Genomic DNA, 132,091 nt, shown 5'->3' on the forward strand with positions numbered 1-132,091 from the left:
AAAGGTTTCTTTTCATATAATCATAAAAAATATACACACACTTAATAATGATTATTATGAATATTTAATAGATTATTGTAATTTTTATATATCAAAAAATGAAAGGGAAAAAAAATCAGAAAACTCATTTTATCATAAATATAAAAAGAAACAATACAAAAGAAATCATAATAAACAAAATGAAGAAAATAAACCATATGAAAAAAATTATTTACTTTTTGATGATGAAAATTGTATAAAAAACTTTGTTGATTTATTTCTATATCATATATCTGATCAAATAAAATACTGTGAAAATTCTTTTCTTGTTAATAATACAACGGTTTATATAGAATATGAAGAATTAGTAGAATTGAATAATAATATAAATTTTGTGCGAACAAATGAAATATATAATAATAATAAGGAAAGAGAAAAATGTTATGAAGAAAAAGAAAATAATCATAATTGTGATGAAAATGATAATTGTGGTGATAATGATAATTGTGATGCAAATGATAATTGTGGTGAAAATGATAATTGTGATGAATATGATAATTGTCATAAAATTTATAATTGTGATAAAACTAATAATTGTCATAAAATTTATAATTGTGATAAAACTAATAGTTGTGATGATGATTTACAAAAAATTATAAACGATTTTAGTGAAGTCACAGACATTCATCATATCAACAACAATTTTATGTTAATGCCTTTTAATAAAAATATGAATGTAAATAATTGTGAACAAAAAAAAACAATAGAATATTTTGATTTGTATAAGAAATCACTTGATGATATTATTACACATTATATAAATTATTTGCAGAAATTAAAAGAAGGGGAAAAAACATATTGTAATTATATTGTACTTTTATATCAAATTAAAAGAGAAGATAGTACTGATCAGAATTTGGTTAATGATATGAATATTTTTAAAATAAAAAAAAAAAATCTTCTTAATAATAATGATCATATATTAAATGATTATGATAATACAAATAATAATTATGAAGAAACTAATTCATTACTTATAAATGAGAATAAAAATAATATAATTGAAAATGATAAATATATGGAAGAGCTTATATTACTTTTTGAAAATACACCTTATAATTATCAACACATTGAAAATAAAAAAAAAATTAATAAAAAAATTCAGACTTTAAAATGTATTATTGATAGTTCAGTCTATAGTAAAAATCGAAACTTTCGATTAATTTTTTCAAGTAAGAAAAACAAAAAAAATAAATTATTATTAAGTAAAAAAAATGTGAAGAAATATCAAAAAACAGATATTAATGATATTATACTCAAAAGTTTAGTTACCTTTTATTTTAAAAGTGATATAAATTATAAGATAAATGAAAGTAACATTTGTAATCAAAATTTGTTAAATAATACCATGAATTGTTATATTAATAATTTATATGAAAATAAAACAATCAATAGTGATATTATTGATATGAAAGACATAAATGATATAAATAATAATATAAATAATAATATACATAATAATAATAATAATAATAATAATGTACGTGATACCAATATTAATATACTTTATATTAATAATGATAATATAAAAAATGATCATTCTAAATTCAATAATATCAATTCTTCAAATAATTCATGTAAATTATTAAAACATAAAAATATATTCATGCCTAAAAATAATACCTTTCATAAAAATGCAATACACAATCAAGAACATTTTCATAATATTTTAAAAATACTCTTTTTCTGGAATTTCGAGTTATATAAAAACTTTAAAAAAAATAAAATATATCTCAATTCTTTTCAAAATGAAATTAAAAAAGATTATTTTTATAAAATCGTCTTAATATATAATAAGATTGCATTTCAAAATTATTTAAAGGAGGATAATCCTAATATGAAAAATTATAATGAAGCGAATAAACATATTTTTGAAGAGAACTTATCTTTAGAAAATTCAAAGAAAATATGTCAACTTTCAAATATTTCTGAAAAGCAAAATGAAAACATAGATAAAAATAACGAACAAAATCAAAATGAAAATCAAAACATAAAAGACAAGAATGATAAAAATGAATTAACAAATAATACAAATTACGATTTCAAAATAGAAGACAAAAATTATATTAATATAAATAATAATATACATTTAAAAGGTTCAAATAAAGATAATATTATATGTACAAAAAAAAAAAACATATATGAATATGATCTTGAGAGTTACAATAATTTATTTCTAAAAAATGAAAATTTCTATATAGATCTTTTAAATGAATATAAAAATGTTTTTTCTAAAGAAATTCGTCAAGATGATTTATCTCTTTTAATCAAATATTTCGTACATTCATTTACATCAAATGATGAAGAATATATTATTAGTTTGAAAGATAATAAATTCTGTAAAAATAAAAATAGATCACATAAATCAAATCATATATATATTATTTATAATTATAAGAAAAAGCTTTTTGTTCAAAAATGTTTTGATCATGAGTGTGCTCACTATATATCGCAAATATATTATTTATGAAAACGTCAACTCATTATCTCTAAGGCTACACATTAAAAAAAAAAATAAATAAAATAACAAATAAATAAATATACATATATATATATATATATATATATATATATATATATATGTGTTAGTGTGTGTGTTCTTGTTTATTTTATTTTATTTTTTAATTTTTATGTTTTAGTGTTATATGCACATATTAACAATATGACAAATTAAAAAGTATTGAAAATTTTTATAAATATATATAATTATAGGTCATATATTAAAAATTTCAAAAAAAAAATACTATTCAAAATTATTAATCTACCATTTTACAGAACAAAAAAAAAAAAAAAAAAATTTCAAATTAAAAATAAAAAATTAACATATATATTTTTTTTTTAATTTTGATTTATAATATTTATTTAGATAATATATTATAATTATCCTTCAACAAATTAGAAAGCTCCTTTTCATATTTCGATGCAATCATTTTATTATCCACATGAAAAAGCAAAATATAGAATTTAGTCCAATCATATTTATAATTTAATAGATTATTTTTCTTTGGATTTTTTAAAAGATTTTTATTATTTAATAAATTTCTTGTATGACATTTTATTCTTTCTGATATATTATCACTTATACCTATATAAAAATATGGATCATTTTCATTTTTTGAAAAAATACATAAAATATAAACAATACTTTTATTTTTATAATAAATAGGTACTTCTTCATTCATTCCTATTTTTATAACCTTCTTATTTGATGCTTCTTCAATTTTTTTAATTATAACATTTAGTTTATTATCGTAAATTATTGAGTTATCATATTGTTCTAGATTATTATTATTTAGATTTTCATTATATATTCTTGTTTTATCATAATTATTTAAAAATTCTTGTATATTATTATTAGAATTTATTATATTATTTAATTCTTTATCTTTTATGAAATCCATATCATAATTATTATCATACTTTTGATTTTCTGATATGTAATGCTTTTGATGATTTGAAATATAACTGTTATTATAATTATTTTCCATATTACTAGGAGTATTATATTGTATTTCATGTTTATCACTCTTTTGTTTTATTATATCATTTATATATTGATCAAAAAAGTCATTAAGACACTTTCCATCTTTTCTATATTGAATATATTCTAAAAATTTTGTATACAAAGTATTACTTAAATTATGAATAAACTTATATTTCTTTTCATATTCATTTAATAAATTTAAAACATGTGGATCGATATTTGTATATCTACATGTTTCTAAGGCTTCACTGTTTTTACAAATACCGTCTTCTAATTTACCAACTATTTTATTATCTTGTTCTTTCAAATAGTTAATATCTTTATTAATTCTTTTAAAAACGATGTTTTTGCTCTGGCATATTTTGTTTAATAAATCGTAATTATGAGTAATTATAATTCCACAATAATTTTTAAGATAATCCGAGACTGCGCTTATAATAACTAAATAAGAAATTTGGAAAAAAAAAAAAAAAAAAAAAAAAAAAAAAAAACAAAAAAAACAAATATTGGTAAATAATAATAATAATAATATATATATATATATTTATTTATTTATGTTTTTATTTATTTTATGTGCTTTTTACTTGCATTATCAACAGGCGTGGTTGCTATACATGGTTCATCGAGGACAATAAAAATTTCCTTTTCTCTTGTTGGTCTTTTATCTATAGAATAATTTTCTTTTATTTCTTCAATAATTGAATTAATATAATAAGCTTGTTCTCTAAATAAAGACATATTTTCAATTTGCTCTTGATAATTTACATTTTTCAAACTATAAAATTCTCGAAACTTTCCTATAATACTTTTTTCATCACAAGGTGCATACATACCTAAAAAGAAAAATAAAAATAAAAATAAAAATATATATATATATTTATATTTATATATATTTATTTATATATATATATTTTTTTTTTTTTTTTTTTTTTTTATTATACCCAAATTCGACAAAAATAATATACTCAAAATGGTAAAAGACAATGTAGTTTTTCCACTCATATTTTTTCCAGTCAGTAAAATAAAATTTTTCTTTTTCAAAAAAAAATCATATTTAATTAAATTATGTTTTATTACATTATATGGTTTGGCTCCCATTATATATGTTATTGAATCATTAACATAATTTTTTTCTTTATACATTTTTTTTATTTCTTCTACTGAATCTTTGTCTACGTTTTCTAAAATTCTCTCTTCATCACATAGAGATAATTTTACAAATTCTTTGGTATTTTTTTGATCATTTATAAAATTATTGGATGAATCATTTGTATTAACATTCTTTGTTAATGTATCCTCTTTTATTTCGTCTATGTCGTTATAGACTTTTTTTTGTATATAACCCAACTTATCGTCTATATTGTTAAAGCTCACATTTTCATATGACAAATGAAGGTGTTTACATATTGGTAGTGACCATCCTTTCTTGAGACTATTAACGGTATGGTTATAAAGAGCCTACAAAGAAATATAAATACAACACAAAAAAATAAAATATATATATATATATATATATATATATATATATATAACTATTTATTTCTTTGTTTATATATTATCACATATTTATACCTGAATTATTTGCAAGAAGTTTGACACAAATGAAAGTATATGAACTGAAGAAGATAATTGTATATTTATATTGTGAATTATTTCATTTATTTTTTTTTTCTTTTTATATATTGAGAATAAATATATTTTAATTTTATTCTGCACTTCTTGAGTTACATATACATTTTTCATAACATCTGATTTTTTATTTAATGGATGAAAAAACTCTGAAATTTGTTCATTTTTTTTTTTTTTATTTATATTTTTTTTTATACCTATAATATCATTCGCATTATCAATTTTGATCATTTTGTTTAATAAATTAATATCCTTATCTCCATTTTTTGTTCTATCATATTCTGAATAATTTGATATAATTGTATTTAATAAATCTGTTCTTGAATTTTCTAATTCTTTATTTTCTTCAATTAGAAGATTTTCATTAATTATATTATATACATCCATTTCATGATATATGACAAAATCATTAAATGCTTGAATATCTGATTGATAAGAGAATTTTGAACATAAACCTAAATCCAAATTGTCTTTCATTATTTTTTGAATATTCATTAAAAGCTTATAAAATTTAATTATATGTAATTTAAAAGAATTTTGATGATTTAATACTTTAAATATTGATACTAAAAGTGAGAAATCATAATTTCTAATACAATTTAATACTGCATCTATATTTACTAATATCTTTTTTAAAATGTGATGATCAGCTTTTAAATTTGATAAAAGAGATATAATAATATTATTCTTAAATGGTTTTATATTAGGTATAATTAAATCTTTCATATTGTTTTTTATATATTCATTTATATATCTTATATGTTTTGTAACTTCAAAAGGTGGATAAAAAAGAAAAATATTCTTAAAAAACTCTAATGATTCTGATATATTTATACTATTTGAATTATTATTATTTATATCAATAATATTATAAAATAAAAAATTATTTTTATTTTCATAATGATTATTCTGTTTATATATACCCATATTATAACTCGTAAATATATTCAAAGGTGTGCAATAAGATGAAAATGAATATTCAAAATTATTATCTATAATGTTTTTATTTTTAATCTTATCAATATTATTATCTTCCTCATTTTTATTTATTTCTACATCGATATTTTCCTCTACATCATTATTATTATTATTATTATTATTATTATTATTTATGGTATCCTTTTCATTATCATCAATATTGTTATTTACATTATTTATAAGTCTATGGTTAATTTTATTATTCTGCTTATAATTCATATAATTACTAATTTGTTTCTGCATCGATTTTTCCTCCTTCTTACAATCTGCTGATTCAATTTTGAAGACATTTTTATTCTTTATTAATCTGAATAAGCCTTTTACATGTATTTGTTTTTTTAACTTGTCTAATATAAACATATGAAAATAAAAACTTGACTTGAAATTATTAAATAAATAATAATTTTCTATTTTGAATAATTCAGTGATTTTTTTTGTAAATGATGTATTGGTATGTTGATGTATATATACCTTTAAAAAATTCGTATTTTTTAAATATACATTTAAAACATCAAAGGTTATATTATCATATATAGATATAGTTTTTAAGCTTAAATTAATTTTACTTAATGAAAAAATATTTTTGCTCTCTATATATATGCAAACAATTTCTTTTATAACAAAATAATCATCTAGATCATAAGAATTAAAAAAGGATAGTGCACTCAGATTAGAACTATCTAAACATTTATCCATATTATTATAACTACTACAATTATTATTATTATTATTATTAATAATATTATTATTGTTGTTGTTGTTTTTGTTTGGTTGTATATCTTCATCCTTATTATAGTATTGTATATTATTTAAATATATAGGAAATTCAGGAGTTACTATTTGAGATAAATATCTCTTTTTCATTTTTAAAGATTTTTCATTAATTTCTTCATATATACATACATTTAAATTATTGTTAGTTAATATATTTAAAGCTTTATTTATACTGCTCTTTATAAAACCACATGATAATCTATTATTCATTTTTTTTATGTTTAAAAATTCAATGAGAAATATAGAATCCAAACCATATGTTTCATAAAAATCTCCTACTCTTGATAAAATTATGCAATTACTATATTTTCTCTTTTCATCATTTAGAAATTTTAATAATCCTTTGTTTTTATAATTATCAAAATATAACAAATTATCATCTTTTAAATATTCTATACAATTTATAGCATTCATATTTTTTAGGTTATCTAATTTTTTAATCCAATACAGTGGAATTTTACATTTATTTTTATATAATTGTAATTCATTATCAGACATATTATATTTATCATGATTATATGATGTATCTAATATATTATTATTATTATTATTATCATGGCTATCTTCATTATTATTATTTCTAATATCAGGTGATATATTTTTATTATTTGTAAAAAATAAATTATTAATATATCTATTCGATGATATTATATTATCATCTAGTTCATTTTTATTACCATTATTATCATTATCCTCATCATTATTAATATTTCTATTTTTTTTCTTTCTATTCCTTCCTATAACATTACTTATCTCATTAATTTTATATATATCATCTTCCTTAGTATATACTAAATTACTTATATATTTATTATTCAAAAATAATACATTCTTCTTTATATATATAAACTTTTTTTTATTAAAATATGTGAACATCAAATTCTTTTTCATACTCATCGTATTTTCAACAAGTACAAAAAAAAACATGACAAACATGTACACCTTATATTTATATAACCACATAAAAAACATTAATAGGAGTATGACAATATATTAGGTGATAGATAAATAAATATATAAATGTGTACCTCTCATATATATAAAAAAAAAAAAAAAAATAATAAAATAAGTAAAAAAAAAGGCAAAGGAAAACAAAGAAATATTATATATGATTAGTACATTATTAATTATATCATTTAAAAAAAAAAAAAAAAAAAAAAAAAAAAAAAAAATCTAATAATATATATTTATGTAGGCAAAAATTTACACAAAAAAAAAAAAAAAAAAACTATTAAAAATTTAAATATAAAAATGAAATATATATGTAAATTTTTTGCATTCATATCTACATAATATTACATATATATATAATATATATATAATATGTATTATATATATATATATATATATATATATATAGAAATTCATGCCTTACTATAAAATAAAAATTTATATATTATCATTTAAACCCTTTAATATAATTATAAAAATGCAAGAGACAAATTGATATAAATATATATATTTTTATTTATTTTTGTTTATTTTTAAAATGTAGAATATTATTTTCAAACATTAATTTTATTTTCTACGAAACAATTAAAACAAATGAATATATTTAAGTAAATATATTTATTATATATATATATATATGTTTGTTTGTTTATTTATTTATTCATCTTATTTTTAATGATTGGAATCACAATAATCACCGGCTTCTTAGGAGCTGGAAAAACTACACTACTAAAAAATTTATTAAATGAAAGTATTGAGAAAGATAAAAAAATTGCAATTATTCATAATGAATTCACAGAAAAGAACAACAACATTGATAAAATAGTTTTTAAAGATATAAATGATATATATAATATTCCAAAAAATAAAGACGATGATAAAAATAATGTAAATAATAATTTAAAAACAAATATAAAAAACAATAAAAATGAATTAAGAATAATAAATGAAATTGATAGTGAAGAAGGTTTCATTTATGAACTTAATAATGGTTGTTTATGTTGTTCAAATAAAAGTAATTTTGTTAAATTGATTGAAAATATTTTATCATTAAAAACTAATTATGATTATATATTTGTAGAAGTTTCAGGTGTTTATGATAATATACAAATTAATAATTTATTATGGTTAGATGAACTTAATAAGTCAAAAATATATTTAGATAGTATTATACATATAGTAGATTCATATCATTTTATAAAATATTATAATAAACAAGAAATAAAACAAAATAATAACGACACATTATTTAATGAAATTAATCAAGATAATGAATATGAATATCAATATCAATCCAACAACATTGATCATAATGAAAAAACTCCAGAATATGAACAAATTATGGTATCTGATGTTATAATATTAAATAAAATAGATAAATTAAATCAACACAATATAAGTGAACTAAAAAGTTTTATTCATAAAATAAATCCCATCAGCAATGTATTCCCAACTAGCTATTCTATTGTACCTATAGAATATATAACAAACTTAAAATGTTATGAAAAAAAAAATATAAAAAATATTATAATTAATAATAAAAAAGTAGAAAATGTTGTTTCTTTTCATTATAATGATTTTCATAATATGACATTTCATTTTGATCATGACATATCATCATTAATACAATTAAGTGATATATTAAATAAAATGAAAGATAAATTTATAAAACAAAAGGATAAAAACATATTAAAACAAATTATAACAATACTTAAGAATAAAAATATTTTTTCATATAAAAAAATTAATAATATATTAGCTAGCCTTTTATGGAATAGCAAATTACAAATATATCGTGGTAAAGGTGTTTTTGTTGCTTTTAATGATGATATTTATAACAATAAACATAAAATCAAATTAAATATTTATTATTATCAAAGTGTTGGAGATTTATATGAAATTAATCATGTTATGACTGATATACATACATTTTTTCAAACATATCTAACAAAAGGTATAAATGAAAAAGACAAAATAAACAACAATAATAATGATATAAATTTTTTTTCTAATAATATTAATAATATAAATGGACACAACCAGTTTAACATTGATAATATTAATTATGAAAATGAAGAGAAAACATGTGATGATCTTTTAGAACTCGAAAATTATATATCAGATGATTCTTCTTGTAGTGAAAATAATGAATATAACATAAATAATATATTGGATAATATGCATATTTTTACATCCAGATTTTTATTTATAGGAAAAAACATCAATATGCAAGATATAAAAAAGAAGCTTGATGATTGCTTATACAAATAATTTTAATAAAGACTTATATGTCTTAAAAATTATATGAATCTTGTGCTTTTCAAAAATAAAATATATTTATTGTATATATTTTAATATATTTAATATGGTCTATATTTATGGAAATATAAATTAATAATGCAAATGTAAAATGTACAAGACGCACATAAATACATAAATAAATAAATACACACATATATATGTGTGTATAATATATATGTTTATCTATTTATTTCCATATATATATATATATATATATATATATATATATTTTTTTTTTTTTTTTTTTTTTTTTTGTATGTTTATTTGTTATAAAAAAAAAATAAAAATAACTTATGCATAAAATAATAGTGCTATATAAATATAAATATAAATATTTTAGCCATAAAATAAAATAGGAACATATAAAAATAAAATAATGCTTACATTATTTAATATATATATATATATGTATACATATGTGGATAGGAAAATATATTGAATATGTTTTAAAATTCCGTGTTAAGACAAAAGACCTGGTCCTTTCGTTGGGCCATGACTCCTGATTTTTGATAATCTGCGACCCTTTTCTCGAAAAAGTTTGTTTTTCCTTGAAGTGAAATTAAGTCCATCCAATTGAATGGATTTTTTGAATGGAAAATTTTAGAGCATCCTAAACATTCTAATAATCTATCTGCAACAAATTCTATATATTGAGACATAAGTCTAGAATTCATACCTATTAAATCACATGGTAATGATTCACATATAAAAGATCTTTCAACTTCTACAGCTTCTTTAACAATATTTTGTACCATTTGTTCTGGAAGTTTATTATCTAATAAACTATAAATTAAGCAATTAAAATCTGTATGTAGTCCTTCATCTCTACTTATTAATTCATTACTAAATGTTAAACCATGTAATTTATTTTGTTTTTTAAACCAAAAAATAGCACAAAAACTACCACTGAATAATATTCCTTCAACACATGCATTAGCTACTATCCTTTCAGCAAATGAATTAGTATCATTAATCCATTTTGCTGCCCATAATGCTTTATTTTTTACTGCAGGGATATTTTCTATAGCATGAAATAAATTTAATCTTTCTTTTTCATCTTTAATATAATTATCAATTAATAAACTATATGTTTCTGAATGAATATTTTCTACAGCTATTTGAAAAGAATAAAATTTTTTTGCTTCTGTTATTTGAACCTCTCTTAAAAATTTACTAGCCAAATTCTCTAATACTATACCATCACTTGCTGCAAAAAATGCTAACACATGCTTTATAAAATGTTTCTCATTGTCATTCAATTTCTCAAAATCTTTTAAATCGCTAGATAAATCAATTTCTTCTGCTGTCCAAAATGAAGCTTCAGCTTTCTTGTAAAAATCCCAAACTTCAGGATATAATATTGGATATAAAGTAAAACGATCACTCTCTTTATTTAATATCTTCTCATTTATCTCTTTTCCTTTTTGTAAATCACTAAATTCTCTTTCCTGTTTGCTAAATATTGGTATTCTAGAAATATTTATAACATCAGCCATTCTATTCAAATGAAAAATTATTAAAAAAAAAAAATAAAAATAAAATAAAATAAACACACACACACACACAATGGAAAAAAGGTATACCTCAACAAATAAATATTAAAATGTATATTATAAAATATATATATTTATGTATATATATATATAAATATAATCTAACTTAAAATGTATATATATATATATTTTGTATATATATAATATTCTAATTTAATAATATGTTAAATAAAAGTTATAAAAATAAAAATAAAAATATATATAAAACAAGCTACTAAATAAGATACATAAAAAAAAAAAAAAAAAAAAAAAAAATAATATATAATTTTTTCTTTCTTACAATAATAATGTATAGTCATAAATATTATATTAAAATATATATATATATATATATATATATGTATTGTATATATTATATAATTTATATTTATTTATTTTCTTTTAAAAATAATATAAAAATCACCTTAATTATACCAAGTTCATATTATTATTATAAAAAAATAATAAATAAAAAATAACATATATATATATATATATATATATATAATATATGTCATATATTTATCTTTTATTATTCATATATGCAATATTTTATTCTTGAAAAATAGTACCGGATAATGTTACAAGTATTTAAGCTTTAATTAAATATATATTAAGAAGGGGGATTAAATATTAAGTATATATAATATATTTATATATTTTTTATATTTATATTTATTATTTATTATATTTTTGTGTTGTTCATATTTCAAAAAAAAGATGAATTTTTTACACACATTATAATATATATATATATATATATTTATTTATTTATTAATTATAATAATCATATCAAAAAAAAAATATATTTTTATTTTAAAAATATGTATGTCTTGCTCAATATGTTGCTACATATTAATGATAATGTTACTATTTTTATAATCTTACGGAATAGAAAATTTTGCTATAAGAATAAAAATAGACATTGTGTATTTTATACATAGTCAATATGAATTATTATAATATATATATATATATATTTATTTATTTATTTATTTTATCCTTATGAAAGTAAAATATAGATAACCTTCAATGACAAAAAAATATTGATAATATTATTTATTTATATATAATTTGATATTATTGTTATATTTTTAAAAAAATAAATATAAGTTTATTTAATTATCATAACATGTATAATTTTATATACACTACACACACATTGAAAGAAATAAAATTTAAAAATTAAAAAATTAACAACATAATACTTACAAAAACATAAAAAAAAGCTACGACCATAAATATATATTCATAAGAAACATATTATTTTTTTCCTTTTATGCAAAAAAAATACCTTCAAAGTATTCAATAATAGTCATCAAATATTAGGTTATTAAATTTTAATATAATGTAATTAAAAAGAAAAGAAATAGAAAAAAGTTTTTGTTTCATTTTAAAAAAAAACAAAAAAAAAAAAAAAAAAAAAAAAAAAAAAAAAAATCTACATATATATATATATATATATATATTATACCAAAAAATATTCAGGAAAATATAAATAATTCTTAATTTATATACATAAAAAAAAAAATTTATATATGTGTCATATTTATTATTAAACACAAATAAAATCATTTTGATTATCACAAATGCTCATTCAAATAAAAAAAAAAAAAAATTTGAAAAATAATATTATTACGAATAAAATGATATAAATCCTAAAAAATTACATTAGTAGTATAAAAAGTAATTATATATATTCAACAAATGGACAAAAAAAAAAAAAAAAAAAAAAAAAAAAAAAAAAAAAAACTAATATAAATAAGTAATCTCTATATATTATATATATATATATATATATCACTTAAATATTATACATATTTACAAAATTTATGTAGAGTATTTTCACTTTTGGCAAATATGTCAAAATAATTATATTTATTACATTTTCTTTTTTGAGACATATAATAAATATTGTTATACAAAAAAGTTTTATAAAAAGGATAGATATATAAATATAATCCAAACATATTGCATATTTTTTATTATGTTTTTATATTTTTTCAATAATTTTTCTACATAAAGGACAATCATTGTTTTTTTTTAACCACGTAAATATGCAATCTTTATGATAATAATGTAGATAATTACATGGTAGTATACAAATATCATCATCATTTGCATATTCTACACAACATATAGAACAAACTAAATCTGACGTTTCTATATTTATATAGACATTATTTTCTGGGGGGATTTCTATTATTTCATTTTTTTCATTTTCATTCTCATTTCCATTTTCATTTCCATTTTTTTTTTTTTTTAATACCTTTTGAAAGTATCCAAAAACACCAGTTTTATTATCATTTCTAATTTGATCATTATAAATATTAATATTTATTGCATCATTCGCATTTTTGGCATCATTATATATATTATTATTATTATTATATATATTTTTTTCTCCTTCTTTTTTTATATCTTCTTCTGCCATATTTTTCATTTTATTTTGTCCATTTTTGTTTAGGGTATTATTAGGAGATTCTATATTTATAACAACATTATTGTCATTATTTATAATATTTAGATTATCAATATTTTTGATATTATTTATATCTTTCATATTGGATATATTACGTAATGCACCATTATTAGTTGATATATTTTTCATATCACTTATATCATTATTATTTATAGGCATTTCACTTACCACATTTGTAGTTAATTCTTCATTGTTTACATATTGTGCTATACCATTTGCTTGTATATTAGATTTATTTTCATTTTTTTGTACACATTTATTTTGGTCGTTTACAAAATTTTCACTGTAAAAATAATTTGTTGTCAAGAAATTTTCTTCACAATACTTTCTATATTCTATATATTTCATAATTTTTAACTTTTTTAATATTCTTTTTGGTGTAGGGCTTTTTCTTTTTAAAAACACTAATATCAGAATAACAACAAAAAAAATTAGACGTAAAATTATATATAAAAAAATTGGCAAGAAGTAATATATAATAGCTAATATAATTGTTACAGAAAAGGTGGAATTTATCGTATATTTTCCTCTCTCAAAAAGATACAAATAAAAACAAAATGAAAAATACATAACAACAATTATATGTATTTTGGATTCAAGAGATTTTAAACTTTTAGAAACTTGAACTTGCATTAATAATCTATAGGATATATATAAATTTAAACAAATATGTATACATAACATACCTAATAACGTTGCGCATATATATAAGGTAACAATTTCTTTTTTAGAAATATAAGATTTGAAAAAATCATAACTTAATGTACCCATTAATAATATAACCATTAATAAAAGAGATAAATGGATAAATATAGAACATATGTGAAAATTTCGATAAGCTCGTCTTGATAAATTTATATCTTCTTCTAATAAAAAACTGTTAAAACTTTCAACCCCATCATCTATATTATCAGGATTGGAATTTTCATTCTCATTATTTGAATTATTTTCATCATTCCCAACATTTTGATTATTATCACCACTTTGATTATTGTCACCACTTTGATTATTATCACCACTTTGATTATTATCACCACTTTGATTATTATCACCACTTTGATTATTATCACCACTTTGATTATTATCACCACTTTGATTATTATCACCACTTTGATTATTATCACCACTTTGATTATTATCACCACTTTTATTATTATCACCACTTTGATTATTATCACCACTTTTTCCCTCTTCCTTTATATGCCCATCTATTGAAGTAGGCTCAATATAATTATTATCATTATCTTTATTATTATCATTATTACACATATTGTTATTACTTTTATTTTTCATAATAATTTCATTTATATTTTCATTTATATTATTATACACTTTCTCATTATTATTATTTATATTTTTAATGGATGTCGTATGTTCATTTATATTTTTTGAAATTTTTTTTTCTCCTTTGACAATGTTCATATTATTACTATTGTTCTCATTAATTATATCCTTCTCTTTTTCTAAAATTACTACATTATCATTCCTTACTTGTTCTTTCGTTGGTATATAAATTCTATCATTTCTATTATTCGTATTGTCAATGATCATAATTATATATTACTATTCATAATATAAATATTACTTCTATTTTTTAATTCTATATTATATTCTCGTTTTAATATATAATATATATCAATATATTATTATATTAATATTATATATCTTGTCGTAACTATTTTTCATTCATTTACTCAAATTGATTTTTTAAATTCATACAAACTTATAGAAAAATATTATCATGATATATTATTCGTCAAAAAATAAAAAATAAAAATAAATATATAAATATATATATATTATATATATTAAAAATATAACAAAAAAGAAATTTCTTTTATTTGTAAAAAAATAGTAATAATAATAATAAATTAAAAAATAATCAAATTAATTATAACTTAAAAATGAATTAAATTAATAAATACTTAATCTTCGCTTAATGAAATTCTTTTTTTAAAAAAAAAAAAAAAAAAAAAAAAAAAAAAAAATAATATTATATATATAGGTATGTATATATATATTATATATATATTTATATAATATATATAATATATTAGTACAAGAAAAAAAAAAGTTCACCTTATAATATATAGTTACTTTCATTAATATAATAAAAGAGGTTTATTATATTGAAAAATAAATGATCCATTCTCTAATATAATTTTTCTTTTCTTTTTTTTTTTTTTTTCCTTCGATTAACACATGATGTTCTCTTTTTTCTTTTATTTTTTTATTTTTATTATTTTTTTTTTTTTAAATATATAGTAAAAATGTTAGAAAAAATCATATTAATTTATTAAACCTTAAAATTAATATATAAATAAAAAAAAAAAAAAAATGTATATATATATAATAAATCACATATACAAATATATACATATAATATTTATGTAGAGAATTATAATCTACATTCATTCTTTTGAATAAATAAAGTAATTAATGCTTTAAAATAAATATTAAAAGAAAAATGTATGTGTAATATATATATTTTAATTTTTACCCTTCAAATGTAGAAAATTAACATATTAAAGCTGGAAAAAAAAAAAAAAAAATGTGCGAAAAGGTTTTTATTGTAAAAATTGTGTTCAAAGGTAAAAAATATATAAATATATAAATATGTAATATATATATATATATATATATATATATAATATAAGAAGTAGAAAAAATAAAATGTGTAATTTTTCCTTTTTTTATTTTATTTTTATTTTTTTTTTTTTTAATTCAATATAAAATAACCCTTAAAAAAAATTTAAGTTCATTAACTGAAATAAAATGTACATATGTAACATATATATATATGTATAACATCACAGTAACAATTATATCTATCTTTATATATATATATATATATATAATATTTATATTATATTTATTTTTATACATTATTCCAATAAATAGAAACGTCTATTTTTTTTTTTTTTTGTGCTATTTTTATCACTTTTATTGAATTATAAAAATATTACATTGTCCATGCGCACACACTACTAGAATAATATGTAATCATGTTTTAAAATAAAAAAGAAATCTTGAGTTTAATAAAAATATTTATTTTGTTTTATTCATTTTTCCAACAAGACACAAAAAAAATATAAAAAGAAAAATTTTTAACAATTCAAAAGAGTGAATTAATGAATAAATAAACAATTTTTTTTTTTTTTTTTTTTACTATTATTTATAAGGTTCTTCTTTATTTTATGTATTTTCCTTTGATAATATTCTAACAACCTTATTCATATATATAAATGTATTTTATTCCCGCCTTTTATTATTATTATATTAATTATTTATTTATTTAATTTAAAATATATCCCATTTAGTTTTGTAGTTGTTTACAATTTTTTTTTTTTTTTTTTTATATATAATAACAATATTGTTTATAAAACAAATAAGCATATAGACATAAATATATATGTGCATATATTCAGAGTTTACATTATAAAAAAAAAATATATAAACATACATATATATATATATATATATATATATATATATATATACACATTTAATAAACAAAACACTAAGTATATAAAACAGAAAAATTATTTTGGGTGTAGATAAAAAACCAAGGTTTGTTTTCTGACCATACAATATCCACTATTTTTGATTCGTTCGATATTTCTTTGATCGGTAATAAAACTGGGTTTGTTATATAATCTTGAAAGAACTTAGAATAAAATAAATTTATTTTTCCATTATCACTTAAGGAATAAAATAAATTATAAGATTTATGAAACTGTACTTTTTTCAATGGACATTCTTGTAAATGAAATTTTTTATAAGGATTACATGACAAATCTAAATCAAAAATAAAAACGTTTCCTAAAGAATCTGAAACTAATATATAACTTTCATTTCTATGTACATCCATACTTGTTATATTCTGTACACCCCTCAGTTTCTTAAAAATTCGTTCTTTCTTATTAGTGGCTTTTAAATTATAAATTCTACAAAAAAAAATAAATAATAATAAATATAAACACAATATATACGTGTGTTAATATATATATATATATATATATATTTTTTTAAAATATTCCATATCATTTAATAATATATAAAATAAAGCACTCCTCTTTTTTATATCACATTTTTCTTACATTATATTATTTTCAAAGGCAACCATAAAATAAGGGCTTTTTGGAAAGAACATTGTACTAATAATATTTCCCCTTTTCTGCTTATATTTTTTTATCAGCTTTATAGATTTCATAGATTTCATATGATGTAAATAACAGTGATTATATTGACCAAGACTTCTCATACATGTAACAGATAAATAATTACCTATATAATAAAATAAATAAATATATACATAATTAAATATGGTAATTATTATAATATAATTATTAACATTATTTTATATATATTCAATATTTAATAAAAAAAAGTGTTCATATTATTTATTCAAATTTTAATATATATTTCAAAGGTACAAAAATTTATGTTATCATTTCCTACCATTGTTATTCCATGAAATGTGTTTTATCTCTCCCTCATGTTTAATAGCAACACAATATTTTATTTTCTAAAAAATAAATAAATAATAATATAATATATGTCATGATGTACTACACTTATATTATACACATAAGAACATATAAACATATATACATATAAACATTTATACATATAAACATATATACATATAAACATATATACATATAAACATATATTCATCATTTTTTTATTTTATTATTTTATTTTTCATACCTTGTGGTTAGATTTAAGAAGCATCCATTTTACATTTAAATCTTTAGAATAACAATATTCTTCTGAATTTTTAAAATTACTATGATAAGCACTAAGTAATCCTTTCGTTTTGTTATATACCATATTTCTATTAAGGTGTACCTGTTTCTTCTTTTTTGATATATTATCATTATTTGTATTTTCTGTATTATTATTTGTTCCAGCATCATATGATGCATCACTTTCCATATTATCATCATCCTCATCGAAATTTTCATAATCATCATCATCAAAATTTTCATCATCATCATCATCAAAATTTTCATCACCATCATCATCAAAATTATCATCTCCTTCTGAAATACTCTCCTCTTCAAGAGCATCATTTTTTGATTTATTCATTTTAATTATATTAATTTCCCCACTTTTTTGTTTTTTTCTCTTTTCATCGCTATTCGTATCATATATATTGTCTACCACTGTTTCACATTGCGATTTAACAGGTGGAACATATGTCTCATAATGCAAAATGAATACAACATTCGAATAGGATATAGCTAAAATTGAATAAGCCTTATTCACTTTGATTATGATATTGCTATGAATATCTTCATCTATTGACTTCTTTTTTGTTTTTAAAGGACGGATCGATTTAAAATAATGCAATAAATCTATAGTTGCTATATTGTATGATGTAAGAATATCAAAAATACACAATTTATTATCATAGATAGTATAAACACAATGATCATTTTCATTTACATCTATAGGATATAAATATGAAGAGATCCATTTATTCATCTTCATATTATTAATATCATCTATAGTTTTTTCATCTTCCTGTTCTTTACTAATATAATGAATAAAGGCACATTCGGGATATGGTTTCAATGATTTTTTTGAAGGTAATTTTGGTAGTAAATCTTCTTTATTTATATGCAATACATTTTTCAATGATCTTGAACATAAATATATATCTAAACATCTTTGATATAAATCAAAATATGTCTTTTTATAATATTCAATATTTCTAATATTTTTAAAATTTTGAGGAATGAATGCATCTTTATTATTTTTCAAAAGATTTCTTTTTTCTGATGAACTTAACATTAATTCAGGTGGTGGGTTGTAACTGTATTTATGTCCAGGTAATATATGTGGTAAACTGATTTCATTGATATTATTAAATTCATCATATATTCTATTATTCCATAAATCATATAAATTATCTTCATCATTTTCTTTCTTATCTTTATATCTTTCTGGATACTTTTCTTTATTTCTTAAATATTTCATAATTTTTAAAATTTTCTTTCTTTCATGAACAGAACCATTTTCTTCATTTTTCTTTGGATTTATAATACCAGATGGATATAATTTATATTCTTCCTTATCATTTTCATATATATAATTAGCATCATTCAAAACAGTTGCAACTTTATTTTCCCTTATACTCTTTATTATTTGCAGATCCGCATCTGTTAATTGAATAACACGATTATTTTTAACATCTTTTATTGTTCTCCAATAATTTTCATCTTTTCTAGACTTTATAAAATCATCAATTAGATTTTCATCACTTTTGTAGATTTTCTTTCCCTCAATATCATAACCTAACAAAAATATATATATATATATATATATATATATATATATATACATTAATTTATATAAAATGTATTTTCTTTTATATGATAAAATTTTGTATTTTTCTTTTTTTTCTTACCAATGATATCAAAGTCCTCATAATTCTGAAGGTCAAAATTTCCAAGAGTATTTATATTATACTCATCATCACTTTCATCAATTTCTTCATTAATATATATATTACTGTTATCACCTGTCCCTGTAATTATATCATGAATTTCACTACTAACAACAGTATCTTCATAATCGGTATCTTTAGTTTTTTTTTTATCCTTCTTTATATTTTTTTTTTTTTTTTTTTTTATATCTTTTTTCTTATACATTTCTATAAAATCCTTTTCATCTTTCTCATTATTCGTATTATTATTCAAGTTTTTCATTTTTTCTAATTTTTTTTTTTTCTTCATTTTCTTAGTATCTTTCTTCTTCTTGCTTTTCTCAGTAATGTTTTCAAAAATATTCATTTCTTCGTTGCCTTCCTTTTCATCATCAAATTCTCCAACTACATTAGTTACACCATTTTCTAATAATTCTTCTTTATCATCATTCAATTTTTTAACTTTTTTTTTATCTCCATCCTTATTTTGTTCTTTATTCTTTCCTTCATTCTTTTTTGTATTTATTTCTCCATTTTGATTCATTATTTTATTAGTATATTATATACATATATATATATATATATATAAATATATATTTATATATTATTTATTTATAAAATTTTGTTTATTCTTACGAATTTATAAGCATATAATAATCTGCTTTGTGTATTTGTTACTTTTATAATTATATTATTATTATTACTTATATAATAAGAAGATAAAAAAAAAAAAAAAAAAAAATGTGAATTTTCTATAAATATATAAAAAAATATATTATATTATATATATATATTATTATTATATTTATTTTATTTGTTCTTCTAAAAATAATTCATTCATATTTATTCCCTAGTTCTTTTATTATTTAATATATTAAAGAATCAACATCATTTTGTTTTAAAAATATATATAGAAATAAATATAATAAAATATACAAAAGAAGGGAAAAAAAAAAATATATATATTATATATATATATACATATAAATATATATTTATATGTATTAATATAAATAATAATTCCTGGGTATATTTATAAATATAAAATAAGAATTATTTACATATACAATAAATGTTATATATACATACATATATATATATATAATACTATTAGAGGCTCATATGGATCAACTAATAAAATAAAAAAAAAAAAAAAAAAAAAAAAAAATTGCAATCAATATTATTATATTATTATATATGTATAAATGTATGGATTTATTAATGTAAAGGTGATTGGAAAAAAAAAAAAGAAATTTCAATTTTATTCTTCAAAATTCTATAAATGCATATTCATAATAAAATATATAATATAATATACTTATTACATTGATGTTTTTTTATTTATTTTTTTTTTTTTCGTTTGTATATATATAATTACAAAATGGAAAAATGATTTTAAAAGAAGGATAAAAATAATTTTCTTCTAAAAAAAATAAACGCAAAATAATATATATATTATATATATTACTATAACGTTGTAAATAAACTTATTGTTATTTTTTATTATATATATTTCATACTATAACTGTATTTATAACAGTTTAAAGAAAAAAAAAAAAAAAAAAATAGAAGGATCATCATACTATAATATATTATATATATTTATATTATTCTATTTTGATATATATTTATTTTAATTTTTTTTTTTTTTATATTTCCATGAGAAAAAAATTAAATATAAAACAGTATATAAAGAATGTATTTTCCCTGTTATTGTTGAAGAAAAAAAAATTTACTTAAAAAAAAACATATACATATATAATATATATATTTAAGATAACGAAAATATATTTTATATAGATATAACAAAAGGAATATAACATTTTTTTTTTTTTTTTTTTTTTTTTTTTTTTGTAGTAACTACATATATTTATATCTTTATAATATAATATAATTATAACAATGAGCATTATTGACGATCAGGCTATAGATAAACACAAAGTGTTTGTAAGAAATATCAAAGAAAGTGATGTACCTTTAATAACAAAAGAATTTGAAAGAATATGTAATAAGCATTTTTTTTTTTCTAACAATAGTTACACCTCAAAAAATGCTATATGTCATTTTAAAAGTGCAAAAGATGCAGAAGATTTTATATCAAAATATAATAATATAAAATTATGTAATAGTTATATAAAAAGTGAATATGCTTTAAAGAAAAAATATGAAGATAAGAAATTAATATCTATTGTATATAATAGGCAAAAAATTAAATATGATAACTCACTTAAAATATATACTGATTGTAATATAGATAATATTGTAATATTAAATTTTTTAAAAAGTCTATATGTTAATAATACGAATTTAATATTTCCATTAGTAGAAGGGCATAATAAATCAGAATCTAATAGTAATATATATAATAATATAAATAATAGTACATATAAAAATAATGATAAAATAATAGGGGATAATAATAATTCCTCGAAATTTATTGATGACATAGAAATTGTTTCAGATAAAAAAAATATAAAGTTTGAAGATATAATTATCAATGTAGAAAAAGAAATCAAACATTCTAGTAACAATGAAAAAAAAAATAAAAATAATAATACACGTTTGATAGATAAAAATGGTTCTAAGAAAATAAAAATTGTGTATGTTATAGAATTTCTTAATATAAAAATTGCCAAAATCTTTTTTTCATTAATAAACAAAACGGTATTTCAAAATTTTCTGAAAGATCAAAATATAAAAAATAACAACAATAATAATAACAATAATAATAATAATAACAACAATAATAATAATAATAATAGTATACATTTTAGATACTTTTTTCATGAACTCTGTCAAACAAAAAAAAACGATAAAAAAGTTATTCTTCAAAATTTAAGTAGATCGTGTCATATAGAAAATATACAAAAATTATTTAAACATATAGAACAAAATATTAAAATATTTTTCCCTAAGAAAAATAATAAAAAACAAGGATATGCTATAGTCTCCTTTTCTTCATCAAATAATGCAAAAAAAGCTTTACAATTAAACAAAACAAAACTGTGTGGTAACATAATAACCATACAAACGATAAACAATAATAATGATAAAAGTAATGCGAAGGATGAAGAACATAATAAGTATATCAAAGAAAATGAGGTTAATATAAAAAGGGAAAACCAAGAGGAAGAAAAAATTAATGAACATGGTAAAAAATATGATGAAGATGATGAAAATGATGAAGATGATGAAAATGATGAAAATGATGAAAATGATGAAGATGATGAAAATGATGAAAATGATGACGATGAAGAAGATGATGAAGATGAAGAAGATGATGAAAATGACGACAATATTGAAAATAATAATGATAATGTCGATAATGGTTCTGATAAACCTTTTAATAAAATGAAAAATTTAAAAAAAAAAAGTAATGATCTTATTATAAAACCAAATAATGAGAAACAAAAAAAAAACCTGAACGATGTTCAAGAAGGGAAAACTTTATTTATTACTAACATCCCTCCAGAAACTACAGATGAAGAAATTAGAAACTATATTATAAATAATATAAATAAAAATTATATATATATAAAAACTTGTCAGAGCAATAATAAAAATCTATCCGTGTTTGTCAAATTAAAGTATAAACAGGATGCTGATGCTTTTTTAAAGAAAATTGGGGAATACGAATATGATGAAAATAGCGATCAAAATGATAATACAAATAATGATGAAAATAATAATAGTAATAGTAATAATAATAATCCAATTAGTGATGAGGAAGAAAATATTATTGACACATTTTATAAGAACAAGAAAAATAAAAAAGAAAAAATGAAAAAAATTTTATTAAAAGAAAATAAAAATAAGCAGAATATAAATTCAGAAATTCTGTTTTTTAAAAACACTTATCTAATGATTAAAAGAGCAATCAATAAAGATTTAATCAAAGACAAAACAAAAAACAATATAAAATCAACAGATGAAGAAAACGAAAACAATTTAAAAAAAAAAAAACAAAATAATATACACCTAATTAATGATAATAATGTAAATAATGAAAACTTAAGTGAAAATATTATTAAAAGAAATAATAATTTGATGCAAAAAAAAAAAGAACTTTTAAAAAATAAAAATTTCTTTATAAATCCATGTAGAATATATATAAGAAACTATCCAGCAGTGTTAGAACAAAATACCTTTAGACAACTTATAACCAAATATTTTACACCGATAATTATGAAGAAATATAATATGAAAAAAAAAGAAGCTTTTAAAAAAGCTTCTGAAATAATTAAAAAAATTAAAATAATCAAAGATATAGATACAAATTCAAAGGATGTAAATATTTCAAACGAACAATCGTCAAAATTAAAAAATAAAAATATTCTACTCAATACAAACAATAACAACAATAATGTGGCTAGTAAAAATGGTAAGAATTATATATGTTTTGTAGATATTAATAAACATGAAAACGCAAAGAAAATGATACAACTATTACAAAATAATAATATATATGATCTAATCAATGAAATTATTTATAAGAAAAAGTTTCAAACTATTAAAAAAAACAAAAATATAATTTATGTAGATTATTGTATTGAAGATATAAGAATGATACATATAAAAAAAATTAAAGAAGAAAAATTCTTAAATCATATAAAACAACAAAATCTAAACAAAAATACAAATAACAAAATTATAGATAAGAAAAAAAAAAATAAAAAAAAAAATAAAGTCAGTAGAGGTAAAAGACAGAGAGAAAAAAAAAGATTATTAAAAATGAAAAATGAAGGTACTAATATATTAAATGTAATCAATACCACTACATTGACGCAACAAATAAATAATCAAGACAATAATAAGAAAAATAACGTAACTTCTAACAACAATAAAGATAAATATACAAAACTCAAGAAATTAAACAAAAATAATACGTCCATAGATGAAAAAAAAGAAAACAAAACAAAAAAAAATGTCATAAATAAGAAAGAGGTAGACAAACCAAAGGAAGCTAAATCAAAAAAAAAAAAAAAAAAAAAAGATGATGTGGTAAGCAAAAATTGAAAAAAAAGTTTTATATACATATAAAATTAATATTTATACTTACATAATATTAATATATTAATATATTTATGTAATATGTATTATTTTGTTTTATTTTATTTTTTTTTTTTTGCAGAAATTAATTAGGAAGGATGTATTAAATTTTCTGAATAAAATCAATAAATAGTAAATTAAAAAATTACAAGTAGGCCTGTTAAAAATTTTTTTTTTTTTTTTAATACCTTAATTTTTTTTATATTTACACAATTATATATATATATATATATATAATATGTTATGTATATATCAAATATATACATATATTAAAATTTTTCTTTATTTGTTTCATTTTTCTTATTTTTTTTTTTTTCATAATTTGTGTTAAACACTTTCAAGTTAATTTTTACCAATTCAATTATTATACGATAAAATAAATTTCACATTTGAAGTATAATAAATAAGGATTATAAAATGGGTGCCATATTATATATTTTTTAATATTTTATTTTTCTAAAATATATTATAAAAGTAGTAAAATAATATATTTAATATGTTTATTCCTTGATATTCTGATGAGGTTCGTTTGTCTTAATTAAATAATGTATCTCATATATTGAATGCATATAAAAAAATACGTCATATATATTATATTCTTACAAATTGTAAGACTAGTACATAAATATTGAAAGTAATACATTCTAAAACAATCTGATGTTTCACATAGGATATTATGTGTTCCTTATATATATATATATATATATATATATATATATATATATATATATATAATATATATGTAGCATTTTTAGTTAATAATATAATAATATGAAATGGTTTATTAAAATATAAAATAAGATTAAAAAATGATTAATTGTCAAAGGTGTTTCTTTATATAAATATAGATATATATATTCTTATTAATAATATAAAGGGAACAAAATATATAAGTTGTGTAGAAAAATAAAATTTACAACTTTTACAAATTTATAATAATTCTGAGATATATATAAATAAAATTAAAATATTAATTTGTTCAATATATATATGTGAATTTATAAATATATTTTTATATATTATATTTATTTATTTATTTTTTTTTTTTTTGCAACATTTTTATGGGGATAACAGATAAAAAATTAATAGATTACATGCCATATGAATCCGATCCAAATATTAAAAAAAAAAAAAAAAAAAAAAAAAAGAGAATATTTTATTATAATATTATTTTTTTTTTTTGTGTCAATTTAAAATAATTCAAAAGAGTGTAGGTATTTCATCTTATATAAATATATATAAAGTTTTTATTTATATATTATATAAATATTTATTTATTTAATTTTTTTGATACCAATTTAATCTTTCTTTTTTTTAAGTTTTTTTTTTTTTTTTTTTTTTTTTTCTTGTATTTATTTTTAATATTATATTTTAAAACTTTCCTCTTCAAAAAAAAAAAAAAAAATATGTTTAATATTATAAATTATGGAAGATAATAATCTGAATAACGTTCTTAAAAATGATGAAGTCCCAGCAAAATGTAAGAACAAAAATAAGGGTCTCCTAAAATATATAATATATATAGATATATATTCATATTTATATATTTATATGTAATTCAAACAATTGATATATGCTGATATATATGCATATTATATATATATATATCTTATATTACACCTTCAATAATTTAATATGTTCATAATTTTTTTTATCCTTTTTAATTTTTCAAAATAGCTGTAGAAGGCTGGATAATTATCATAACAAATATACACGGAGAAGCCAGAGATGATTACATAAAAGAAGTTTTTGAAAAATTTGGACAAATAAAAAATTTACATTTAAATATAGATAGAAGAACAGGTTTTCTAAAAGGATATGCATTTCTTGAATATGAAAATTTTGTAGACGCAAAAAGAGCAATAGATGGTAAAAAGAAAATTTTTAATACATATATATGTATATATATGTATATATAAATATATATATTTATTTATATATTTATATATTTATATTATATTTTAATATTTTTAGAAATGGATGGTACTATGCTACTAAATCAAGAGATACATGTAGACTGGGCTTTTGTGCAAGAAAAAAGTAAAACTTGATTAATGCAAAGAAGGATAATTAGAAAATATATATATATATATATCATAATAATCTCAACTTGTTATCACCCATATTATGTCTAAAAAATTTATTTGTATTAATTCAATATAAATCCATACAAAGCATTATTTTATTTATTTTTTTTTATCGTTTTATTATTATTATTTTTTTTTTTTTCAAATAAATTTTTGATACTATCATATTATTTTATAGTCATTAAATATTATAAAAAAAATTATTAATATATATCATATCATATCATATAATATAATATAAATAAAATTTTTGTGAAAAACAAAACAAGCAATTATAATTCCATTTTTGTATAATATGAATAAAATAAAGATTTATTGTTTTTTAAAAAAATGAATTTGGACAAAAAAATAAGAAAAAAATTAAATATATATATATTAATATTTATATGTGTCTACTCAAAAAAAAAAAAAAAAAATAAATAAATAAATAAATAAAATAAAATAAAATAAAATAATAATAATAATAATAAATATACAAACATCATATAGTTAACACATAAATATTTATATATATTATATAATTTTTTTTTTTTTTTTTTTTTTTTTTTTTTTTTTTTTTTTTACAAATTTCTTTTATGATACTGCTTTTTTCTTCAGCAAGGAAGAAATGGCAACTGAAAAAGCTTCAAATGTTGATAACGGATGACGAAAATCTAAAGTAAAAGAATCCTTAGAATTTTTCCCAAATATTAAAAATATTTCCTCTTCATCATTATTTATAATTTCATATTTAATTTCTTCTTTTTTCTTTTTCAAATTGTTTTTAATTAAATCAAAAGAAAATTTCTTTTTAATAAAGCTATTTATATATTCATCATTATGTTTCTTAATTTTTTTATTTCCTGAATCACTATTTTTAGTTTCATTCTTTGTATTATTATATCCATTGTTATTTTGTTTAATAGATATATTATCATGATCATTATGATTATTATTTTTATTGTTATCCTTATATATATCATTATAAATATTATCATTATTATCTTCATCATTATCTTCATCATTATCTTCATCCTTATCCTTATCTTTTATATTTTGTTTATCTTCATTTTGTCTAGCTGACACATATTCAATTATATCATTTATATTTTTATTCATAAAATCATTTTTTTTTGATTCATTAAAAATACATTTCTTTAGAATTAATTGTAAATTTTTTGCACTAGCCATTTTAACTCGTCCATAAAATGGAAGTTCATAAATTTCTTTCTCTTCATTCCATATAGGACATTTATTTTCATAAACAAGTTTTATATTTTTATTTTCTTTATAAATATTACATATAAAATGTCTTGGTAATTCACTTATAATATTGGATTCAAATCTAATAGAAATAACATTATTTCTTTCAAAATTTGGAAAAAAGTTTGCATATTTTTCTGATATTCCATTATCATATATTTTTATTTTCATACCTGTAAAATTACATACCAGCACTCCTAAAAATCCTGATACATTAAAAGATGTTTTAATATTTTTAAATTTTTTTTTAATATTTTTATCATATTTATATATATATACTTTATTCTGGCCTCTTTTTTTAAAACCCATTAGTATCTTTTCCTTTTTATCATTTTTTAAAATATAACAACATGAATAAAATTCATTAAATTTTCGTATTCTTTGTAACTCATTAATTTTATATCCTTTAGGTATATCATTATAATAAGAAAATTCTCTTTTTGTTTTATTAATAAAATTAATAAAGATATTTTTATCTATTATATTATTTTTAAAATATAAATTACCTTCATTTATATTTATTTCACTGGTTACATCTCCTATTTCTTCAGTTTCAAAAATGTTAAACGTTTCATAAAATATATCGATACAATAGTCAGTATAATTTTTTATTCTTCCTTTTTTCTTAATTTTTTTGTTCTTTTTCTTCATATCTTTAAAATTAAATTTTAATTCATCAAACCTTTTTTTTAATTGATTATTTGTTTTATCATCTAATAATATCCAACTATTAGGAATACATTCACTTTCAAATATGCTGACAAGTCTCCAAAAGCAATATTCAATAATTTCTTTATTTTCAATTTTATATGCACAATAAGTTAACATTATTATTAAATCATCTTCTATATCTTTCTTTTTTAATAACAACTTTTTAAAAATATGAAATAAATAATATAATTCAAAGGTATGTAAAGTGTACAAAAATTCTATATTAAAATATGTATCACATTCATCTATAACATATATTAGGATATTTTTAATATAGCTCATCATTTTTTTAAAATCTTTATCATATATTGTATTATTATTATTATCTATTTTATGTTTTTTTTCTTTATCAATATATATATTATTTTCCTTCGAAATATAATAATTATTTTTATTGTCTTCTCCATAACAAACATTACCATTCATTAATTTTTTAGGAGAATCTATGAAATCGTTATGGTGTAAAGGATTAACGTTTTCATCTTTATCATTATAAATATTTATATCACTTTCTATAAATGAATTATCATTATATGATGATGAATATAAATAATTATTATGACAATTATACATATCTTTATGTGACAATTTAATTTTTTTTTCATTATTTGATGATATATTATTTGTATCACTATTTGATGATATATTATTCGTATCACTATTAGATGATATATTATTCGTATCACTATTAGATGATATATTGCTGGTATCACTATTTGAAGACTTATTATTTCTATCACTAATTGAAGACCTACTATTTATATTACTATTTGATGATATACTATTATGATCACTTGAACTTCGTTTATTACTACCTATTATATTTTCATAATTATTTGAGGAAGCTGTATTTTCACTTTCATAACCCTCATATTTAATATATGGAAAAAATTTATCAGGTTTATAATTACTATTATTCATCTTTTTTTTCTTTTCCTTATATTTCATACTTTTCACTTTTTGTATCTCTCTTTTTTTTTTTTTTTTTTTCTCACCATATTCCTCATCCTTAATATTTTTTTTTCTTTTTAATTTTCCTGATATTAGATCATAAAAGAGTTGATAATTTATTTCATCATATATGCTGTTATTTGTTTCTTCTTCCATATGTTGATATTCTGTATATTTTATATATTTATTAATATTATCATTATGAGTACATAAATCATTTATTTTGTTAATATTATCTATATCATTGATATGATATATATTATCATCACAGGTAACGTTCATTTTATCTTTTATATAATTTATATCTCTTTCTTCTCTTTCTTCAATTATATCTTTTTTTTCTTTATTCCTTTGTTTTTCCCATCTAATAAAGAATGAATAAAACGACATGACTATTTCAATCAAGAGGAGAACACTTTTTAGTCTTATTAAATTTTTATTTGTTGTTATATTTATTTCGTAAAAAAATGTAGATGTCTTCTTTTTATAATTAACAATATTATTTTCATCTGGTGTATTAATTGTTTGAATGAATTTTTTTGAATTCTTATTTTTATTACTAGAATGTATAACATTTATAGTATCATCCGGATAATTACCTTGATACATATGATTGTGTTCATACATATTATTGTTATATATAGTATCATTATTGTACATATTATCGTCATAATAATTATTCATATTATTATTATCAACTATATATGTATCATTCACATTCTTATTATGTACATAATTATATTCATAATAATTATTATATTCATTTTTATATGTTTTATTAATATAACATGGATCCATGTATATATCACATTTATCAAAATTTTCATTATTTTCTTCCTTATAAATAATTTCATCATTTGTTTGTAAAAAGGAATGAGCTATGGATTTATATGTTTTTTTTTTACAGGACATATTATAAATCTTGCTCTTCCATTTTTCTATTATACCTATCCTATTATTTAAGTAATAAAAATTTTCATTTTGATCATCATGTTTTAATGTTTCTATAACATTTTTTAACATTGGAAATGCACTTAATATATGTTTATTCAATTTTAATATGACTGATATGGTATATGTTGTCATTTCTATATCATTCATATCTCCATTTATTTTTTTATATTTTTCTATATCACTTATTATACTAGTTGTATCTGTTTTTTTCTTTAAAAAATAATTATCAATAAGATAATCAATATCTGATTTTATTTCAATATATTCTATATAATAATCTAAATTCTCATATAACTTTTTATATTCCAATATATAATTATCTAATATACAATCTTTCTTAATATATTCTGTTATTATTAATATAATATTATCACCTTTATAACAATCACTATAACCATATTTATGTTTTCCTATAATTCCACCCTTTATATTATATTCATCATATTCTTCATTCTTATTATAATAATATTCTTTCTTTATTATATCAACTAAACGATTTTCTCTATCTTTCCAATCTTCATTCTTATCATTATAAATCATTTTTATCTTCAAAAAAAAATAGATATATATAAATACATGTATTCTATATTATGTCTAACTTTTTAATTAACCAATAAAATATTATACATAAATATATATATGTAAATATATATATATATGCTTTTAAAAAAAAAAAAATATAAAATACACATTTCGCGTAACATATATATATATATATATATATATATATATGTATTATATGAAAAATATTATGATCAAAAATATATATATATTACCCTCATGTTGACTTTTCATTCATTTTATTACACACACAAAAAAAAAAAAAAAAAAAAAAAAAAAAAAAGAAGAATTATATAAAAAAAAATTGAAAAAGAAGAAATCAACTATATATATATATATATATATATATATATATATATTTATACTTTTTAGATATTATAAATGAAACAAAAAAGAAATATTATTTTTAAAATTATATATCAATGAAATGGGAAAATATACATATACATATGTACAAAATATATGGAACATATAAAATATCAATATGGAAAAACGTTACGAAAAAAAAAAAAAAAAAAAATAAAAATAATTCATAATATATATAACGTAATATAATATATATATATATATATATATATATATATATTTTATATATCTAAACAATTCGTCGGATATTTATGATTAAGTCCATTTTTAATTTTTTTTTTAATACATAATAGAAAAAATGTATCATTTCCTTTTATAATACTATTTATGTAAATAAATATAAATATAAATATATATATATATATTCTATACTTAATAGGTAATATAAAATATGTGCTTAAATTAAACGTTTTTCCATAAACAAATAATGTTCTTCATTTTTTATTCATATATATATATATATATATATATATATATACAACTAAAGAACACACATCATTGTTTATTGGTTAATATATATATAATAAATATTTTAATTTGTTCTCTTATAACTTAAAAATATAAAATGATTATATTAAATAAAATATTATTTACATATATATAATATAATATATTATAATATAATCGTAAAATTGATCTTATAATTTCTATGGTCGTATTTGTTTATTTTCATTGCTATTGAAAATTAATATTAAGCAAAATATTTTTATTGTATGGATAATACTTATTATATATATATATATATATATATATATATATATTTAAAATATCTGTCAAACTATATTCAGAAGAATAATAAATATTTTACGTTCTTATGTTTAACTCATATATTTGTTTGTTTATGTGTTTCTTTAATAATTTACTTTTTTTTTTTTTTTTTTTTTTTTTTTTAATCACATAAATATCATCTTATGCCATTTTCTCCCAATTCATTCATATGTCAAAACTTAAAAAAAAAAAAAAAAGATTAAAAACATCATAAAACAGAAATAAGCAAAAAACAATATTTTTATTATATATACATAAATGTATACATTACAGTATATATATATATATGTATTAAAATATTACTATATAATATATTTATATATTATTATATATAGTATCCTTTTTATTTATATATTAATAATTCTTATTTTCACATGGGATAAAATGGTACGAGTAAATAAGCATTTTTCCCTTTTTTCATATTTAGAATTTATTATGTATATTATCATATAATTTTTAAAAATATATATATATATATATATTAAAAATTTGGTATAATATTATATAGGTATATAATTATTAATTTTTATTTCCATAATTAATATTCATTGGAAAAATATATATATTATATATATATATATATATATATATATATATATGTTTATGTTTATTTTAATTTTTTTTTTTTTTTTCCTTTAAGGAGGTATAGTTTTTATAAGAAAATTTGAAAAAATGATTTGGATTTATTATTACAAAATATATATTCTAAGAATATAATAAATTTAATATATATATATATATATATTATATTTATTTATGTATAATAATATATTCATTTAAGTTGAAGAAAACAATTCTACAGTAATATAATGAATATATATACCTTCTTTTTAAATCCATATAATATATAATAATATATTTATTTAAAAACAAAAAAAAAAAAAAAAAAAAAAAAAAAATTAAAAAGAAGTAATGTATAAATTATATATGGATATCCTATGATTATTATATAAAATAGTTGTTTGTTTTATATTTATAAATTCTCATACATAAATATAATATATATATATATATATATATATATAATATATATATTATTTTTTATATTCATATATAAAAATAAAAATGAATATAACAGAATCAAACAAGAACGACGACAAAGAGAAAAACAAGGAAGGAAATGAAGAAACAGATAATTCAAATTTAAAGAGAAAAAATGAGGGCTTTTTAATTAGAAGTTTTAAAAGGATAAAACATAAAATCAAAGGAGATGACGATAATAATGATGATGAAAATTATGATAATGATAATAATGATGAGAATGAAAATAAAGATATAGTTATTGATGAGGATAATAATAAAAATATCGAAAAGGTTAATAAAAATGATGATAATAAAAATGGGGAACCATTAATATTAAATGGGCAATCCTATATAGATGAATCACTAAAAAATGATATGAACGAAAATTATAATTATAAGTACAATAAGAAAAGTAAAAAAGTAATCTCAGAAGATTATGAAAACGAAGATATTGATGAAAAGAAAAAGAAAGAAAGAAAAACTGATGATATTAATATTAATATTAATAAAAAAATTGTTAGCAAAAAATCATCGAAAAATGATTTCAGAAATATTCATAAAAATGTCAATAAGGATAGAACGGATTATATTAAAGAAAAGGAAGATAATATTAACAAACGAATTGATAGAGAAAAAAAACATTTTAGAAAAAGTTTAAAAGAAAAAAGAATACACTATAAGAAAGGTAAAAAAGATAGACGAGATTTTGAAGAAGATGATGACGATGATGATGAAGATGATGAAGATGAAGATGATGATGAGAATAATGATGAAATGAAAGGTTTTATTGTAGATAGTGATGAAGAAGATGAAGAAGAAGATTATAGTGATGATGATAGTAGTGATGATGACAGTGATGACGACAGTGATGATGACAGCGATGATGATAGTGATGATGATAGTAACGATGATTCTGATAATGATAATAAAAAATATAATGAAGATACTGATGATATAATTAGGGAAAAGGAAAAAAAGAAAAAAAGAAAAATGAAGAAAAAGAAGAAGAAAAAAAAGAAAAAGAAAAAATATGATTATTTTGAAAATAAAAGTTTAGATGATGAAGATCTAGAACTTATTGCAGAAAATACAGGTATACAAGTAATACGAAATGAAAAAGATACTAAACATAGAAGATTAAAAAAAATTAAAGACAGTAATGATGAAGATGATTCTTATGATCATTTATCAATGAATGAAAATAAAACTAATGAATTAAAAGATAAAGATGATTTTATAGATGATAGTGAAATCACTTTAAGAAAAAAAAAAGGAGATATAAATAATAATTTATTTAATTATGCAGATAATTTATCTGATACAAGAGAAAATGATAAACATGGATTACAAGAAGGTGATGAAGATTTAGAAGAAGAAGGATATGGTATCACATCTGATAATATTTATAAAAATGATTCATATATACATAATGTTATTACTCAAACATTTGGTGATATAAATGCAGTCTTAGATATTATTAATGCTTCTCCATCAAAAAAAAAAAAAAAATATGATTATGAAGATGATGAAATAGAAAGTGATTATGATGACGAAGAGGATCAAGACTCTAAAGATATTATAGTGGATGACGAATATCCTAGTAGAAAAAAACGCAAGAATAAAAAAAAAATGGTTAGCTTTTTTGATGACATTAATGAAAGTATGAAAAGGATGGGAATGGATGATGATGATTCGGATTATGAAATAGATGAAAATGAAAAATATGATGATCAAGAAGGTATGGAAGAAATTGAAGAAGAGTATGATGAATATGATGAATATGCAGAAGATGATTATGTAGATGAAGAAGATGAAGAAGATGATGAAGAAGACGATGACGAAGACGAGGATGATGAAGAAGATGATGAAGAAGAAGAAGATGATGATGATAATAATATATACGAACAAGAGTATAACAAAATATATGAGCATGAATATGACGATTTTGATGAAGAAGAACATGCAAGTGCACACCGTTTAGGAGAATTATATAAGGAAGATGAAAAAGCAAAAGAAGATATCGATATAGATCATAAAGATAAAGATAAAGACAAAGATAAAGATAAAGACAAAGACATATTAGATATAGACCAAGATGATACACAAAAAGAACGTAATATTAATGAAGAAGAAAATCAGGAAGAGGATAAAAATAATATCTTAAGTATTGAAGATGAATCACAAGTTGTAAAAGAAAGTAAAGAAAATAAGAATCTTTTTGATGATGAAAATAAAATTGAAAAAAAAGAAAAGCCCAAAAAAAAGAAAAACAAAAAAAAGAAAAAACGATTAGATTTAATAGTATCAGATAACTGGAAAAAAATTGCAGAACCAGATGAAGCTTTAAATCAATTATTAACCAAAAGAGATGATTTAATTAGAAATACAGATATGCCTGAAAGATTTTTTAATATATATAAAAAAAGACAAAAGAAATTAAATAAAAAAATGTTACTTATAGAATCTAAATGGATATTACATAAATTGAAAGAAAAATATCCAACATATTTTACATATAAAAATTTTGAAAAAATTATTGAAGAAACATATAATAAAACATATGATATAAATGTAAATGATTTCTTGAATGATTCATTTTTATTAAAAAAATGTATATTAACATTACATATGCTTATAAAGTATAATAATGAAATACCATATATTATATTTCATAAATCATATTTAATATTTCCACCATTTAATATAAATATGTTATGGGATATATATGAGCTAGATCAAAGTTGGTATAAAACTTTTATTAAAGTAAGGAAATTAAGCTGTAGATTAAAACATTTAAGTAAAGCTAATAATATCCATATGGATATTTTCGACATTCTTAATAAATATAATGAAATATATTACGAGGATGTCAATATATATTATTATTATATGAAAAACGATTTGCTAAATACAAACAATAATAATAATAATAATAATAATAATAATATTGATAATATTAATAATATTATCCATTTTGATGATAGTCATAATAATAATCAAATTATATTATCTCTAAAAAATAATGAGAATGATAAAGATTTATTTGGTGAAGATATAATAAATAATGACAAGGAAATTAAAGAAAATAATATTTATATGAAGGATGATTTATTTGGTGAAGATATATTAATAGATGAAAAAAACAAAGAAAATAATAATAATGATGTATTTGAAAAAAAAAAAATATTAGATATAAATAAGATCAAAATACATAGTGATGAAAAAGAAGATAATAAAAATAATTTATATAATAAATTTAATGAGAGAAATATTCCAGGTTTACAATTTTTAGAATATGTAAAAAAAAATAAATTTAATATATGGGATGAATATTTATTAACTACTGAAGAATTTTATGAAAATATATGCTATTTATATAATTTAATAAGAAATGAGAAAATATATCCATCCGAAAATATTTATGATGATCATGAAAAAAATAAATATAATGATAATAAAGATGATTATGATAATGATGATTATCTTAATAAAGCAGAAAAAAAAAAATTAAATAAAAAAGAAAATTTAAAAATCTTTAAATATAATTGTTCAAAAATAAAAAATATGGTATCTAATGTACCAGAAATATATATAAATGATTTAAATGTAGAAACTCAAATTGAAGATTGGTGTAAATCTTTTTTTTCTAGAGAAGTATCAAATAATAAAGAAATATTTAAAACTTTAATTTGTTATTATTCTAAATTATTAGCATCTCATCCATGTATCAAATATATTTTTAGATTCTTTTTTTTGAAATATGCATCCATAACTACTGTAAGTACTAATATAGGAGAAATGAATGTTGATATATGTAATAGTGATTATTTTGTATATAGACTTTATCGTTTGCCTATATATTATTTATTAACCAATGAACACACGAATCAATTTCTCTTAGATCAAAATGAAGATACATATAATAATAGACGTGATACTAAAAATTCATATCGTCATAGTAATTATTCAAATAATTACACATCTCATTATACTAATAATTGTACTATTAATAATGATGTATTACCCTCTTTTCAAGTTAGTCATGATCCATGTTATATACACAATTATAACTTAAATTTTTTTAACACACAATTAGATGAAAGCAATATTCCTATATATGCTAAAAAAAGAGAACTAGAAAATTATTATCATATGCATAAATATAAACATATATATCTAGAGATATTAAAAAATAAAGAAAATAAATTAGTTGATATTATTATTCATCCAATCCTACCTCATGAAACTGTACCCTGGAAAAGTGAAGAATATAATGAAAGAGAAAAAATCAAAAAAAAAAAAAAAAAAAATGAAAGAGATATTAAAAATTCATTTGAAAAGGAAAAGAATAAATTAATTAAAGCAGAACAGTTAGATAGCGAATGGATAAATAATATTCTTAGACAATTATCTTATGCCTATTGTTATAATGATATGGAAAATAATAATATTTTTGTATATATACAAAAAAAAATATTAAATAATTTCTTATGTGTAGAACTTTTACCATTATTTAAAAAAAATCTAGAACATCTATTGTTATCTAGTGCTCAGAATTGGCTAATGGTATATATACATCAATCTTTTTATTTAACACTTAATGTAAAACCAATAAAAATATTCAAAAAGGATATTATTAGGGATAATCAAGAGAAAATAAAAAAAAAAAGAAAAAAAGAAAGTATTAAAAATAAAGATGATAATAATAATGATGATAATAATGACGATGATTATGATGATGATGATGACAATTACGCTGATGATGAAGAATATTCATCAGAAAGTAAAAGTAGAACATCTTCAACTTCAAAATATGAAGACGGGATGTTGAAAATGGACTATAATTATAAGAAGGATAAAAAAAAATATTATAGTGACGATTCTTACCATAGCGATATGTCAGATCATTATAAAAAGGATGATATGGATGATAAACATAAGGAAAAGAAGAAAAAAAAGGATAAAAATAAAGTTCATGATAAAAATAAAAATAAAAATAGCAACAACAACAACCATAATGACAATAATGATAAAAATAAAGATAATATTAATGACAATAATAACAAGGATAATATGAATAATGATATTATTAATAATGAAAATAATAATAACCATAGTGATAATGATGAAGAAAAAGAAGAAAAAAAAAAAAATCAAAATGATGATAAAAACAATGTAAAATATTCAAATAAAACAGATTTATTCCATTCAACCTATTCATCTGATGAATATAATTCTGAAGAACAAAACGATAGAAAAAATGAATTAAAAAATAAAAAAAAAAAAAGTAGTAATATGTACAATGAAGAAGGTAAAAAATATAAGAAAAATCTAAATTATGATAATTATTCAGATAAATCTGGAAAAAGCTACGTATCTAATAAAAATGATGAGGATAAAAAAAATAAATCCTTATTAAAAATTATGAAGAAAAATCATAATGTATATGATGTTATATCAATAGTATGTGAATATGTTCAGTATAATGTTAGGGTACATCTAATGGCATGTGATATTTATGGTGATATATTAAAATATATTTATTTAGATAATATATATACAGATATAATAAAAAAAGAAAAAATTCCTATGGAAAAAGAGAGAATTGCTCATGATTTGAAAATATTGAAAACATTTATTAAAACAATCAAACCGGATATTATAGTTGTAGGTATTAGAGACGTACCATCATATCTTGTATATTCATATATTCTAAATATGTTTAATAACAATATGGATAGGAGTAATATAAAAGATGAAAATGATAATATATATCAAAAGGATAAACATGCACACAAATATGATGATCATAAATATAAACATAATGAAGAACGTATAAATAATCTGAATAATAATAAGTATCATATAATAGCTGAAAGTTTATATATTCCTAATTTAGTTACAAATAGTTTAAAATATAATAAAGAATTAGTTGATAAATATACAAGAGAAGCTTTGATGTGTTTATCTCTTTGTCATTACGTACAAAATCCATTAAATGCTATTTTATCTTTATTTGATGAAGATAGTAAAAGTATGTTGATTAAAATATGCTTACATGATTTACAAAATTATATTTGTAACTATAAATTACAATATTTATTTGAAAGAGTTATGATTGATGTAGTAAATAAAATAGGATGTGATATAAACTTTTTAAGAAAACAAAAAAAGAAACATCTTGAAAATTCATTAAATTATATATGTGGTTTTGGTTTAAGAAAGAGAGAAGAATTAATGAAATTATTACATAATACAAATTTAAATACACGTGAAGATCTTTTAAATCTATCAAATAATAAAAAATTTATTGGAAAATGTGTATATAGAAATTGTTCTTCTTTTATTAGAATTATAAGTAATGGAGATGATTTTGTTGAGGCTTTAGATAATACAAGAATTCATCCAACCAATTGTTATCACATTATTTATGACATGTTAAAAAATACGGTAGAGAAAAAAAACAGTTTTATGAAAAATAAGGATCTCTATGAATTAGTAAATTATTTAATAGATAAAAAGAGATTGATCAAACATATAGAAATAAAAGACTATGCAAGGAAGTATTACAATCAAGCAAATAATCATAAAATTAACAATAATAATAATGATAATGGAAATGGAGATGATAATAACAATAGTGAAAATAATAGTAATAATAATGATAATAGTAATGTAAATGATGATGATCATAATAATAATAATAATAATAGCATTTTAATTAAAAATGATACGAAGAAAATGTTTTATAATAAGAATAAAAATATTTATTTGTATCCATACTTAAAATTTATAAAAAATGAACTACTAGAACCATATAAAGATTATCGTTATATATATGAGAAAAAAAAAGAAGAAGAATTATTTTATCTTATTATTAATGAAAAGAAAGAAAACCTAGTTGTAGGTTCAGAGGTTGCATGTAAAATTAATTATATAAATAAAAATAATGGCTATATTGGTATTTCTATATTACCATATAATATTAGAGGTGTTATAAGTGATTCTAAGGAGTTTTTAAGACAATTAAGAAATTACTATAATGAGAGAATGAATTATATAAATTCTAATATGGAAATATTAAATTCATTTAATAATAAAAATAATTTTATGAATCATAATAATAATTTAAAAGATGCACAATATATTAATAATTCGGTTATAGGAGAAGTTATAAAAGGTAGGATATCAGCTATTAATTATAATTTAAATAATAAATTTGAAACAAATTTTTATGTAGTAGTAACAGAAGAAAATATTCGAAAAATAAAAAAACAAGTATTTTTACAAAATATGAGTTATCCATTTAGTTATGAAAATTTATCACCACTTATTGAATTAGATATTAATTATGATAATAATAATTTTATACAAACACATTTTAAAAAATTAAATGATAATGAAGATTTTGATGATTTTGTTGAAGATGAAAAAAATTTATTTATTAAAAATAAAAATAAATATTATCAAAATAAACAATTTATAAATCATCCAAATTTTAAATTATGGAATTATCAAGAAGTATATACATATTTAAAACAAAATAATATATCTATAGGTGAATCAATTATATATCCTTCAAATGAAATTAATAAATTATATGTAATCATTAAAACATGTGACAATCCTTTTTATATTGTTAAATTCACTATATATGAAAAAAATATACAACAACATCATAATATAACTAATAGAAATACACATCAGCCAATTCAACAAATATATTTAATTAATAACGAACAATTCAAATCAATAGATCAAATAGTTACAAATTTTTGTGATAACTTAAAAAAAAATCTATTAGAATTATATAATCATCCTAAATGTAAAAAAAGAAAATCATTTGAACAAGTTCAAAAAGAATTAAGTCAAGAAATGATACTTAAACCAGATAATATTATGTGGTCTATTATTCCACCTATCATGCCAGAAATCAAAAATAATAATAATAATAATAATAAAGGAGAGAAAAATGTTATGCAAGATTTTAATCCTTTAAGATTTACATTAATGGTCATACCACCAATTAAACATCAACAACATCTATATTCAAATGTGCATTCTACTTATGAACCCAAAGATTTTATAGTACTTCATGATTCAATATATGTTGATCATAAATCCTTTAAATTGTGGACCAGAACTGAAAAAAATTTTAAATATCTTATTACATGGTGGAAAGAAAAAGGATATTGGAATCGTCAAAATGAAAGATTAGAATATATGAATGAAAAGAAAAAAAAAATGGAAGAATATAATAAAAAACTTAAAGCTATCAAAAATTGATATATACAAGTGTTTTTTTTTTTTTTTTAAACAATATTTTTTACAATACAATACATATATATATATATATATATATATATATATATATATATATTTTTATATTCATTTAGTTATATTATTTTATTTATAAATCTGTTTATATAAAAAAATTATGAAAACCTTTTATATAAAATATATATTATATATAGGTTTATTTTATTTTTTAATGTTACATATTATTATATCTTTTAAAATTTTCAAATATCAAATTAATGATTTTTTTTTTTTTTATATTTTTCATTATTCAAAGTGAAACACCGCAATATATATAAATATATATATATATATATATATATATATATATATATATATGTATATATATATATATGTATAATTTTTTTTTTTTTTTAATTTAAAATAGAAACATCAAAAATAAAAGAATGTACTGTGTAGTACTGATGATATATATATATAATATATATATTCTTAAAGGTGTTAGTAAAAAAATGATCTGATATATTTATGTAAAAATGCATTTATATTTTTTTGGTATTATCTATTTTTTTCTATAAAAAATATTAATATAATAAGCTAATATAAATATTATATATTATAATTTTATATATGTTTATATTATATTTATATTGAATTTATATTCTTCATAAACTAGTATTTATCTTCTGCATATGTGGATTATTTAAATAAAAGTAATGTGTTCTTATATATATATATATATATATATATATACAAAATATTAATAATTTTTATATATATTTAATTTTTGTAATTTTGAAAAGTGTACAATAAATTTATATATATGGTAATAACATTATCTAAAATACAAATACACTTATTTCATATTTTAATATACTATATATATAAATATATATATATATATATATATATATATATAATAAAATATACACACAATATACTTATATATTATTAATATTATATTTATATATTAAAAAAAGTCTTTAAAAAATCCAATTCCATGATTTTTTATATAATTACAAAATTATATAAGAAAAAAAAAAAAAAAAAAAAATTTATTATATATTAATAAGATGCTTAGTGTTCTAATAACATTTTTTTCTTCTATTATTATATATTTTATTTCTTTTTTATGCCATTTAAGAAAAAATATATAATATATATATATATAATTGTTCTAACAATATAATATTATTTTTTATACATTTTAAATATGTATATAAATATTTATAATTATAAAATATATATATTACTAAATTTATATTTTATTATATGCTTTTTATTTTATCAATTCTTTTAAATAACTACATTTTCATTTTATTTAATATACGTAATATTTATATATATATATATATATATATATATAATATATATATATATGTGAAAACAGAAAAATTCTTTTATATATTAATAGTTAGCATTATTTGATTATTTTATACATATATATATAATATATATATATACATTAAATATAAATAAAAGCTATAAAAATTATAAGTTCCAACTTATAGAAAATAAAACATAAATAAATAAATAAAATACTTGTCAAAACAATATTTTTTATTATAAATATATTTTTTTTTATAATAATTAGTTCATGGTATAAGTATATCTATATATTAGTTTTATATAATAATATTGAATTCAATAATAATGTTTATTTTATGTTTAGTTTAGTTCTGTTTATATATATTATTAACCATTTATTATACCATAGTAAAAAATAAATAAGATTTATAAATATAAAAAAAAAAGAAAAAAAAAAAAAAGAAGGAATCAAAGAACCGTATGTTTAAACCAAGCACAATTGGAATATTATTATATAAAGTCTTTTTTTTTTTTTTTTTTTTTTTTTATTTTTTTTCCCCTTATTTTATATTTTTTTTTTATAATAAATATCTACATGTCATTAATTTTTTACATTTCACATTTTTTATATATATTAAAAATATAATTATAAATATATGTAAATATTATATAAGATTAATATATATATTATATATGAAAAAAAGCTAGTTTTTTTTCCTTTTTTTTTTTTTTTTTCTTTTTTTTCTTTTTTTTCTTTTTTTTTTTTTTTTTTTTTTAGTTCCTTGTGTCAAATGATTATTTTAAAAAAAATCATTAGAATATAAAAAAAGAAAAATCTAAATATTTATAATAAAAAGATAAAATAATATATTTGTAATACTTTTGAAGAAGAAAATATATTATACTATATATTATATTACATATATATATGTGTATATATTTGGTCGATACCAAAAAAAAATATTAAGAAAAATATAATATATATATATAATATATATATATATATTATATACGTGTACACATTAGAATAATATAATATATAATAAGAATATTATATTATATTTCCATAATATACATATATAAATGATACATCTTTTGCTTTTCATTTATATCGCTTCCCTTCTAAAAACGATTGAAATGAGTTCACCTAATGCATCAATTGTTGGTCATAGAGGGTGTGGTTCTAGCACAGCTGGGGGTATATCTCGATATCCTGAGAATTCTCTCTTCTCTTTTAAAAAAGCTTTAGATGCAAATGTTGATGGAGTGGAATTAGATGTTTGGCTTACTAATGATAATAAAGTTATTGTATTGCATGGTACTGAAGATGGATTACTTGGTCATACATTATTATGTGATGATAATTGTGAAAATAAAAACATTGAAGAATTAAATTTAGATGAGATACAAAAATATCATTTTAAAGAACCATGGATATTAAACCATGGAAAAACATTTTATCAAGATAATTACGAATTTAAGAATAATAAAATAAAATATTCTTTCTTAACAGAACAAGAAAAATTCGAAAAAGAAAATGAATATGAAAATTTTGATAAAGCCTATATAAATTTAGAAGAACATGAAGATATAGAAAAATTAGTAAATGAAAAATTTTTAAATAATTTTTACAACCTCGATAATAATAATAATGATAATAATAATAATGATAATAATAATAATGATAGTGTGGAACCCATTAATGATACAGAATTTATTGAAAAAGAGAAAAAATTCTTTGAGGAATATAATTTAGATATAAATTTAAATACTGAAGAAGACTATATAAATTCTATAAAATGTTCACATTGTAAAGATATTTATAAAAAATATATGATGCCAAAAACTCATTATCATTTAAAAAAAAAACAATTATTATTCAAATTCATTTCCATGTTTTATCATGTACCCTTATTAGAAAATTTATTAAAACTTTATAAAAATAAATTAACTTATGATATTGAACTTAAAGGTAACAAAGAAAATCTGGGACTTTTTATATTAGATATCTTAGAAAATTATAAAGATTATAAATTTAAATTCAGTTCATTTAATTGGCTCTTACAATATAATGATATGCAAGAAGAAATACCCCAATATGAAAATGTAAACAATTTTAATTATGAAGCATACCCATTTTATAATGTAGATAGAATTGACTTATTAAACGTTTTAAGAAACAATAAACTTAATATACCTGTAGCACTTCTTTTCTCAGATGATGAAATCTTGCCAGATATAAATTCTCTACTATACACTATGGAATATTATAATGCTGAATGGGCACATTTTTCATTTAGATTAAAAAAAAATTCAATAGTTGTTCATAGTAATCCATCTAATATAACTATACCTATAGAAGATTTTATTGATATATTTCATAAAAATCATAAAAAAATTATGATATATTGGGGTACAGAAGATAATGACAAAGCAGATGATATCCTTTCTTACTTAAAATTAGATGCAGATTCTTTATGTCCAAATGATATTGTACTAGCCAAATATGTTTTGCAAGGTATAAAAGAAAAGAACAAAAAATAAAACATATACATATATATATATATATATATATATATATATACATATTTATGATCGTTGATGAATATATCCGAAATAATTGTAGTTATTAATTTTTTTAATTTTATTTTTAAAGTTTTATTTTTTCATTTCTATATTTTTGTACCTTGTAATGATTTTAAAGAAATAAAAAAATTAGAGAATAATTAATAAAACTTTTTTAAGCTTTCAAGTATGAAAAAATTTTAATTACGATTTTAACATACAATTGAAAGGCAAAATATTATTATTATAAAATATTATAATACTGGATATTTTAGCCTTGTATATTTTTTTTTATAAAGCAATAAATAAATTGTTTAAAGGTCTCTTATAAATATTTTAAATACATTATATTTTAATAAAAGAGAAAAAGAAAAGGTTTTTATGTGAATGTTCAACATTGTAGAGGATAAAATTTACATATTAATATATAATATATATATATTATATTTAATATTTTATATCTATATTTAATTATTAGATAGTGACAAAAAAAAAAAAAAAATTCTGTTCACATTTGAAATAATATTTTTTATTTTTTTCACTAAAGGTTATATAAAATATTATATATATTATATGTGTAAGGTAATATTTTTAATATATATATTTTTTCTTTTTATATGGGGATTTTATATTTTGTATGAACCCATCACACAATTTTAAAATATTTTATAATAAATAAATACACACAATGTTCTAAAATAATGTATAATTATATATATATTTTTAATTCCATACGGATTTCTCGACTTTAATAGAAAATTTTTTTATACGATCAGAGTATCATATATTACATATATATATATATATATTTATTTATTTATTTATTTATTAGGTCAATTTTGCTTACAATTATACAAAATAGGATAAATTTTTTTTTTTTTTTTTTTTTTTTTTTTTTGTGTTTCTACCATCAACTCAATAATGTGACATTTATTTTATTTAAATTATTTATTGTAATGAACTAAATGAAATTAACATATTACTACTATGCATTTTGCATAATAAAGTTGATTGCTTCATTAAGGTTGGATAGTTATAAGAACAAAAATGTTTTCTTTTTGAAGCCTTTTTTTAAAAATGTGACAGATATAAAAAAAGAAAGAAAGAAATATTTTGTAAACCCCTTTTTTTACGATGGAAGAAAAAATAAAATATCAATTAAATATTCAAATAATGAATTTGATAATATAAAATATGATAATAATAATAGTTATAATTATTGTTATGATAAAAATAAGTATGATGACAAAAGGAAGAATTCAAGAAAAAATATGCTTTACATGAACAGTTCAGAAAAAGATAATTTGTTAAATGAAAATATATTAAAAAAGAAATCGAATGAAAAAGAAATTGAACAAAGTCTTACACCATTAAATATGGATTGGGTAAAAGTAATGAATTTAATATATTCGAGTAATGATATTGATGCTACAACATTAGCATTTAATGCAGCTATGTCAGCAGTAGAAAAAAAAGGATGTTTATCATCAATGTTAGATTTAATTGGGACAATGAAAAGTAAAAATATCAAACCTGATTTAGTATCATATAAGCTAGTTTTAAGTTTATGTGATAAATATCATTTGGCAGATACAGCAGAAATATTATTTGAAGAAATGATAGAAAATGATAAAATTAATCCGAATTATGAAATATATGCTATTATGATAAGTTGTTATGCAAAAATGGGAAATGCATATAAAGCTATTGAAGTGTTTGAAAAATTAAGAAATGATCCATTTATTGAAGAAATGAGATCATTGAATATATCAAGTTCTACTGATAATAAAGAGAATTCAAATGATCTACAAACATCTATAATTCAAAATGAATTGAAAGAAAATAATAATAATACTACAGAAAATAATAATAATATATATGATGACAAATTTAAACAAATTAGTAATCAAATAAAAAATGTAGAAAATTATTCAAGTAAAATCCAATATAGCGAATATGCTAATGTTATTTATGCATGTAATATTTCGAATTTATATGAACAAGGAATTAAATATTTTGAAGAATTATTAAAAACTGGAAAATATATGCCATCCATTTTTGTATTTGAAAATATATTTGATTTATTAAGTAAAAATGGAGATTATGAAAAATCAATAGAATATTATAATAATTTAAAAAATGATCCTAATTTTAAAAAAAATATTAATGTTAATATATTAAATAATATATTAAAATCTTTAAGTATACATAATAAAATTAATGTTGCTGAAGATATTTGGAATAATGAATTTGATGAATTATTACTTACACCAAATAATTTGTCTTATCAAATAATGTTAAAAATTTATAGTAATATAGATAATTATGAAAAAGCATTCAAATTATTTAAAGAAATGCAAATCAACAAATTATTAAATAATAAAAATATATTACCATTTTTATATACAATAGAATCTACCAAAAATTGTGGAATATATAATTATGCTATATATGTATTAAGAGTTGCTAAACTATTAAATTTTAAATCAAATGATCTACTCATGTTATATAATAATACAATGATTTCATGCATTAATTCAAAAAAATATGATGTTATTATATCCTTATATGCTGAATTAATTAATATACAACAAAAAGATACATCTTTCCAAATCAATATTAATACACTTACTTTTGTTCTTCTAGCTTTTAAAGAATTGGATATGAAACAAGATTTTACGAATCTCAAAAATATTATAATTCAAAGAAATTATAAATTACCCCCACTATGCTCAAAAATATTTAGCGAAACGGAAAATGATTAATTCATAAGTAAAGAAAATAAAATCATTCAATGAATAAAGGAATAATATGTATATAAAAATTGTAATGAAGAAATATATAATAAAAGAAATTACATATAACATATGTGAACAAAATGAAGTAATTTCTTAAATTTTTTTTTTTTTTTTTTTTTATTTATGATGGGATTTAACATTAAGGCAAAAATAATTCACATAAATAAATAAACATATATATATATATATATATATATATTAATATATATGTTGATATATTTTATTGACCTGGCACATATTTCATACTATATGATATATGATACATATATATATATTTTATTGTATATCTATATTTTTTTCTTCGTTATCTTCCTTGTTTTTTTTTTTTTCTTTTTTCCTCTCCTTACTTTCACTACGTTTTTTTAAAAATTTCATTTTTCTGTTTTGTAATTGTGCTTCATGACATTCTGATTTAAGAAAATTTAAATCCATTTTTAAATCATTTATTTCTTTTAAAAGTAATGAATTTTCATTCATCATTTTAATTTTTTCATTTCTAAAAGCTTCTGTCTCTTTGTGTAGTTTATCTTTTAAAACTTCAATCATATTTTCTAGATATTCTTTTTGTCTTATATATTCAGAAAAGACATTTTTGGCATCATAATTTTGAACATCATTTACTTTATGAAATTTATTATATAAATTTAAAAAGGATGAATTAAATATTTTTTTATCATGTAAATGTAAATAACATTCTTTAATATGATCTTGTAAATTCTTAAGTATTTTTTCATAATTCATTATAGTTTTATTATAATTTAATAAATCATCATGTAAAAATTTTATTTTCATTTTATATTCATTAATTTCAATTTGTAGGTTAACTCTTTTCTTATGATTATTTTCAAAACATTTAGCCATTTCATCTATTTTTTCTCTCATTATTTTTATCTCAGATTCTTTTGGAGATAAATTAGATTCTAAATTTTTTATTTTTTGGGTTAGAACAATTTTTACCTTTTCTAATTCTTCGTTCTTTTTATTTAAATTCATAATTTCAGAATTTTTGGATTCAATTTCTTTTTCTTTTGTTGCGATATTATCTTTCAGGTTGCTTAAGTCCACTTTTAGATTATCTATATTCTGTATATATAAAAATGGTTGAATATATATATATATATATATATATATATATATATATATATATATATGTATGTATATAAATATATATATATATGTGTGTTTATATATATATATATATATGTGTGTTTATATATATATACATATACATATATTTTAACCTCGTGTAATCTTTTAGCAGTAATATTATTTTTAATAAATTTGTCCTTTTCCTCCTGTATATTTTCTTTTAATTCACTTTCAATATGTTCATATAATTTAAACTTTCCCATCAAATCATATTTATCTTTTTTGAGTTGTTCAATTTGATTTTCATATTTTTTTGTTATCATTAAAATTTCTTCATCTACTTCTTCTTCCATTTGTTTAATATATTGTTCTTTTTCTTTTTGTAAATTATCATATTTCATTATACAATTTTGAAGATAATCTTCCTTTTTTTGTACTTGTTCATCTTTTTCTCTTTGCAATTCCTTTAGTTGTATTTGATGTTGATCTTTAAGTTCTAAAATTTCTGTGGTTGAATTTTTTTTATATAAATCAAATTCTTCTTGTACTTTTAAAAATTTCTCTTCACATATTTTATTTGTTAAATAAAATTGAGAATTCAATTGATTTACAAAATAAGTATGTTTCTCTTCTAATTCATATAAAGATTCTTTGCATGTATTTTCCATTTTTTCTTTTTCTTTTACTAAACTTTTATTTATTTTGATTAAATTTTTAATTTCTAAATTTTTTTCTTTTTTTAATTTTTTCAATTCATTTTTATAAATAGATTCTTTATTTTTCATTTCTAAATCCATTTGGTTTTTCAGATTGTTAATTTTTTTTTCTAGTTCTAAATATTCTTTGTTTTTTTTTTGTACATAAAAAAAATCGATTAATATTTCTTCATTATCTTTTTCTTCTTCATTTAGTGAATAATTAATTCTATTTGATAAATCGTATAGCAAAATATTATTTTGTAATAATTTCATTTGTTCTTTCGATAAATTAACATTTTTATTATTGTCATTTTTAAAAGAATCATTATTAAAATCTGATAAGCAAAGTTCTTTTGGGCTCCTTAAGTGATCATCAAGATCACCACCATTATTATTTGGAATAGTACTATTAAATGTATCACACTTGTTATTATTATTATTATTATTATTATTATTACAATCATTTGTATTATTCATATGAACATTTTTTTTTTTATTTTCTATTTTATTAATTCTGTCTATATCATCATAATTTAATATATCCCTTTTTGTTTTCATATTATCCTCATATATCTCATTTGTATTATTATTATCTGCATATACATTGATAGTATCATTTTGATCATGTTGATTGTATATATTATCCTTCGAATATATTTGTTTATTCATATCTATCTGATTATTTTTCATATTTTGTGAAAATATAAAAGCATTTTCAACCTTTTCAATCGAAAAGATATATATTGATCCATCCTTTGAACAACTAAAAAGTAATTCCATATTTATATCAAATTTTAAATTAACACAAGTTAATATATGACATGGAATTTCTAAATATATTCCAGATAAAGGTAATGTATAAAATCTTATACGTGAGAAATATCCATTGTGATATGTTGCTATAAGGAATTTATTTTTATATAACAAAATTTTATTTATTATATATTCACATTCTAATACACATTCCATTTTTGAATTACAAAATTGTTTAATAGTTTTGTCATCAGATGATATATATATATTTTTAATTTCATTTGAAGTTAAATTATTTAAGCTTTTATATTCATTATCATATTTTTTTTGTTTCTTATCCAAATTATTACATTCTCCATTAAAATTTTTTTTATTCATATCATCTAGGAATTCTAAATCAATACATAAAAATTTTTTCTCTTTTTGTAACACTTCAATCATTTTATTTCCATTATTATATAATGAATATTCAAAAAAATATCCATCTTGCCCTATAGAAAATATAGAGAAATCATTATTACTCCAAATTATATCAGAAATATAATTAACATGAGATTTTAATACATATAAAAGTTCATATGTATATGTTTTATAAATATATATAGTAGATATTTTAGAAACTGCCATAAAATTCCCACCATTTGAATATTTACAACAAGAACAATTTTTTAAAAAAAATTCTTTTTTTATTTTCAATTTATTATATAAAATATGGAAAATTCTTAATTTATCTGTAAAAGCTACCATTAATAAATGTCCTGAACAATGAATAGATAAATGTAAAGGTTCATTATTAAAAGAATTTTCTAATACTACTTCTTTTTTTCTATAATTAACAATTCTTATCATATTATCATCATAACATAATATAATTAATGGATGTTTTAAACAAACATCAAAATCGTTAATTCTACTGGAACCAATATTATATACAACTGTTTCTAAATCGAAATTATCTTCTTCCTTTCCATTCTCATCTCCTGAAAAATTTCCATTACAACTCTTGTGAATATAACTAGTATTATTTATGTTATCAAAATTATTATTACTATTATGAATTAAATCATTCTCATCACATTCTTTATTTGTATTGTTTAAATGGTCTTTATTTTTTGTATTTTTTAAATCATCTTTATTATTTGTATTTTTCAAATCGTCTTTATTATTTGTATTTTTTAAATCGTCTTTATTATTTGTATTTTTTAAATCGTCTTTATTATTTGTATTTTTTAAATCGTCTTTATTATTTATATTTTTTAAATCGTCTTTTTTATTTATATATTTTAAATCTTCCTTCTTATTTGTTTTATTTCTTAAACTTTCATAATTTACTTTCTCATTATTTACAAATAAAACTTTCCTTTTCGACACATCATATCTTTTTATATTTCCATCCTTTTCCAAAAAATATAACATTTTTTCACAAGACGAAAATAAACAATAACTATTATACAATATATTATAATTAAAACGGATATAATACTTCAATAAATAACATAAATGTACACTTAAGTCAGGAGATTTTTCATATATATAAATAAAATAATTATCAAATACGGAAAAACCTTTATTCATACTTATAACCTTTATTATTTCTTGACTACTAACATGTTTATTATATATTTTCAATTTCTCTTTTTTAACATCATAAAAAATTATATAATTATTTTTATTAATAAGTAATAATATACCATCATTTAACCAACAACAATTTGTAAAATTATTATCAATCTTTTCAAGTTTTTTATTTTTTATGACAATATCATCTAAATTTTTATCTACATTGTGATAAAGAAATATATTTCTAACTTCATAATTAGATACAATACCATCAATATTGTTAATATTATCAATATTATAATTATCTTTATTTTTTATAGTTTCTTTTTTTGGGTCTTTTATATTTTTGTCATTATCAATAGACACACATACTTCAGTTTTCCCCTCATCATTGATAGAATCTATATCTATTATATTTTTTAAGACACTTATAGATAATAAAGCAATGTAAGAAGAATTGTGTGGATTTATATATATACCACATATGTTACTAAAAAGAGAAAAGGGGAAAATTTTGCTGAACATTAATTTTTCTTTTAACCAATCATAACATAAAAATAAACTCTTAGTATTTCCATTAGTTATACAATAAATATATTTATTCTTAGAAGAAAAACATATATTCATTATTCTACTTGCATTGTCAGATATTTCTAATGTTAATCTTTTTATCAATTTATGAGTATTATTAGAAAAAATAGAAATATAGGGTTTGTTTACAGATTTTTCTCCTAAAGCTAGTAGTTTTTTATCACTACTAATACCTAAACATATTATACCATAACTATTTTCATGACTTAATAAAAAAGTTTGTTTTTTTTCTATAATGGAATGTAAAACTCCATTTGTACCTACACAGTAAAAAATTAAATTATCATCTAATAAATAAAAGGGATTATATATATTTTTATTTATCCCATAAGCATATATAGCCTTAGTCAGATATCTCTCTTCTTCTTTTTTTTCAAAGGTATACATTATATAATAATAAGAAGAATAATTAGATATATGTTTTATTCCTTTAATTTGTTAATCAAAAGTATGAACAAAAGGATCGAATAGTAAAATGGAATAAATAAATAAATAAAAATACATATATATATATATATATATTAACTTTATATTGTATTTAAATTATACTTAATCTCCTTCAATTTAGAAGAGAATAACTTTTTCTCATGTCCTATTTTTTTTTTTTTTTTTTTTTTTTTTTTCAACAGTTAATTTTTATGTTTATACACATTTTGTCTACCTTAATATATTTTCTAAAAATATAATGAATGTTTTTTATATATACCATTAATAAGAGAAAAAACAAAATGAAAATAATAATATCTTATAAGATATATTTAAAGATATAGGAATTATAAAAATATTATTAATAGAATTTAATTTATTATTATTATATTTTATAAAGTCCATTTTATATATTCAAAGGAATTATCAATTTTTCTATATTTATATACATAGTGGGACATATGAACTCACACACATTTTCACATATATATATTTTCATTTTAGAAGAACTTTATATAAAAATTATTTATTTTATATAATATTAGATTTATAATTATAAGATAAATAAATGACACATTTCTATTAACCCTTAAGCATTATAAAGAAAAATTTCTCCTTTTCTCTTTTGATATAACAAATTATTATTATTAAGGTTATAAATTTATACACATATATATATATATATATATATATATATATACATATTCATATAAGGTCATATATTACTATTATCATATTATTTCCATTTGGTTCAAATAATAAATTTAAATATATATTATTATTTTTTATAAATACAATTTTAAATAATTATATAACATATTCGTCAAATAAAAAAAAGAAATATATAATATTAAAAATATAATATTTATTAAATTTTTTTTTTTTTTTTTTTTTTTTATCTTTTACAATCTAAATAAATTATAAGTATATATATACATTACAAAAAAAAAAAAAAAAAAAAATAATAAATATAATATAATAAAACACTTATATAAAAAAAAATAAAATAAAGTATATTTGTTTTATTATATACATTTATAAATTATTTATTTATTTATTTTTTTTTTTTTCTTATATATTTATTTTTCTAAATATGTCGCATTTAGAAAGGTAGCTTATTGATTTATTTATGCTTTCCCCTTCATAATAATTATATTTCGTACTTTTATTCTTTTTTTTTTTTTTTTTTTTTTTTTATTATTATTAAAATTAATTGATTAATATTATAATTTCTTTCATTTGAAATTATAATACATAACTAAACATGACTAATATATACACATAAGTATATATTTATATATATATATATATATATATATAAGTATGCTTTTGAGGGAAATAATTTCTCAATGTAACTTAAAAAGTAATTCATAAAATTTTGTACCATTTAATAATGGGCTTCAATACAAAAACAAAAAATAAAAGAAAAAAATAAACAAGTACGAGAAGGGTAAAATAAAAAATAAAAAAAAAAAAAAAAATATTTGAAATAAACATATTGTACAAGTGTTATACATGATTAATCAGAATTAATCATATAATGTTTTTGTAAACATAATATAATTGTTAACAACCAAAGAGTATAAATATAAGAATATATATATATATATTTAATTATACATATAATAATAATATGTTTATATAATAAACTTGAAATGGTCAAGAGTTCGAAAGCAAAAGCAAAACTTTTATTCTGGTGTAAATGCACACAGAAGAAGATAAAAAAAAGTATATTTTTATAAACAACATAATATACAAGGAAAATAATATATATATATATATATATGTTATATTTTTTTTTTTTTTTTTTTTATTTTTTTGTTATTTTCCATATTAAAATACCAATTTAAAGAAATAGGAAATGAATGTTTTATACATTTTCATTGCTGTACTTATTTTAAATGGTATATTAAATATACATGTAAGTAAAAAAAAAACAAGTTTTTTAAATAACACATATCCTATTAATAAATATAAAACTATTAATATAAAAAGACATTATAGAAAGATCCAAAATAGAAATAATAAATTATATGTATCTTTATTTGATGAATATGATGAGAAATGTATAAAAGCACTTATTATGGCTAGAGAAGTAGCCAAAAATGACAATGAAAGTGAAATATTATTAAAACATCTTCTTATAGCTATTATTAGGATTGATTCTAATTTGGTTCAAAATATTTTAAAGAATTTTAATATCTCATTAACCAATTTTTTAGATAAATTCCACATAGCCATAAATAAAATATCAAAGAGTTATAATAATAATAATAATGGTGATAATAATATTTATGAACAGTCAGAAAGTATACAAAATAATATAAATGAACAAGAAAAAAATATATCCTTAACAAATGATCAAATGGATATGAAAAATATCTTAAATGAACAAGAGGAAAATCAAGTAACGAATGGAAATCAAAACGAAAATGATAATTTAAATGAAAATGAAAAATTATTAAATGATTTTATAAATAAACATTTAAAAGATATGGAAGAAAAAATTAATATATTAAAAAATTTAAATAATCAAGAAGATAATTCATCTTTGGATGATATAAATAATAAAGATTATACAATTAATGATATATCTAGTAGTAATCATACTACAAAAGAAAATAACAACAACAATAATAATAATAATAATAATGATGATGATGATAATAGAATAAACGTTAATAATCTAGACACAAATAATAATAGTGATAATCTTTCAAATAATATTCCAAATAATGTATCTCAAAATATACAACACAATCATATAGACAAAATAAATAATAATGGTACTCATAATAAAATGAATCAAGATTTATTACGTAACCCTAATTTTGATATAAAATTTTCAGAAAATTGTAAATTGGTTCTTCACAATGCTGTTTTAGAAGCAAAAAAAAAAAGAAAAATGTTTGTAAATATTGTTGATATATTACTATCTGTTATAAATATTGCACAAGAAAAAAAACATTCTGATTTTTTAAAATATCTTGAAGAATTAAATATTAATATTAATGATCTTAAAAGCATTTTATTAAGTTATGATGAAAAGAATTATGATGGTAATAATATATATGATACAAATGTAAATAACACAAATTATAATACATATAATAGAAATATACCATTTAACAATAATAATAATAATAATAATAATAATAGTATGTCAAATAAAGGATATAATAATCAACGATTAAATAATAATGAACAAGCAAATCATATTATTAATAGTTTAAATAATGAATATCTAAATAATGGCAGAGATTATAAATATAATGAGGATCATCCTTTTTCTTCAAATAATAAATTTTTAAATCCATCTGCTTCTTCTCCTTCATCTATTTCTTTTATGAAAGATTGTTTAATTGATATGGTACATGAAGCACAAGAAAAAGGAGATGATCATTTCTTTGGTAGGAAAAAAGAAATTAAAAGAATAATAGAAATATTAGGAAGAAAAAAAAAATCGAATCCTTTATTAATTGGAGAAAGTGGTGTTGGTAAAACAGCCATTATAGAACATTTATCATATTTAATATTAAAGGATAATGTACCATATCATTTAAAAAATTGTAGGATATTTCAATTGAATCTTGGTAATATTGTTGCTGGAACAAAATATCGAGGAGAATTTGAAGAAAAAATGAAACATCTTTTATCAAATATGAATAAAAAAAAAAAGAATATTCTTTTTATTGATGAAATTCATGTTATTGTTGGTGCAGGAAGTGGTGAAGGTTCATTAGATGCATCTAATTTATTAAAACCATTTCTTTCTTCAGATAATTTACAATGTATAGGTACTACTACTTTTCAAGAATATTCTAAATTTATAGAAAATGATAAAGCATTGAGAAGACGTTTTAATTGTGTAACTATAAACCCATTTACATCTAAAGAAACATATAGATTATTAAAAAAAATTAAATATAATTATGAAAAATATCATAATATTTATTATACAGATGATTCCTTAAAATCTATAGTTACTTTAACTGAAGATTATTTACCAACTGCAAATTTTCCAGATAAAGCTATTGACATTTTAGATGAGGCAGGGGTATATCAAAAAATTAAATATGAAAAATTCATGAAACAAAAATTAAGAAATGAGCGATTAAATAAAATAAGGATACACATGAACAACCAACAAAATAGTAATTATAATAATAATAGTAATAATAATAATTATATATCTAATGAGGAGCAACACATATATAATAATAATCATTATTATAATAACAATGATGTAATAAATCAACAAACGGAATTATCAAATGAGGAAGATATACATAAATTTAATTATGATGATACAATAAAAAAAGATATAGATGAAAATAATAATGTTAATACTGATATAAATGGAAATTTATTAATTAATAATAATGAATCTTTACAAAATAATACGTATGATGATGAGACAAGAAACTTAATTGAAAATGTACATATGAAATATGTTACTTCAGATGTTATAGAAAATATTGTGAGTAAAAAATCATCTATAACATATATTAAAAAAAATAAAAAAGAAGAAGAAAAAATATTAAAATTAAAAGAAAAATTAAATAAAATTATTATTGGTCAAGAAAAAGTAATTGATATATTATCAAAATATTTATTTAAAGCTATAACAAATATAAAGGATCCAAATAAACCAATTGGTACTCTTCTATTATGTGGTTCATCAGGTGTTGGAAAAACATTATGTGCTCAAGTTATATCAAAATATCTATTTAATGAAGATAATTTAATAGTTATTAATATGAGTGAATATATAGATAAACATTCAGTTAGTAAATTATTTGGTAGTTATCCAGGATATGTAGGATATAAAGAAGGTGGAGAATTAACTGAAAGTGTAAAGAAAAAACCTTTTTCTATAATTCTTTTTGATGAAATAGAAAAAGCACATAGTGAAGTATTACATGTCTTATTACAAATATTAGATAATGGTCTTTTAACAGATTCTAAAGGAAATAAAGTCTCATTCAAAAATACATTTATTTTTATGACTACTAATGTTGGATCTGATATAATTACTGATTATTTTAAATTATATAATAACAATTATTCCAACCTGGGTTTTAAATATTATATAAAAAAGAAGAAAAATGCAAGTGATATAAATGAATCCAAACAGAACGAAGAACAATTGGTATATACATCTAATGGAAATATAGAAAATGAACAAAACAAAAAATATGTAGATCATACAAAACAAAATGAAGAAAATAATCATGAAAGTACAATCAGTGATACACATACAACAGATCCAAAATATAATAATAATAATAATAATAATAATAATACTTCTCCTAATATTAATATTAGTAATAATAATAATGATGATCACTTTGATATTTTTGAAGAAAAATTAAGGACAAATAAATGGTATGATGAATTAAAACCTGATATTGAAGAAGAATTAAAAAAGAAATTCCTTCCTGAGTTTTTAAATAGGATTGATGAAAAAATAATTTTCCGTCAATTTTTAAAAAGAGATATTATTAACATTTTACAAAACATGATTGATGATTTAAAAAAAAGAATTAAAAAAAGAAAAAATATTAATTTAGTTATTGATAAAAATGTTATTAATTATATATGTAGTGATGAAAATAATATATATGATATGAATTTTGGTGCAAGGTCTATTAGAAGAGCTTTATATAAATATATAGAAGATCCAATTGCAGCTTTTCTAATTTCAAATATTCATGAACCTAATGATTCTATATATGTACAATTAACTAATGATAAACAAATTAAAGTACAATTAATTAAAGCACCAGTTCAACAACTTTCATCTTAAAATTGGGGAAAAAAAAAAAAAAAAAAAAAAAAAAAAAAAAAAATTATCTTTATATGAACAATATAATGAATTCCGCATAATAAACAATAGGAAAAAATAACAACATAAAAAAATAAACACATATACATATATATATATTATATGCGCTACTTTCAATTTTAAAATACCTTTGTCATAATATGTCATACATCGTATTTAAAGATAGAATACAATTTTAATATTGTTAAAAAATACCATATTATTTATAAGAACACACATTTGTGTTCTTTAAAACTCTCAATTTTTTTTTTATTTTTTAAATATTATATATTATATATTATTTTTATTTTTTATTTTTTTATTTTTTTATTTTCTGTTTTCATTTTTTCATACCCTTTTTTAGTTATAACATTTTAAATTTGTCATTCCCCCTTTTTTTTTTTTTTTTTTGAATATACATAATTTATAATAATAACAATATATATATATATATATTTATTTATTTATAAAATTTTCTTTAAACTCGTCAAAATAATTAAAAAAAAATTTGAAAAATACTAAAGATATATAATAATATATTTATTATACAAAATAAAAGAATGAGTATATTTTATTAAATATGGTAATTGGGATAATATGAAACCCTTCTTTTATTTTTATTTTTATTTTTTCTTAAATAATTTTTTTTTTTTTTTTTTTTTTTTTTTTTTTTTTTTTTTGTTAATTAGGGAAAAATAGAGAACCAACATTGTAATTCATTTGTATAATTTATGTGTAAATTATTAAAGTATACATTTATTCATATAATTTTTTTATATTATTTTATTTTTTTTTTTTTAGAATATCATATAAATAATAGAAACAAATATTGATATTTAAAAAATTAAGGAGGTTTTATATGAATTAGAAATATAAGCCTTTAAAATGAATATAATATAAATATTGAAATATATATATATGTGACGATTTGTTTTTTTGGTATTTTTTTTTTAATGTTATATATTTGTTAAATAACAATACAATTGTACAATATATGTATATATATATATATATATATGATATATTTTATATTACATATAAGATATTTTTTTTTTCAGTTTCATTATTTTTTATATTTTCATTTATAAATATATATATATATATTTTTTTTTTTATCCAACCGTATTATTATTTAAAGATGAGTGGGAAATTGGAAGATATCGGGGAACTCGTTTTATTGATAGGAGATTTTCATTCTCCTATTCGTAATTTAGGACTTCCTGATTGTTTTAAAGAACTTTTAAAGACAGATAAAATAAAACATGTTTTATGTACAGGAAATGTAGGATGTAATGAAAATTTGGAATTACTTAAAAATATTGCTGACTCAGTACATATAACAAAAGGTGATATGGATGACAATTTTGATTTCCCAGAAGATATTACATTATGTATAGGAGATTTTAAAATCTCTTTAATTCATGGTCATCAAATTATTCCATGGGGAGATATGAATGCTCTTTTACAATGGCAAAAAAAATATGATAGTGATATTATTATAAGTGGACATACACATAAAAATTCTGTTGTTCAATATGAGGGCAAATATTTTATTAACCCTGGTTCAGTTACAGGAGCTTTTCAACCATGGGTATCTGAACCTACTCCAACTTTTATATTAATGGCTGTTGCTAAAAGTAGTATTGTTTTATATGTATATGAAGAAAAAAATGGAAAAACAAATGTGGAAATGAGTGAACTACATAAATGAACATATATATGTATATAATATATATATGAGTATATTTTATATTTATTATTTCTTATTTGTTAATACATATATATATATATATATATATATATATATATTTTTCTACTTGAAACTAATTTTAATTAACATTTTTATATTAATACGTTTCTTTTATTTTTTTTAAAATAATATATCTCTTTTACACATCATATTATATATAAATTTAAAAATATAAAAATAAAATAATACTACTAATAAAACGAAATAATTATTTATTATTCATAATTTGAAAGGTTTTTTTCTCACATATTTAAATTATAAGAGAATATATATATTATTAATCTTAGTTGTAGAAAAATGACGTAGGAATTAAAAAAAAAAAAAAAAAAAAAACCTCGTAAATACATCCATAAAACATGTAATCCAATTATTTGTCCTCAATCTTATAAAACTATTGATTATACCAAATGTTATATTAATCAAAAAGATAGTACCATATATTTTCTCGTAGAAAGAAAAAAGAAACTAATCTTTAAACAACATAATTTTTATAATATTATTATGGTAATATATACATATACATAGTGACAAATATGGTGTTATTTATAAATGAAAAAATAAATTAAATTATTATATGTTATCATATATATTATTTCCTTAATCATATATATATATATATATTATATAATGTTATCCTAAATTGTTTTTATATATACTTTTGAATTTTTTTTTTTTTTTTTTTTTTCTTTTTTAATTTATATATAAGAATATAGAAAAATATATACATATGTATGTATATATATATTTATTTTATTTATTTAAAAAAAAAAAAAAAAAAAGAAGAAAATGTAAAAAAAAAAAAAACAAAATTTAAACAATTTATATATAGAAAAGACAAATATTAAGCTGGATAGTATGCATTTTGATTGGTATCTTGAGGATATGGAGTATAGCGTGAAAATTTTTCTACTTGTTGTTCAACGTCATTAGTTAATTCTGTTTCATGTAAAGCTGGAGAGACATGGTTGACTTCGGGTTCGAAATAATATGACCATAAAGAAACTGCACCTAAGGCAAGCCATAATAATAAATTAGAGTAGCATCCGGAATTGCAAAATATTACAAAAATTTCTAAAATATTAAAAAAAAAAAAAAAAAATGGACATATGTATTTCAAAAAATATAAACAAAATATATTATTCTTTATATATATATATATATATATATTTTTATTTTTTTTGATATACCTGTTAATCCCGCAAAAACAAACATCACACCATTTATATATGCATGTAAATCTCCTGCTCCCTCATCATGATATACTTCTAATAAGTATGCAGCTAATCCGTATAATAAACAGGAAAAAGCATGAACCAAACGCACAAATATAAAAAATACCCATTCACTTCCACCTTCATTAAAATGAACATACCATTTTCTTGTATAAAATTTAGATATGTATAAATAAAAAATAAATTGTAATGTTGCACTTATGGTGTCCAAAAAGGAAGCTAATCTTAAAATTTTGGATCCAGCTCTATATCCTCTTGCCCAACTAAAGAACAAAGAAAAATATATATATATATATATATATATATATTTATATGTATTTATTTTTAAATGATAAAATTTATTTTTTCATAAAATATATGATGTTCATCAAATTTTGCACCAAAAAAAAAAAAAAAAAAAAAAAAAAAAAAAAGATTTCCTATACAAAATCGCTCATAACAATTAATTATATATATCATTAATTTATCACATCTTTATTTTATAGTTTCACTTTTTTCTTATTTTTTTTTTTTTTTTTTGGTGTTACCATGTATCATCCGCAAGGAGAACTTGAAAGGACATAATAAAGATTGCCCCTATTAAATAGACACCTGTCCATAGGGTTATTGAATTTCTGAATGTTTGATCTAATCTATATTCATCATTTATATTTTTTAAATCATAGCTAAATAATCCTTTTCCTCCATTTGACCAATAAGACATAAATAAAAAGGTCAATGCAATAAATTCTAAAAAAAAACCAATTCTTAATGTTGTTCCAAAAAAACCACTAACTTGAAAACATGGACCTCGGTTGGTATGACAGTTATCGTCAAGACCGTCTTGTCTAGTTGTAAACCACATCTTGATTTAATATAAATAATATAACAAAAAAAATAATAATAAGTAAATAAAATAATAAAGTATTAAATATGGAAGACTTTACTATATAAATGTATGTTAAATATATATATATATATATATATATTTTTTTTTTTCTGTATATGAAAAAAATATATATTAAAAAAATAAAATAATAAGAAAATAAAAATTCCAAGTTGAGAGGCAATTTTATAAGATCTTATTATTTTTCTATATATATATATTAAAATATACCCTAAAGTATTAAAACATATATATGTATAATGATATATATTAATGTATTTATATATTTATATATTTATATATTTTTTATTTATTATTATGCTTTATTATGTTTCCTTTCATATTTTGTTTTAGTAGGAATAATAAATCAATTATTAATTCTGTCTAAATCTTTATCACAAAAAAAATAAAATAAAATAATGGAGAAATATTATAATATATATATATATGATAAAAAAATTCACATTTATAAATCAGATGTTGAATACAATTCCTTTTTTTCCTTCCCTTTTTTGTTATTTCTATTATTCTATTCCCCCTTTTTTTTTTTTTTTTTCTTTTATTTACTTTTAATTTATTTATATAAAATTGTGTCAATTTTTATTTACTTATATTTTTTTTTTTATTTGTATAATATAAATATAGGTAAGTACGTATCATTTCATATATATATATATATGTAATACGGGTAAATATTAAAAAAAAAAAAAAAAAAAAAATTTAAAAGTTGTGCAATATTTATTTTTTTTATAACAATGACAAAATGTTATTTTTAAAATTAGAATTATATTTCACATTTATATATATATAAGACTTAACATTTTTAAAATCATTGAAGTAATTAAAATAAATGTGTGTTACATATGAATATATATATATACATAAATATGTATATTTTATATATATATAATACTAGCAATAACTAAAAAGCATATAAATATATATATAAATGTGTATATATATTATAAATAACTATTCCATATATTATATATGTATATATATATATATATAATATGTAAATAAAATCTTATTTTTATATTATTTTCCATACAAGATAAAATTTTTTTTTTTTTTTTAACTGCACATAATAAAAAAAATATGAATATATATAATAAAAGAATTAAATAAAATAATATAAAAAAAAAAAAAAAAAAAAAATCCAAAACACTATAAATATTTATTTTGTATAATATAAACATACGCTTTAAAAAATATATATAAATTTTAATTTTCCTTTTTTTTTTTTTTGTCCTAATATATTATATATATATATGTGTAACTTAAATATTTATTAAATGCCATATATATATATATATTAAAAGTTAACAACAGGCATAGAAATATTGTATTATTATGTATAAATAAAATGAAAATAATGATTCTTCTGAATGATTTACTATAATAAAATAATATATATATATAAATAATTAAATTATTCCTGTTTTCCACTTTTTTTTTTTTGTGTGTGTGTTATATGATAAAAATAATATATATGTTATACATATATATATATAATAATACATAAATATTATTATATATATTATCCTTTCTTTTTTTTTTTCTATTTGTGCGGAAATAAGTGCACACATAGATATATGTATTTTTTTTTTTTTTTTAAACTTTATTTAAAATATATAAATTCTGTTTAATAGTACAAATATTGTTGTGCCTTTTTTTCTTCTTTCTTATGCATACAGTATATTAAATAAATAAATAAATAAATATATATATATATATATATATATATATATATATATATATATATATTTATTCCTTTTTTATGTAAAATTCATATTTATATCTTATTATTAATAATTAATATTAATATATCATTTTTATATTCCTCATATATGAGAAAAGATTATATTTATATATATATATATATTTTAAATCACATTTTATTATTAGAAATAATTTAAATATATAATTGTTCTATATTTTTTTAATGATCCATATGAACATAAGATGGTATTTTAAAGGAATAATTTCTTTCTTCCTTTTTTTATTTTTAATATTATTGTCTCAAGCACCAATAAGCATATGTATATTTTATATTTTTTTATGCCTATATATTATATAAATTTTTTTTTAATTGATGTTGTATTTTTTTTTCTTTTTTTCTTAATATCTGGTATTATTTAAAGTATATAATATTATCTTAATGTATATCTTATAATAAAATATTTTTCTCATTTAAGAAAAAGGAAAAAATGAATAAACTTAAGGTTCCTTTTGAAATTATTAACCTTATTTCAAGAAAAATATTATATATATAATATATATTTTATTTAATAAATGTGAGTAGTACGAATATATTATTTTTCATTAAAATAAAACATTATTACTTGATCATATATATATATTTTTATGTGTAAATATCTTCAAATTGATATTACCATTGATATATAAACAAAAAAATATTCTATTAAACTTTCTTAATCTCAAATAATGATACATATATGTGTGCGTTTATTTATGAACACATGATAACATTTATTTTAAAAAAAAAAATTTATACTTTAATAAGGTAAAATATTTGTTATGTGTATAAATAAAGGACCAATATAACATCCTGTTATGCCTATAATTTTATATATGTTCATAATATTGAGTACTTATAGTTTTTAATAAAAAATTTATTTTCCTAAAGAATTTAATATTCAAAAGTATAACATACTGATTAAATTCTATCCTTTAATCAGTCATATATTTATTATGTAGTAAAAATTTAAATAAATAAAATACGCCTTCTGTTCAGGCATATAATCATTCTTCCACACATATTTACAAAAAAAAAAAAAATAAATAAAATAATATTTTTTTTTCAGCTAGCTATTTTATTATTTGAATGGAAAAAATAATATAAATAAATAAATAAATATATATAAATATATATGTATATTTTAATATTCACTTATTTTTTTATAAAGAGGAATCAAAATGATAATATTCTATATTTTTTTATTATAAAATAGAACATTCAAAGGTTATATAATTCTTCAAATTTTTCGTAAAAATATAAAATGTAAAACGATTCATAAATTAAATAAATAAATTATAAATCATCCAAGATTATATTTTTTATAAAAACATATAATATAAAATATACATATATATATATATATATATATATATATATTTTATTTTATTTTAAATATTATTTATTTATACAAATGGGAATTTAATGTCAAGTGTAAGAAAAATATTTTGTTATGATGGAAAAGTCAAAAAGGTACATAAGCCTCATTAAAATGATGGAAAGGAAAAAATTTGAGAAATATAGATTAAAACAAATAATGGATAATATATATAAAGGGAAAATAATTGAAATAAATAAAATGAAAAATATTCCAACTGAAATAAGAAGAGAATTAAAAAATATATTTCCTAATAATATTTTAAGTATAAAACCGATTAAACAATTAAAATATGATAGAGCATATAAAGTATTATTTCAGTGTAAAGATAATGAAAAGATTGAAGCAACATCCTTAGATTTTGGTTCACATAAATCTTTATGTATATCTAGCCAAATAGGTTGTTCTTTTGGATGTAAATTTTGTGCTACTGGTCAAATTGGTATAAAAAGACAATTAGATATAGATGAAATAACTGATCAACTTTTATATTTTCAATCAAAAGGAGTTGATATAAAAAATGTATCTTTTATGGGTATGGGAGAACCTTTAGCTAATCCATATGTTTTTGATTCTATACAATTTTTTAATGATAATAATTTATTTTCTATATCTAATAGACGTATTAATGTATCAACTGTTGGTCTTTTACCAGGAATTAAAAAATTAAATAATATTTTTCCTCAAGTTAATTTAGCCTTCTCTTTACATTCTCCATTTACAGAAGAAAGGGATCAACTTGTTCCTATTAATAAATTATTCCCTTTTAATGAGGTTTTTGATTTATTAGATGAACGAATAGCAAAAACTGGTAGAAGAGTTTGGATAAGTTATATTTTAATTAAAAATCTAAATGACTCCAAAGATCATGCAGAAGCTTTGTCTGATCATATATGTAAAAGACCAAATAACATAAGATACTTATATAATGTATGTTTAATACCTTACAATAAAGGTAATAGAATTTACAATATATCATATGAATATGTGTATATATATATAAATACATATATATATATATATATATATATATATTTATTTATAATTGTATTATCTTTTTAATATCTTTTTTCCACTTCATTTCAGCCAAAAATGTTGACGAAAATTTTCATCGTTTGGACGAAACTGAAAAAATCCTTCAATTTGAAGTAAGAAAAGTTTTTTTTTTTTTCTTTTTTTTTTTTATTAAAAAAAAAATGACAACAAAAATTTACATGTATTTATCACTTCCCTTTATTTTTATAGAAAATATTAAAGAAAAATGGAATTTCCTTTTTTTACAGGTTTGAAATATATACATATATATGTACTGTACTTAATATATTTTTTTCGTTTTACTTAAATCTATTTTATTATAATTTTATGATTCCTTTTATTATCAAAATTGTATATGATATAAACAAAAGACATTTATTTTTTTCAAGATTAAATTTTTGTTTTTTATTTAAAATGTATGTTAATTTTTATTTTTGTTTATAAATGTTATATTCTCTTATTTATTTTTTATATTTCTCCTTTTAGAAATTCATTTGGATACTCAATTGATGCCGCCTGTGGTCAATTATATGCTGGTAAGTTTTATGAGAATATAATTTTTTTTTTTTTTTTTAATATACTTATAATACTGAAAATATGTTATTTTAATATTTTACCTTTTATAGATTATGAACCTAAAAAGAAGAAAGAAAAAATTGAATCTAAAAATGTGTCTTTATTATTATAAAAAAGAAATATATATTTTACAAGACCAAATATAGTTATTCATACAACGTGATACGTTATTTTATGGTTATTGATTTTTTTGTATTCAGATTAAAAATATATATATTTAAATATATATATATATATATATTTTTTCTTTTTTGTATTTTTCTTTTTTTTTGTAAATTCATATTATATTTTAATTATCATTTTATTTTATTGTTATATATTTTTTTTTTTCATTGTTCTATTATTTTAAAATTTCAACCAAAAACAAGATTAAATCAAAAATTAATTTTATAATGTATATACACAAATCTGTCTTATATAAGTTACTATTTTATAACAACATTTGGGAGTAATTATTCCTAAAATATTTTAATATATGTATTTTATACATGTTTGTCTGTTTTTTTTTTTTTTTTTTTTTTCTTCTTTTTATTATATTTCCTTTAACACCGCGTTTATAATGTATATGTAATTATTTTTAAGATAGGTGATATATTCATTAAAAAATTAATAAAAGACACTTCTTACATATAAATATATATGTATATATATTAGTAGGAATATAACATTTTAAAGACATATAATATAACATCAAAAAGCAAAATAGAAAACTCATGTAGACCTAGGAATATATAATATTGAAAAGAATAACGTACAAAATAAGAACCTATATTAAAAAAATATATAAATATATACACATATATATATATATATATATATATATATATTAATTGTTTTATTTTTTATATTTTTATCTTTTCATATAATATATATTAATATACATGTGTTGACATGTACAATGAAAAAATTTAAAGATATCCTTATCTTGATTAATATTTATATATTAATTTTAAATGCATATTGTAAAGAATGGTGTAAAGCCACTTTTGAATATGGTAAGTCTGATTATGCTGAATGTATAAGTGAAGGAGATAGTATTAGTAGATATATGATAGAAACTATTCCAGTTTTATCTAAAGATGTAGATTTATATAGTAATGTTTCTTTGGTTCTTTCGAATGGTTATGGTTCTAAAACAAAGGAAATAATTATAGGGAATGAAAATGAAGGTTTATTAAATAAGATTTTTACAGTTCGTTCTGATATAGGAAATCCTGAATATATACATATAAAATTAAATTCACAAAATAAAAATTGGAAATGTAAAAAGATCACTGTTTGGAAGGATTATAAATATTGGGTTTTTGATTGTATTGGTTCATTAAATGATAAGAAACCAGAGGGTACGTATTTTTTATCAGGAAATAAAATATATATAGCTTATGTACAAACAGGTAAAGATATTGAAGCTGCTACAACTGGTACTATTGAAATTATTTTATTAGGTAATAATAAACGAAGTAATACTAAAGTATTACATGAAGGATTTAGTGCTGGAGGTTTAAAAAAAATAAAATTTCAAGCATCTGATGTAGGGGATTTAGAAGATATCATTTTAATTAATAATTCATTAAATGATCCTTGGTATTGTGATTTTATTAAAATCAAATCTGATAACAACAACAAAATTTATATTTTTAATGTAAAGAGTTGGATTGGTGCTCCTTATGATAAAAATGTAAAGGTTAATATAAAATCAGATACTATCGAAGGAACTTCTAAAGATATAGATTGTCATATACGTGCTATTGATCTAATTAATACAAATAATATAAATAAATTATTACAAAATAAAGTACAAATATTTAAAGTCAGATGTCCACAAAATTGTCAAAATTCTGAATTTGCTATTATTGAAGGATCTTCTATACATCCATCATCTACATCTATTTGTGCAGCAGCTATACATGATGGTTCTATATCACCTAGTGGTGGTGAAATTATTGTTACTGTAGCAAGTGAATTAAATCATTATTATGCAATAAAAGACAAAATATTCAATGAATTGGAAGCTCTTGATTTTAGTACTAAAGCAGATGAAAAAAATTTTACTTTTTTTACTTATCATCTAGATTCTATAGATGATATAATTAGTAATGTACGTATTGTAGATTCTTTTGGAAAATTATCATCCTTAGGAAGATTAGAAATACGTTTAAAAAATAAAAACAGCTGGGGTACCGTTTGTTTAAAGGGACCAAATTTTCAATTTAATGATGATGCAGCTAAAAGAGCTTGTAAAGATTTAGGTTTTCCTAATGGTATTCATATCAAAGAAAATTGTTCAAATTTAAATGGACAAAATTATTGTGCTGGATATAAATATCCATTTGCTTCATCAGGTATTTTATGTACAGGTCATGAAAAAGATATATCAAAATGTAATGCTGATGATTTCTCACATTGTGTAGATCATCATGATGATGTTATAGTTCAATGCTTACATTACTCATCAAATGAATTAATAAATGATGGTTCTATTAGACTTGTAGATATTAATGGAGCACCTTCAAATAATGGTATTGGAAGATTACAAATATATTATCATGGTGTTTTTGGATCTGTTTGTTCAGAAGGATGGGTTAAAGAAGCAGAAAATATTGTATGTCATGAATTAGGTTATAGTGGTTTAAAAGGAAATGGTTTTTCTCATCATTCATGTACAGATATATCTGGTGAAAATTTATGTGGACCAGATACTGAAAAAATAAATGCTGTTAATATTAAATGTAAAGGTGATGAAAAATTATTAAAGAATTGCCCTCATGAAACACATGATGATATTTATTGTTCTCATGATGAAGATGTTATAATAGGATGTATTGGAGATGATAATAATTCACATGGAGAAGGACAAAATAAAAAACATTTAATAAATTTGGAAAAAAAAAAATTTCATCCAAAGATAGAATTAACATGTTTTGATAAAATGTTATCGAAATCTAGTTTAAGTACTGCTACAACAGGGGATGTGTTTTTAGCTAGTTGTCCTGAAAAATGTGATGAAGAAATAGGAATTGTTAAAGGAACATTTTTATATACATATGATTCTCCTATATGTAAATCAGCAATTCATTCAGGTGTACTACCGAATAACATAGCAGAAGATATAGTAATATCAATTGGACATACACATACGAATTTTATAGGAACAAAAAGAAATAATATAGAATCTCATGATTTTAATGGTACATCTAAAAGTTTTACCATTAGTATACCAACTATGTCTCTTTTAAGAGAAGAGAGAAAAAGTAATATAAAATCAGAAGATGAAATGATAAATAAAAATGAAATAGATTTTACACATGATCATTCATTATTTTATAATAAATTAGATCATCATATAAGTAGTTCTATGAAACCAACATTCCAATGGATTGCTCCTACAGGATTTGTTGGATTTAATGGAAAAGAAAATGATTACATAGATTGTACGAATTTGCCTAATGAAAAATATATTAAAAGTTTAGCTAGTTTTACATTTATTGTATATTTTACTTTAAGTGGAGGGGAAGGAACATGGAGAACTATCTTATCTCATAGTTTATGTGAGGGAATATCTATATCTATTAATGAAGAAAATGAATTAATCATAGAACAAAATTGTAATCCACATTTAATTAAAAGTAAATTTAAACCCCAGTTTGGACAAACCTATCATATCACAGTAATGTTTAATAAAATTAATAAAACATTATATTTATATATAAATGGAAAAAAAGTATTAACAGAAAAAAATACCTATAACTTTACATTAAGTGGGGATTTAATAATAGGAAGATCTAATCAAACAACCAAAGATTATTTTATAGGTAATATACATTTAGTAGAAATATATAAATATACATTATCAGAAGAAGAAATAAAAGAATCATTAAATTCATCCTTATCATTAGAATATCTTAACACAAATATATTAGAACAAATGTCAAATTCAAAAAAAGATAAAAAAAAAAATCAAAAAAATAAAAGAGGAGTACAAAAAACTATTGATGGACGTGATTGTGTTACACCATGTAAATCAAAAAATATGATAAATAAAGATTTACAAATTAATACTAAACAAATTAATTTAAAATGTCAAGATAATTTACTTTCTGAACAATTCAATGGAAAAATAGGTTCTCAGTTTTTAGTTAGTTGTTTAGAAAATTGTACTAAATCAAAATTTTTTATTAAAGGAACAAATAATTATTATACCCCTGATTCATCAATATGTAAAGCAGCCATACATGCAGGAATATATAAACCACATATGGGGAATAAAAATAACTCTTTTGTTCTTAAAATTGTAGAAGGATTATTAGAATATAAATCTTCTAGAGGACATTTTGGTATTCTTAGTAAATCAGAAAAACAATCACAATTAAGATCCTTTTCAGTTCTTTCAGAAAATGAAGAAAATATTTTTACATGTTCTACTAATGGACAATTTATATTAAATTTATCAGTAGGAGAAAAAAGAACTATTAATTGCCCATCAAATTGCAATAAAATAAGGGACAAAATATATGGAACTAATATTTATAGTCCTATATCAGTATTATGTAAAGCTGCAATACATTCAGGCGCTTTATCGAATCAAGGTGGTATAGTAGAAATTATTGTAGGCACAGGACAAGAAGAATTTAAAGGATCCACACAAAATAATATAGAATCATTTTCTTCAAATAATCATAGTAGATCAATAACATTTAACAAACATGTGGAATTATAAAGCACAATGTAATTTATTATATATATATATATATTGAAATGTTTATATGCTAAATACATTTATTTTCCTAAAAAATTCGCATTTTTCCTTTTATTTTATTATATAAGACGTAATTTTTTTCTTATTCTTCATATTCATTTTTTAAATAGCTTCAAAAAAAAAAAAAAAAAATCATTACATAAACGAAATATATATAAATGAAAAAAAATATATATATTTTTACTATTTTTTAAAGGTATAAAAGAATTACATTTTATAGAATGTATATATTTCTAAATAATTTATTACTTATGAAAAATAAATAAATAAATATATATATATATATAATTAATATAGTTTTAATAATTATAACAAAAAATATTATATATAACATATTTTTAAAATCTTTCCAATTCACAAATGTTGTCACATTAATTAATAAAAAAGAAAAAAGTTATTTTACTTTTTTTTTTTGTTTTTCTTAGATAAATATTATTATATATATATTATATATATATAATATTATTTATTTATATTATATTTATATTCTCATCAAGAAAAAAAAAATTTACATATAATTTAAGCCCTTATATAAAATATATATAATATATATATATATATATATATATATATATATGTAATTACAAACATCAAGTTTTCTATATATATATATAAAATTTATATGTTATTTTTAAAATATATACATAATAGAATATATTATATATTATTATTTAAAAAAGTTATATTTATATGTAAAATATATATTCATAACAAATTATACATATATATATAATATATATAATTATAAATTCAAAAAAAAAAAAAAAAAAGAAGTAATAATCGATTTATGAAATATTTCCATTTTATAAAAAAATACAAACAAGTAGATTCATTTGTTATATTTACGAACATAGAAAAAAAAAAAAAAAAAAAAAAAAAAGAAAAACCTTTATTTTATTTATGTTTTGTATAAATTATATGTATATAATAATATGTATAATATTATTAAAACAAAAATATTGAAAAATAATATAAATTAATTTTTTTTTTTTTTTTTTCCCCAAACAACAGATATATATATATATATATATATATATATATATATATATATATATATATATATAATAACTATATTATTATATATAATACATATTGTTGAAAAATATTTTTCCTTTAATATATATATTTTTTTTTTTCCTTTTGAATGAAAAAAAAAATTATATTTCATGTTTATAAAGTTGACATACATTATTAGAACCCCTCATTTGTTGTAATTTATTTTTATATAACCTTATTATTACCTTATAATAATAAAAAAAATATATATATATATAAATATATATAATGACAGGTATGTGAAAACATAGAATATTATAAAAATAGATATATATGAGAATATTTCAGTACAAAATGGAAATTTTAATTTATGATTATATAATATATATAAATATATATTTAATTTGTACCTTTTTGTGAATTAATAAAGATTTATCAATCTTTATAATAGTGCAACATATAATATATATATATATATACATATATATGTATTTTTTTTATTTAATACCCCTTTCATTGAATTGTTTCATATACTTATTTTGATTTGTTTTGCCACTTTATAGACTCTTTTAGGGGCGGATCAGGGAATTTTAAGAGGAACAGCAGTAATTTTGGAAAGGGAAATAATAACCCCGTACGTAAAGGAAGTAATTGGAAAGGTTTCAATGGTGGTCGAGGAGGAGGTGGAGGAAGAGGTGGTGGAGGCGGAAGAGGTGGAGGAGGTGGAGGAAGAGGCGGAGGAGGCGGAAGAGGTGGTGGTGGAAGAGGAAATAAAGATAGAAAGAGTTTTAAAAAAGATAATAAATCTGGAAAAGTAATTGTAGTACCTCATAGATTTCCAGGTGTTTATTTATTAAAAGGAAAATCAGATATATTAGTTACGAAAAATTTAGTTCCTGGAGAAAGTGTATATGGTGAAAAAAGATATGAAGTAATGACAGAAGATGAGAAAATAGAATATAGAGTATGGAATCCATTTAGATCTAAATTAGGTGCATGTTTAATGGGAGGTGTAGGGAATATGCCTATAAAACCAGGATGTAAAGTTTTATATTTAGGTGCAGCAAATGGTACTTCTGTTTCTCATGTTTCTGATATGGTAGGTGATGAAGGTGTTGTTTATGCTGTTGAATTTTCTCATAGGTCAGGTAGAGATTTAACAAATATGTCTAAAAAGAGATCAAATATTGTTCCAATTGTAGAAGATGCAAGACAACCAACTAAATATAGAATGCTTGTAGATATGGTAGATGTTGTTTTTGCTGATGTCGCACAACCTGATCAAGCTCGTATCGTTGCTATTAATGCACATATGTTTTTAAAAACAGGAGGATGGTTTATTATTTCTATTAAAGCTAATTGTGTTGATTCCACTGCTAAACCAGAAGTCGTATTTGCATCTGAAATGGAAAAGTTAAAAAAAGAAAATTGTAAACCAAAAGAAAAATTAACACTTGAGCCATTCCACCGTCATCATGCTATAGTTTTGGGAATGTATCGATAAAAAGGAATCTTAAAATTATAGAGATAAATAAAAAGGTGGACACAACTAAAATATTATATATATATATATTTATATGTGAAGACCTTTTTATTTTTTAAATTTATTATATGTATAATAATTTCATGTGTATATAATTAATGATAAATTCAAAGAAAATATATAAACTCTATTATATATTTATATATTTCTCTTTTGAACTTATATATATATTTTATGTTATTACTTGTTTTTCGTTTTTTTATTATGTTAAATTAATTCAGATCATTTTTATTTTCATGATTTATTTCTAATTAAATCTTTTATATGAATAATTTTTAGTTATTCGTAAAAAAATTAAGTATTATATATATTATTTTTTTTTATTTTTTTTGCCTAATTGTTTAAAAAAAAATAAAAAGACATATATTTTATAATTTTTATTATTACATTGATATATATATATATATATATATATATATATGTTCATATGGTTTCCTCTTGGTAAGCTTATATTATATATATTAAATATACATTTAAAGCCTTGTATAATATAATAAAGTAAATAATTTTTTTTTTTTTTTTTTTTAAAACAAATTATAAAATTTTAAGAAAAAAAATAAACATTTTAAAATAAAGAATTTCTTTTCTTAATCAAAAAATTATATAAAATAATAATATATTAATTTGCATATTTATTTTATGATATACACACATATATATATCGAAATAAAAATTATTAACAAAAAAATAAGAAAAATTATAAAAATTAAATTATGAAAAATTAAAATTAGAATGACAAAAAAAAAAAAAATATATATATATATATAACAATATAAAATATAAAATATAAAATAATCATTACATATACATATAACTAATAGTTATATATTAACCATTAATTATTATAAATATATATATATATATATATATATATATTATCTTTATTATAATTAGATAATTTCATACGGTTGCATTTCTATGATAAATTAAGCACAACATTGTTATATATACAATATATTATTCATAAACAAATATGAATACATATACATATATATATTATAATTTTTTTAAAAATTTGTTTGATATAATATTAGACGTTAAAACTACTAACATAAGAAAAATAATAACTAGTGTAATTCTACAACACCATGTTACCTGAGAATGTTTCTTCATAACTTTTTTAATTTCTACATTTACCTCTTTAACATTGTCTTGTGTTTTTTCTGTTTGTTCATGTAAATTTAAGATGATTTCATTTTGCTCTTCAGCTTTTTGAGTTAATATAACAGTGTTAGCTCCTATTTTATCTATCACTTCACCTATTTTTAAAATATCTTCGTTAAATTGCTTGTCTCTTTCTTTCCATCTATTTATGACTACTAAGTCATCTTCATCATGAGATATATCACTCGTGTCCTTTTCTAAAAAAAAAAAAAAGTAAAGCATATATATAATACATTCACATGTATATTATTTATATATATATTAAATTATTCATGGTGAAGAGGGTATACAAATTTATATTCTTCTATTTCGATTGCCAATATATAAATATAAATATATATATATATATTTTTTCTTTCTTACTATTCAATTTAGGTTTATTCTTAATATCATTAAAATTAACTACGTATGTATTTTTGATTTCATCATAATTACTTAATTTTTTACATTCATACATTTGTCTTTTCAATAATTCAAACGTTTCATTTTTATCTAATAATTCTTCTTTTGAAAAATTATATTTTTGTTTTAATTGTTTATTTAATATATCTTCTAATTTTATAAAATATGTTTCTACGTTTTTCATATTGTTATATATAATATTTCCTCTTTTAATAACTTCCATATTGTTTCCATGTATTTTCTGCATACTTTCTTTTTCTCTTATACATTTTCTAGTTTCATCTAATATATTTAAAATGTGTAATTTTAAATCATTATATGGATCAACATATTTCTTTATATCTTCATTTTTTTCATCGCATATTTGTGTTTTGTTTTTCAAGTCTTCTAATTTGTTCTTTATATTTTTTAACTCACTGTTATCACGTTTTTCATCATGTTCCTCTTTCTTCTTATGTTTAGCCATTATTAAAATCTATACACATATAACAGATTTATTAACACATATACATATAATATTAAAAAATATATATATATGGAATATATATATAATTATAATTTTAAAACATAATAAAAATGATAATATACAATCATGTATTAAATTCAAAAAAAAAAAAAATTAATATGTCATAATATTATTATTTCATATATTATGCAACCCTCTTCTCTTTTGAAAAAAAAATATATAAATAAACATGCAATGTTCAAAAAACAAAATTAAAAAAAAAAGAAAAACTAATATCCATATAAACCAATATTTCTTTTCACCCACTAATACAAAATTCAAAGAACATATATATATATATATATATATATAAAGGGACCAAAAAAATAAAATATGAGGTTACAGTTTATAATATTTCTTTTCTTCTTCTTTTTTTTTTTTTTTTATTATTTGTTTTTCTACATATAAGCAGAATTATACATATTAGTATACTTATTAATAATCAATATATTATAGAAAAGAAATATAAAATGAAATAAATGAATATAATATTAAAATTTTTTTTCAAATGAATCACCTTCCCCCTAAAATAAAAAAAAAAAAAAAAAAAAAAAAAACACAGCTAACCTTTTTATCATATAATATATATATAATAATGTTATGTTTGTATATTTTATGTAAAAACAAAAAAAAATTTATACATTATTTTACATAAAATAATATAAATATTGCATAAAAAAAAGGACATTTACAAAAAAAATATATATATATATATATATATATATTTATTTATATATATATATATATATATATATATATAATACATACTTATGAATTAATAATATATATACAAATATTATATATATGTATATATAGATCATATATATTAATAATATATTAGTACCCCCGAAAAAAAAAAAAAAATTACATTTCATATTAACTTTTTTTTTTTTCGTATACAAAAATTGAGTCCAACATAAAATTAATTAATTAATAAAATATACAAACATTTTATATGAATTTATTTTTTATTTATATTTATATTTTTATTCCCCGCCGTATTTTACCATAATTATTTTTACTAATATTATAATATATATATTATATATATATTATATTATAGAATTTAGTAAAATAATTATATATTTTTATAATAATATTTGTTATGTTAATTTAAAGATACTTTACTACTTTTATGTAAATAGAAAAAAATATAAAGTATATCAAAATATAACGTTTATATTTTTTTTAATTTTTTAATTATGAGCTTTTATATGCAAACATTTTTTTATTCCTTTTTTTAAAAAATGACAAGCTAGAAAAAAATATTTTTTTTATCTGAATTTTCTGTTAAAGAAAATATCCCATTATACATTAATTGGAAATAAATGAAAATATAAAAAATAAAATAATTAAAAAAAAAAAAAAAAAAAAAAAAATGTATGATGAGTTATATGGAATATGTTAACTTTTATATAATATCAAAATAAAAGTGAAGCAATATTTTCCCCCATAATATTTCAAAATTTTCACCTGTATATTTTTATATTTGTAACATAGCAGAAAATGATTTATTAGAGTTAGCTTATTTTCATTCCATTTCATATCTTTGCTTATATATATATATATATATATATATATATATATATATTTTAATTGTGTAAACATTTTTTTTTTTTTATTAATTGTCCATAATTTTAGACTATATAAAAAATAAAAAAACTACCCATATATATATATATTTTTGTCTGTAGTACATTACATATATTTTTATATATTATTTTCTTTAGCTATTATATGTTTTTACAATTCACATAGTTTCTATTCATGTCTATTACATTATATACAACTGTTTTTATATTTTTCTTTATAGGAAGATTATAATATGAATATATTTATTTTCATTCAGCGCAGATTAAAATAAAATGAGATATATAATATTTATTTTTGTATGAATATGTATATGTAAATGAGTATATATTATGTATATGTGTTGAATATGTATAAATTAATGAACATATAAATATATGTATATATTTGATGTTAATTCTATAATAGTTTATTTATTTAATCTTTTGACTAAATATACTATTAATTTATATATATATATTTTTTTACATTTGGATAATTAAAAATAACCAAATTTAATAAGTTAAATTTAAATTTTTTTTTTTTTTTTTTCTTATTTTTTTATTTCAGTTCTAAAAAATAAAAATATTAAAAATAAAATATAATGGATAAAAATAATAATACAGATAATACAACAACATGCGCACCCGCTGAAAAAAACGACTCATATCAAAATGATTTAAACAATAAAGAGGTCTATAATTATTATTATTATAATAACCTAAATGACGGAATGGGGACTAATAGAATAGCATATAATAATATACCTTGTGAAAATAATTATGATGGTAATAGAAATATTCAAAATTATTATAACTATAATTATCCTTATATAAATAATAAAGATCATGTTGCATATAATACATCAGGGCAATATATGATGAATTATAATTATATGGATACAGGATATTATCATATGAACAATAATAATAATATGTTTAATAATACTTTAAATTCTTTTGTTAATAAAACAGGAGATGTTATTTCTCCATATCATGCTCATAATATGTATCCAAATTCTCAGTTAGCATTAAAATATAAATTAAGTACTAATACTTTATCGAATAATGCTATTCCTACATCAAATACAAATTATATAAATGATGAAAAAAAAAATTGTCTAGAAATGACTAATACCACTACATATAATGTTAATACATTGTTAAGAAATAATATTTTATCCTCAGAATATTTCAAATCATTAATCCCAATAAAAACATTTAAAGAAGTACTTGATGAAATTCATTCTTATGCTGATCATGTAGAACCATATTGTATTGGAAGTAATAGAGCACCATCAACTCTTTTCTGTTGTCTTTATAAGTTTTTTACAATGCACTTATCTGAAAAGCAGGTAAGGCACAAATCACACATATATATATATATATATATATATATATATATATATATTTATATATTTATATTTTATTTTTTTAGCTAAAAAGTTTAATTGAAAATAAAGACTCTTGTTATATAAGGGCTTGTGGATTTTTATATTTGAGATATGTCCATTCTCCAGCCAATGTAAAAAAAAAAAAAAAAAATGAAAAATTTATATATAACAAATGCACATATATATGTAAATAAATATGTACACAAATTCATGTACATATATATAAAACATTATGTACCTTTTTTTTTTTTAATTTAAAAATTTTTTTTTTTTTTTTTTTTTTTGAATTTTAGCTATGGATGTGGTTTGAACCATATCTGTTGGAAGAAGATGAATTTTCTATTTCAGCTGACAAAAGAAGGAAAGTAACAATAGGAGAGTATGTACAAAGTTTATTATCAGATGACAAATATTTTAATACAGGTATATTCATTATGATAATATAAATATATATAATTATATGTACATATATATTTGTGTGGATATTTTGTTGGTATAATTTTATAGTATCATATAAAAATATAATTACATAAAATATGAATCCTTTTACCTAATTTTTTATTATGTTTTTCATTTTCTTATTTTTTTTCATTTTATTGTTTTTTAGTTTTACCAAGATTACCTATAAAAATTAAGAATGTATACGGAGCACGTTTAATTATTATAGATGACCATAGGAGGCGATTAAAAAAGAATAAAGAAAATATTGCAAAATTTTTAAAGGGGGAGCCCGTTTTAGCTTATATAAAGTAAAATTCTACAAATATATATATATATATATATATATATATGTGCACATATTTATATATATATATTTTTTTTTTTTTTTATTTTATTATTTTTTAGCGGGGAATGGGAAAAAGGAGAAATAGGAGGTGTCGTAAATCACGGCAAGGATAAATTTTTTGTACGCCTAAGAGAAATTGATGGAAACGAAAAGCTAGTTAATATCGGATACGTAAAATTAGAAGGGAAAGATAAACATAAAGAAAGAGATATACAAAAACATAGAAGCAGAGATAGAAGTACTAGTGTAAGTGAAAGGAAAAGAAGAAGACGAAGAAGAAATAGTAGTAGTAGAAGCAATAGTAGAAGAAAATCAAGACATAGTAGAAGCAATAGTAGTAGAAGAAGATCAAGACATAGTAGAAGTAGTAGTAGAAGAAAAAGGAAAAGGAGACAAAGAAATGAAAGTAGAAGTAGTAGTAGAACAAGACGAAGAAGTCATAATCGTAGTCATAAGAGAAATTCAAGTCATGAAAAAGATTATAGTATTGATAAATATTCAAGTCGTAGTCATAGTAGAAGTAAAAGAAGAAAACATAGTAGTAAACATTCTTCACATTATAAATCACATAATAACCATCGTGATAGGTCATTAGATAAATATAATAATAGATCATCAGAAGAACATGAGTCATATAGAAGTAAAAAAAAAAGAAATGGATCTGTTTCTAGATCTTCATCGAGAAGTACAAGATATAGAAAAGACAAATATGAGAAAACAGAAGATGAATTAATTAGTAGATTTAAAAAATTGGAAAGTCAAAAAGCTTTGGCAACAGGAAAAGATTATGCTCGTAGACCAACATCTTATAAATCATCTCTTTCTTTAAAAGTAGATAACATACCTATAAGAAGAAGATCAAGGTCACGATCACCTAGAAGAATTGATAATAGGGTAGTGGTACAAGTGGTGCATACAGATAAAACAAATAATGAAAATAATACATCAGAAAATTTGAAACTTAAAGAATTAATGAAGAAATATAATAAAGATGATAAAAATGATGAACTTAAAATGAATAATTCAAACTTAGAAGAAATGGATATTATGACATTAGGTTGATATGTAAATAATATAATATTACACATATAAATAAATAAATAAATAAATATATATATATATATATATATATATAAATACATTTATTTATTTATATATTTTTCATACGATAAACAATTATATCATTCTCTGATATATATATATATATTTTTTTTAGTATAATAACATTTTTTATTATAAATATATATAAATAAATACATATATATATTTATATACATATATTATTTATACCTTTATATGATTAGTTAATTTTATATGAGTTAGTTATAACATATACCAGTGTATATTATAATAAAATTATTTTACAAACGTTTATAAGAAAAAACATAAAATTTTAAATAATATTCTTTCTAATTAGAAAATTATAAATTAATATATATATTGTGAGGTATTTAATATATATCATTTTATTAAATATTATTTAATTTTTCAAATATATATTATGGTCATATAGACATATATATAAAAAATATAGATAATGTGTACAAAAAAATAAAATAAAATAAAATAAAAAGGAAATTATTTTAAATAAGATTAATATATATATATATATATATATATATATATAACAAAAAAAATAAATAAAAATAAAACAAAATAAATGTATAACGAATTATTATCAAATATAAAATTTTATTTTAAGACACTCTCTTCTTCTATAATAGCATTTTAAAGAGAACATCTTAATTATTACAATTTTTTGAAAAAAATAAAGAAAATAAAAAAAATTATGTTTATTAATATATATGTATATATTTACATTTATATATTTTTTTTTATATTTATAATCGTAGGACATGCATAGAAAAAAAAAAAAAAAATTTTTTTTTTTTTTGTACATTCACCCTAATTTATTGTTCTGAAAAAATCTAAAGTTATTCACTTTTTAAGACTTGTTAATGTTACATTTTCATTTTATCATTATTTCTTGCCAGTTTAATCATATGCATATCCTTGAGTAGGTTATTAATTTTTATATAATATTTATTTTTTATACTTGTCCATTTTTCTTTCCCTAAATATTCCATTTTATCATAAGAAAAATTATCATTATCAAATTTATCTTTACTTTTATAAATATTTTTACGATGAATGTGTTCATTCATATAATAGTTAAAATTTTCATTACGTGTATCATAATCATTATATTGAGAAACTTTTTCGTCATTTTTATTTCCAACAAAATGATTATTATTATTCTGATGGTTGATATATTTTATATCTGTTTCATTTTTTTTCTTTATATTATTATCAAAAATATTTAAAATGTTAATTTTTCTTCTTTTCCCATTTTCTTCTAAGTTAAATAAATTGAATCCACCAACACTTATGTCGTCTTTTTCAGCTTCCACATTTTTTATATTCGATTGATAGTCGTAAATATTTGGTGTCAAGCATTCTTTTTTTAATTCGTTATTAAATTCACATTCTATTTTTGCTTTTTTTCTGTTACAACATTTATCATTATGAAGAAAATATCTTTTCATTTTACTTAAAAAGGAAAAAATAAAAAATTAAATATATACATACATATATATATATATATAATATATGATTATATATTTCTTCACTTTAACATATATATATAATATTCCAAGAAGCATTTAATATCATCATATTATAATGAGTATATTATTATATAATTATAAATATTTTTTTCCTTTTTTTAATTATGTTAATTCTTACAAGATACATATATACATCATATACTTAAATGTAAATGGATGAAAATATAAAATTGTATATTCAGCAAATGCTTATAATATAAATATAATATCATTATATATTTATAATATTATGTTATACAATATTAAATATAATAAATTATGAAAATATAAATATAACTATATTATATATGTTATATAAAAAAAAATAAAAATAATATAATGGATTATTTATTTATCTTATTGTGGGTTTACGCATATTTATATATAAACACAAAATCATATATATATATATACATACGTATTTTATATATATATATAAATATGTATATCCAAGAAAATTATAATGTATAATATTTTATGTTATACTATATAATTTTATATATATAAGGTTTTTTTTTTTTTTTTTTTTTTTTTTTACAGGCTTTTAAATTAACAAATATTTAATCATATTAAGAAAAATATAATGTTTTAATTTATTTTATTCTTTTTAATTAAATCCATGTATTTTATGTTTTATTTTATTTGTGTATTAAAAAAAAAAAAAAAAAAAAGGAAAAAAAACAATTATATTTAGATAAATATATAAGCATATTTTTTAATTCTTTTTATTTTTTTATTTTTTTTATTCTATATTATTTCCAAGTTAATATAATTATATTAATTATATATATATATATATATATATAGGCGTTGTTATTTTGTTATTATAGAAACTTTAAACAATTTTGTTTCTACATATAAGCTTTTTCTTCTTTATTATAATTATATGCAGTATAATAAATAAATGAAAAAAAAATATATAAATATTTAATTAAATAAAAATATATAAAAAATATGAAAAAAAAATACCTTACTGTTTTGTATTTTATATAATTAAAATAATATTACTTCTTTTAGACACTTCTATAATATATATATATATATATGTATACATATATTATTAATTTTTTTGTTATCTAATATTTATATAAATATAATTAATAATGAGACTTTTAACACATAATTTTTTAAAATGGTTTGTTCAAAAAGAAAAGACAATTTATAAATAATACAATATATATATATATATATATGTATATATTATATGTATGTGCTATTTCTAAATTTTAATTATATATACAGATAATTGTTTTATTTAAAAAATGTTTATATATATATATATATTTATTAATTTTAATAGCAATGAAACACAGTGCACAGGAGGTTATCCGCTAACAATAAAATTAGATTTGGATTCTCAAGAAAATATAAAAATATTAGATCAAGATATAAATGTAGAATTTGTAAAAAATGTATTATCAAAAGTTGATTACGATGTTTTATATAACACAGCTAAACAGGTATTTCTTCGTAATATGAATATATAATTTTTTTTTCTTAATAAATATAAATACATTTATAAGAATAATTTTACCTATTTATGAATTGTAATATGGTTAATTTTTTATGTATACAACAACAAAATGATATATGCACATATATATATATATATATATATATATATATATATATGTATATATTTATGTATGTTTTATTTTTAGTTTGGTATAAATTTACAAGCTAGCTATTCTAGTGATCATCTGGAAGATGAAGAATTTTTAAATTCCATTCATCATGCCCTTTTTAAGGTATTTAATTAAATATATATATATATTTATTTATTTATATATTATATATTTTGATGTGTATCTAAAAAATAATATCATGTCATTTGTATTTATATAGGTTCATATAATGGAAGGGTCTTTGATATGCCCCAAATGTAACATTTCTTTTCCAATAAAAGATGGTAAATATATTTTTTTTTACGTCATATGTTTATGCAACGCTAATAAATGAATTTTTATATAAACATAAATTAATGTTTTTATATGTATGTATACATATAAAGATATATATTAATATAATAATATTTATTCAAATATATAATATATATATATATATATTTCTCTTTTTAATATTAGGAATTCCTAACATGTTAACAGGAAACGAAAAATAAAAAAAATTATAATAAATAATAAATAGTACATAATAAATAATAAATGGATATGCATTTAATATTTCAAGGGCATTTAATATAATAATTAACATTTGGATATTCCACAATTATTGTGGACTCTTCATTATCAAGGAAGTGAATTTTAGGTTCATGATTTATATGAGTACCTTCAATAGGGATATTATTTTCATACATATGACAATCTTTTTTATTAGAATAAATATCATAACTTGATAACTGAAAATCATAATTTATATTTTGTTTTTCCATATGATTAATATATTTTTTACAAGAACTATCCTTTATATTGCTTATATATTCTTTTGGAATATTTTGATCATGTTTATATATATTTTTTTTTTTTTTAATTTTATCATTTTTAAATAAATAATAATTAATATTATCACTAATATTGTTTTCATGTATTATATTATTATTAATTTTTTTTTTTTTTTCATTGTCCAAATAAGATACTTTGTTTTTAATTATTTCTACACGTTTCATATCATTTATATTTTTACTGTCATTATTTAAATTTTTCATACTTTTATTTTTTTTCTTTTCATCTTTTAATTTTTTACATTTACAATTTAACACAATTTTTTTAATTACATTTTCTGAAGAATCATTCAATTCTGTATTTGCATTTATCAAGTGCAAATTAAATTTCCCTTGAATTTCTTGATTCTTAAGAAGATCATTAATATTTATTTTACTTGAATTTTCTAGTGAATTATCATCATTGTTATCATAATGACATTTTTTCTTTTTTTTATCATTATCTTGATTTTTCCTATTTTTTTCTTCTTTGTCGTTTATCCATAAATATTTCTTGTTATCATTTGAACATATGGAATCTTCAAGTGGTGCATACATTTTTTTAATACCTGGTTTAATCGAGGTGATATTTTTCTTTGTACTATTATTTGAAGAATTGTGTAAGTATATTGTCTTATTATTATTATTGTTACTATTAATATGACGCGTCTTTTGTTTTGAAGATATTATATCATCTGACATACTTGATATATTTGACATATTTGACACATTTGACATATTTGATATATCAAATATATATTTATTATTATTTATTATTGTATTATCCTCATTATGTTTTATTCCCTTTTCAAGCTCATTTTCTATATTTTCCTTATCGATCATCGATATGTTTATATCATCATCATCCTTACGATATTTTAATGATTTATCATTTTTCTCTATTTTTTCATATTTGTCAAAATGTATCTGCTCAGAATTAACATTTTTTATTAATTCATCTTTATTATATAACTTATCCATATTTAACTTTTCATTTTTTTTTCTTTTTACACTAATATTTAGCATGTCCATATGTTTCATATTATCTTTATTTAATTCTTCTTTTTTTTGATTTTCATCATTTAATACATCAAGCGTATTTATAATTTCATTATTTTTTGGAATTTTCTTTTTAATTGAAGAGCATTTTTCTTTTACATTTTGAGAATATAAATTCATCTTCTTCGTTATATCATTATTAATTTTAAAATTATATATTTGATTACATTTTATTATTCCCTTTTTTATAACCTTTTTAGAAACAAAATTTTTTCTTTTCTTTTTTATATTATCTTCATTATTTATTTTATATTTTGGTAACACTTTCCCCTTTAAATATAATTCTTCCGGATGATTAACATTTTGTGTTATATTCAAATGGTTATTAGAAATAATATTATTTTTTTGTATTTTATTAAGAGGACAAAAAATTGATGAATCCTTATTTATTTCGATGTTATCTTTATCATTCATATGATATGTATCATTTAAATTTAAATTCAAATTATTTTCAGATAATACATAATCAGTATAATTCTTAGAACAATTTTGTGTAGTACAGTTTTTAAATAAATTAATATATGATTGTGATCTCTTATTATCTGTAGATTTATAAATATGATTTTTTGTTCTTAAATTAATATATGAATTATATCTTTTTAAATTCTTACTATCAGATTTTTTTTCATTACATATACTTTTATTTTTTATATAAGAAAAAAATTTAGAAAAAATATTTTCCTTTTTTTCATTATTTACCTTTTCTTCTTTTACCTTTCTTAAGAAATATTTATTTTTACCTGACTTGTTCATGTAACCAAAATTTTCATTAGTTATATAATTAATATGTACAATGTGTGGATTTATTTTTTCATTACATATTTTGACGTTATTGTTTTTATTATTATTCTTTTTCCTGAAAATAGTATTATGAAAAAGATTCAAATTATGATATGCATCATTTGTATTTGATTCTATATTATATTTATTTATTATATTTTTTATATTATTACAGTTTGTTTCGTTTTTAATTTGATTCTCTATTTTATTCATAGTTTGAATATTACTTGTTTCATTTAAGGTTTCTATATGATTTTTATTTTCCTCCTTACATTTGTTAAAATCAACACAAGTAATTCCTTCCTTTTTATATTCTCTATTATTATGTTTTAATAGATTTATTTTTGTATTATCATTTTTTATATGATATTTATTTGTAACGTAATTCTGAATTTGTCCATTTTTTATCTCATTAGTATGATACTCTTTTTTCATTTCATCATTTTGATTTATTTTCCATTCATTTCTATACAGTGGACAAGACAACGTTTTTAATTTATGTTGAACATTTTCATCATTCTTTTCTTTTATTATAAAAGATGTTGAACTATTCAATGAATTCCTTTTTCTTTTATCACAACAGATATATGAAAAATTGTTGTTATTATGTATTGGGGTATTTTTAATATTTGGAGGCACATCATTAAAAATAATCTTCTCATTCGGATTATTCACTGTTTTTTGATATTTCTGATTTTTTTCATTTTTTTGATTTTTCTCATTTTTTTGATTTTTCTCATTTTTTTGATTTTTCTCATTTTTTTGATTTTTCTCATTTTTTTGATTTTTCTCATTTTTTTGATTATTTTCATTTTCAATATATTTTTTGTTACAAGGATAACATGAATGCACAACAGAATTACAACTAGTCGATAGACTATTTACATTTTTGACAATATGATTAGTATCACTTTTAATCATTTCATCATCATTTCTATCTAACTCTTTAATTTTGCATGTTTTCTTTTGTTCTTTTTTTTCTTTTACATTTTTTAAAATTATTTCCATAATTTTTGATGTCTTGGATTTTATTAGATTTTTATAAAATACTGTATTTTCATGATTTTTATCCTTTTTATTTTTTATAATTTTTTTTTTATTATTTTGTTCTGATAATATTTTTAATTCTTCCTTAAGAGCATTAATTTCCTCATCTTGTAAAATTAAAAAACTTTTCAATTGTTCATTTTCTATATCTTCTTTTTTTAACAATTCTTTTAATTTTCTCATTTTTTCTTCAAGATCGATAAGTTTGGATTCATATTTTGTAACGTCTAATAGGTTTCTGGCTTGATAAATTTTATGGCTTCTATTTTTATCCATGGCACTAGTTTTATGATTAATGATAATATTTTCATTATCACATGTAATAGTTGATTTATGATTTTTTTTTTCTTCCCTTTCTTTAATCTTATTTATATCAAAACGGTTATTATTATTATTATTATGATGATGATAAATTAATATATCCTTTTGTTTATTATACATTTTATTATTATATTCATGATTGTGTTTCTTGCTTTTTTTCTTTCTTGTAACATTCATTAGTTGGTCCAATACTAAATCATAACATTTTTTGTGATGATATATATTATCATAAGTTTCATTATATGCATCACCTTTGAACCTTATCCTCCAATTATTTTTATTATTATTATTATTATTATTATGCTCTTTTTTGAATTTTACATTATTAATTTTATATAAATTTTTATAATATATATCCTTTGTTGTGTTATACTCATTGTTTATGACATTTTCAGATATATATTTATTATTATTATTATTATTATTACTCCCTTTATCTGTATTTTTATTAATCCTTAAATTATTATGTTTTATCCTACTTTTTTCCAATAAACTATTCTGTTTTTTATATTCTGTATTACCATCAACTTTATACATTTCTTTATTTAAATCATTATTTTCTATATCATATTCATGAATTTTTTTTTTTTTTTCCTTTTTTTCAGTTATCTTACTTTTATCAAAAATATTGATCTCATTATTTGTTGTTCTACAAACGTTTAATGGTTTATTATTTATACCCTCAATTGGTTCACTACCATTTTGTTTATTTTTTTTTTCTTTTAGATTCTTCATATAAATCTTAATGTGTTCATCTGAATCTTTTGGACAAAGATTGTTTATAATATTATCACATTTTTCAATATGAATATATTTTTTCTTATTTTTAACATTAACATCAAAAATATCATTTATTTTTTTATATAAATGCTTCACTTCAAATGAGCTAGAAGATTTCATGTATTTTCCATCTTGATATATATGATCAAATTTCTTCTCTTCTGTTTCTTTTGTATGTTTATACATATTACTTGGAGAATTACTATAACCATTATAAGAAAGAAAATTTTCTTGTTTTTTTTTTTCTTCCTTACTGTGAATATTATTTATATCGTTACTATCATTTATATTTTTCTTTTTCATATAATTATCATTACACATAAATATCATATTATTATTACTGTTCATTTGTGTATCTTCCTTATCACTTAAATCAAAATTTAAATTTACTTCTCCCTGTATAGAAATTTCATAAGAACTATCGGTATTTATGCTATGTTCCTCTTTAAAAGTTTTATTAAAACATTGTTTATTTATTTTATTTCTATTTGTTGATATATTCCTTTGTCCTTTTGAGATGAAATTATTTTCGTATTTTTCGTATTTTTCGTTATTCTTATTATTTTTATAATTTTTGTTATATTTATTATTTTTATAATTTTCTTTTTTTTTCAAATCCTTTTTATTTTTCACCATCTTATAAGGATTCATTATTTTGTTAGTACCATTAGATATATTTCTCTCCACTCCTTTATTGTTGTTATTTTTATTTTTTATATCAATTTTTTTTCTTTTTGGTTTTTTAACTTGCAATATATTCCCACTAAAAACAAGTTCGTTTGACAATACGTTACAATCTTTATCTATATTTTCTTGCTTTACAGCTTTAGTATTTAATAAAAATTCAAAATCTGTATGTTCATTTATTTGATTATTTCTATATATTTTTTGGGAATTATTAGAGTGATTTCTCTTTCTCAGCTTAGTATCATTCTTACGATTCGTTTTAAAAAAATATGTTGACATATTCTTTTTTGATCCTTTTGTTGATACTGTTTTATTTTCAGTTTTCTCTTTTCCATTAAATATTCCTTTTGAATTTATATTTTTTTTTTTATTACAATTATTTATATTATTTATATTATTGCAATATTTTAATCTAGATGAAGATTCTTTTGTAACAAATGAAAAATTGCTTTTTTTCATTTGTTTTTTTGTGTTACTTGTTTTATTTTTATCTTTTTCTTCATTATATATTCCTTTCCTTTTTGAAAATTTGCTTTCATTATATTTTTCAATATATATATTACTATCTATTTTATTATTATTTTTATTATTATTATTATTATTATTATTGTTGTTATTATCATTTCTTGTGTCATCCATAAGTCTTTTTATAATATTATTATGTAACACATGAACACTTTTTTTTATATGTACATGTTCATTTGATAAAATATTATTAGATCTTTCCTTATAATTTATTATATCATTATTTTTTCCCTCACTTTCATTGGTACTATTATAACATATATGATCCTTTTTATAATCTTCTTCATCACAAGTTGGAGTAGAACCTTTTTTCTCTATAATATTATTATTAGAATCTTCCAAAATTGGTTTCAGGATTTTCTGATTCATAGGATCAAAATAATTTCTGCATGTTTTCAAATTATCGTTTGATATTTTATATAAATAATAATTTTTATTCTTATTATCTTCCTTTTTTTCAGGATAATCTTTCAAATTTATAAAATATTTTTCATCATCACCATAACTATTTTTTACCTTAGCTATAACACAATCTTTTAATATATTATGTAAAATAATCATTCTATCCTTTTCTTTGCAAATATTTCTTATATCATTTTTGTCTTTAGTAAAATTGTTTTCATATGAATATTCTTTCATTTTTGTTTTTTTATTAATTTCTCTATTTATTTATTTTTTTTTTTTTTTTTTTTTTTTTTTGAACAGTGAAGAACTATAACAAGAATTTTATATGAAAAATATATATATATATATATATAAAATAAATGCTGATAAGGACAAATACTTTTTATGACTCCCAGAAAAATGATGGCAATAAATTAACTTTAGAAAAAATAACATATGTCAATTGAAATATGTAAAAGACAATAACAATATGAAAAACATATATATATATATATATATAAATATTTCGTTTTGTTTATAATAATATATGAAAGAATTATATTTTTTTTTAATACACATTATAAATTACAAATAATAGCTCTATTCTAAAAAATATATAACAGTTGTATAATACATATATATATATATATATATATATATAACATTTTGGTAATTATAATATATTTATATCATAGAAAAAAATACATAAATGTTTTATGTTGTAGTTTATTTAAGATTTCTTTATTTATTCAATTAAAATAATTTTTTATATTTATTATAATTTAAATATGACAACATATATTGAAAAATGTAGAAATTTAATTATTACTTTTGGAACATTCTTATTAAAAACGAAAAAATTAATTAAATTCTATATTTCTATAAAGGTATTATATTTGTTTGTTCATTCAAAAAAAAATATAAAAAAAAAAAACAAAATAAACCTGTGCACATAAGAAGCACAATATTATTATATTCTTATATGATATATGTACCTTTTTTAAAAAGAAACGATAAGTGATGAAGAAATAAAAATAGAACAAAAATTGTGTTCATTCTTTTTAAATATGCATTTGGAAAATATTCTTTGAAAATAAGAACTAGACAATTTATTTTCCAACAAGCATCTTTAATTATTAAAAGGTGTATAATTTTGTATACTTTTATATATTATTAAAATTTATAATATTTTTGAAATAAATTTGGACCTATAAATATATATACATATATTTTACATTATCTGTTCTTAATATTGCGGGTGTCTATAATATGTAGAGTACTAATTTTCATAATAATTACAGAAAATATGTTTCATACATAATAGACCGTAATAAATTTTGTCATTTTCATATTTTGTATTTTTCCCTTTTTTTCTGGCTTTTCTTTTTTCATTTTTACTTAATCGTCTTTGTTGTTCATTTAAATGTGTCAAAAAAAAAAAGAAATTAAAAAAAAAATAAAATAAAATGAACCAATATAAATATATTTACATATATATAAAGGTACAATATACCCATGCATCGATAATATATCTTATATTGCTATAATATAACAATTTTTTAATGATTTAATTTCAACCAGTCTTATATTATATATATATATATTTTGATCATTATTAATTATAATATAACGTCAATAAGGACCAATTATCCTATATTTATTTTATAGTAAGAGAATATATAGCTTCATTTAAAAAAAATTATATATATTATACTTGGTTATATATTAATTTTTTGTCGATATTTTTGAATCAATTTTAAAAATAAATCGTTAAATGTATATTTTACAACTATAAACTGCATGTAAATCACAAAAAAAAATAAACAAAAAAAAAAAGTCATATAAAATATTATATTGAACCATTTGGCTTTTTACTAGCCATAATCGTAATGTTGTAAAAAAAAAAAAAAAAAAAAATTCAAAATTTATTAACATGTTCAGGTAAAGTATCCACAATTCATAAAATATTTATATATAATAACATTTGATCTCTTTAAAAAAAAAAAACAAAATGAAATAAAACATAAAATAAAATATATATACAAATAAATTTCCAAATAAATAAACAAATACATACATATATTTATTTTATTTATATGTGTATTTTTTTGTGTTTTTTTTTTTCTTTTTTTTTATTTTTAAATTCGGTCTTTTTCATCCCATAAATTCATATTATCACTACATTCATATTAAAATATATATATATATTTATATTTTAAGACTTATATCCACCTTTTCTGATTTATAAAAACATTGCATTACTTGTCAGAGAAATGGAAAACGAGTATTCAACAGGAGCTGTTAGACCATTCCAAGCTGCTGAAAGTAATGAAATATATGAAGATCCTCAAAATTACGAATTGGCCAAAAAGGCAGTAATATTTACCCCAATATATTATTTTGATGGGAACTCATGGACAGCTTTAGAAAGATTATTAAATCTTAAAAAGACAATATTTCATGATAATAGACTTGTTACATTATGCCCTGTGGAAAATAATAAGACCCCAATCGAACTAGAAGCTTCTATTAGTGGCAAATATGATATTAAGGTTTATAGACATTGCGAATATATTTTATGTATTGAGGGGGAACAGAAAATATTAATAAAAATACCTGTTACAAAAAATATTATAACATGGAATTCTGAACAACGTCTTCCATTATTACCAAAAACATGGAAACCTACAATCTTTCATTTAAATGAGAGCAATATATTTCTTAGGTATATTCCTGATAAATGTTTAGTTATTAGTCAGGTGAGTTATACTGATTCGTATAAGGTAAATTGTATTAACTTCTCTGAAGGATTTTGTTGCTGTCATCCAATAAATAATTTAGCACTATTATATGGAGAGTATCAACAAAATCAAGAATCTAATATTATGAAATTGCCAAAACTTCCTATAAGTAATGGGAAATATAATTATTTTATACATTTTTTTACATGGGGCACTATGTTTGTTCCAAAATATGTTGAATTATCAAGAGGTCCCTTATGTAATTTCAAAAAAAATATAATTGCTTTATTAATCATACCACCAAAAATACATATTACTGTTGAATTACATAGTTCCTCTCCTGTAGTATGTTCAATGGAATATAAAAAAGATTTTCTTATTACTGCAAGAAAACCAAATATTACAGATATAGAGATATATACAATCGTGCAAGATCAATTAATAAAGTATGATTTTTCATATGATCTTCGTTTAAATAAAGAAAATGCTTCAATATCACATTTAAACATTCCAATAGGTTTTAAAATAAGTAATGAAGAAAAAGAAAAAAAAAAAAAAAATTCTTCTCATATATGCAAATGGACATTTATTGAAACCAGAGATCAAAGAACATTAAATAAATCAGGAAACTCATCATCAGAACATATCATGTCTCAAGATTTGGCTTGCATATTTGATGCAGAGAAAGGTTAGAAAATTTTAAAGCAAAAAGAATTATAGTAAATACATTTGAAATTGTATTGTACATATAAAAATATAATAAATAATAAATATATATATATATATATATATATATATATATAATAATTTAAGAATGATTTGTTGTCTATTAGGCAAAATACGATTAAAATATATATATATATAATTTCAATTATGTATATATTTTAATTTATTCATTTATTTTATTTTATTAGGTATTTATTATTCTACAGATTATGGTATACGCTATTGTAAGGCATTTAAACAGTTGAAAGTATAAATATGAAACCCTTATTTTTTTTCATTAAAATATTGTATATATATATAATATACGATATATTTTTTTGTCTAATGTTATTTTTTTATTTTTTCTTTTATATTGTATATTTAATTATTTTTTTTATGAAACTACAGCATATGCATATAGCTATCTTTTAAAACGCTTTTTCATATTATATAATTGAACTAATATATGCTGATATATATATATTTTTTTCGATAATAATAATTTATGCGGTCTTTTAAATAATAACAATATTTTAATATTTCTTTAATATTATTAAATATATATATATTAAAAGAAATGGAAATTTTTTTTCATTATTTAAACAACATAAGAAATTTTCAAAAATAAAAAAGGCCCTTGATTAAATAAAAACAATACATATATAAACTATAATAGATTGGTAAGCCTATTACAAAAAAAAAATATATATATATTTATATATTACGCTGAAAAATTATATTTTTATATTGAATAAATACAAATAAGCAAAAAATTCTACAAAATACAAAATATTATAATTAAATATAATATAAAATTTATATATAAATAATAATAAAATATATAATATTTCCGTTTTTTAATATTGAAATATATTTATTTATATAATAAAAATTTTATATTTTTTATTTTATATATTTTTATTTTTTTTCTACATAGAAAAATAAAAATATTACATAAAAAAAATATGTATTTCTTCTTTAAAAATTACTACAAATTATGAAAATAACTTAATTATTTTCTCTCTTTTTCTGACATGACTTTTCTTTCATTTTAAGAATTGTTTTTTTTATTTTTCTTATTGCATGAATTTTTCATTGAAACATCTATTAAGCGCATATTAAAGAATATATAGATTATCTACCCGTAAATATATTATATACATAAAATAATTTTCTTCTTCTTAAAATTTAAGTAGTAATTATAAATTTATATATAAATAATATATTGCCATTTTATAAAATAATAGATTCAAATAATATATATATATAAACTTCAAAAAAAAAGAAAGAAAAAAGAAGCATATTTGTGAAATATTATTGAAAATTTTAAGTACATCTATAAAGTTTATATTATAACATATATTATTTAAATTTTATATATATATTTTTTATGTATATATTATATATATATATATAAAGAAAAAAAGTACATGCTACTTTATTATTATTATATAAAAAAATATTGTTGATATATAAATTAATATATTAATAAATATATTTTATAATATATTACGTATTAAAAATTTATAATAAATTATTTATAATAATAAATATTTTATATTTATATATAATGATATAAAATTTAAAATAGCAAGAATATTTTTATATTAATAATTATATAATATTTTTTCTTTTAATAATAAAAAAAAAAAAAAAAAAAAAAAAACTATTCTTTTTTTTTTTTTTTCTAACAATAAATATACAATATTATTATAGCTCTAATATAATTAAATTATTTTTTTTTTACTAAATTTTCTTTTAAGTGTACAAAATTTAGTATTTCATATATTTTTACTTAAATATTATATATTTTCTTTTGACAAAATTATATATTTTTTTTTTTTTAAGTTCCAAAATAATATTATATATATATTTATATTTTATTATTTTTTTATAATTTAATTTATTTTTTTTATCCGTTATTCTTGAAAATTGATAAAAATACCGGAAAAATATACTATATAAACATATTCATTTTATATTAATATTTTATTTATAAGTTTTTCTTTTCTTTTTTTTTTACATCTGTATATATATATATATATTAAAGTTAAGATATATAAAAAGTATTATGATAATAATAGAACATATACATATTATACATTATAAGTAAATATATATATGTACTATTTTTTTCTTTTCTTTTATAATATATATATATATATATATATATATTATAATTACTATGCAAATATTTAATTTTATATTTTATTTATCTTAATGTAAATTATATAGCCACATATATTTTTTTTCTATTAATCCAAATATATTTAATATATATATATATTAATATATTTAATAAAGTTTTATATTACCATTTTTTATTTCATTTATAAATCTCCAAAAAAAAAAAAAAAAAAAAAAACCATTTAAAATTACAAATGGCTCTTACCGTTAAAGAAGAAGAATTTTCAAATACACTGATTAAAAATGCTTCAGCATTTGATCGATTGAAAATAGGTAATTTGAAGAACTTGAAAATCCAGAAAAAACTTCAGTTTTTATATTTAATATTGTTTGTCCTTATTACTGGTGTGTTTTTCTTTTTTTTGATTGGAAATTTTTATTCTCATCGCAAGTTGTATCAAGTTATTAAAAACACAAAACACACAACTATAGGATTTAAAATAGATAGACCACATGATAAGGTTTTAAGCTCTGTATTGAAAAATAAATTAAGTACATATGTAAAAGAGAGTTTCAAATTTTTTAAATCAGGTTATACACAAAAAGGATACTTAGGAAGTGAAAATGATAGTATTGAATTAGATGATGTAGCTAATTTAATGTTTTATGGTGAAGGACAAATAGGAGCTAATAAACAACCATTTATGTTTATATTCGATACTGGTTCAGCTAATTTATGGGTTCCAAGTGTAAATTGTGATTCTATTGGATGCAGTACTAAACATCTATATGATGCATCTGCATCTAAATCATATGAAAAAGATGGAACCAAAGTAGAGATATCTTACGGTTCTGGAACTGTTAGAGGATATTTTAGTAAAGATGTAATAAGCCTTGGAGATTTATCACTTCCATATAAATTTATTGAAGTTACAGATGCAGATGATTTAGAACCTATATATAGTGGTTCTGAATTTGATGGTATCTTAGGTTTAGGATGGAAAGATTTAGCTATTGGTGCAATTGATCCTGTTGTTGTTGAATTAAAGAAACAAAACAAAATTGACAATGCTTTATTTACATTTTATTTACCTGTTCATGATAAACATGTTGGTTATTTAACTATAGGTGGTATTGAAAATGATTTTTATGAAGGACCATTAACATATGAAAAATTAAATCATGACTTATATTGGCAAATAGATTTAGATATACACTTTGGAAAATATGTTATGCAAAAATCTAATGCTGTTATTGATAGTGGTACGAGCACAATAACTGCACCAACAAAATTTCTTAATAAATTTTTTAAAGATATGAATGTTATTAAAGTACCCTTCTTACCATTATATGTAACTACCTGTGATAATGATGATTTACCAACACTTGAATTCCATTCAAAAAATAATAAATATACATTAGAACCTGAATTTTATATGGACCCATTGTCAGATATTGATCCAGCTTTATGTATGCTCTACATATTACCTGTTGATATTGATGATAATACTTTTATATTAGGAGATCCTTTTATGAGAAAATATTTCACCGTTTTTGATTACGAAAAAGAAAGTGTTGGATTTGCAGTAGCCAAGAATTTATAAGCAAATAAAAAAAAAAAAATAAATAAATATATATATATATATATATATATATATGTATATATTTTATATAGACATATATTATAAGATGTATCAAATATAAGAAAACCATAATAAAATATAAAGTCATCCAGAAGAAAAAAAAAAAAAAAAAAAATTCAAATTAATTCAAATATATAAAAAAAAATAAAATGAAGCAGAAATGATTTATTATTATTATTATTATTATTTATTTATTTATTTAATGGAAGATATAAGTCTTAATTTCATGATGAAAAAGACATTTAAATATTATATCATTATTTATTCATTATATATATACATGTTATTATTTTTATTTATTTATTAATTAATTTTTTTTTTTTTTTTTTGATATATTTTTATATACAAGGATATATTACATATATATATATGTGAAAATTTTAAAGTGATAATATATTTTAATACATTTTTACAATATTTATTAAATATATTATTATTTTCTATATCTTTAATTAAATAGCCACTTATTCCTTATTTTTTAATAAAAAGGTTCTTAACCACTATAGAATGAGAGAGAATTTGCCGTTGTTCATTTTTTAAAAAGCACACAATAGTTATATATATATATATACATCTTACACATATATAATGTACATATATATTTATATCTCTTTTAATATTATATAAAATTTATTTATTTTATTATTTTTATTTTTTTAGTTATTTTATTATATTACATTATATTTTGATATGTTATACTTTATATTTTCCTTCTTTGTTTCCTTTTTTTTTTTTTTTTTTTTTCCTTTTTTTTTTTTTTTTTTTTTTTTTTTTTTCTATCTTCATTGAAAGTTAAGAAAAAAAGGATATTTTTTTTTATATTTATACATACTATATTATAGTAGTATAAATAAAAATGTAGTAGTTTATTATATAATGGCATAGAGACAACACCATATATATTGTAGTATATTCATAAATTATTTATATTACATTTGAATTGGGGGTATATAATGTAATAATATATATATATAAATATATATATATATATATATATATATATTTATGTGTAAAGTTTATCTTTAAAATTATATATAAGAACATTTTGTACTTTTAAATATGAACTTTGATTTAATAAACATATAAAAATATAACAATAGATATAATTCTTAATAAATTATTCTTTCAAAAGATTTTAATATATTACGTAAATATGAAACCTTAAAATATTAAATATATATAAAATAATATATATATATTAATATTCTCAAAACAATAGAACAATTCCAAAAAAATACCATTGACCATATTGTTCGTGTTTTATCAAATATAATGTTGGTTAAATATTTATAATAAAAAATATTCGTGAGATTTAAAAAAAATAAAATAAACTTTAACAAGACTTAAAAAAATTTAAGAATATGATACAAATGACTTCATACTAGTTTAAATGAAAGTGTTTGTATTTTTAAGAATAAAAAAAAAAAATTCATTACCAACATGTTCATTTGACAATAATAGAATATTAATCTTATATATATATATATAATATTTATATTAGGTCGATAATAATTATTGTTTATATATATATATTAACAAAAATATTATAATCTTCATTATTATCATTTGTACAGCATATATGTAAATAAAAAATATAAGGTTCCTTCTCATTAATCAATTTTTAAAAATAAATATTTAATTATTTATTTATTAATTATTAAATATTCTTTATTGTATTTATTAAATAATAATTTTATGTTTAAAAAAAAAAAAAAAAAATATAAATTTTTTTTATTATATATATATATATATATATATATATATGTTATTATTATTTTATATAATATTATATATTAATTTTATTTTATTTTTTTATTTTTTTGGTTGTAAAAAATAGAACATTTCTTGAATCTAAAAAAGAGGGGAATATATAATGCGTTGAATAAAAAAAGGTATGTAATATAAATATATTTAAAAGAATCATTTAAATAATTAAATTAATAATACATATATAGATATTTTTTTCTTCTTCTCCTTTTTTATATATATAAGGTTTTTTTTTTTAGGTATACTATAAATAATATATTATTCATATATGTATTATGATATAATGGTATTTATAAATTTTCTATATAAGTATAATAAAATGATGTTATAATGAAAATATAATTATATATATTATACAAATATAGAAGAATATATTCAATTCATATTATGTTTATAATTATTATTTTTTATGAAATGTTCATTTTTTATACCTATGTATATAAAATAAATATAATAATAAATATATTATAATAATATTTTTATAGGTAATAATAATACATTTATCCCATTTTATATAACATATTTATTTTATTTTACCCTTAAAAAATAAATAAAATTATAAATTAAATATATACTTTTTTATAAATTCATGTATCTTACTTCTTTTTTTTTTTTTCATTTTAAATAGGTATATTATATAATATATATATATTATTATATATATATTATTCTTTCTTTCATATTATATATAATAATCTATATTTTTATATGAATATTATTTTACTAATATTTTTTTTAATTTATATTTTTTTAATAAAACTATTATTATATAAAAAAATTGATAAAATTTTGGTATTTTATTAGATATAACATTTATTCATATAGAATAAAAAAAAAAATAAAATAATTAAGTAATAATTATAAAATAATTAATTTATATATATATATTTTTTTTTTTATTTCCTTAAAAAAAAGAAAAAAAAGAAAAAAAAGAAAAATTTTATTATATCCGTAGTACAAAGAAATTATAAGTTGTACTTTTTTTTCTTTTATTATCTTATATATACATATATGATATATAAATATATATATTTTTTAATATTTGTAAATATTTATATATTTTTATTTAGTTTTTTTTTTTTTTTATTTATTTAGAAATTTTAATCATTTTTCTCTTTTTTGTCCTTATCCGAAAAAATAATAAAAATATATATATATATATATATATATATATATATATTTATATTTTAATTATTTATATTTTTTCTATATGTTGCTTAGTTTATTTATAGTTTGTTGTTAGAATTTATTTTCTAAATTTTGAGATTTCTAGTATATTATATATATATATATATATGTTATTATTATATATTTTAATAATAACATATTATATCATATAATAAAACGTTGTCCTATTTGATGATAATAGAAGCGTTTATATATTTGTATATAAGGCTTCTTTGTTTATAAGGAGACAAAAAATATTTCTCTTTTTTCAATGAACAAGAGAAAAAAAAAGAGACAATATTAGTCTATATAAATACATACATATAAATATATATATATATATATATATTTTTATTTTTTATTTTTTTTTTATTTATAAAGATGGCTTTAACATTAAAAGAATCAGATTTTTCAAACACTTTTGCGAGAAATGAATCAGCTGTGAATGCTCCTTCATTTAATAATAATATGAAAACATGGAAGATTCAGAAACGATTTCAAATATTATACGTGTTTTTTTTTTTATTGATTACGGGAGCATTATTTTATTATCTTATAGATAATGTATTATTATCAAAAAATAAAAAGATAAATGAAATTATGAACACTTCACCATATGTAATTATTGGATTTAATATAGAAACTTCTCATGACAGAATTATAAAAACAATAAAAGAACACAGATTAAAAAATTATATTAAAGAATCCTTAAAATTTTTCAAAACAGGACTTACACAAAAATCATATTTAGGTACTACAAGTGACAGTGTACCATTAAATGATGTAGCTAATGTAATGTATTATGGAGAAGCTCAAATTGGAGATAATAAACAAAAGTTTGCTTTTATTTTTGATACTGGTTCAGCAAATTTATGGGTTCCAAGTGCTCAATGTAGTACTATAGGTTGTAAAACAAAAAATCTTTATGATTCTACTAAATCTAAAACATATGAAAAAGATGGTACAAAAGTAGAAATGAATTATGTATCTGGAACCGTTAGTGGATTTTTTAGTAAAGATATTGTTACTATTGGTAATTTATCATTCCCATATAAATTTATTGAAGTAACAGATACTAATGGTTTCGAACCAACTTATACATTAGGACAATTTGATGGTATAGTAGGTTTAGGATGGAAAGATTTATCTATAGGTTCTGTAGATCCTGTTGTTGTAGAATTAAAAAATCAAAATAAAATTGAACAAGCCGTTTTTTCTTTTTATTTACCATATGATGATAAACACAAAGGATATTTAACTATTGGTGGTGTAGAAGATAGATTTTATGATGGTCAATTAACTTTTGAAAAATTAAACCATGATTTATATTGGCAAGTTGATTTAGATTTACATTTTGGTAATTTGACTGTAGAAAAAGCTAATGCTATTGTTGATAGTGGTACTAGTTCAATTACTGCACCTACAGAATTCCTTAACAAATTTTTTGAAGGATTAGATGTTGTTAAAATACCATTCTTACCATTATATATAACTACATGTAATAACCCAAAATTACCAACTCTGGAATTCAGATCAGCAGCTAATGTTTATACCTTAGAACCAGAATACTACTTACAACAAATATTTGATTTTGGTATATCATTATGTATGGTAACTATTATACCCGTTGATTTGAACAAAAATACATTTATATTAGGTGACCCATTCATGAGAAAATATTTCACCGTTTTTGATTATGATAATCACGTTGTTGGTTTCGCAGTTGCAAAAAAAAAATTATAAATCACGTTAAATGAAGAAAGTGAAAAGGATAAAACTGGGTCTATCCAACAATATACATAAATATGTAAATATATATATATATATATATATGTGCATATTTACATATCCGTTTTTACTATAGAACTTGAATAATCTTAAAACTAATTTTATTAGCAGTGACCAATTTTTAAGTATCTATATATTTATATGAAACAAAAAAAAAAAAAAAAAACGTTTAGGAACATGATATTTCATATATTATAATTTACACCTTTACAAAATGTTCATTTAAACAGTGATTGTGATAATGAGAGATTTAAAAATATATAACAAAAAAAATTATTGATATGTACAACTTCATCTAAGAAATGATGAATAAAAGATAAAATTTTTTTTTTTTTTTTTTTCATTTAGATTATGTATATATATTTGGATATATAATGTTATATATTTTTTACATATATTAGAGATATTTTTAAATTAAAACTTTGTATGATTTGATGCTTTTTAAAATTATATCAATATGAAATAACAATATTTAATGAAAAAAGAATGTAATATTAAAAGTTTGAGAAACTAAATGTGTGTAACACTATTATTAAAATTTGTACCTTCTATAAAAAAAAATATTTTTTTTTTTTTTTGAAGTATCACATATTAAAGATTTTGAACAATATTTGGGGAACTTCAAAAAGTCAATCATATATATTTTTTTTTTTTTTCCCATAGAGATGGAGGTATATATTTGTTTGTTTTTATTCAAATTTAAAGATAATTATTTCATGTAATATGTATACATAGATTTATATTAAATCAACAATTTATGAGAATGTCTTTTAATTTATTTGTTGTAATGTTTATACTGTTGATTTATTCTGTGTACGGATATTTATCTTTCATTTGAACAATTCAAAAATAAAAAAAATAAAAAAAATGTAGCCGACATATAATGTGGTAGTAATATATATATATATATATATATTTATACGTTTGAATATGGTATTTTATATATTTTATAAATTTTTTTATAATATAAAGTTAATATTTCTTTTATTATTTTCTATATCTTATTTAAAAATATATTAAAAATATAAAATACTCCGTTTCTTTTTATGATACATATTTATATATTGCGTGCATTAAAAAAAAATAAAATAAAATAATTAAAAAAATATTGCTATTTTATTACATATATAAATATATCTTATTCATTTGATTAAATATTTATTCATATATATTATTTTGATGTGTTACATACGGATTTAATAAAAAATATGAAACCATAGAAAACTTGTAATATATTTAAGTAAATTTTATTATCATAAAGAATAACAAATAAAGAATATAAGAAATTACATTTGAAATATAACATTTCTTAATATACAAACATATTACATGTGTATATTCTATATAATTATTTTAAAAGGGAACATTATAAAAATTGAGTAAATAATATATATATTTTTTTTTATAAGTATATTCATATATGTTCCTTAAATTTAATAGTTGTCATAATATTCCTTACTCTTAATGTTTTATAAAAGACCAAAAGATAAATTAAGAATACACATGGCTAGTTTGTTATGCTAGCCATATAATTGCAAAGGTGTATGAAAAAAAAAAAAAAAAAAAAATTCTACATGTTCAGGTAAAAAATAAAAAAATATATATAATACACACATATAAATAAATATATATATATATATATATATATATTCTTTTATCTGCTGAATTATAATTAATTTAACTTTATTATAATATTTATATTACCCATAAGTATATTTATTCCACATAAAAATATACATATTTTAAAAAATATGGAAAATCTATTTTGAAATAAAAAAAGAATTAAGGAAAATAATTATAATGTTAAATAAAAAAATTATGAATCATTTGATATTTGATTTTCATGTCTATATATACATAAGGTATTTTATATATATAATATATTAATATGTGATATAAATTTATAAAAAGAATATTTATATTTATGAATTTTTTAATATATATTTTTATTTATACAAAAAATGAAACAAAATAAAAATTAATATATGAGAAAAATGATTTATAATTTTTTTTTTTCTTTTACATTTTAACTATAATTTATTCATATTTCTTAGGAATTTTTAATTGTTTTCATAAAAGAAGAATAATGAACTAGCTGACTTAATACATATATATATATATATATATATATAATATATAATTTTAGTAATATATTCATTTGACATTTTTTTTTTTTTTTTTTTTTAACTTTTAACTTTTAAATAGATATTTTAATAATACTTAAAAAGAATATAAATATTATTATTATTTATTTTTTGCCCGTTATATATTTTGAAGTTTTTGTCAAATGAAAAAAAATAATGCGTGCCATAAAAATAATATATATTAAGAAATTATAATAATATAATTTTACATATATAAAATAAAAAAGGCCTTTTCTTTATATATATACATAATATATATATATATATAATATACTACTACTATTAATATTATATTATATATATATATATTATATACATATAATATACAATATATATAAACCTTGCATATTATATTATATGAATGCTAAGTTCATTGAGAATTTGATTCAAAAAAAAAAAAAAAAAAAGGTTCATCCTAATATTTATACAATATTATTTGTATTTGAATGATCTTGTTATTCTATAGAAAACTTAAGAAGTTCTTTTAAAAATTTATTATTTCTATAAAATAAAACAATACTATTTATTTTAATAGTACCTCTAATTGGTATTGCACTTTATATAAGTATTAGTAAAATTAGTATAATTAAAAAAATAAGTCAAATTATATTAATAATATATATTTTTTTTTTTATTATATTTTTTTGTATTTGCATTTATAAAACAATACAAACATTATATATATATATATATATTATTACATATAAATATATATATAATATATTATATAGTTATGTATATTTTTTTATAAGATCTTTTTAATGTGTTAATATATTTTAATTATATATATATATTACATATATATATAATTTTTTGGTAATTATTGATTGTACATGTTAAAAAACTATTTTACCAAAAAAACTTATGTGTATATATATATTTTATTAGTATTATTATTTTTTCACCCTATTTATTTATATTCATAGAAAATTAAAAAAAAAAATCACATAATATATATATATATATATATTTATATATATTATATGAAAGAGTCAGAAAAATATTATTTAGGATATTGAATAATATATGATATAAAAAAATTAAAACACAAAGAACTACGAGAATTTTTTTTATATTATTTATAATGTATTATATATATTATATATATAATATAATTAATATATATTTATAATAATTATAAATATTATGATATATATATATTATTTATACTTTTTACAAATTTGAATTTTTTTTTTTTTTTTTTTATAAAATATATATTTTTGTAATTATATTATAATAATAAATTACATATTATATTATTTGTGTTATATTAAAAAAAAGAGTAACCTATAATAATTTGTATGAGAAATTTCTTTTTTTTTTTAATACACATAAATCTAATAAGAATCAACATTAACCCAAAAAATAAAAATATAAAATAATAATAAATATATATATATATATATATAATATATAATATATATATTTTTATTTTTATTTTTTTTTAATAAATATTTTGAACAAAATGGATATTACAGTAAGAGAAAATGATTTTAAACATGGCTTTATTAAAAGCAATTCAACATTTGATGGTTTAAACTTTGACGATTCAAAGAAGAAGAAAAAAATGCAGAGAGGATTTCAAATACTATATGTACTTCTCTTTTGTGGTGTAATGTGTGGTTTATTTTATTATGTGTATGAAAATGTATGGCTTCAAAGAGATAATGAAATGAATGAAATTTTAAAAAATTCACAACACTTAACAATTGGATTTAAAGTTGAAAATGCCCATGATAGAATTATGAAAACTATAAAAACCCATAAATTAAAAAATTACATTAAAGAATCTGTGAAATTTCTTAATTCAGGACTTACCCAAAGAAATTATTTAGGTAGTTCAAATGATAATATCGAATTAGTAGATTTCCAAAATATAATGTTTTATGGAGATGCAGAAGTTGGAGATAACCAACAACCATTTACATTTATCCTTGATACAGGTTCAGCTAATTTATGGGTCCCAAGTGTTAAATGTACAACAGCTGGATGTTTAACTAAACATCTTTATGATTCATCTAAATCAAGAACATATGAAAAAGATGGAACCAAAGTAGAAATGACTTATGTTTCTGGAACTGTTAGTGGATTCTTTAGTAAAGATTTAGTAACCGTTGGTAATTTATCTGTTCCATATAAATTTATTGAAGTAATAGATACTAACGGATTCGAACCAACATATACTGCTTCAACATTTGATGGTATCCTTGGTTTAGGATGGAAAGATTTATCAATCGGTTCAGTAGATCCAATTGTTGTTGAATTGAAAAACCAAAACAAAATTGAAAATGCTCTTTTCACCTTTTACTTACCTGTACATGATAAACATACAGGATTCTTAACCATTGGTGGTATTGAAGAAAGATTTTATGATGGACCATTAACTTATGAAAAATTAAACCACGATTTATATTGGCAAATAACTTTAGATGCACAAGTTGGAAATATAAAATCAGAAAAAGCAAACTGTATTGTAGATAGTGGTACAAGTGCTATTACTGTACCAACTGATTTCTTAAATAATATGATGCAAGATTTAGATGTCATTAAAATACCATTCTTACCTTTCTATGTAACTCTTTGCAACAACAATAAATTACCAACATTCGAATTCAGTTCAGAAAATGGTAAATACACATTAGAACCAGAATACTACCTTCAACATATAGAAGATGTTGGTCCAGGATTATGTATGCTTAATATCATAGGATTAGATTTCCCAGTTCCAACCTTTATTTTAGGTGACCCATTCATGAGAAAATATTTTACCGTCTTTGATTATGATAATCACAGTGTTGGTATTGCTCTTGCTAAAAAGAATTTATAAAAATAAAAAAAAAATTTGAAAATAAAAGGAAAACATATTAGCATAATATATAAGTATAATAATTATATGTTTCACCTTTTTTATATGAATATGAGAAAATACATTATGTACTTAATGAACCACTTTATAGCAAGTTAAATAATTAAACCATATCTTTTATTTTTATTTTTATTTTTTTTTTAATTTTTTTTTTTTTATATTTTTTTTTTCACATACTCCGTATTGTTGTAAAAGCATATATAATGATAATATAAACATTTCATTAAGAATTTATAATTTTTTATATTTAATTTTTTTTATTTTTTTCACAGTATTAATATGTATATATATATATATATATACATATTAGTTATATTTGACAAATAAATTTTCTTTCATAACCTAACACAAGAGTGAGTTCATAAAAATATATTTTTAAATATATATATATATGTATATTTTTTCAATATTGGTTCATATTTTTTTCTTTTTTTCACTTGAAAATATTTGACTTATTATATTTAGTATTATATATATATATATATATATATATATATATATATATATAAAAGAAGTTTTATATAATAAATGTAGTAATGTCTAATACAAATTATTAGTCCTTTTATTAAATAAAATTTATATAATACATAAATATATGTATACAAAATAAGGGATAATTTTATTTTTGAATAACTTTTAAAAACAATGAAGAATAATAAAAAAAAAATAAAATAAAATAAAATAAAATAAAATAAAAGAATAAATTGGCTAGCTTGTCATTAGGCTAGCTACACTTTTTAAAAACTTTTAGGGGAAAAAAAAAAATAATAATAATAATAATAATAAATTATTAAAATATTTAAAAACATTTTTTATATAAAATATTATATACCTTTTAATTAACATATTTCACCACCATCCTATATACAATTAAATTATAAAAGAAAAAAAAAAAAGGATTGTTAAAACTAATAATGTATTAAAAATAGTATACATATATATATTTTTGAATGTCTACTATTTTATCTTTTCAATTTAATACAGTATTTTCCTCTAATATTTTTTCACTTTAATATATTTATAACTTTTTTTAATTAAATATAATATAAACACATGTTTACACATAAAATCAACCTAAACATATAATAACGATTATTTAAATAATATTAAATTTGCACGTCTGATATATTTTTGAAATAATTATATTTTTTTATAAAATAAACTATTACCTTATATATTTGACGATAATATTTGTTAATATTCATATACAAAATATTGAATATTATTATATGAATTTATGATAAGATCAATATAAATAAAGAATTTTTAATATAATTTTTATTTATAATAAAAACACACACTCTTGTTATTTTATATAATTAGAAATAATTCATTTTGAGAAACAATTCGCTTGTAATACTTAACATTTATATAAATACCATATTACACAACACCATAATAAATAAAATAAAATAAAACAAATAAATGTATAAGAACAAATGCGATATATTATGTTTGATACATTCATTATTATAATTATTATTTTATAATTTTAATTGATTTAAGATTTTTTTTGTATGTCAGTAAAAGAAATAAGTTAAATATCAAATATCATTTTAAAAAAGAAAAAGAAAAGGAATTTATATAACGGATCCATAAAAATATTCTTATAAAATAAAATTAATATTTTTTTCTATATATAAATATTTAATTTATTCTAATTTTTTCTTATTTTATATGTAAATAATTTATTATATATATATATAATATATTTATTTATTTATTTATTTAACATTTTTGGTATAATATTTAATATAGGGTTTAAAAGAGAATAAGCGCTAAATATATCCTTAATAATATTTTTATATAAATTAAAAAAAGTATTAAAAAGGGCTCTTCCAACATATTTTATATATATAAATATAATACAGTATTACATATATAATAAAAATCTTTTAATTTTTTTATTTACATATTAATACCACTCATATACGATATATATAAATGATATGACTTGATAAATAGGGCTAATAAATATATAGAAGTATAATATAGTAACACCTCTTTTAAAAGTTACATGCTAATAACAAAAAAAAAAATATATATATGTATATATTATATATATGTATAATATAATGTATACTAATGCTTCTTTTACTTGTTATTCAACAAAAAATCATATATGTTTAAATATATTCAATTGTTATATTTATAATTATAATAAAAGAAATATATTTATAATTTTAATACCATAGTAATTTTAAAAACATTTATTTAAAATTATTAAGTTTTTTCCATAGTATAAATTATTCTACTATAAAATAAAAATATATATAATATATATATACAATATATATAAATTTATTATTTTATATATATATATATATTGTATGTGTTACTCTTTTATTGTATGTATATAAAACTTATATTTTAGCATATATTTAATATATTATATATGTACCCTACATTTTTTTTTTTTTTCTTCTTTTTATCTAATTCAATATTATATATATAGTAAATGTATAAATAAAAATATATTAAATATATATATATATATATAATATTTATTTATTAATTTTTCGAAGTTCTCCTTTTTATTTAATTCCCCCCTAAAAGAGAAAAAAAAAATAAAATAAAATATATAAATATATATATATATATATATATATATACATAAATGTATATAATATTTTATATATAATAAAATATATACCTAATAGAATTATTATATGTAATATTATATATATATATATTTTATTTATTTATATATTTTAGAAAGCCCGTAAAATATAATAGTTAAAGGAAATATAATTTATATTTTTAAATTATATATTTGAAAAAAAAAAAAAAAAAAAAAAAAACATTTTTGTATATATTCCTGCAATATATATATATATATATATATATATATATATATATCTATATATGCATATATAATTTTATTTATATAAAAAAATGAAGTTAACAATTAAAGAAGAAGATTTTACCAACAACTTCATGAAAAATGAAGAAGCATTTAACACGTATAGAGTAACTAAAGTAAAAAAATGGAATGCTAAAAGAATATTTAAAATATTTTTTTTAACAATATTTTTAGTTGTAACAGGAGGTTTTTCTTATTATATATATGAGAATGTGGTTTTTCAAAAGAACAGAAAAGTTAATCACATAATTAAAACATCAAAATATTCGACAGTAGGCTTTGATATTGAAAATTCATATGATAGACTTATGAAAACAGTTAAAGAACATAAATTAAAAAATTATATAATTGAATCTGTAAACCTTTTTAAAAAAGGAATAACAAAAAAAAATTATTTAGGTAGTGAATTTGATAATGTCGAATTAAAAGATTTAGCAAATGTATTATCTTTTGGAGAGGCTAAACTTGGAGATAATGGTCAGAAATTTAATTTCTTATTCCATACAGCTTCATCTAATATATGGGTACCGAGTATAAAATGTACTTCAGAAGGTTGTGAAAATAAAAATCATTATGATTCATCTCAATCAAAAACATATGAAAAAGATGATTCACCTGTTAAATTAACAAGTAAATCTGGTACTATAAGTGGAGTGTTTAGTAAAGATTTAGTAACCATTGGTAAATTATCAGTTCCATATAAATTTATTGAAATGACTGAAATTGTTGGATTTGAACCTTTCTATTCTGAATCAACAGTTGATGGTGTTTTCGGTTTAGGATGGAAAGATTTATCAATAGGTTCTATAGATCCATATGTTGTTGAATTGAAAACTCAAAATAAAATTGAACAAGCCCTTTATACAATTTATTTACCACCAGAAGATAAAAATAAAGGTTATTTAACTATAGGAGGTATTGAAGAAAGATTCTTTGATGGACCATTAACATTTGAAAAATTAAATCATGATTTAATGTGGCAAGTTGATTTTGATGTACATTATGGTAATGTATCAGCAAAAAAAGCAAATGTTATTTTAGATACTGCTACTAGTGCTATAACTGTTCCAACAGAATTTTTTAATCAATTTGTTGAATCAGCAAGTGTTTTCAAAGTTCCATTCTTATCTTTATATGTAACTACTTGTGGTAACAATAAATTACCAACACTTGAATACCGTTCACCAAATAAAGTTTACACATTAGAACCTAAACAATATCTTGAACCATTAGAAAATATCTTTTCAGCATTATGTATGCTTAACATTGTACCTATTGATTTAGAAAAAAATACATTCGTTTTAGGTGACCCATTTATGAGAAAATATTTCACCGTCTATGATTATGATACTCACAGTGTTGGATTTGCCTTAGCCAAAAATTTATAAACCAACAAAAAAAATAAATAAATAAATAAAATGAAATGAAATGAAACTTGTTTATAATATATATTTTAATTTATACATATATTAATATCTATATGGTGTCGTTTTATTATATTGCATTTATTTTATAACACATTTTTTTTATATATTTATATATATATTTTATATATATTTTTAATTTTTAATTTTTTAATTTTTTAATTTTTTTTTTTTTTTTTTTTTTTTTTTGATGAATATACGTATGATATTTATTATTGATTGATCTCTATGGTCTTTTTATTTTATATATATATATTTTTTTTCATAGCCTTAAAAAAAAAAATATTTAAAAGTAACCTACATATATATTAACTACATGAACAAAAAAAAAAAAAAAAAATTAAGTACACAAACATGTATTTAATATTTTTTACACGCTGTAACATTTTCTGTTGTTTTTTTGAAAAATATATAACAATATATATATATTATTTATATTATAATTATTTGTCCACACCTTTAATTAATTATTAGAAAGTTGTAATAATAAAGATATTTATATTTATATTTATATTTAGCATATTACTTTATAATTATTTATTCTTTTGATGTAAAAGCAAAATGGTAGTTTTAAATATATTTATTAAAGAGTAAAATTTTTAATTTGCAAAAAAAAAAAAAAATAATATATATATATAATGTATATATAATATATATATATTATATATATATATATATATATGAGAAAGTTAAAAGAAAAAAATTTTAAGTATAAAAAAAAAATGATAATAAAATAAGTAAAAAATTTTATATAAAAAAAAAAGAAACACACAAAAATATATAAAAAAAAAAAAATAAAATAATAAATAAATAACATATATGTGTATATATTATTATATATGTTTGTAATATATATGTTTTGCTATTATATTTTCCTTATTATATGGAAACGGAAATATGTACTTTAAAAATATGGAAAAATACAAAAACTTATATATATATATATATATATATATATATATATATGTATATATTAAAGAAACACATGCTGGGCTGATTAAAGAAATAAAAATATAAACAAATATTTTAATATATATATATTAATACATTTGTATATATATATTTCCTCAATACTTTTTTCCATCTTGTGTATTTTACATTATTCAACAATTTAACGTTGAATATACATACATATATATATATATATATATATATATATATTTTATGAAACAAAAAACTACTAAAGTAAATTAAATAAAATTTATATGTCATAAATAAATATAAAAATATATAGACATATAAGATAATATATATTTTTTATAAAATACTATATATAACATCATTACATAAAAAAAAAAAAAAAAAGAAAAAAGAGAAAGAAAGAAAGAAAAAAAAAATTAAACATATACATATTTATTAATTATTATAAAATTTATATGATTTAATAATATTTTATTACAACAAATATAGAAATATATATGTACATATAAATAAATCTTTTACATATATATATATATATATATATATATATTTATTTATGTACTATAAAAACAAATATACTCTTATTATTATATTATATAACTTTATAAATAATCACTCATTATAATTTTATTAAAAAAAAAGAAGGGAAAAAAAAAAAAAAAAAAAAAAAAAAAAAAACTAATTACACTCTTTAATACATATAAATATTTTTAAATTATGGGAATACTACAAATGATTTCCCACAATACAAATTGTTTTTTTTTTTTTATTATTATTATTATTATAATTGTAATTTTTTTTTTTTTTTTTTTGTTTTTGTTTTTTTTAACCTTCATAAAAATTTTTCAATTTTCTTTTTCTTTTGATTTTTTTGACCCCATCAGCACCATCCGTGGCGAGTGGATCATTTTCTGAATTATTAATTTTTTTTTTATTTTCCTCATTTAAGAATTCTTTAATATATTCTCTTTCCATTTGTTTTCTGTAAGCAATACATTGTTGTTTCACATTTTCTATTTCTTCATATGACATATTTTTAGTAACAAGAAATCTTTTTGCTCTTCTTTTACCACCACTAACTTTATATTGTGCAGTCCAACTACTTCTGCTTTTTTCAAAATATACTCCTGAAACTCCTGTAGGTCCAAATACCTCTCTTAATTCTTCTTGATCAACATTTGTAAATTTTTCTAATTTCTTAACTCTTGGAGATTTCCCCTCAACATTACTAGCGCTCTTTGTTGTTTTATTATTGGTTTTATTTGTATCTGATTGATTATTTTTTGTTATTAATTTACTTTTTTTTGAATTTCTTAATTCTCTACTATTTAGAGTTACATTTTTATTATTTTCTAATGATTTGTCGTTATCAATATTCCAGAATTTATTTTTCCCTTTTGTAACATATGCATTATAATAATTATTAGTAATATCATCATTTTGTATATTATTATTATTATTTCTTTTATCTATATGAAGGCCGAATTTTCTTTTTTTATCATCAATGTCTGTTTTATATTCATCATTATAAAAAAAATGTTGTGTAATTACATCATTCATTTTGTGAATATCATTAAATTTATTCATATAATAATTATTATTATCATTATAGGACTTATCATGAAAAAAAGGTTTATTATTATAATCCATATCATACACATTATTATTCATATTATTATTCATATTATTTTTATTATTAAAATTATAATTAGTATTATTATTTGTTAATATATTCATATTATTACAATTACAAAAAAAATCACTTTCGTTAATAAACACTTCAGGTATTTTATAATTATTTTCTTTTTTATAATCTATATTGTTTTGAAAATTTTCATATTCTATGCCTGAGCAAACTCTACAGAAGCTTTGATAATCCAATGAAGATATCATATCAATATTAGCACATTCATCTTTTTTATTTTCCACATTTTTTCTTATCATTTCTTTATCATTATAATGAATAGCATAACATTTTTCTCCCATACAATTTGAACTACATCTGCCAATTTCATTCTCCTTATGTTTTTTATTTAATATAATATTATTATTATTTCTTTTACATAATTCATTAGTACATGTTGTTGTTGGCTCTACTACAAATACGTTATGGTGGTGATGGTGATGATGATGATGATGATAATGCTTATCGTTTTCATCATTATCAATAGGTAATACACCTAAAGGTAAGGATTTATTATCTCCTTTTAACAAGAAATCTATTACATTATTTTTCTGACGTAATAAATTTTTATCAATACCATTTTCTACATAATCATAAAGTTCGTTTAAATCTGTAATGAGAATATTTAAATTATTTAAAATAATATAATTTGGAAAATAATTTTTTTTATTTATATTTTTAAATGAAGAATTATCATTATTATTACATTCGTCATTAGGATCATTTTGCAAATCATGACCTGATATTTTTTTTTCATGATCATTTAAAAATATTTCTTTTTTAACCTGAACATTAATATGGTTAAGAGAATTACTAGGTAAATTATTATGATAAATATTAATATTATTATTATCATTATTATCATCATTACATTGTTGTTCTTTTTTTTTTTTTTTTTCATTGTCCATTGGCTCATTTAAATCCATCGTTAAGGATTTATGAGAAATCATTAAGCTCAAAGAATCTTTAGTATTTGAATTATCACTACAAAAATTATTATTATTAAACATACCTGTACCTCCATTATATAGAGTATTATTATCATTATGTGATGGTATATCTTTATTATTTATGTTTTCATTTAATATTATTTTATGTTTCATTTCTAACGATTCATCTTTTTTATGTTCTTTTTCTTCATCACCATCATCTACGTCTTCTTCTTCATCTTCATCTTCATCCTCATGTATTTCTTCATTTCTTGTTGTATTATAATTATCATTATCACTTTCTTGTATTACACTTCCATTTTTATTTGTTTCATATTGATCTGTGAAAATATCTTTTTCAACACTTTTTTCGATTTGATCATTATTTGATAAGTTATTGTTTTCTTCCAAAAATTTACATACACTATTTTGTTTACTTTCATCATTATTATTATCATTATTATTATTATTATTATTATTATTATTATTATTATTATTATTATTATAAGAATCCTTTTTAATTAATTCAAATATATTCCAGAAATTTTTTTTTTTTTTTTTATTATTATCATCATTTTCTTCATTTATTATATCATTATTACTTTTTATTATATTTTCTTGTATATCATCCTTTTTTAATAATGTATCACTTTTTTCTTCTATTTTTTCATCATTTTGTTTACTACAATTTTGTTCGTCATCATATATTGATTTATGATTATCATATATATTGTGTTGCTGATAAGTGGATAGATTTTTTTTTTTTTCTTCTTCTTCTTCATCATTATTATTTTTATTATCATCATTTATATTATTATCATCATTTTTTTTGTTATCATCATTTTTTTTGTTATCATCTTTCATATTATTACCATCCTTCATATTATTATCACCATTCATATTATTACCATCATTCATATTATTACCATCATTATTATTATTGTCGTGATTTACTATTTCTTCTGCTTCTTCTTCTTCTTGTTGCTCTTCCTTTTTTTTATCATCATAATCACCATCATTGTCTTCTTCTACCTCCTTTTGATTCCCCCAATGAATACGATTGGAGCAAGAAAAAGTCTCAACAAAGGCATTTATAAATTTCTCTGTTGTATCCTTCTTAAAACGATCAATCGAAGAAACTTTTATATCTTTAAACTTTTCTACAAAAGAGTATATTTTATTTTTATTCTCATAAAAATTATTCCACTTCTCTGTAACATTTACCATAGTAGGTGAATGTGTATTTATAAATAACTGTAACTTTTTTTTAATATCTTCTTGATTTTTATCAAAAAAATGAAAATAACTTGAACAATAATTTATTTTGTTACCACATAAATGTTTTGAAGGATCATAAATAAAATTAAATAACTTCTCATCTTCATCTTTAATATTTGAGAAATTATTCATATTTTTAAAATACATATAATTTCTTTTATCATATGTATCATCATATATATTATTATTCTTATCTCTATATGTATTAGGAAATGATGAATATCCATTCGAATTATTTATATTATAACTATTAATATTTTGTGATAATATATTTGTTGAATTACTAAAAAAATTTGGGGATATATATTTATTTTTTTTATTCAATAATATATCATCTTGTATTTTATTTTTTTCTTGTTCATTTATATCATAAGTTAAATTTTTTTTTTTTTTCGATATATTATAAGTATTAGATGACATATTATTATTATTATTACTATTATTATTACTATTATTACTATTATTATTACTATGAACAATATCATTACAAACCTTATCAATTTTATTATTTGTTGGTTCCACGTTTGTATTTATTACATTCTTAAAATCATGACATATTTCATTTTCATCATTATTCAAAAAATTAGAATATATTTGTATACTTACTAAATTAAAATATATATAACAGGAAAAAATGAATTTCTTGAATAAGAAGAAATACATATATATCTCATCATCACTACATAATATCTTAAACAAATGATAATTAAAATTAGACATAGGTCCATTCGTTGTAGATATATATAGTGAACACCATTTTCTTTTTTCTCTATATAAAAGTTCAAAAACTGTTAGACAATTTTCTTTTAACATTCTTATATCTAATTCATATGGGTTAGATTCTTCTATAAAAAATCTACAAGACACATTTAATTTCTCTTCATAATTATATACATATGATGACTTTTCTTCATATCCTGAATTTAAGAAAGACAAATTATTTTCATTTCTATTACTTCTATTTATATTATTATTATTATTATTATTATTATCATTCATTATATATGTAGGAATATTATTTCTTAATTCATTTCTATTTTCTATATTGGTGTAATTATTTTTATATATTTTCTCATTCATTTCGTTAGGAACAAAATAATTAGTTCTATTAAAATTATATTTAACATCTTTTTTATTTTCTATATTATTTTTTTTATTATATTCATGCTTTTTTTTGCTCTCTCCACTTTTTTTTTTATTTTCTTCATATAGTTTTTTATTTTCATCATATTTTTTTTTAATTTCATCATATTTTTTTTTATTTTCTTCATATTTTTTTTTATTTTCTTCATATTTTTTTTTGTTTTCATCTTTTATCTTTTTATTATCATCGATATTTTTTTTGTTCTTTTCATTTTTCTTTTTATTGTATTCTTTCTTGATAATTTCATTCATCCACTTACTATTACTTTTTGAAATACTTTTCCCTTTACTATTAATAGGAACAGATGTATTATCCTTCCCTTCTTTTTTATTTATTAAAGAAGACTGTTTGTTTAATTTGTTTGTATCTTTATATTGTTCATTTTTTTTGGATTTGTAATATTTTTTCTTATCACTTAAATGGTTGTCATCTATATGGTTGTCATCTATATGGATGTCATCTATATGATTGTCATTTATATGATTGTCATCTATATGATTGTCATCTATATGGTTGTCATCTATATCATTATCATCTATATTATTATCATCTATATTATTATCATTTATATTATTATCATCTATAACAATATCATCATTATTTTTGATCTTCTCCATCATATCTGAGCTATTATCACAATTCCTTTTTTTATCATCATTCGATTCAATGTCTTCATCACACTTTTTCTTAACTGCATTAAAAACATTTAAGCATAAATTTCTTATTTCTCCTGTTGAATTCATCATTTTGATATACATATATTTGATGACATTGTATAATACTAACCAAATAACAAAACAAAAAAATAAATAAATAAATAATATCTACATATATATAATATATATATATATATATATATATATATTTACAAACAAAAAAAAAAAAAAAAAAAAAAAAAAAAAAACATATATTTCTATATATTACAAATGTGATTATACAAATGAAAAAAAAAAAAAAAAAACATAAAACTTAAATCACCAAATAATATAATCCCAATGTTTCATAACAAATATTATTAATCTTTATAGTCTCGAATATATATTAACATATAAATAACATACATACATAATAATAACATACATAAATTCAAATGCTTCAAAATCATATTTTATTAAAAAAAATGATAATATAACATTCAAATAAAATGCCTATATAAAACAATCTTTATATTTGTCATAATATATATCAATATTTCTATTATATTATAATATATAGTATTGTATATATATATATATATATATATATATATAATATGATGTATCTAATTATGTAATTTTTATCATCTATTTTCTTTTTCTTTTTTTTTTTTTTAAATTATAATTTATATTAACTAAAACATTATATTTTAATGCATCCAAAATAGTTGTCGTATTTTTTTTTTTTTTTTTTTTTTTTTTTTTTTTCATATCCCTTAATAGAATATAATTTGGTTCTTCTTATTTATATATAGTCTACTTTTTAATATACTTTTAATACTAACAATATTATAAAATATTCATTATATATATATTATATATATATACAATATTTTATATAATATTATATTATTTTATTTTATTTTTTTTTTGCTTTACAAATTCCTCTCTTCTTCTTAATTATAATAATATATTTTTTTTAAAAAATTATTATTGTAATATATGAATTAAAATATTAAAAAAAAAAATTGTATTTCTAAATAAATGGTGTTGTATTGTATTTATATATATATATATCTAATATTTTTATAAGATATAAAAGATGATATTTTTATTATTATATATGTATGTATGTATATATTTTCTTAACATAATTATATTATATCTTTGGGTTATGTATTAAAATAATTACATGAAAATATATATATATATTGTAATATATCAATATAAATTTTTCTATTATATTTATTTATTTTTATTTTACTTTTATTTCCTTTTAAGGTATCTCGAATAATATAATATATGTAAATATAATTATCTCTATATAGTTATGTAATAATATAATTATATTAATGCTATAAAAAAAGTGTATGTCTCTTTAGATTTTAATAATGGCATATAGGAAGTAAATTATAAATTATAAATTAATATATATAATATAAATATAAGAATATATATATATATATATATATATTTTTTTCTTAATATTTTCTTGTTGTTATTTACTTATATTTTATTTTAATTTTATTTTGTTCCCCCCTATATATATAATATAATATATTACACAAAAATATATGCAGTATGTATGATATATAATTTTCTTTTCTATGTATTTCTATAAATATGTGTATAAAATTATGGCTCCTTAAAATAATTATCAAATATATATATTTATTATGTAAATAATAATGTGAAATAAAAAAAATACAACTATAATTTGATGCACATAAAAGAGTAGATATATATATATATATATATATATATATATAATATGTACAAAATATTTGTTCATGTGAATATGTATTATTTTTAAAAGCTTATTGATACTTGGAAAAAAAAAAAAAAAAAATCAATAGAAAAAAAAACAAAAATGATTATAATAAAAATGATAATGTAAATAAAGATATAGGCTCATTAAATATAACTAAAATAAAAAAAAAAAAATATATAATATATAAATAAAATTATCATATATATAATATAACATAAAATAATATATAATAGTTGTAATAGCAGTCAAGTTTAGTACTTTGATATTTTTTTGGGGGTTGACTTACAAAATTATATATATATTATATATATATATAATATATATTTATATATATAAATGAAAATAAAAAAAAGAATTAAAGTTGTTCTTTTGATAAAATGTATATTACAAATATATTCTTAAAAAACTGAAATGCAAAAATATATTCATATATAAATATTAACTTGTGGAAATTTTTTTTTTTTTTTGTTGTTTCCATAAGTAAATATATATAAAATTATATATAAATATATTTACACTAAATAAAAAAAAAAAATAATAAAATAATGTTACATCTTTATATGTAATTTTATAAATATATAAATATATATATAATAGATATATTTTTTTTTTTTTTTCTTATAAATATAAAAAATATATATTTAAATTATAGAGATTGTTGTTTCTTTTTTTTTTCTTTAAACCAACTATATTTTTAAATATATATATTCTTAAATTTTTATCATACTTCTAATAATATTTATATATATATATATATATATATATATATATAAATATATATATCATCTATATATTATTTATATATTTATAATGGTTGTGATTGTAAAATTACAAATTTTTATAATATAACACCAAATTAATAAAAAAAAAAAAAAAAAGAGAAAATGAAAACCCACTTTTTTTTTTTTCTTTATTTTTATTTCCATAAGTATAAAAAAAATATGTATAAAAAAATATAATATTTCTTATTAATATATAAATAAATGTAACTTATTTTTAAAATAAATAAATATAAATATATTCTATATATATAATATATATTTAATAATAATAAATATAATATATATATAAAATTAAAAAAATATATATATATATATCTTGTATATAAAATATAAAAACATATGTATGTTATTATATATAACTGTTATAAAAAAAATCTTAGATTAAATTTATGTTGAAGTGGGGGGATTAAATCAAAAAAAAAAAAAAAAAAATATATATAAAAAATAAAAAACATATATAATATATATATAAATATTATACATAATATAATATATATATATAATATATATGTAATATATATGTATATATTATGTGGGATACGGAAAAATAAATGCCGTTATGTTATATACATATTATACATATTAATATTATATATATATATATATATATATATCTTTGTTTTTGTTTTTTTTATGTATGGTAATAAATGTATGTAATATACATATATATATAATATATACATATATTATATATATAATATATGTATAATAGAAATATACTTTCCAAAATGCAATGTTTTATTTTATTTTTTTTTTCTTCATAAAATAAATATATGGTTATAAAATAAATATTATATATATATGTAATAATATGATATAATTATATATAAAATATCATTATATGTGAATAAATAATATAGGATATATATATATATAGGCCTATAATAATACATGTAAACAAAAATAATAATTTTTCCTACATGTATAAAATATATATTTTAACATAATATATATATAATATATATCTTGTCAAATTATTATATATATATATTTGAAAGAACATATTTATTATATATTATTTTGTTGTTACGTTATTTTATATATATTATTTCTATCTTACTATAATATATAGATAAATAATGGATGATTGTATCATATAAATTTTTCTCGTTTTATAAAAGTAAAAAAAAAAACATATATATATATATATGATACATTCTTTTCTTTTTATCAATATAATTTTATATAAATAAACAAATGTTTATGTTAATTAATTATATATATATATATAATATAACTATTCTCTTTTGCTGTTTATTTTTAATTTGAAGAAATATTAAGTGTGAATGAATATTTTCATTATAAATATACTACTATATATATATATATTATATATTTATAGAAACATATAAATATGAACCATCTTTTTAATTCATGTACTTGTATTTTGTATTATGATTTAAGTTTTTAAATATAAATAAATATAAGTAATATATAAGAACCAAAAAAAAAAAAAAAAAAAAAAAATTAAATAAAAAATAATGAAAATAAAAATAAAAAAAAAATGATATACATATGAATAAATAAATAAACATACATATAATTTATATATACACACATATATAATATTTCATATAAGCTTTTAAATACAGTGTCGTTATAAGTATGATATATATATATATGCGTATTTTTTTTTTTTTTTTACCCCCAACCATTTATATTATTACATTGTTTAAATGTCATACTGTGTATTGTATATATTTTTGTTTATGCTTAGGGTTATGATACTTAAAATATTCAAAAAAAAAAAAAAAAAAAAAAGGCAGAGGGTTTTATAAATACATACATATATAATATATATTAACTTTTTTGTAATGAATATTATATATATAAAATGTAAGAAATGTAATTAATTTTATTTACCTTTTTATATTCATATTTAATTTGGATATAATGTTATATATATATATATATATGTTTAGTTTTTAAAAAAAAAGAAATGTTCAAATTTAAAACAATTGGTATTATAATCCAAAGATGGAAATACGATATATGTAAATGATAAGATATATGATTTATATATGAAATAAAATAAAATGACATATATTTATATACGTTTGTTGAACTATATAACATTTTTAGAACATATATATGTAAATACGAGAGTATTCTTTGTAAATATATTAATATATATATATTTAAATATTAATTTCTTTAATTTTTTTTTTTTTTTTTTTTTTTTTTTTTTTTTTCCTTTAAAACGTATAAATTTTGGACATGACCAAAATAAATATATACACATTTAATGTTTTCTAAGAAAAATAATTACGAACGATTCTATAATATATTGTATATAAGTTGACATAAAAAGGAGGAAATATATAATGTGTACATATACTATAGACCATATAAATATATATATATTTAAAGGAATAATAAAAAAAAATATATTTATATATTATATTTTTGAATATATATATGTATTATAAAATTCTTTAGAGAAAGTCTTTCAAAAAATGTTGAGAAAATAATTTAAACCTAAATTTGAAAAAAAAATTATATCTTATATATTATCCTACTATAATATAAAAAAAATAATTAAAAATAAAATTACATTGGTTCTTACATCTCTAAATATATATAGAACACATACATATATAACTATATTTATAATTATTATAGAGAAGAACATATTTCATATTATTTCATTTGATTAAATATTATAAATATATTATGTACATTTTTTTTTTAAATTCATTTAATATTAATATTTTTAATATATAAATGAGTCCTTGAGAAAAAAAAAAGAAAATAATACTTTGAAATATAATACCTAGATGTTTTAATCTATTATTTTAATTGATTTAATTGATTTAATCGATTTGATTTTTTTATTATTTTTTCTATTAATTATGCGTACACAAACAATAAAATAATTATAAAAAAAAATATCCCTTAAAAAAAAAAAAAAAAAAATGATCTACTATAAAATACTATAATAATATATATATATATATATTATATGAATAATTTACAGGTGGTATTATTAATACATAAAATAAATAGTTGAAAATATTTAATACCAATAGTAATGTCTTATATGTAAATTATATTATACTTACACATATAAATATATATATATATATATATATATAACTGTTTTTTATAGTAAGACTTAGGTCGTTAAAAAAAAAAAAAATAAAAAAAAAATATATGTAGAATATTTATTTTATATGGGCATATATAATTATTTACATAGTTGTAAAACACAAAAAAAAAAAAAAAAAAAAATAGTTACATTCAACGCACGTGTAAATATACTTTAATAATTCAAAAAAAAAAAAAATAATTAATTTCATAAAAAAATGGAATATATATTCCTATATATATATATTATGTTGTTTTTATAAAAAATAAAAAGTCGATCCTTTATTATCCTCATTTTTGAACCCTTTTTTTTCTTGTACTCTTTTGTCTATTTTTTTTTTTTTTTTTTCAAATGCATGCATAAATAGAAATATATTTATAAAAATATGTAATCTTAAAAAGATAGGTCAAAAAGATAATAATAATAAAAAAAATATAAAAATAAAATATAAAAAGAATCTATTATATATAAATAAATGTGTATATATATATATATATATATATATTTTTAATCATATAATATATAAAAAAAAAAGAAAATAATATTTCAAAATGTTAATGGTAAAATTTATAAATATATACTTAATTTTTTTTTTTTTTTTTTTTTTTTTTTTTTGAACAATTCTTATATATATACCTTATAAAGATTTCCATAAAAATAAAAATTTTTTAAACTTTTTTATTGATGTCTTGTATATGTTTTTAATTTTATATTTAATTATATTTTGTAAGTATATTCATGTTTATAAAAAGAAAAAATCAATCGATAGTAGTACAAAAAAAAAAAAAAATATGGTATTAACAGAAATAATTAAAAGTGAAGAAAATAATAAAGAAAATCTTATAAGAAATAAAGAAAAAACAATTCTTAAAAAATACGAAAAGGATAGATATAATATTATAGAAAAAATAAGAAACGGTTTAATAACGAAAAATAATTTATTAAATACAAAAAATATTACAACTGAAAATTTTTTAATAGACAAAATATATAAATCTGATATAGAAGAAGATATAGAAAGTTCTTATTTGGAATATATTAAAACATTATGTACACCTTATAAGTAAAATAAATAATAATAAAAAAAAGAAAAAGAAAAAGATATGATAAGATAAGATAAATAATGGAAATGCGATTTTTATAGTAATTATATGATTATATGATTATATTAATATTTTTATATTTTCATATAAATATAATATATATATATATGTGTGTATAATTCCTTTTTCCTTTTTCAAAGATTAATTAATATATACCTGGCCTGTTTCCTTTTTGTTATATTCATTTATATTTTCATACATTTAATTAAACGTATGTATAAGAAATTTAGAAAGAAAAAGTCAAAGAAAAAAGAAAAGGTAACTATATAAGATATCAATGAGTAACATAAATGTATATATATATATATATATGTGTATATATTTATTTATTTATAGAAATTTAAATCTGAAAGTTCTGACAATTTCTTATTAATTGACATATTTTAATAATACAGAAAATCAAGACACAAATATATATCAATTGACACTTTTATATTTCCTTGTTATGTTATAAAAATACATTATTATCTTTTCAATTTTTTTAATTTTATATTTTTTTAAATTCTATATTTTATAAATATACAAACTAAACTTCATAAATTAAAAAAAAAAAAAAAAAAAAAAAAAAAAAAAAAAAAAATTTAAATTAAATTTAAAATGGAATTAGGTACATTAAGAACATTAAGACATAAGTTTATTTTTCTCTATGACACATGAAAAAAATAAATAAAATAAAATATAATGAGTGAATAAGAAAACATCTATGTGTAATATATTTAGATATAATATTAAGGATATATTTTTTTTTAAGGAATATATAATTAATAAAAAAAAAAAATGAATTTTCTTTTTTCTTCTTTTTTTGTAAATATATGATTAATATAAATTTTAATTATATTAAATGTGCAAAAAAAAAATAATAAAATGATTATAATATAATTTACAATATAAAATACACACACAAACAAAAATATAAATATAAATATAAATAAATATATATATATAATTACATGTACACTTTTATTTTTTCCATATTTATATGATTTCAATTTTTTCTAACCTATAATTGTACACATATTTTTCAAGTTCATCAAAATCTGTTGTTCTTTCTTTAAATCTTTTCTGTAGGATAAAAAAGCATTTTTCTTTTTCTTGAACTGGAAAGAAATTATTTATTAATTTAATAAGTAATTTCCATATATGTATTAATTCTTGATCATTCATAATATCATTAAAAAGAATATGTTTTTGTTTCTCATCTGAAATATTAACATTTTTGATTTCTTTATTTCCTTTTATAAAATTTTGAGTAATTAATTCTAGTATATTATTAATTAATATTTCATATTTCTTTTCATTACTTTTTTTTTTTGTTTCTTTAATAAGTTCAAAAAATTTATCATATATATCTTTTTTTAATATTTCTCTGAAGGATGCTATTAATAATTTAGCATTATCTAATTTTAAGCTACTACATTTATTGTTAACATCTGATTGTTCTTTATTTTTAAAAATATTATTATTATTATTATTATTATTATTATTGTTGTTATTATTTTGTGTGTCTATATCATTTTCATTTTTATTATCTATATATATACTTTTTTTTTCTGGATTTTTCCCTTTTGTAATATTTTGTATCATACTTAAAATTTTCGGTTGGTTTTTCATTTTTTTGCTGGGATTAAATGAAAATTTATTTTGTGCCATATCATGTTTATTTGATTTTTTATTTTTATCACTTTTAATAAAACAATCTTGAAAATTTTTTCCTATTAATTTAGTTGAACTATTATTATTTGCTTTTTCTATAGATTGATTATTATCTTTACTAGTAAAACCTCCTTCACTTATTGTATTACTATTATTAATATCATATATATTATCATTATAATTATTCATTAGTTTTGTTTTATTAGATGTTTGATTTTTATTTTGATCACTTTCTAATTGTAATCTATCATTTAAACCTTTAAATAATTCAAAGAATTTATCTATATCACTTTGTATTTGTTCTACATCTCTATAAATTCTAAAATGTGTTCTAACCCATTTAGATATTTCTTTAATTCTTTGATTATTAGAAAAACGTGAATCTAAAAAAAAAATCGCTCCATAATCATTTTTATGTCTAATAACCCTTCCTATAGATTGATTAATTGATCTCATAGCTTCTTCATTATACCATTTATTTCCTTTGGATATATTATTATTTGATGTTATATTTGAAGTATTAGAACCTTCTTCAATTTTATTATATTTAAAATTATCTAGAAATTCTTTTTTAAAAATTATTTTACTATCATATACATTACCATAAGGTAATCCACAAATTATAACACCACGACAACAATCATCTTTAAAATCTATTCCTTCAGATATTTTACCTCGACACACACCCATAAGTATAGCACCTTTTCTTTTTTTTTTAATAAGAATTTCATATTGATCTAAAATATCTTTTAAATCTGTAGCTTTATTAGGTTCCACAAATATTGTTTTATATGTATTTATTTTATCGTATATTTTCATTCTCTTCCATGAATTCACAGTTTCAGTCATTGAGCTATATGATGAAAAAAATATTAACACTCCATAAGGAATACAAACAATAATATCAAAAATACAATTTCCTAAGGATCGAATATAATTTTCATTTGCTCTATTTTCATATGTTGATAATAATATTTGATTATTATAATGAGTCATGCATCCTACAAATAATTGATGTGATTTTATAACATGATCATTTTCTAATATATGTTTAAAAGAAAAATAATTCCCACTTAATTGTTTTGAAAATGGTTCAATAGGTGAAAGAGTTCCAGAGGTTACTATTATGGAATTAATTTTTTCTTTTATTATTCCACATAAGCTAGCTGTAGCTGAAAAACACAACAAAGAAATAGTTTTGCATACACCACTATTATTATTATTATTATTATTATTATTATTGTTTAATGTATTTGATGGTGTATTACTATAAATATTATTATTTCCAAATATATCATTATTATTATTGTCATATGCAATTTTTTTTTTTATAAAACGATTCATACCATCATAATATTTACCACTATTAATAAAATTCATAGAATCCACACTACCACCAACACTATTATTATTATTATTATTATTGTTGTTGTAATTATTGTTGTAATTATTGTATGTGTCTGTATTGTTTATCTTTTCTTCATTTATATATAAATTAAAATATTCAATACAATTTTTTACTATATCACTAAATAATATACCAAATGCTTTTTTAACATGATCTATACTAGCTATAAATCTATTAATATTTTTTACATCCATTTGAGATAATTTAAAATCATTTGTATATTTATTTAATAATTCAATCATAGCTGATAATAAATTATTAAAATTATCAAAATTATCCTTTGTAATATTTATACTATTTTTTTCAAAAATTTCAAATATTTGTTTTCCTTGATATATTTTATGTTTTTCTTTAATTTTTTTTTTTTCATTTTTTTCTAAATGTAAATTAGTTAACCATGTTATTAAAGCATTTATACTTCTATTCAAAATAAATAATTCATCAATATTAATTTTATCTTTTATTTCTTTATCTATTTCATTTACTTTTTCTAATATGGTTAATGTTGCTTTTAAAGCTTCTAGAAATAAATTCAAATCTGTATCTTTTAATTTAAATGACACTGCATCTTCTGCTACATTTTCAATATTATGTCCTTCATCTATAATTATAATACTATTTTCTAAATTTAGTTTTAATATTTTACGTGTACTTTCTTCAAATAAATAATTATATGGTAATAAAATAATATGACATTCATTTTGTATTTCTCTAGTAGCATAGAAAGGGCAAAAATGAATATTCTGACCAACAGAATTCCCTTTTCCTATTTCACTTAATGTTTCTACATCCATAGGAGTAGTAAATAAATGTTTTAATTTATATAAATATTTTAAGCCATTATGATATATACATTCACCATTTTTTCTAGTTCTTTTACACATATTATTTAATAAAGTACCTTTATAATTATAATTAATATTATGAACACATAATTGATCTCTAGAACCTAATATAGTTGTTAATAATTTATATTTTTCATTATTTTTAATAAAATATACATTTTTTAATTCTTTTATTACTTGCTTCAATTGACTATGTGTTCTTGAAGCATATATTATCTTAGGAAATTCATTAACTACTACCTTTTTTTGAACACTTTCACTATTTTTTCCAAATTCTAAAGATATATTTTTATTATTCTCACTTATATTTATATTCTCATTAAAATGTCCTTTCTTTTCTAATATATCAACAACATAACTAATACTAGCACATAATAAACATAATGTTTTACCTGTGCCTGTAGGAGATTCTAATATCGCATTTTCTCTTTTTTTTAAAGCACTCAATACATTAAGCATATAATTATATTGACAATCATATAATTCATATGGAAAATATACTTCTACATCATTAATTGTATATCGATGATTAACATCATCTTTCTTTACTATTTTGTATCTCTTATGTATCTTTTGTTCAATCATATTATTTTTAACTTACATTTATATATATCTACAATGTGGTTAGAAAAAATAAAAAAAAATAAAACTATAATTTGTATAAAAATTATTCAAAAATTATATACATATAAATGTATACATAAATACATATACGTATATATACATATATATATAACCTTATCTATTTTTTAAAAGTATTATATTTTATATGTGCTAAAAAAATTCATTTATTATTAATATAATGAAATTTTTAATTTCTTATGCCAGGAAATAAAAAATTCAAATGAAATTTTGTTTATATATAATTCACTATATTATTTACTAATAGTTTTTTTTTTTTTTTTTTTTTTTTTTTCTGACATAACTTCTTTCTCAATTATGACATGGAAGACATAACATAAATGTGTTATAAATATAAATAAGTAAATATATATATATATATATATATATATATATATATATATATATATATATATGTATATTTATTTATTTATTTATTATACATTAAAATGAAAAAAACATTCAT

The 132,091-nt window shown here is 18.0% G+C and overlaps 32 protein-coding genes across 32 annotated transcripts in view; 20 read left to right on the forward strand and 12 right to left on the reverse strand.

Moving 5' to 3' along the window:
• Window positions 1-2,509, forward strand: part of PADL01_1404900 (conserved Plasmodium protein, unknown function) — a gene marked incomplete at both ends in the record, with an annotated part of 3,144 nt that extends 635 nt beyond the window's left edge. The window contains one exon of the mRNA XM_028684318.1: window positions 1-2,509. This exon is cut by the window's left edge and continues 635 nt beyond it. Coding sequence (XP_028540408.1) covers window positions 1-2,509 — 2,509 coding nt within the window.
• Window positions 2,510-2,897: 388 nt separating this feature from the next.
• PADL01_1405000 (DNA mismatch repair protein, putative) lies at window positions 2,898-7,876 on the reverse strand (the record flags this gene model as incomplete). The annotated part of the gene is made up of 4 exons (XM_028684319.1): window positions 2,898-3,964; window positions 4,108-4,356; window positions 4,465-4,981; window positions 5,096-7,876. 4 exons carry the CDS (start codon window positions 7,874-7,876, stop codon window positions 2,898-2,900), a joined length of 4,614 nt encoding a protein of 1,537 aa, XP_028540409.1.
• A 654-nt stretch (window positions 7,877-8,530) lies between these two features.
• On the forward strand, window positions 8,531-10,126 carry PADL01_1405100 (COBW domain-containing protein 1, putative; the record flags this gene model as incomplete). The annotated part of the gene is made up of 1 exon (XM_028684320.1): window positions 8,531-10,126. One exon carries the CDS (start codon window positions 8,531-8,533, stop codon window positions 10,124-10,126), a length of 1,596 nt encoding a protein of 531 aa, XP_028540410.1.
• Window positions 10,127-10,602: 476 nt separating this feature from the next.
• PADL01_1405200 (ribonucleotide reductase small subunit) lies at window positions 10,603-11,652 on the reverse strand (the record flags this gene model as incomplete). The annotated part of the gene is made up of 1 exon (XM_028684321.1): window positions 10,603-11,652. One exon carries the CDS (start codon window positions 11,650-11,652, stop codon window positions 10,603-10,605), a length of 1,050 nt encoding a protein of 349 aa, XP_028540411.1.
• A 2,029-nt stretch (window positions 11,653-13,681) lies between these two features.
• On the reverse strand, window positions 13,682-15,721 carry PADL01_1405300 (conserved protein, unknown function; the record flags this gene model as incomplete). Its single annotated transcript, XM_028684322.1, has 1 exon — window positions 13,682-15,721. The coding sequence occupies one exon, from the start codon at window positions 15,719-15,721 to the stop codon at window positions 13,682-13,684; it is 2,040 nt and encodes a 679-aa protein (XP_028540412.1).
• Window positions 15,722-17,690: 1,969 nt separating this feature from the next.
• Window positions 17,691-21,150, reverse strand: PADL01_1405400 (ribosome biogenesis protein BOP1, putative; the record flags this gene model as incomplete). Its single annotated transcript, XM_028684323.1, has 5 exons — window positions 17,691-18,117; window positions 18,271-18,457; window positions 18,632-18,698; window positions 18,884-20,475; window positions 20,589-21,150. 5 exons carry the CDS (start codon window positions 21,148-21,150, stop codon window positions 17,691-17,693), a joined length of 2,835 nt encoding a protein of 944 aa, XP_028540413.1.
• Window positions 21,151-22,508: 1,358 nt separating this feature from the next.
• Window positions 22,509-25,788, forward strand: PADL01_1405500 (RNA-binding protein, putative; the record flags this gene model as incomplete). Its single annotated transcript, XM_028684324.1, has 2 exons — window positions 22,509-25,607; window positions 25,738-25,788. 2 exons carry the CDS (start codon window positions 22,509-22,511, stop codon window positions 25,786-25,788), a joined length of 3,150 nt encoding a protein of 1,049 aa, XP_028540414.1.
• A 1,292-nt stretch (window positions 25,789-27,080) lies between these two features.
• PADL01_1405600 (RNA-binding protein, putative) lies at window positions 27,081-27,706 on the forward strand (the record flags this gene model as incomplete). The annotated part of the gene is made up of 3 exons (XM_028684326.1): window positions 27,081-27,135; window positions 27,333-27,524; window positions 27,630-27,706. The coding sequence occupies 3 exons, from the start codon at window positions 27,081-27,083 to the stop codon at window positions 27,704-27,706; spliced, it is 324 nt and encodes a 107-aa protein (XP_028540415.1).
• Window positions 27,707-28,315: 609 nt separating this feature from the next.
• Window positions 28,316-32,140, reverse strand: PADL01_1405700 (conserved Plasmodium protein, unknown function; the record flags this gene model as incomplete). The annotated part of the gene is made up of 1 exon (XM_028684327.1): window positions 28,316-32,140. One exon carries the CDS (start codon window positions 32,138-32,140, stop codon window positions 28,316-28,318), a length of 3,825 nt encoding a protein of 1,274 aa, XP_028540416.1.
• A 2,220-nt stretch (window positions 32,141-34,360) lies between these two features.
• PADL01_1405800 (conserved Plasmodium protein, unknown function) lies at window positions 34,361-42,604 on the forward strand (the record flags this gene model as incomplete). Its single annotated transcript, XM_028684328.1, has 1 exon — window positions 34,361-42,604. One exon carries the CDS (start codon window positions 34,361-34,363, stop codon window positions 42,602-42,604), a length of 8,244 nt encoding a protein of 2,747 aa, XP_028540417.1.
• A 2,364-nt stretch (window positions 42,605-44,968) lies between these two features.
• PADL01_1405900 (glycerophosphodiester phosphodiesterase) lies at window positions 44,969-46,429 on the forward strand (the record flags this gene model as incomplete). Its single annotated transcript, XM_028684329.1, has 1 exon — window positions 44,969-46,429. The coding sequence occupies one exon, from the start codon at window positions 44,969-44,971 to the stop codon at window positions 46,427-46,429; it is 1,461 nt and encodes a 486-aa protein (XP_028540418.1).
• Window positions 46,430-47,415: 986 nt separating this feature from the next.
• On the forward strand, window positions 47,416-49,215 carry PADL01_1406000 (PPR repeat protein; the record flags this gene model as incomplete). The annotated part of the gene is made up of 1 exon (XM_028684330.1): window positions 47,416-49,215. The coding sequence occupies one exon, from the start codon at window positions 47,416-47,418 to the stop codon at window positions 49,213-49,215; it is 1,800 nt and encodes a 599-aa protein (XP_028540419.1).
• A 309-nt stretch (window positions 49,216-49,524) lies between these two features.
• PADL01_1406100 (conserved Plasmodium protein, unknown function) lies at window positions 49,525-54,326 on the reverse strand (the record flags this gene model as incomplete). Its single annotated transcript, XM_028684331.1, has 2 exons — window positions 49,525-50,331; window positions 50,490-54,326. The coding sequence occupies 2 exons, from the start codon at window positions 54,324-54,326 to the stop codon at window positions 49,525-49,527; spliced, it is 4,644 nt and encodes a 1,547-aa protein (XP_028540420.1).
• A 1,900-nt stretch (window positions 54,327-56,226) lies between these two features.
• Window positions 56,227-60,174, forward strand: PADL01_1406200 (ATP-dependent Clp protease, putative; the record flags this gene model as incomplete). Its single annotated transcript, XM_028684332.1, has 1 exon — window positions 56,227-60,174. The coding sequence occupies one exon, from the start codon at window positions 56,227-56,229 to the stop codon at window positions 60,172-60,174; it is 3,948 nt and encodes a 1,315-aa protein (XP_028540421.1).
• A 1,156-nt stretch (window positions 60,175-61,330) lies between these two features.
• Window positions 61,331-61,903, forward strand: PADL01_1406300 (vacuolar protein sorting-associated protein 29, putative; the record flags this gene model as incomplete). The annotated part of the gene is made up of 1 exon (XM_028684333.1): window positions 61,331-61,903. One exon carries the CDS (start codon window positions 61,331-61,333, stop codon window positions 61,901-61,903), a length of 573 nt encoding a protein of 190 aa, XP_028540422.1.
• An 880-nt stretch (window positions 61,904-62,783) lies between these two features.
• Window positions 62,784-64,018, reverse strand: PADL01_1406400 (glideosome associated protein with multiple membrane spans 3; the record flags this gene model as incomplete). The annotated part of the gene is made up of 3 exons (XM_028684334.1): window positions 62,784-63,013; window positions 63,130-63,437; window positions 63,702-64,018. The coding sequence occupies 3 exons, from the start codon at window positions 64,016-64,018 to the stop codon at window positions 62,784-62,786; spliced, it is 855 nt and encodes a 284-aa protein (XP_028540423.1).
• A 3,236-nt stretch (window positions 64,019-67,254) lies between these two features.
• PADL01_1406500 (radical SAM protein, putative) lies at window positions 67,255-68,899 on the forward strand (the record flags this gene model as incomplete). The annotated part of the gene is made up of 5 exons (XM_028684335.1): window positions 67,255-68,131; window positions 68,263-68,324; window positions 68,422-68,459; window positions 68,698-68,747; window positions 68,838-68,899. The coding sequence occupies 5 exons, from the start codon at window positions 67,255-67,257 to the stop codon at window positions 68,897-68,899; spliced, it is 1,089 nt and encodes a 362-aa protein (XP_028540424.1).
• Window positions 68,900-69,685: 786 nt separating this feature from the next.
• PADL01_1406600 (scavenger receptor-like protein) lies at window positions 69,686-73,504 on the forward strand (the record flags this gene model as incomplete). Its single annotated transcript, XM_028684338.1, has 1 exon — window positions 69,686-73,504. The coding sequence occupies one exon, from the start codon at window positions 69,686-69,688 to the stop codon at window positions 73,502-73,504; it is 3,819 nt and encodes a 1,272-aa protein (XP_028540425.1).
• A 1,323-nt stretch (window positions 73,505-74,827) lies between these two features.
• Window positions 74,828-76,043, forward strand: PADL01_1406700 (fibrillarin, putative; the record flags this gene model as incomplete). Its single annotated transcript, XM_028684339.1, has 2 exons — window positions 74,828-74,834; window positions 75,103-76,043. 2 exons carry the CDS (start codon window positions 74,828-74,830, stop codon window positions 76,041-76,043), a joined length of 948 nt encoding a protein of 315 aa, XP_028540426.1.
• A 1,035-nt stretch (window positions 76,044-77,078) lies between these two features.
• On the reverse strand, window positions 77,079-78,114 carry PADL01_1406800 (conserved Plasmodium protein, unknown function; the record flags this gene model as incomplete). The annotated part of the gene is made up of 2 exons (XM_028684340.1): window positions 77,079-77,443; window positions 77,610-78,114. The coding sequence occupies 2 exons, from the start codon at window positions 78,112-78,114 to the stop codon at window positions 77,079-77,081; spliced, it is 870 nt and encodes a 289-aa protein (XP_028540427.1).
• Window positions 78,115-80,326: 2,212 nt separating this feature from the next.
• PADL01_1406900 (pre-mRNA-splicing factor 38B, putative) lies at window positions 80,327-82,964 on the forward strand (the record flags this gene model as incomplete). Its single annotated transcript, XM_028684341.1, has 5 exons — window positions 80,327-81,076; window positions 81,160-81,246; window positions 81,409-81,538; window positions 81,723-81,864; window positions 81,962-82,964. The coding sequence occupies 5 exons, from the start codon at window positions 80,327-80,329 to the stop codon at window positions 82,962-82,964; spliced, it is 2,112 nt and encodes a 703-aa protein (XP_028540428.1).
• An 899-nt stretch (window positions 82,965-83,863) lies between these two features.
• PADL01_1407000 (conserved Plasmodium protein, unknown function) lies at window positions 83,864-84,448 on the reverse strand (the record flags this gene model as incomplete). Its single annotated transcript, XM_028684342.1, has 1 exon — window positions 83,864-84,448. One exon carries the CDS (start codon window positions 84,446-84,448, stop codon window positions 83,864-83,866), a length of 585 nt encoding a protein of 194 aa, XP_028540429.1.
• Window positions 84,449-85,611: 1,163 nt separating this feature from the next.
• On the forward strand, window positions 85,612-86,627 carry PADL01_1407100 (tRNA m2G10 methyltransferase subunit, putative; the record flags this gene model as incomplete). Its single annotated transcript, XM_028684343.1, has 5 exons — window positions 85,612-85,643; window positions 85,809-85,968; window positions 86,170-86,256; window positions 86,354-86,417; window positions 86,593-86,627. 5 exons carry the CDS (start codon window positions 85,612-85,614, stop codon window positions 86,625-86,627), a joined length of 378 nt encoding a protein of 125 aa, XP_028540430.1.
• Window positions 86,628-86,690: 63 nt separating this feature from the next.
• Window positions 86,691-92,783, reverse strand: PADL01_1407200 (conserved Plasmodium protein, unknown function; the record flags this gene model as incomplete). Its single annotated transcript, XM_028684344.1, has 1 exon — window positions 86,691-92,783. The coding sequence occupies one exon, from the start codon at window positions 92,781-92,783 to the stop codon at window positions 86,691-86,693; it is 6,093 nt and encodes a 2,030-aa protein (XP_028540431.1).
• A 2,018-nt stretch (window positions 92,784-94,801) lies between these two features.
• Window positions 94,802-96,248, forward strand: PADL01_1407300 (conserved Plasmodium protein, unknown function; the record flags this gene model as incomplete). Its single annotated transcript, XM_028684345.1, has 2 exons — window positions 94,802-95,957; window positions 96,184-96,248. 2 exons carry the CDS (start codon window positions 94,802-94,804, stop codon window positions 96,246-96,248), a joined length of 1,221 nt encoding a protein of 406 aa, XP_028540432.1.
• A 2,107-nt stretch (window positions 96,249-98,355) lies between these two features.
• On the forward strand, window positions 98,356-99,705 carry PADL01_1407400 (plasmepsin IV; the record flags this gene model as incomplete). The annotated part of the gene is made up of 1 exon (XM_028684346.1): window positions 98,356-99,705. One exon carries the CDS (start codon window positions 98,356-98,358, stop codon window positions 99,703-99,705), a length of 1,350 nt encoding a protein of 449 aa, XP_028540433.1.
• A 3,354-nt stretch (window positions 99,706-103,059) lies between these two features.
• PADL01_1407500 (plasmepsin I) lies at window positions 103,060-104,421 on the forward strand (the record flags this gene model as incomplete). Its single annotated transcript, XM_028684347.1, has 1 exon — window positions 103,060-104,421. One exon carries the CDS (start codon window positions 103,060-103,062, stop codon window positions 104,419-104,421), a length of 1,362 nt encoding a protein of 453 aa, XP_028540434.1.
• A 3,654-nt stretch (window positions 104,422-108,075) lies between these two features.
• Window positions 108,076-109,437, forward strand: PADL01_1407600 (plasmepsin II; the record flags this gene model as incomplete). Its single annotated transcript, XM_028684349.1, has 1 exon — window positions 108,076-109,437. One exon carries the CDS (start codon window positions 108,076-108,078, stop codon window positions 109,435-109,437), a length of 1,362 nt encoding a protein of 453 aa, XP_028540435.1.
• A 2,934-nt stretch (window positions 109,438-112,371) lies between these two features.
• Window positions 112,372-113,727, forward strand: PADL01_1407700 (histo-aspartic protease; the record flags this gene model as incomplete). Its single annotated transcript, XM_028684350.1, has 1 exon — window positions 112,372-113,727. The coding sequence occupies one exon, from the start codon at window positions 112,372-112,374 to the stop codon at window positions 113,725-113,727; it is 1,356 nt and encodes a 451-aa protein (XP_028540436.1).
• Window positions 113,728-115,509: 1,782 nt separating this feature from the next.
• PADL01_1407800 (transcription factor with AP2 domain(s)) lies at window positions 115,510-120,477 on the reverse strand (the record flags this gene model as incomplete). Its single annotated transcript, XM_028684351.1, has 1 exon — window positions 115,510-120,477. The coding sequence occupies one exon, from the start codon at window positions 120,475-120,477 to the stop codon at window positions 115,510-115,512; it is 4,968 nt and encodes a 1,655-aa protein (XP_028540437.1).
• Window positions 120,478-126,690: 6,213 nt separating this feature from the next.
• PADL01_1407900 (conserved Plasmodium protein, unknown function) lies at window positions 126,691-127,485 on the forward strand (the record flags this gene model as incomplete). Its single annotated transcript, XM_028684352.1, has 3 exons — window positions 126,691-127,058; window positions 127,239-127,356; window positions 127,435-127,485. The coding sequence occupies 3 exons, from the start codon at window positions 126,691-126,693 to the stop codon at window positions 127,483-127,485; spliced, it is 537 nt and encodes a 178-aa protein (XP_028540438.1).
• Window positions 127,486-128,073: 588 nt separating this feature from the next.
• Window positions 128,074-131,589, reverse strand: PADL01_1408000 (DNA repair helicase, putative; the record flags this gene model as incomplete). The annotated part of the gene is made up of 1 exon (XM_028684353.1): window positions 128,074-131,589. One exon carries the CDS (start codon window positions 131,587-131,589, stop codon window positions 128,074-128,076), a length of 3,516 nt encoding a protein of 1,171 aa, XP_028540439.1.
• Window positions 131,590-132,091: the final 502 nt, after the last annotated feature.

This window comes from Plasmodium sp. gorilla clade G2 (genome assembly GCF_900097015.1).
Source record: "Plasmodium sp. gorilla clade G2 genome assembly, chromosome: 14".
NCBI classification, from domain to species: Eukaryota; Apicomplexa; class Aconoidasida; order Haemosporida; family Plasmodiidae; genus Plasmodium; species Plasmodium adleri (nom. inval.).